The sequence below is a fragment of the Cuculus canorus genome, chromosome 2, assembly GCF_017976375.1.
Source record: "Cuculus canorus isolate bCucCan1 chromosome 2, bCucCan1.pri, whole genome shotgun sequence".
Taxonomy (NCBI): domain Eukaryota; kingdom Metazoa; phylum Chordata; class Aves; order Cuculiformes; family Cuculidae; genus Cuculus; species Cuculus canorus.
Window position 1 is genome coordinate 139,305,119 of NC_071402.1, and position 144,179 is coordinate 139,449,297.

The window sequence follows — 144,179 nt, forward strand, 5'->3', positions numbered from 1 at the left end:
AAGTTGAGCACTTTTTTTTCCTCAAACTTATAGGTGTGTGGAAAAGGTTTAAAATAGAGGTTCCTGACAGATTGTCCATCCAGATGAGTGATGCTAGCAGCAACAGTAGTAGTATGAAGAGCTAAGAAGAGCTAAGTAGTTGTATATCCCCAGAAAGCAGCTTGGTACATTTATGCTAGGTGTTCACCTCTTCCCCGAGAATGCAGGACTCAACAAGGAGCATTAGAAGCCTTCAGCATATTGTGCTCTGATCTGCTTCAGCAGTGTTTTTTTAGGTGGTTACATAGTGCTAGCAGTGACTGCAGATTACTGGCTGTCTTGTTTGTAACAGTCAAGGTGTTTGTGGAAGTCCAGCGTGGGTAAAAGGAGTTGAATCTAAATCCTTTAAAATTCCCTAAATCATAGAATGGTTCAGGTTGGAAGGGACCTTAAAGATCATCCAGTCCCAGGCCGCTTGCCATGGGCAGGGACACCTTCCACTAGATCAGGTTGGTTAAGGCCTCATCCAGCCTAGCTTTGAACACCTTCAGTGATGGGATAACTGCGACTTCTCCGGGCAACCTGTTCCAGTGCCTCACCACCCTCATAGTAAAAAAAAAAATTCTTCCTAATGTCTAATCTAAATCCATCTTTTTGCATCTATGCAGTGAGGAGGAGATGACTCAGAGAGAGAAGAAGCAATAAGGAGCTCAGTCTAACTGCATGGCCACGTCTAGCAGCTGGGCTAAAGCAGACTCGGAGCCCTGGTCTCCAAGCTCCCTGTGACACATTTTGCTTTGTCAGCACAAACTAGACAAACAAAACCTTTCCTGCAAACAGGATCTGAACCATAAATACCAGCCATGAATACCATCCCTCTAGCTTTTTTCAAACCCTTTAGTGGAACTCAGATGGCTGGATGCCTGTATGTGGATTACTTTAGGCAAGGGATAGATGCCTTTCTCGCTAGAACAGGCAATTCTGCACAAATGAGGTGACTGAAACTGTGTGCCCAGGGCATGTTCAGTCTAAGTAAGGTGATAGATTCAGGGTTAGGCAGTCCTGAGAAGTAGGTAAACTGAACTGATAACCATTATGCAGACTACTTTCTGTTTCCCTAAAGTTAAAATTTCCACCCTCCAAAAGAAATAGAAGAACAAATCACATTGCAGTCATATTACAATGCTCAGACTACGCCTGGAAGAACCGTGATAGATTTAGATGACCTTCATAACAAAGAAATCCGGAAACTATCTCAGATTAAAGCCAGCCCTCAGAGCTGTTAACAGAGCTCCTTTCACTCTTTATTTGAATTACTGTGTGTAACTTAGCCCTACAGTTGGCAGATAATCTGTTTAAGTCAAATGCTGCACTTAGACATGGTAGGATATTAATAGAATTAAAAGGAATAAAAATTTGTCAAAAATTGTCATAGAATCATAAAATATCTTGAGTTGGAAGGGACCCATAAGGATCACCAAGTCTAACTCCCTGCTTCTCACAGGACTACATAACACTGAGCTACATAACCAAATGCTGTCCAGACAATCCTTGAAGTATTAGCCCATGGTAAATAATTTGAACCATTTCTTTCTGAAAAGTAGTATATGATTTGTTTTGGGTTTTGGTTTTGTTTTATTTTTTTTATAAGGAAGGAAACAGTGATAAAGCAAAGAAAGAAAACAATGAGTCATGGTAGAGATAATAGAAGGAACAGGCATTTTCCTAGTTATTTTTATAACTATATACTGTTATCCAGGAAGTATGGCTGACCTAATTATTTTTTTCCTAACACAAGCCATGATTTAAACAATAGTCCAAAGATGTATGCTGATTATTTCCAGTGATTACTGAAGCTTAGTTAATGAAAAGCAGTTAAAGGGCAGTACAAAAGGCTGATGAGTGTATCTGTAAATCAGCAGTCATGGAGCGTACATTGGTCTGCTGTACCTCAGCCAAAATATTGAGATTCAAATTCTCTTGAGTCAGCAGGCAGGGCTAGACAATATTTGCAGCTGTGACATGGACCCTCTGGTGCAGTCTCCCAGGTGGAGCCCTTCCTCCCCTTGAATGTGACCCCTGTGGCACTGTCACAGGAAACAAGGGCTGAGACCTCCTGAGGTCCTGGTGCTCACTCAGACATCTATCAGCATGGTGATAACTTTGGCCCTGCGGTTTACTTTCTTGTTTTAGCATGCTATTCTCATTTTAACAGCCCAAAATTGTGGAAAATAAGAGAAATTTTCAAGCAGTCAGTTATGCCTCTTCAAGGGAATCTTGGCTAGGTCTTATCACCCATTGCAAGCCCTGATATTGCATGATGGACCTAGAGATTTGCCCTGCACACCTCAGTCCTGCCTCCCACCCACTCTGGGTCTAGTTCAACCTTGTTACAAGATGCTTCAGCACATTAAGGAAAAAAGGACTACATGTCTGCTGTCTTGGTGTGCTGAAAAACTATATATACAAGCAGGCAGACACAGTGCCAGGGCAAGGATGGCCCTCCCCAGCCAGAAAGTGATGTCATCCTGGGGGGACTGATTCAGGCTGTCAGTAAAGCAAAGCCTGAAATCTCCTCTCCTTCACCCTTCACTTTTCTCATACTCATATTGCAAAGGGTGATCAAGTTTTATTTTTCACCAGATTTGCTTGTTTTTTAGATCACATGGGCCAAATTATTCATCCTATCACAAATAATCACACCATTTCTCGTAGAAACTGTAAGCCGTTTTTACGGCAATATGAAAATTGGCTTTTAATTACTCCAGAAACCTTGCATACACTTTATATTTTTTTCCCTTAATTTAATACTTCCTACTCTGGATAAAAGTAAAGTTCAAACATTGCATGCATTCCCTTGCTAAGTAGTGAAGATTAATTCTATAATTCCATATAAGGGAGATTTCATTTAAAGTTTCATCTTACATTTGTTTGTCACTAAATGTACTTCTAAAAAGTATGCTGTCTGTGTAGTACCCACATACGTAGTCTTCAGCAGTGCATAATGGACTTAAGATGTGAGGACAACATAATTGTGCTCTTTAGTAACTTCCACTGATGGCTGGAAATGATGATCATGTATCAACAGATGAGAAGAAGGCTGAGGTACTTAACTCTTTTGCCTCAGTCTTCACTGATAACTGCTCTCCTCGCCTCTCCTGGGTCATGGGACTGCAAGATGGTGAACAGGGGGGTAGACCCTCTCTCACAGTAGAGGAGGATCAGATTCACGAATATCTGAGGAATATGAACATATATAAGTCCATGGGACCTGATGAGATGCATCCCAGAGTCCTGAGGGAATTGGCAGATGTGGTTGCCAAGTCACTCTCCATGATATTTGAAAAGTCATGGCAGTCAGCAGAAGTCCCTGGTGACTGGAAGAAGGGTAACATTGTGCCCATTTTTAAAAAGGGTAGAAAAGATGACCCTGGGGACTACTGACTTGTCAGCCTCACGTCTGTGCCTGGGAAGATCATGGAACAGATCCTCCAAGAAGCTATGCTAAAGCACATGGAGGACAGGGAAGTGATTAGAGACAGCCAGCATGGCTTCATCAGGGGCAAATCCTGTCTGAGAAAATTGATGGCTTTCTATGATGGGGTAACCATAGCAGTGGATACGGGTAAACTGACAGATGTGATCTATCTAGGCTTCTGTAAAGTCTTTGACACGGTCCCCCACAACATCCTTCTCTCTAAATTGGAGAGATATGGATTTGATGGGTGGACTGTACGGTGGATAAGAAACTGGTTGGATGGTCATGTTCTAAGAGTAATGGTTGATGGCTCAATGTCCAGATGGAGGTCTGTGACAAGTGGTGTCCCTCAGGGGTCCGTACTGAGACCGGTGCTGTTCAATGTCTTTATCAATGATATTGACAGTGAGGAGGAGTGCACTCTCAGCAAGTTTGCAGATGACACCAAGCTGAGTGGTGTAGTTGCCACACCGGAAGGATGGGATATCAACCAGAGTGACCTGGACAGACTGGAGAAGCGGGCACCTGGGTTGGGGCAATCCCCATTTTGAGTGCATGATAGGGGTGGATGTGCTTGAGAGCAGTCCTGCAGAGAAGGACCTGGGGGTGCTGGTCCATGAGAAGCTCGACATGATCTGGCAATGTGCGCTTGCAGCCCAGAAGACCAACTGTATCCCGGGATGCATCCAAAGAAGCGTGGCCAGCAGGTTGAGGGAGGTGATTCTGCCCCTCTATTCCTCTCTTGTGAGACCTCATCTGGAACACTCTGTCCAGTTCTGGAATCCTTAATGTAAGAAGGATACAGAACTGTTGGAATGGGTCCAGAGGAGTGCTATAAAGATGATCGGGAGGCTGGAGCACGTTCCCTATGAGGACAGGCTGAGAGAGTTGGGGTTGTTCAAACTGGAGAAGAGAAGGCTCAGAGGAGATCTTATAGCGACCTTCCAGTACCTCATGGGGGCTACAGAAAAGCTGGAGAAGGGCTATTCATAAAGCCTTGTGGGGATAGGACCAGGAGGAATAGGTATAAACTGGAGAGGAACTGATTAAGACTAGATATTATGAAGAATTTATTCACTATGAGAGTGGTGGGACACTGGCACAGCTTGCGCAGGGAGGTTGTAGCTGCCCCATCCCTGGAGGTGTTCAAGGCCAGGTTGGATGGGGCCTTGGGCAGCTTGACCTAGTGGGATGTCCCTGCCCACGGCAGGGGTGTTGGAACTAGATGATCTTTAAGTTCCCTTCTAACCCAAACTGATTCTAAGGTGCAGATAATGCAGTGAGTGAGGTTTGCTTTTCTGGCTTTGTTCTTTCAGCTTTGCTCTACGTTGGAAGCTGGTGACAGGGATTTTCACAGCCTCAAGCAGTCACCTGTTTCCAGGAACCAGCACAGCACCATGTCATTCACATTACTGGTCACACAAGGAAAGGTGCAAGCACACGAGATGTGTTTGGAGTATCAAGAACACAGTAAAATTTGTTCAGACTTTTAGCCCTGAAACCATTCTGCATCCCGGCTGGAGGGATTCCTATCAAAAGCTTTTTTTTTCCTAACAACCAATGTTTGTTTTACTGTCAGGCTACAGTTAGCTCTGATGTGGTTTGAGGAGCAGAAGAGGATGAAGAAAAGGACTGTTTCCTTCTTGCTTCTTTGTAATTGTACAATGTTCAAATTCTTGGCCTCATGCCATGCAAGCTCGAGAATAAAACAAAGGTGCTTCAAACTGATGACAGTATAAATGACAAGGTATCTTTTATACAAATAGTGCACATGCCGTAAGGAAGTGCTCTCAGTGTAAGACAAATCAGCTTATGTCAGAGAAAACTTTCAGTCTTTCTAGGCAAGATCTTTGGCAGATGATTAAGAGACTCATGGTTTTTTTCTTAAAAAAAATAAAATAAAATCTAGAAATATCTATTAAAAAAAAAAATAGCTGTTGACTTTGGTTTTACTTCATTGTTATTTTTAGTATATATTATCATCATCTGAAAAAGGAAATTCAGTTAACTTTGCCTGTAACTTCCTAACATCTGCACCTAGCTTTTCCTTGCAATTTCTTATTTCACAATTCAATTTCTCCTTTTTTATTTTAATCCTGTAGAATTTCTCAGAGAACTAACTCTCTTGCACTGTCTTTCTGCTGAGCAGCCAAGTAGGAATCAGTCCTTTACTTAGGAAATATAATTATCTTTTTAATAAACAGGAGCCAATGCCAAATTTTGTTGCTATCAAGTATTTGCTACAGGTGCTGAGCAAATATGTTACTACACTTCAAATGACATTTCCACACCACAGACTGTTTTTTCCATTTAGCACTTTTTCTAAGCAAAACAAAATATTTCCATGGTAAAATTTACTGCGATAAAGTCAGGCCTTTAAGCAGCTATAGATATAGTCTATAATGGTTAGGAGAGAAATGCTGTTGCTTTCAGATTTCCACCTGTATGTTTGGAAACCAAACTCCTGCATGCTTGCACTATGATCTGGATAAGAGATACACGGCCTTTCCTGAAATTCGACTGGCTTTTGGCATGACTGCCTGACAAGACTGACACACTTCATAAGAAAAAAGGGGACTGTTTCTAAAATGAGCCTTTTTTCAGGTAGCTTTGGGTGCTGGTCTCTTAGTTGCATTTATGCATAAATGAAAGTCTGACAAAAGCAATCTAATTTACGAGGGAAGAAATTTTCATAATATCCTACAGAGTGAATTTCACTTAAATCGTCTAACATTCCGTCCTGTCTCATCACACCCATGAAAATATATGGCTGAATTTCTGTTGATTTGATGCCATGAGCTCACCAGATGTCACTTTATGAAAGATAGCAGGAAAGTATTGACATATAACCTTCTCTGTATCATCTACTTTCCCAAGGCAGCACGGTTTGCCCTCAGTCAGAAGTCATTCTTTTTCAAAGACAAAATTTGTTCTTTCTGGTCTTACGTTTTCGAAATGTAGCATGTGACAGAATATTTCCTTATTTAGCACTCAGAGCTTTCTATCCAACCATCTAGCCTTTGAAACTGAGGAGGACTGGTCACTGTCCTCTCTTCAGCAGGACTTCGTTGTCAGGATCTCTCATTGTCCAGCTTTTGGTGAAAGGAAGAAAAGGAAGCAAAGTTTAAGATTATGTTTTCTGGGTTCTTGCTTGTTGCTTTTTTTCACTCTGCATTGCAGCTGGCGGGTAAGTGCCTCCTGCTTGCCTCCTGTAAAGTGTTTGTGAAACTGCTTCCATGTCCTCCAGCATTTCTGGGTGATTTATGGTTCTGTGGCAGTGCCTATATGTACATTGTTAGTTTGGGACAGAGAGGGATTTGGGAAGCCTCTTAATGGTGGGCAAGAGTGAAGAGCAGAACCTGACAGAAAAATGAAATGGATAGAGAAGGAAGACTGAATTCTTAATGGATTTATTCATATATTGTGTCACTATACTCTCAATAACAACTGAAGATCAGACCTAAGAAAATAATGAGATATGTTTAAATGTCTAGGGTTTTTTTTTTCTTATTCTTTAATTCTGTATTCTGATTTTTGAGCTGTTGGTGTCTGGGTAATGGTTAACAAAATCAGGCAGAAAAAACTTCTGGGGTTGTGAAATGTGAAGTTATTTCTGAGATATTAAGATGTTCACAGATAATGGCTATGCAATCCAAAGTACATGGATAGAGAGGATGGATATAAAGAAAATTATGTTCCTTCAATATTTTAAACAAACTCACTAAATTTACTGGCTTTGATAAAATGGATAAAGTAAATTTTTCTGTGAAATAAAATTGTATGAAGTTTAGGAAATTTTTTGTAGAACTGCAGTAGCAGTGTTACTGCCATCCCTTTCACTATGTTTCTATTAGATGTAGTAAACAGATGGTTTCTGGAGACCTGAATGTTTAAGGGTAAATTCTTTTAGTTTTGTAACTGCGGAGTACAACTGTTATGGATCGCCGTAGAGTATGTGTTTTCTTTTTTAATTGCCCATGGTATCAGTGCAGGCCAGAATAATTATTTTCAGTGTACAGTATGTTATCAACTAAATGGATTTCAATGTTTTGCAGACTTTTAAATTAAATTTCTTTAGCTTTTAAAATACATTTAAATTAAATATGTCTCCCAGTGTTCAAGAGATGTAGCAGGGACCAAAATTGGTTATGAATCCCAAAGGTTTTGGAGGGAAATACAACCAGGTGAATCACAAAGTACACCACAAAGCAGCAGAGCAAATTCGTAATCATGATTCACTACTGCTACTGACACATTCAGTGTAAAACTGAAATTAGCTCGACTGCTTTTACTTTACATTGGAGCCAGTGCTGTAGACATGAGTCAGAAAAACTACTTTGAGAGCTGGGCACTCAATTTCTGGTACAGGTGGACCTTCTAAATTCCACCAGCCTTTCCACATTGACAAATAGTAGTCAGATGCCACTACTACCCAGTCCATGCTGCTTCCTTAGACTGCCACTGGTTTCCCCATGCCATTCCTAGTTTTACATTGCTGTGATTTATAGTAGGTATTGAAGGTCTTGTAGGCCAGCAAAGTGAAAGAGCCAAAAGTACCCTCTGTGAGGCCCAGAGGTGTTCAACCACATCTGTACAGTGAAGAGGAAAGGATATGTGGATTTGGGGGTGGGGAGACAAATAGCTGAGCAAAGACAGCTGTGACTCCACTATAACCTCTACAAACTTTCCTCACCCTGCCAGATCTTATAGGTGTCTTACAGTTTGTAGACGTCAGTGGTCTACAGGGCCATACACCTGGAGGTAGTTGGAAGCAGGGTAATGGTAATAGCAATGTGATTGAGTGCATTCATGTGACTGATGTAAATAAATCCAACAAGCTGTGCTCAGCTCTGCTGATGCTGCCGACTGCCACTAACCCAGTGACATACAATAATGAAATACATATATTGTCTACTATATTGCTTTTAATCAGTAAAATTGATATTGCACTGGAGTCTCTTGAAAAACTTCATGTTTTAATCTGGTATGAATGCAATAGCTCCTTGTTCATGGGAATGGGAAGCAGAATCATGTCATATATCCACTATCCATACGTTCTGTATTAACCATTTACCATGTATTTTGTTCTACAGACACTGAAGAATTTCTTATAAATAATGAAGTCAGCAAACTTTGTCTTCAGGCATCTGTTGCACAGTCAGTTAGAACTGCCACTTGCCATCAAGACAATGAATCACAAAAATTCAGGTGGATCACTGATCATCAGCTTATGAGTGTAAGACTGAACCTATGCCTGGGGGTGCTGTCAAAGGATGATCAGGCTGTGATCACCCTGCACCCCTGTAATCAAACAAGTGAGCTCCAGTGGTGGGAATGCAGAAATGAAAGCCTTCTTGCAATCAAAGGACAAGATTTGTTTCTCAGTCCTGGTGATGAAGAATATGATAATGTTTTGCTAAAGATGGGGCTGAGTGCAAAGAATAAGTGGAAGATCTATGGGGCCACGGATGTTTTATGTTCCCAGGGAAACGAAGGTGCAAAAGACTGATTGTTTCACCCTTTGCACTAATTTCTTTGTGTTAGACTGTTTTGTATCTTTGGCTCTGACTATTCAGATCCCTTGAGTGACAATTAGAGTTTTAGAAAATCGGTGTACTGAGGGAGTTAGCCTTAAATTTAATGTCATATTTATGGCCAAGTATGTGTTATATACATATAACATAGATATTTATATATTATGTAGTACACAGATTTTTTTTAGTGTATGTCTTACAGTATGTTAGTATTATAAGAATTACATATATTATATATTCTCTAAACATATATTATATATTGATATATACATATACACACATTTACTTACTCTTATGCTGTGTATAAGTATTCTCTAAAGTCACTATTGCTCACCATACTGTGTCACTACCTAGTTGATAGAGAGTATAAACATTGGTAAGTTGCTTATACAGCAATGTGAAAAAGAAATTGCATCCTGAAGAAAGATGCAAAATACGGGTGAGCTAAGAGGGCTGGAAGTACCAGTGTAGGCAGAGGAATCGTAGCTTTTATGACTCAGCAGATGAGGAGGCTCATGGAAGAGTTATAATTACCAATGCAGTTATCCTTTGTGATTAGCTGAAGTCTAATTGCTCTGAATGTTTTTTCCCACATCCAGAATGAATGTTCTAAAACACATCTCACAGGATATTTGAAGTATTAAACTCAGCCTTGCATGTGGGAGCTGCTCCACTCTGTGTGAGATACTTAAATGGTCACTGGAATAAGAACAGAGACAGATTGTCCAATGAGATATTTACTTTTGACAGAAATCAAGAATTTTAAATATTAGTTCCTTCTCTTACACATTTTACAAAAATCTTTGCTTTGTTCAAAATAATAGTATCTTAAGGCAGAGCTCTGGAGCTTTATCAAGTTTGGAAAAGCATCCTTGTTAGATTAAAATTCTAGTTGTAGACCTCACCTACAAAAAGTTACTTTACATCAGAAAAGCATTACTCTAAAACATATATCAGTGGCTTAAGTCTGAAAAAGTGCTGAAATGAATTTTATTACGGTTATGGAAAGAGTAACACAGCCATTAGCAGAGGCTTCACCTTTTTTTAGTTTACATTCATTGAGTTTTTTCCATACTATCTTTATAATTTTGTCTTCTCAGAGATTTTTACACTGCTAGGAAATGCTTTTGGGGCGCCCTGTGTATTCCCTTTCATGTACAATAAGCAGTGGTATGCTGAGTGCACAGATGCTGGCCGGTCAGACGGCTGGCTCTGGTGTGCAACCACTGCAGATTATGACACAGACCAGCGGTATGGATTTTGTCCATCAAAAGGTAAGTTACTTGTTTCTATGCAGTTCTCCTCAGAGTGTTGTTGGCAAACCAGCACTAGCAGAGTATTAATATCTTTATAATAATGCATAGTTTACAAGAATATATGTGTTTTAATATATGATGTGTTGCCACATCTACCAACACTCTACACAAGGAAACCACACATTGCATAAAGATGTGGACAGAAGTTGTGATTGAAGAGTAAAAACAGTGTGCATTTCCCTCTAATTGTGGAGGTGTTGCCGACCAGCATGATAATTTTGAGCTCTTCACTGTTTCTGAGCCTGGAGATGTGCTGTCACCAAAGTACAAACCTTCCCTGAGGACCCCCACTGCCAAGGACATAAGCTCAAAAATGAGTGCTGCCAGAAGATTAATGATGAAGTTAACGTTTCGGTCTGCATGATTCCCATGAATATATTTTTACTGAAGTGGAATGTCTCCTCTTACTCATGCTATTAAGCCCTGTTCATATTGCCTGGGAAACATTTTTTTCCACCCCTCCTGACAAACGCTCTCCGTCTGTGGCATTTCTCTACTACTTCAATCTCTTCAAATCCTAGGGTCACTTCCCTTTCCATCTGTCTTTATAGCCTTGCTATCTACATGACATCTTTGCATTCAAGGCACTGAAGACTCCTTCTGACACTTCTCAGCTTTCCCCTGTATTCCTCCCCATTGTTCCTGTTCAACCTTGTCTTTTATTGTTAAAATGCCCCTTTAGTCTGGTTAACTCAAAACGTGCTTTTGGTGTGGTTCAAATCCATAGTCAAATATGCTTTCCAGGTCCCTAGAAAGATATCTAGAATGTTGAGCCTAAAAGGCATGTGTCATAGGGTCAACAAATAATTTTCAAAGCTTTTGAAAGCTGGTCTCAGCTTTCAGTTTTTGTTTTGTTTTGTTTTTTTTTTTTTTTAATTCAACTTCATACTGCCTTTTGGGAATAATCAAGTATCTGATTCAATTCTGTATTGTGCTTGTTTGAGCATGTATAGATCTACAAACCAAAGATGTAAAGAAAATCGGAAGAGGAACACAATGCAGCTCAGCACCATTGTAGTGCCCATGCCCTGAAACTGCGCAAGGGACACATCCAGAAGCTCTTTGCAAAGGAGGATATTTATCTAAGAAAATTTTGGACAGGTCTAGAGCTAGTTCTCACAACTGTTAGTGGGAATCATTGTCTAGAAAAAGATGTTGCATGCCTTTTCACAGATTTCACCTAGGACTTCTGCCACAGTACCCCACGTAATGTATATTTCTACAGAATTGTTCCCTTGTAGTGATTCCTTAATTATGTATCTTCAGGGAACAGGAAGAAATATTTCCCAGGTCTACCCATCAGTTTATGGGACTTGATTTTGCCTTTCCCCATCCTACTCATAACATTTTCAGTGCTCTTGAAAAAGCAGAGTAGGTGACACTTAATGAGAATGCCATGCATAGCAAGAACTGGCAACTCATTTTTATGCATGTGAGTAAATATCACTCCCCAAATAATTTTTATCCACAGATAAAGACACCACCTGGACTACAGATTTGTCAACAAATGTCCACTACCAAATAAACTCTGAATCAGCTCTCACATGGCACCAAGCCAGGAAGAGCTGTCAGCAGCAAAATGCAGAATTACTGAGTATCACAAACATTCATGAGCAAACATACGTTAAAGGTAAGGAAGTAAAGCAAACACTTACTTATGTACATGATCTGTACAGGCCATCATCACAACTAAGGACGATTTGGTATGTTTTAGACTAATATTTATGGACCTAAACATGCATGTGGAAGTAAATAAAATCTTTCAGAATTTGCAAGTTCATGACAGAATCATTGCCAATGTTAACCATAATTCAAAGTATTTGTGCATCCTGCAAGTGTATGTCTGAATTTCTATTTTAAAACGTTGTCTTATATTAAAATGTCATTGATTTATTTTTAAAATCAATAGAAAATTCTGAAAAGTAAATGAAAGTTTTGGTTTTGGTCAGAAGAAACTTTTAAGACAAATTGAAATAAGAGAAAAAGAGATGTATTTGTGCCAAAACAGATACATGCTTTGTGCCAAATGTGGTCTGACATCTAATTTTTTTATTCGTTTCACAAACCAAAATATATCAGCTATTTATAGATTCTAAATTGATCATGATTATACCTACCCATGTATTGCTGGAGGAACAAGATGGAAGAAAGTCTTTCTTGTTATTTTAATGAAGAATTCCACCTCTAAGAGCTTTATTATTATTATTCATACCTACACTGCACCAATAATTCTAGTATAGTTAAGTCCCATGTTGTGCAGAATTTAGACTGTTCTACAGAAACACTTTTGTTTTGGATATACTTTTTGGCATCTCATCTGTGCTCATTTTGCATTAAGTGATTGAATAAGAGAGTGAGTTTTTTTTTTCATTGCTTTTCACAGTAATCAAAGCTTTGGCGTTTTTCGATATCTTAGTATCTAAGGATATTTTTAGTTAGATATTTAAGAACTGTAAGTCTTCCTAGGGACATTATTAGGGTCTACTGCTAATAAAAAAGTGAACTATGAAATCATTTATCTTCTTTTGGTTACTTAGACTTAACAGAAGGTACAGATTCTGCACTGTGGATTGGACTCAACAGACTGGATTTGAGGAGCGGATGGGAGTGGATTGGAAGCAGCCCTTTCCAGTACTTAAACTGGGCTCCAGGTAGCTATGATGTTGTTTGATGCTGTATTTCCAAAGAAAAAATATACATACCTCAAATACTGCTTTAAATTCTATTATCAGAAATGTCACACGTATTTTATACTTTTCTTGCTTTAGCTTTACAAAAACCCCCCTTTTTTAAAAATAAAAGGCAGAAATTTCTATGTAATGCAAAAATATTTTAGCTCTGAAAGCAATACTGTCTTTCCCAAAAATATGTTCCCCTATTTCTTGTCTCTAGCAAGAAAACTATGAGAGGGTTACACGTTCACATCCACTTAAATGATACTACATTTCATACAGACATTCCCACTAACAGAGACCTACCTCAGTTTTTGCCAAAGCTGGGAAAGACTTGATCTTTAGGGCTTTATCTTCAGCCAGAATTGATTTCTTCTGTGTTTCTTAGTGCTGAGCAATCTATTTGCCTTTCAATAAAGTTTCCTTTTTTTTTTCCCCCATGCCTTTCTCAAAGGAAGCCCATCTCCAGAAATTGAAAAGCTCTGTGCAGTTTTGAATCCTGAAACAAAAGCTAAATGGCAAAATTGGGAATGTGATCAGAAACTTGGTTATATTTGTAAGAAAACAAACTTTACTTTGGCTCCCTCAGGTATGTTGATGTATGTTGACAGTTAAAAGTAGAAGCTGTTATATGAATTGCTCTGCATTCACATTGACCTTGATGAGCAGGAGAATTTTATTAAAAATAGAAACTACTTCTTGTTTTACTTGCTTGCTTTTTACAACCGTTAGATCATTCTAGTCTGATCTCCAGTGCCACAGCACACAGCATGAAATAGATAAAAGCAAAGCACTTTTGACTTGTCCATCTGTGCATGATTTGGTAGTTGTGTCTCCCCTTTGAATACATGCACTACTGAGCATGAAAATGAGAACAAACCAAAAATTAGTCTTCAGAAGAGGGACATTATTAAAAATAAGCAAAAGAAAGACAGATCCAACACACTGCAAAGTTAAAAGATATTTTAAGTGCCTAAAGATTTTAAATCATGTTTATGTTTACTATGTTTTATGTCCATCACTTCCTTATAATGAGGATTTCCACTGAAAATTCTTAGATTAGAACTTTTGGACAGAATAAATAAAAATATTTTCAGTGTCCTGTCCCTTGCAAGGCATTTGAACTCTCCTAAAATACTGATATTTTTCCTAGGTGACATTGGGCTCATTACTTGCCCAGGTGGATGGCTACCATATATAGATCACTGTTACAAGATCTTCAGGGAGAACAAAGCTTGGGAAGAAGCATTGACCTCTTGTCAGAAGGAAGGCAGTCAGCTGGCAAGCATCCAAAGCCTTGAGGAGCACAGCTTTATGGTGTCTCAGCTTGGGTACAGTGAGTGTTTCCAGGGGGCACTTTTGCCTTTGTCTGCACATAAGAAGCACCAGCGGAATCAAGATGTAGCATTTCTATTACTGCAGCAAAAGACGTGCTAGGAGCCAGTGGTCTGGCAGTGTTAGGCTGGTAGTGCTTTCCTTTCTGCTGCCTTCTGTACTTCAACTTGCAAGCTTACTCAACTGTCTTGACTTCCGTGAGGGTAGAAGGATATCATCCCAGTGAGAAGCTTTCTTAGTGAAAGGTCTATGAAATAAAACTTCCACCTTGAAAGAGTGCTTTTTAATGGAAAACCATCACATATGCCCTGCTTTCTTTGCATTTGGGGAGCTTCTAGTGTGGTTCTAAGTCATTCTTTATGTCTTGTGGTCAACCAGCACCCACATCAGCAAGTTCACAGGTCTCTGCAGAGTGATAGGAGAAACCTACTAAGGAAAAGATTAGGTCTCTTCATTGCCAGGTGGAAAAGGTCAGCAAAGCTAGACAAATTGGTTTCCAGGCAGCAAGCTGTAGAATTGCCTCATCTGCGTAAAGAACCATACTCGGGTCACTGGACCTCACATGTCAGTGTGGTCTCACCACGGCCTTTTTAATATCCCTGGCGGGAATGTGAGGAGTGTGTAGACACGTTGCTACTTTTTGCCCCTGTTAACTATATGTTGGTTTTTGGTTTTTATTCATGCATAAAGGTAGTAAAAGCCTTAATTAACTACTGAAAAAGTGACAGATATTGAAGACAGAAAAAATTCTTTCTTCAGAAATAGTAATGTGTCTGCTTAGTGTCAAAACATACAAGGAGATATTTTTTGTTTCTTATACTTTTTGATTTTAGTATCATTCCTCAGTTTAGTGATACTGAAAAAAACTGTGAGTTTCCTCTCGTATCTTTCTTTTTCATTTTTTTTTTTTGAATGAGGTCTAAATTTACCTCTGATTTTTCTTTCTTTCCTTTCATTAAGAACTCCTAAACCATAGGACCATACACCCATTTATGCCCAATCCTAGAGATAATTTTGTCCAGCCTTGGCTTGGAGCAGGACCAGCTTCAAAGTCAGATCCAGTTGCTGAATGTCTTCCCCTACCGAGTTTTGGATGTCACGACAATTCTGATTTTACTTGTTGCTTAAACAATTGACATATGGCTGGAGGTCTGGGCCTAGAGACTTTCTGTTCTTTTTTTTTTTTTTTTTTTGTTGAAAGAAACTTTAAATATTTGTGCTTCAAGATAAAAACCTCAGTATTTTAAAATCTGACCAGTGAAACAGAACCTAAAATGTAAGTATTCATACAGCTCTATCATACCACCACAGTGTGTTAACGTTAAGCCAGTAATTTACTCTTCTTGCACTGCTATGAGGAGAAGAAGCAAAAGTTTTTGCTTTAGTGCATGCATTTCATTACAACCTAATTTTCCAAAACATACTGGTTTTATTCTAATATGTACTTGAAAATATTAATTTAGAAAATGATCATGCATCGCACTAAATAATTTTATGTTTCAGAAATTTATGAAAGGGATTATATATCCTAGATCTTGAGCACGCTGTGAAAAGCATGTCCAGGCAGGAGAGTTCTTTTCTAGTTCTGTGTTTCCATATTTCAGAGTCAACAGACAAGCTGTGGATTGGGCTGAACGACCGTAGGGTTCAAATGTATTTTGAATGGAGTGATGGGACTCCAGTGACATACACAAAGTGGCACCTGGGAGAGCCATCTACCACAAACAACAGACCTGAAGATTGTGTACTGATCAAGGGACCGGTAACACTATTAAATACATCTCTTACTTTCATATTGAAACTCATATCTTAATAAAATAACAATGTGCCCCACTATTTCGGCAACTGACTAGGGCCAGAAAAAGTGATGCAAGGACAAAGGATGAGACTAAATATGACCTTTCATTGAAAAAAAAAAAAAAAGAAAAAATAAAAGCAGAGCAATACTGCATCACTGGTGAAATCTTCTCTTTGAATTCATTTGGAAGTCACAGATAAAATTATTAGGGCTATAAAACAGGTCTCAGAATGTCATTTGAGTACATTCTCCCACTCCTTTTCTTCTGATGGTAAAGGTGGCATGTGGGGATCCCTGCTGCCTCCTTTGTGCCTGCTTATTTGTCCATCCTGAGACGGCACAACTGCTTGTGCAGGGCCCTGTAGAACAGGGCAGGGACCGGCTGCCCGCACCTTAAAATCTTCTTGTCACTGCCAGCAGTAGACTACTATATCCCAGTCTACTATTTCACTGAATGTGAGCAGATTTATTTTTGTTATCAGCTAGGGGAATTGATAAGGGAAAAAAAAGAACTTCTATTTCAAAATGAAAGGAGAAAGTAAATGAATAATTTTCATTTTAAGAAAGATTTTATTAATTTTCTTTAGATTATTCATCTCAATCGCACTGTTATTTTATTCTTTTTCCTTCCACAGGATGGCTACTGGGCAGACCATGTCTGTGAGAAGAAAGTTGGTTACATTTGTAAGAGGAAACCTATGTCACAAACAGCTGCAGGAAAAGAAATTACTGATACAAATTGCAAAAATGTAAGTATATGAGAATGGAACATCAATTTCCCAGATCAAATAAGTACTTCATCTGGTAATCATCTACAATTATTTGAATTATTTCTATTATTTATATATGAATTTTCTTTTTTTTTGAAGTTTTCCTCTCTCTCAGGCAATTTAAACTTTAGAAAGCCACTTATAGAAACCACTTTGAAGGAATCTGTAATTTCTAAGTTTTTTTGTAATTTGTAAGTTTTCTAGTTCATGATATTCACCATTATTTTGTTTCATTCATTTTGAAATGGTATAGTTCACTTAATAAACAACATCACAGTTATTTAAAAGCTATATGGAAATCCTAAAATCATGTTACAGGGCTGGAGAAGATATGGGACCTATTGCTATTTTATTGGACAAGTTCCAGCAACATTTTCAGAAGCAAACACCGCTTGTGAAGGAGAAAAAGGTTACTTAGCCACAGTTGAAAGTAGGTATGATAACGAATTTTACTTGGCTTTTAAATAGGTAATGTTTTTATGTTCTGAAATATTCCTGGAACCATAACTCTAGCACAATGTCAAACAGCAAATTATCTAAGATACAGATAAGGTGTCTAGTTGAACAATGAAAAAATCTCACTTTTGTCAGTTGATTCATAGAGACTCAGAATCCTATTGTGAGATCCTGTCCTCAAGTCTGAAGCAAGGAAAAGGAGAAAAGGAGTAATCATCAGATTAGACATGTAGGATTTGGATAAATTATTTCATTTTCACTTGAGTCTTTATAATCCCTTCACAGGTATGAACAAGCCTATCTGACTAGCCTTGTTGGGCTGAGGCCTGAGAAATATTTCTGGCTTGGTCTTTCTGATGTGGAGGATCAGGGCACCTTCAGGTGGGCCAATGGTGAGGCTGTCTCCTTCACGCACTGGGGTGCGACAATGCCTGGTAGGTGTCATGACAGAGGATGGTAGGTTCTCTCTGAGGTCATGGTCCCTGTTTGGGTTTGCATCAGCCATGTACTCTGAATTTTATACTTTAAACTTTCACAATACTTTACAAGAACTGGCAGTTCTCAAACTCCATCTTTTAATTTCAAAGGGAACAATTTGAACCACAGATGTATTTTAGGACATCTGATATATTTATCCATAAGATTACCCTTTTGGCTCATCTTCAGTTGTGGTTTAACCCCAGCTGGCAACTCAGCACCACGCAGCCCCTCTCTCAATCCTCCCCCTACCCTGGTGGGATGCAATTGCTCACCACCTGCTGACTGGTGCCCAGTCTGTCCCAGAGCAGTGATCACAGTGCTCTGACCAACTCAGTTTATGCGCTGAGCATGATATCATATGGTCTTGAGCACCTGCTCCCTGCCTAAGCATGGGAAACTGAAAAGTCCCTGACTTAGTATAACACTACTTAATATACTGATGGTTTTAGTTGTTGATATCAACATTATTCTTGCACTAAATCCAAAACATAGCACTATAGTAGCTACTAGAAAGAGAACCAACACTATCCCAGCCAAGATCAGGACTTCTTCATAAAAAGCAAACAGGGAGTTACAGGCAGTTCCTGAGACTATTCCAAATTCACCCCTCTAGTGGCAAATTTGACCTGGGAGAAGAGTCTGAAACAGAGCAACTGTAATAAGGATATTAAGTTAGTTACAAAATCAGAATTAAAAAAATGATGACACCATATTTTTTTTTCCTTGTAATGTTATGAAAACTTCATTGACAGGAGTATACTGAAGCACAGAAAATGAGATTTCAAAGTGCTGTGAGGGAATCTGCTCTCCCCAACATAGACTACATCCCTCCCAGCGATTATTTGTCTGAAAACTTTCTCACAAAGCTTCAGTGAGTTTATAAAATAAAAAATATAATATAATATAATGTAATATAATATAATATAATATAATATAATATAAAAAATCACAAAAGACATAGGGTAATAGAACTTCTGGAAATTCCCTGAAAAGAAAGCTTGCCAGGTAGTGTGTTCTACCAGCAGATAATCAGCTTATAAAAGGATGACAACTTGGAGTTCAGTCTAGAATAGTGACAGAAAACTAGCCTCCTTGCATCTGTTTTTGATGAGGAAGAAAACAGACCTTATGTGCTGGAAAGTTGGTGAGAGTATGGTTGGAAAGTCTACTTCAAACTGAAATACTACGACAATAGACTATGGAACAAATAGATGACCTGAAGAATAGCACGTCATGACTAAGCAGGCTGCAAAAGCATCGAAGAGCTGTAAAGTTTACATTAAGTGAAGTATTTGCTTTGATGTGTGCTAAAACTATAATGGAAGATAAGCGGTGAAAAAAAGGCAAATTTGATGCCAATATTTAAAAAGGTTACAGGGAGATCTGGGGAAATAGAGACCAATGAGTCACTGATAAATTAGCTGAATCTGTAATAAAGAATTGACTAAAGAAGATACAGTGGGAAAAATATATAAACTTGTGTGTGTAAATGGAGGTCACGCTCACAGATCTCCTGGAGCTCCCCCACAGGAGCCAAACCCTTACAAATAAAGGAAATCTAGATAGCATGGTCTATCTCAATTACCAAGAGGTTTTCACCTAATCCAATCCAATCCATTCCAGACAAGCTCTTACATGAATAAAAAAAAATTATCAAAGGGCAAGGAATGGCAGGTTTAGGGTTTTTTTTGTTTGTTTGTTTTTTGTGGTTTTTTTTCTTAATGGGGGCTATTTTTCACTGTGGAAGAGTGTTCATCAACAGAGTCCCATAACGATCTATGCCAAAGCCCATGTTGTTCAACATATTTACAGACATTCTGGGAAGGGTGAAATAGTGGGGTGACAGATCTGCTAATGATACTGAATTATTTCTGATAGTGAAGATAATCCTGTCAGAATACGCAGGATAATAAGTGACTGAGCATGAGCAGTAAAAGGGAAATGAACTTTGACGCTAGTAAACTGATGCTCATAGGAACAAATGTATGTCTTGAATTGACGTAAAATGATGTATTTACAGCTGACCCTTTCATTTCATGATGAATTCTTGGCACCATGTCAGACAGGTGCATTAAAACACCAAGTCTGTGCTCAACAGGAATAAAATCCTAGATAAAATATTAAGAATATTTAGGAAATTAAGAAAGAACACAACTTAGCCATTGTATGATAATTGTATGCATTTGGCTGCATCTTGTGTGATGCATGCATGTCTGGTTTCTTCTGAGAAAATGTACTAAAATTACCGCAAAATTCGTGAGGTAAGTTTCATTATGCCTTCATAAAAAGGTTATGCTACCTTTTACAAAACGGGCTTAGTGTTAATAGGAATGACATTCTCTCTTGAAAACTTGGGACTTCACTGTAAAAAAAGCCACCTTACTTTCTACTCATGGAATTAATTTTCCAGGACAGTCAAAATAAAAAAATAAGGCAAGAACCCATACTGATCATGATCTCATCAAACACAAAATACTACTCCTTGCCTGTGTGAAAAATACCTAAAATATAACTCTGCTATTTGAGTGTTATTGTATGACAATAAATGGATGGCTGCTGCTTGAAGATTTTAGGTAAGAATTAAACGATTTAGACTGTATAAAATATCTGATGTTTTTTGTTTCTCATAAAGGAAGCAAGCCAGGATGCGTAGCCATGACAACTGGGCCTGCAGCTGGATTATGGGATGTTCTTGACTGTGAGACAAAGCAAAAATATATCTGCAAGCAGTGGGCAAAGGGAATAACATCTCCACCTGTTCCAACTACTACTCCAGTTCCCACATGCCCTGAAGGTTGGGTGGCAAACAGTGATAGCAGTTCCTGTTTTAAAGTAAGTGCATAAATAGTTAAAAGAAGAACAAAAGCTTTGAACTGCATGACTGGGGGAGAGGCAGGGGGAGAAAATGGAAATTACATCTTCATTTTACAATATCTGAGGTTGCAATATAGAAAACAAACAAACAAACAAACAAACAAACAAAAAGACCTCAACAACAAAAAAACCCTACCAAAACTAAAAATAACCCCCAAATATCTCAGGGAACATCCATAAGAGCAGAGAAACTAAGGAAGAAATATGAGGTTGAAGGGATTGGACACAAGGTGAAGGAGAAGGAACCAGGAAAGAAAATAAGGATGTTTGTGCCTTAGGGGTAGAATGAACTAGGGCAGAAAATGGAAGAAAAGGAACAAAAATATCAAGTCCCTAGAAAGACAAAGGAAAAAAAAAACGAAGGAGAAACAAGAGACAACTTAATACTTGCAAAATTATTGACAGAACAGTGTCAAAATGCTGTATTAAACAGCAGAGCTGTTAACATGTCCATTTATATCAGTTGTGGTCACTAGATTGTGCAAATATCCCTTATTTATCTGAGGTGTATGAGAGTTCAGGGAACAAAATATAAAAGTAATAAGGTGTATTTCCATAAGCAGCACAATACCTCAGGCTAGAACTTGCTACAGTAAGTACTTTATCACTCAAAATAAGCATAAGAAGGCACATGAAAAGTTAATTAAAGCAGTGTTTGTAAAGGATGTTTATTTGAGAGTTTCTGGTGCAAAGCTACAAATAACTCATATTTCAAGTACAACCAGTTATGCTTGAGCAGGCATACAAAAGGACTTTGAACAAGAAATGAGGGAAAATGTGCAAACATTGATTTGGGAACATGCAGAATAGATGAGCATGCTAAGTATGTGTGAGATGTTAATATTTCTTGTCACTTTCTTGAATTAATCAATCCTTCACTTTTTGCTATGTTTTGTTTTGTTTTGGTTTGGTTTTTTTTTCCATTTCTTTCAAACTTAGCTGCAATGCTATTTACTTAGGCTTCTTTATTCCAAAATCATAAATTTTAGCTTTGGTCAAACTTGTGTTATTCTCTGGTAAACTATCAAAATATTAGATATATTGCAAATGTAAAGAGATGGTTGTAAAACACCATGAGGTCATTCTTCTGCCTGTATCTTCAGACTCCCCCCAGGCCACCTTGCTTCTCTACTACAACCACCCTACTTTCCCTTCCTCTGCAAGGTGGCCTGGCCCTCCTCCTCCTCCTTCTTTTCACTAATACGCTAACTAGCTAAACAACCACAAATTTTTTTGGGCAACTGTAAATTTTATTTAGAGTAATTAATGCTACTCCTTGTGGACTTGGCTTGTATGAAATCTCATTTACGGGTAAACAAGACAGTTCTTGATTTTATTATGACACTTATGTTTTAAAGTAATTTCTTTGTAGTGTTTTTACAGATCAAATATTAAAAAGAAATCATGGCTTCAAGCTCGAGATTTTTGTAGACAAATAGGAGGGGATCTGGTTGCCATAAACAACAAAAGGGATATATCATTACTAAGAAAAGTAACATAGTAAGTATCTGCTGAATGTTTATCTTACCAGATTTAAGAGGCATTTCATACGAGCTATTATGTACGCTCTTAGGGGATTTCTGAAACATATGGATTCCTCAAAAGCCAAAAACCCTGTGATACTTTGAAATTTTATTAATTCATGATTTTTTTAACTGTTTAATGAAAAAAAGAGTTATTTTTACTCAGGAAATTAAAAAAAAAATAAACAGCAAACAAAGACAAAACCAAACCTGCATCATGATTCCTAGATATGATTTAGAAATGTATTAAATTGTGGGGTTGGTATTTTTAGTAAGGTAGAATATACGACTGATACATTTACTTTTGACTCTCCTTGAATCAATGTCAATGCTGAGACCATTTTCTGAATTTGTCTAGGCCTTTCCTAAGAAAACAGAAGATAGAGGAAAGACAGGATCAATATTACCAATAAATATGATAAATAAGCTGTTGCCACTGAGCCATAGAAATATTAGATGTTGCAATGAAGAACATACGTATTTGCGTGTCCTTCACCAAAAGTATAGGCTAATTATTGCAACTTCACTGAACCTTACAATGTGCTCTAGAAAGTTTAATGATGTGTTTCTGGATTTTTTTGTCTTGATGTTTACATATTGTAATTTCTGTTAGTGACACTGGCTGTGCCTTTCAAAGAGTTTGGCTTGGTATATTTTCCTTGAATCCAGATGAAGGATTTGCCTGGAGTGATGGCTCTCCAGTGAGTATTTAAATTTTTCATCAAATTTGTTTAGTTAAGAAGTTTTGGGGTTTGTACACATACTTTTTGAGTTTTTACTGTTATCCTCATCAAAGAAAACATTAATCCTGAAAACATTTACATGGCTGTCATCCTTTGTTACAATGAGTGAAGTCATGGCAACACGTTTGAATACATGGAAATAATCTGTATCTCATCGGCTGCCTGCAAAACACTCCAACATATTTTCTTGTCCAAGAATATGATATGAATACATAACATCAGAACATAAAAATTTGTCATACAGGATATGATATCCTCTCTCTGGCAGTGGTCATAAGTATTTTATGTGCTAATCAAACAGCAAGCATATTTCCTGCTATACTCCTGCATCCCCTGGTAAGTGACAGCTCATAGTCTTCCAGAACTGAGCTCAGACTTGTAATCTTAATTTATTTATCTCCATTAATTTATCTAGTCATCTCTTGAGCTCACGTAAATATACACAGATATGTGAAAAGTCCCTGCAGGATTCCACTCTGTGGAAAGTAAAGGAAATTACTATCCTTTTACTCCTGCTCTCTATTTTTCAACCCAAGCAAGGACCTTTCTTCTCATCTTGTGACACACTAGTTTGCCTAAAAGTTTTAGAAAGTGATCTTATGAAGAACTTTTTGAAAATCCCAAGCAGGATATATCACTAGTTCACCCTTCGCATTTAGATGTTATTTTCTTTGGAGGTAATTGCAACTAGGTTTGTAGGGCATGACTTCTCTTCAAAAAGCCACACTCCCATCCTTATTAACTGCAGAGGAGGGGAGGTGTGAATGCTGAATTGGTGAACAACATAATCACTGCCACTGGATACTTGTTGGACAATGTAATTTTGAACAAGATCACAGCTGATGAAGTGAAAAATAGCTTGTCTGCGCATGATTAGTAAGAATGGAATGGAGGTGAAGTTCATAGCCACGTGAAGCTCATTAGAAACAGTCCATTTACCTGTTTCTACTCTGGCTGTGTCTAAGGCTTGAGGTGCAGACAAGAAGAAAAGCCTTTCATGGCAAGACAGACCAATCTCCTTAAAATTCTTATACCTATTTTTTTTCCCTATATTTGTGCCTCTTTTTAGTCAGAGACAGAATGTTTCACACAAAACCAATTTGTTTCTGTTTGCCAGTGGAGAGTACAACTACTGAAACAGATGAAAAGAACAACAAAGGTGATTTCTTCTACAGGTTAGATACACAAACTGGGGTGACAGTTCAAGAAATTCAGGAGGACGCAAGCTCTGTGGTGTACTCAATGGTGAGACTTATTCTAAACAATGGTTTCTTTCGGACTGTGAAGTACGGCTCAACTGGATTTGTCAAATTAAAAAAGGTAGATTTACTCGTCTCTTTAAGCTAGAAGTTTAAATAACTTATAAGTAGTTGCTTTCTAATATGAGTTGCTGAATAAATTCACAAAACTTTGAAGAACTACTTTTTCCAGTTGGAAGTCAAGAGACTTATGTAACAAAATTTTGGATTTTTCAGTGATAGATGATAAGAATAAATAAATTTATTTATTTAGGCAAATTACAGCGTAAAAATAATCCGTGTGTTTGCATAAATTTCATAGACTGCAAACTACTTTAATATTAAGAAGTTTTTCTTTTAGTTTCGTAATGTAGGAAGTAAGGAGTTGTGAATTCCTTATAATATTTTGTTTTACACTAACACAGGAGAAACTAAAAATGAAATACAATATGTTTGTACACCAAAGATTTATTGATGCTCCATGCTGCCCTTCAACATTATTCAGGATTCAACGTCTTTTGAAAAAGAAATGATTCAAAGGAGTGGCATTTTTTTCTATCAGAACCAGAAATAATTCACAGCCAGTGTATAGTCATATTCCCTTCTGCTTACAAATATTTGGGACTGAACTTATTAATAGAGCTAAAGTAAATCTAGTGGGAATTTTCTTCCTCTTGATAAGAAGACCCCTCTGGAGGATTGTGGAATATCTAATGATGGATCAGCAAAAGGGCTGTAAACCCAAAGTTTAAAATGTTTCAGACAAACCTACTGTGACTTACAGACTGGAAGAGCAGTTTTCTCTTACATTGTTCTGCGCAGGAATGTGATTCAGCCAAAGCTATTCTGATGTGAAGCACAGCTTACGATACAAAATTATAAGTTGATGACCATGTATGTTGCATAATGTGTAGATGAATGTGTTGTCAAGCCTGTTTTCTAGTCAATGGCAAAGGAGTGGAGAATCTCACTCAGTTCCTCACTCTGCCCTTCAAAGTCAGTCACAAGCTACAACATAAAACGTGCTATGGAGGAGCATCACTCCTATTTTCTTGTTTTGCAGGAGTGCCATTGAAACCTGAGCCAAATGACATGTATGGTAGGTTTTTACGTTCATTTGTTAATTTTTTTTTGTAATCAAAATTATTATTCTAAAATGAGCTTCTCTATTTTACAGATAAAGAATTTAAGGCTCTTTTATTTATCTTCCAGTTTATAAAACCACTACGGATGGATGGATCATATATGAAGATAGGCTGTACTACATCAGTAAAGAACATGTTTCCATGGAAAAAGCCCAAGAGTTTTGCAGGATGAATTCTGCAGACCTGGTTGTTGTTAACAGCAATAGTGAGAGAAGGTTCCTACAGACAGTGCTAAAAGAAAATGTACGAATCTTTATAAATAGGCATCCTAGAGTAGAAATGCTTTTCATAATCTGCTTGCAAAACCTGAATTTCTTCAGAAGCAGAACCATCAGCATTTTCACTAACAAAATGTGCCTGAAATTAGATCTATGAAATCCTCCCCCAGGATGTGCCCTTTGGTTCCATGGGATTTGGTCTCTCTTGCTTTGGACCATGTGTGCTGAGGCAGTGAGTCAGGCCAGTGGAAGAGTGATGTGGGAAGGTGTCAGCTGTGTAGAACTGGGAAGTAGCTGGTGTGAGAGGGAGACTTGAGGTCAGCATTTGACAGTGCTGCAGTCCTGGAGGGAGAGTGAAAGAAATGTACGAGTTTCTGGCTCAAGATCTGCTTCTCCCCTACACCATCTTAAAGACCCTCCACCCTGCAAGACTCAGCTCTGATGCTCCAGATAAAAAATGACTTCTTGCCTGTGCATGTAAACACTCCTCTGTTCTTAACTGTAAGCACATGCCCTAGTGCTGTCTAATTCGGTGACTGCTCTATGAACTTAATCAATGGCACATCCACTTCTGCTTGTTTTGCTTTAAAGATTTCTTTTTTTTTTTTTAAATTAAAATAATATTTGTCCATCTTAGGAAAACCCCTGGAGCTCATCAAGTGGATACTTTATTGGTCTAAAAGTGAGTCTTGATAAAAAGTTTAGGTAAGTTAAGACGATCACTGCAGCTCTTATCACGTAGAAATAAATACATAATGTTTTATGTATCTGGAAGTACTAAACGTGTTGTTTTCAATGACTGAAGGCAGTTCCACCTAGCAAGCACTAAGCAGAAACTGTCCTACAATACTCCAATAGTTCCAATAGTTCTCCCCCAAAAGAAATAGGAAAATAACAATTTTTTTCTTGAGTAAACACTTACCCAAAGAAAAGATTGGCAGCTGTACTCTCCATACGCACTTTCTCAAGTTTCTTTCAAAGATTTACCCCTTAAATTGGAATGGTACTTTACTATGCTGCATTTTTATGTATAAATGCACATATTACACCCACATAAAATACGCTTGTGCTTTTGATCTGCATATCATACCTTCAGAAAGGTCTTCCAGAATTAGCAAGATGTGAACAATGAGTACAAAAGCTGCTTTGGACAGAAATTTTTAAGGTAGTCTCTGCAAACTTCCGTTCCAGGGGAAAGTCAGCAGAAGTTTACAATACAATAAATGTAACAAATATTGTGAAAAGACCAACAGGCAAATCAACTCAAAACTAAAGTAAAAGATGCTGAAGAGTATGACACTGGCACTGCCTGCATTCCCATGGGCTAGTTCGGATACATTTGCATGGTGAAAGATCATGCTTCTAATCTTGACCTGAAACAGTTTCAGAGGAGATTTGAATTTAACCTCTGTATTTTAATGTTGCTATTGAGTGTCTGCAAATCACTAACCCTGGAAAGGAAAGAAAAGGAGTGAGGAGAGATAAATTAGTAGTGACTAAGCCAGTGCATGGTTTTAACCTCATGAATAAGGACACAAATTAAGGAGGAAGGACATTGCTTGGGTCCAGTAAGTACAATCTCCTTTATTAAGTGCATCAGCAGCAGCAAGAAATAGATGAGGGAGCTGGACTTGTTTCCCACTTCAGGTTGAGTGACTTAAATTCTGAACTATTGATTAAGACACAGGGCCAACCTCTTCTTTCTTCAATAGCAATATATTGAAGTTAAAAGCATGTAAACATAAAGAAAAAAAACCTGTCAGTTTTGATACTTCAGAAAGGGTCGTTTTAAAACTGATGGCATGTTCATTAGCTTCCAGACACAAGACTTAATAGAAATAACATATGGAGATATTTCCCTTCAGGGTAAATCCACAGAAAATTTTTTTTTCTGTGTTTATATCTATGAAAACATCAGGAATGCTCAGAATGGAAAGCATAATATTAACTAGGAGATATGATTAAATCAGTTAAGATAAATAAATATTTTATTACTTTATTATATGTCATGGTTAACTAAAAATAGCTTCTGTTATTAAATGATGACTTATCACTCCTGTCCATCAATGGAGAATACGTTTGGTGTTTTCTTTTTCTACTTTGCAACCACTATTTTACATAAGTTTCTTCAAATTAGAATAAAGAGCTAAGGAGGGAAAATCTGTAACAGTCCTTCCAGTTTTAATCAGCCATTAATGCTCATGGACCTTCTTAACTCTGAGATGTTAATTAAGATTCTCATCTCACAACAGAAGTGTATCTATTAATAACTATTTGTATAATTTTTCTATAAGCTGGATAGATGGGACTCCAGTAACCTATGTGGCCTGGGCTCATAATGAACCCAACTTTGTAAATAATGAAGAAAATTGTGTGGTAATGTTGTCACAGCAAGGTAAGTAACTATTAGATTTTAGTTGTCTCTGCTTGGATTATAACCGATGCTGCCAAACGTCTGCTGTCAGCTGTCACACAATCTCTGATGCCTGTTTTCTGCAATTCCTTTCTAGCAACAAGCCAACGAGGTGCTATAACCTTAGAATGGGGAGAGTTCAGTACCATGTGTAGCTTCATACAGATGTCTCTCTCTGGACGTATAGCATTGATATTGCACATTTTTACAGGGCTTTTCACTGTTTATATCTCAGTCAAATGTTGAGTGAGGTCTGTCTTTGCTCCTGTGAAGGTAAGAAAACATTTATGGCAGCTCCAGGAAACAAAGGGAGTTGAAGGTACAAGCCAATGAAGAGGGAGACAAATACATCAAATACCTAAGACTGTCTTATGTGCTTAGAAGTACTCTTAAAGGTAGATATCTTGCAAATCCTAGAGCTAGTTTTTCCTCTTGGTTGTATTTTTGCAACTTAGCTGAGGCTAATGCAAATTCAGCTATCTGTGTATAAGGAGAAGAATTCACGTGAAATTCTGCCTTTGTATAAAGACATGAAGAATAAGATTCACCTTTCTAAACCTAGGCATCTGGTCTAATTGAGATGCATCCCCCCTTCTTCAGCTGTTGGTCCAGAATGGCATGGCTATCCCACCAGTCCTAGTCATATCTTCCAGCTCTGCATTTAAGACTCCTCATTTGTGATTTTGTCTCAGATGATGCTAGAAGTTCACATGTGGGCAAACGCAGTAGACCATAAAGGAAGCACTAAGCTTGAGCGGACAACAAAATATAACTGATGTGAACTACAACTCCGAAGTTTCATTATGGTCAAAAGGAGATCTCACTTGCACAGCCAGTGCTGCCTGAAGAGCAATTTAGTTTCCTTTAGCACAGTATTCAGTTGCCTACATGTAGGTTACTAAGCACCTGGGATAACCTAGCGTTAGCCCACCTGACTGTAAGTTTCCCATATAAACAGTGCCATATCTGTCAGCTCTCTGCAGGTACCTTGCATAGCTTCTCAAACAGCACTAGTATATACCTTGTGAACAGAAATGAGGTATTTTAATCAGCAAACTGAATCTCTAGATAACATTATATTAACTTGAGATGTTGGTCTTCAGGAGATGGCACACATTTAATAACATTTGTTTAAATACTACATTGTGCCCTTGGATTGATCTTGTATTTCCTCTCCTATCCATTTGTTACCCATTTTCTTTTCAAATTTGCTTGCTGGTATGTTTCCCCTGCTGCCTACAATGTGATGATGCCATAGCTTAAACAAATCGTAGATAGGCAGGCACACTATGGAGAGCCCTGGGTGAGGAGCAGAAGTGTAAGGCAGTTCAAATTAAACACAAGAAGCTACAGCAGTGCTGCTGCTAGAGTTTCAATGGGCTCGTTCAAAGCTGTTATGGTTACTTTGCCTTCAGGTCAAGCTGCAGCCTGAAATATAAAATGGAGAGTGTTGTGTTCTGTTGAAAGAAGTTCTTTTTTTCTCTTATCCTCTTTCTCTTGTAATTTTCCTACTCAGACTCTTTGATGTATAGAGGTGGGAAGAGTGGAGAAAGTAGATTGCAGTTAAGTCATGACCAAGGCATTTCTTCTGAGTCACTGACTCTTTCTCCCCAGTCCTTTGTTCTTTTTTCAATTGCTAGACAGTAGCCCTGTAACTAACAGTACTGAGCAGCTAATATCCAAAAACATCTTCTGTGTGTAAAACACAGTTTAATAAATACTTGTAGCACGGCTCTTTTCCTTACTTTTATGGTCTGTACAGAAGAGATCAGATGCTTTCTAACTGAAAGTAAGAATTGATGAATTATTGCTACTAAAGCATCTCGAATTGCTTATTCAATTTTTAGGCTTATGGAATGATGTAAACTGTGGTTCCCCCAATAAATTTGTATGTGAAAAACATAACAGTTCTATTAGTTCAACGGTTGTTGTCCCATTGCCTTCTGGAGGATGCCCAGAAAGTTGGTTGTTCTTTAACAGCAAGGTAGGTTAACAAGTATCTTTAGTAAATTGTATAAAGCAGTAGAACTACAAAAAATATTTTTATGATTATAGAATAAATTTGGGGAGTAATTATCAAGTCAGAACATGTTGGTTGGGTGGCTATGCTTTTTTGGAGGTGACTATAGACATTTAATTTTGCAGAAAAATACAGGAAGAATAGATTTATGCTAAGTTTCAGAGAACGTAGTGTGTGCAGGCTTAAAATACACTGTTACTGTTTGAGTAAGCCTCTTCTATTCCTTTCCTGTTTTACGTATTAATGTTTGAAACTGAAATTTATAACAGTTCATCATGGAAACAAAACATTTTTAAATGGGATGATTTAGAGATAATCGATTTAAACACTTCTTTTGGCTTGTACAGGATTCCAAAAACTTTGAGTTCAGAAAGATTATGCCAAATTACAGTTGTTTTGAGCAGAGTTTTGCATTCAGACATGGTCTGGAAGTCCTTATTGCTGTAACAGATGTATTTGTACTAATTTGTACCAATACCAAGATCCATTTACCAAATGTTCTTTTGTCTATTTCATACACACTGTGCTAATGTTGCATCCTTAGAATGTTAGGTCAATATGTCAAAAGATCTTTTATATGCTTTGGTGGGATGAACAGTTGTAACCACAGTCATTGGTAGCAGGAAAAGGCACAGCAGAGATTATTCTGTGAAGCTGTGTCACACAAAGCCACATTTTCTTGGTTATAAATGATCCCTCTGTTATTTGAGGAATCGGGCAGATGAAAATGTGGAAAGGTATTATATACTTGACATCATTACAACCAGTTCAGATGATAGTGCACTCCTGGATTACAACTTGTGCAGTGAGAGGAGCAGTTACAGCACTTCTGAATACATTTACAATCTCAAGGGAGGAAATATGCGCTGCCTTTTGAGCTCTGTCACTTATTCTAGCCCTGATTTCTTTTTCTGGAGAAATGTACATCTGATAGCTAACTGATATTTGTCTCATAGAACAGTTCCCGTTTCTGTTAGTGTGAAGTAAGTGCTTGCTTTGTTTCCAGTGTTTCAAAATATTTGCTTCCAACATGACAAGAAAGCTCAAGTGGCATGCTGCAAGAGATGCTTGTATTGATTTTGGAGGAAACCTGGCTTCCATACCAAATGAACAAGTGCAAGGTACATGTATAGGCTCTATAGAAAGAAAAAATACATAGATCTCTCACTAAAGAAACTGCACTACTCTCCCGAATACATTAAGGGATTATCTGCTGTAAATTGCTTATTAGTCAGGTCTGTTTATCCTTTGGTTCAAGTCCAAAGTGTGAAACAATAACTAAATTATTACATATAAGAAATTAAGGGTGTGTTTCTAGTTCTTTCAGTTTTTCAATCTTCGTGAAACTTCCAGTCTGCTTTGAGTGTGGTTGCACAGATGCCTCGAACTGATATATGTATTTTCTGTATCTCTCATTGGCAATATGATTTGCTGGAACACTACATGTGCTTACACAGTGGGGAAAAAAACATTTTCTAGTTTGCTCCAGAGCTTTCTTTTTGGGTATATTTTCAGCCTTAATGCTTCTGTAACATATGTTCCTACAGATGCTTATCTAAACATTTAGTTAAAGACAGATGGGCTCTGTAGTGGGAAAAGTTATCCTTTTGATACAGCTTCAGTTCTGGGCTTTTGCACATTTTTGCTGTTTTGAGTAAGTCACAACGAGCATTCCCTAATGTGAAATCTTTCCTTCCCTCCAGCTTTCCTCTTTTATCATTTAAAAGATGCCATGACAAACGTTTGGATTGGGATGAATGATATCAATGAAGAGTCCACATTTCTTTGGACAGATGGAAGCACTGTTTCTTATACCAACTGGGTTAATGGTGCACCAGAAAATAAACAAGTGTACTTTGACTTTTATTACTATGAAAAGTTGACAGACATCACTATGGAGGTACAGGAAATTCATGTAACCTGTATGTCTTAGGAAGCTAGATGATTTTCCTAAAAGGAAAGTTACAGCAGCAGTAACAAGATGCTGAAACAAGTCCTCTGTATGCAGAATGAGGCTTAGTAAATCACCTGATAAGGATTCCAAATCCATCAAAAAGGTTTTGTAGAGGTCCTGAAGAAGAGGGTCCTTATGCTTTGCAACTGACCATTGCAAAATACCAGTCTGTAAAACAAACCTGTAGAGATATATATTACATCAGTTCCACCATGAACTGCATTAATGCAAATATTAAAGCTGCAACACCAAATATAGAAAGGTTATAATAAACCAAAATGAAGGTTGTTGCTGCAACACAGATGATTACGTTGCATTTGTGCTAAAGTGCTCCCACAGTGCTTAATTAGTTTCTGGTGGTACAAAAGGATATCTTCAATAAAAGGGCTATTTATCTGCTGAAATTCAATCTCTTTTCTGAAAGAGGTAAACACGTATTTTCTGAGAAAGTGATGAGCAGCTAGTCGCTGGAGATTTTTTCCATCTACCATCAGTCAAATTGTTTATGACTATAGCTTGTTTAAATCAGCGTAAGAAACTTGGATGAAATGCTGAAAGATGGTCATGGCCAGTCTTCAAATCAAGGGAACCATGAAGGAAAACTTGAAGCAATTAAACAGAAGGAATTAAAGGGAATATTTGGTTGTTACTAAAGATATCTGATAGTGGTAACTTGATAATGACTATAAACAATTCGTAATCTACTTTGTGCAAGATAGTCTGCATAAGTTAAGATAAATTCAGACTGGTGCTTTAATAATGATTCTTATATTACTTTTCTCATTGGTGGAAATGTTTTGAAGCAGTTTTACATAACTGTTTATCAAAACTGAGAATACTTATTATGGGCACCATAGTAATTTCTGTAGTCATTAAAAAGTTTCTTAATAGTACTGGTAAGATCACTTTTTTAGACCTTTCTTTCAGACCTTGACTGATGCTAACGAAATCTTGGATCAAACATAGTCACTAATAAATACCAGGTCAAGCTGTTTAGCAGAAACCTAGGAAATTTGAACTAGATACACGGGTGCTTAAGGAGCTCTGCTCCTCTCCTCTTTCTAATTTCTATGCCAGCAGGCTTGCACTAGGAGTGTAAAAGCTTCAGCTCACCACCTCTTGACTGTGTTTTGTAATGGCTGTGTATCTTTCCCTCTCCTTCAGACAGATTGTGTCTTCATCATGAAGTCAGATGGGAAATGGAGAGATGATAGCTGTGACAATGAGATAGGCTATTTATGCCAGATGAATCCACGTGAGTTCTCTTTAACCTAGTCTCCTTAATAGAAAAAGTATCTCTGATGAGCTGAACTTACAAACTGATGTGATTTCTTTCAGTTTTGAGTCTTGTTCTGAATATCTCAGGCTTTCAGATCTCCACCAGTCTTAAGGCTGTACTAATTTTAAAGTGCAGTTTATTCCTCAGAAATTTCTGGAGAGGAACCACTATCTTAATTAGGGTCTTTTACCTAAATAGTTAATAGTACTACAGAATAAAAAATGGAAGTGAATTTATTCACAGTGCAATATGGGTTTTTTAGGAGTCCACTTTAAGTGCAGTGTAAAAATATGCTCTTGCAGTGATCTCCCCTTGCTCCTTCCTGTCTTGGAGCAGAGCATTTAGTCCTCTCTTAACACTTCTACTGGACATCATATGATATTCATTAAGAGGTACAGCCTCTTGGCTGTGTCTTTATTTTAGGAGAATATTTTTTGAGGGGGGCAGGGGTTACACCAAAATAAGTAATGAATATTGACTCTCCTGCTGTAATTATGCAAAGCCCTGCTGCCCAGCCATATCGTGTGAGAAGACAAAGCACAGATAACAAAACAGTTTTGCCTTACGTTTATTATAGCATTAGTAAAATCTCTTCTCCCCTCTTCAGTCAGCTTCGGCAGCCTGTTCACTCTCAGCACAGAACCCTGCACAGCAAACACATAGTTTTAGGGAGATATTTTTAATTTACTTAATCACAGTTACAGGTCTTCTGAATACATTTATAATCTCAAGGCTAGAGATATACACTGCCAGACTCAAGCGTGCAGGCAATGTTCAGGCAGCACTTACAGACAGGCTAATGACTTCGAGTCAACAATGAATGGTGATCAATTAGTATCATGTAGCAGTCTCAGATTGTGACAACAGGGTACAACAGTAAATGCCTTAAAAGTCTAGCTCTAAATCCTCTCCACCAGTGATCTGAAATAGGTGTATACTCAGATAATCTGATTTAGCCAAAATATCTTGAAGCATTGGAACTCAAATATCCAATGCATGAGTCTTAGTCTGCACTAGTTAGCCCTCTAGCAAGTATAATCCCTACTTCAGGGCATCCAGGATTTCACTCTGCTTTTTACATTAACAATTTTTGTTAATGTTTTACAAGTTTGTTTGGGGCTATTTTATTTCTATTTAAAGATTGTTCATTGGCTTAAACAAAGATGTGATTTTATTGTTAATAATGGACCTCTTGATCTACTTTTTTTATGGCTTCCATGCTAGAGATGAGTGGTATGTTGTGAATTGATGCATTCAGTTTTTCCTCCACAGTTACCATGCAGTCTGAAGCACCAACAACATATCCATCCCCTGGCTTTGCTCATTATGGTGACAGTAGCTATTCAATCATCTCATCTGAAATGCCATGGGAAGAGGCCAGAAAAAACTGTCAAGACAAATCTGCAGAACTTGCCAGCATTTTAGATGCCTACATCCATTCATTCCTGTGGATCCAGATGCTGAAATATGGAAAACCCATATGGATTGGTCTTAACAGCAACATGGTAAGTGCTGGACAGATGGGACATGCAGGTACTTGGTGAGCTCTTCAGGTAGTTCTTCAGGTAGGTACTTTCTCAGGCTGATTCCATCAGGGTGGTGTGTGTGCAAACCATTCCTTCTTGGCAGGCTCTGTTTAGCAGGCAAGTCCGTGCCCCTTTAGCATGTGAGGGGTGGTCTTACTGTGCATGCACACAAGCTCCTTTGGGAAGATCCACAAATTGAGACTGGGGGCTCCAGGGTAGTCAGGTGGGTGGGACTGCACCTGCTGCTGCACCTCCTTCCTCCCCTCTGCTGCATCTGCCCCATCGGCATGTGAGGGGCAGTGGGCAGTGCCTGGTCCTACACCTCCACCTCTTATTGTTAACCTGGAGTCACAGAAAAGCCCCTCAATCACATGCAACCCTGTACTCAAACAATGTTTAAGACACGATCTATACTGGTAAAGGACTCAGTCTTCACACTCAGTCACAAGCCAAGATGTGCAGCCATCCTGAAGAAACCTTTAGCTGTTCTGAAAGTTTAACTCCTTGCTATACAGATTCTACTTGTAACTATTATTATATTAAAAGTTATTATGAGTATTAAAGAGGTATTTTAAGATAGTTTTAAATATTTAATGTCAAGTAATCTTTACTCACCGAATAGCTCCCAGTTTTAATTTAAATAAAGCAGTCCAGAGGGCACAAATTCTCTGTAATGGCTTCTCTTGCTATGGGATTTACTAAATTACCTAAGATGGATTCATCTGAGTTTCTTGGCATGTTGTAGAAGTTTGTATTACTTCAGAATAAATCTCCCCAAAGCGATGAACTGTTGGATACTGTTCATATGAAGTTCTTGTGTGACTCAGAGCACTCAGTGACATTCCTTAGAACAGTGAATGGTGTTCAAAAAATGGAGCAGTACAGAGATTTTTTTGGTGAAAAAGTCAAATAGACGTAGGATACTATATTCACGTCTGAGCCTTTATATAAAAAACTCTGTTGCCAGAACTTCTTTGTTTTCAGACTGGCAGCTATTACAAATGGACTGATAACTGGAAAACCAGGTACACAAAATGGGCAGCAGGGGAACCAAAGGAGAAAAATGCTTGTGTCTACCTAGATCTTGATGGCACTTGGAAAACGGCATCCTGCAATGAAACCTACTTTTCAGCTTGTAAGACATCAGATGGTAAGCAAATTACTGTAATAATTTTAAAGACTTAATCCTAATTCTATTAGTCTGCCTAACCCCAGAAACTTTGCTCTGGCTAGAACCCTCAGAGGGCTATGCTTCAGGATGCTGTCTACTTCCTTGCAGAGTTTGGAGGTTTCTTGTCGGACAATGTATCAATTCAGATATATGAAAAAGTCTTGCACAAAGAGATATGGCTGAACTGCTTACATGGTAGTCATAACTTTGCATAAGATGAAACTATCTTCAAAGTGTTTTGCTTTTTCTCAGATGTGAGCATAAATCACATTTGAGATTGTGCGTCAAGTGATGGAATGAGAAGTGACTCTACGAACTACAACAACTGGCTGAGTTTACAAACGGGTATCACTGAGTAAAAATACTGGCAAGAGTTTCACTCCATTTGCTATTGCTAGAGCTAAAGCAGTTATGATGTAGGTATAAGAGCCTTGAGAATTTGAATCATGCTTTAACTCTTTGTAGAAGTATGCAGAAGTATGCTTGCTTGTAGAATTTGTAGAACTCTGTCATCTTCCCTCCTTGAGTTTCTAAAGCTACATAATATAATCTGTTCCTGATGTGAGATTCAGGATAGATTTTGTCACTTGAAAATGGTTTCCGAGTTAAACTTTCCAGCCCTGCATTTGGTCTGCATATGCAGTGCAGACTGATAGAAGTGAATTGGAGTTGCACACATGATCAGAAACAGAGACAAATTTGGTAGAGGCATGCTTCACTGGTGGCTCTTTTGTATAACAAAATATACAGAGACCAAGCAGCCACACAGTATGGGACTGCAGTATCAATGTTTTGTCCTGAAACAAAGAAATTTACACCAAAAAACAATGTGGTTATTAGGTAGGTATTCTTTAGTCAGCATTGGAGAAGCATCGGGATTTGTCCTCAGAGTGCTTTTATCCAACAGTGATTTCAGAGTTTTATATACACAGAGGTGTCTTCATATTCATAGTTTTTCCACAAAATGACAAGCACACCTTATTCCTGGAACTTCATTGCATATCCAGGGGCTTAAAATTAATCTCATCCAGAGTTGTTAAACCTTGGCCATATATGAGCAGCTAGTCTTAAAGACCCTGGATGACAAGAAGATAAGGTCATTTATCATTATCTTAGTTATTAATATTGTTTTAACACATTGCAGTTGATATTCCGTCTCACCATTTACAAATCACCATTTCAGTTAGCTTACAACAGCTTTCTGTTTTGTGAGTATGCAAATTCGAGACCTATATAGTCCATAAAGGTTTCCTTTTCTCAGAGCACTGCCACAGCAGTTCGTTAAATGCTGCAGGATGTCGTTTGTTTCCTTGTCCTAAGAAATGTGACTGGAGAAATAAGATGTTTCACTTTCTTGATTGCCTGGCTTTCCTGACTGCCTGAGCTGAGGGCCTGTAGGAACAGTCAGGAGTAGACATCCAAATAGTTAAAATTGTGTGAAAGAACTCCTGCAATATTTACTCACATGTCCTACATCATATGTTACTCATAATGCAATACCAATTTCATACCATATGGCTTCTTTAGCTATCGCTCCTACTGACCCTGCTCAGCTGCCTGGAGACTGCCCCAGAGGAAAGGAACTCCAAGCTTGGATCCCTTACCACGGCCAATGCTACTACTTTGAAGCATCAGCTAGGACAAGCTGGGCACTGGCCTCCCTTGAATGTGCGCAGTTAGGTGAGAATTTTCATTATCAACTGATGAGATTTGTCTGAAAGTTTATAGAAAACTCACATTAAAATGTAAAAACATTGATAAAAAGAATCATTAGAAATACTTTATTTGCCTATCAAGTTCTAAATCTGGCACAATGAAAATGAACTGCCACAAGCCACAAGCAACTCCATGCAGCCTCCCCACGTTTAGAGATCCTCATCAGCTCCTCGTTTCTGGGGCACTATCCTCAGGGCAGTGGTGGGGCTCAATGACCACTAAGCACTTCCAGGTCTCTGTCCCCTGCAAGAAGAAATGGGAAGCTAACAGAGTAGAGCGCATGAGACTTTCAAAAGTTATTGTTTGCAAGCCTGTTTCACAGGCTTGAAAGAGGATGTCGTTCCAGCTGTTGCTTATGTAGGTTCTGGTTATTTGCTTGCTAATGCCTTTCAGGTGCTACCTTGGTTTCAGTAGAAAATGCAGACGAATCTGACTTTCTGATCCATACAATACAACCACTTGGAAATAAAGTAGGAGGCTTCTGGATAGGACTTTACCGAAATGTGGATGGTAATGTCTTACATTCAATACTTAATTGAATAATGCTTTTCTAATTTGAGAAAATTAAGACTAACTGTATTTTTTACAAATGTGCCTTCTGCTGAATAATGGGTTGCTATTATATTTTTTAAGTCATTTGCTGAACTAGGGAGTTAATATATCCATTAAATAAATTTCTGTGTTTATTTATTTATTACTCTGTATGTTGCTCTTTAGGCCAGTGGTTGTGGCTAGATAATGCAGTACTGGACTTTGTTAACTGGGAGGAGAAAGAGTCCAGTGTAGAGCATCACTGCGTTGAAATGACTGCACCATCTGGTTATTGGAACAACATTGATTGCTATTCTGAAAAAGGATTTATCTGTAAAACACCCAAAGGTAAATACGTCCTTAGAGACTTAGCCCTTAGCGGCAGAGCAGATCTGTTTATTAGAAACTGTTATAGCCCTCCACCCCATGTCTGAAAGCAATTTCTGAAGAGTTTTGTTTGGTATACCCCACTTTTCTAAACATTTGTAGTTGCATTTTTTGCAGACTGTGAGCTCTTCACATCACTGTCTGTGCTCGCATGGAACGTGCTGTGTGCACCCTAGGTTGAGAAAAAGACTTTCAGAAAACTTATGAATACTTAACCTGGGCATTGGTATGGCATCTGTGTAACACTTGTGCAAGTTTAGGACTTTTCCAGGAACTAAGTATTGTAACAGTTATTATAAATTTGCAAGGAGGAATTAATGCAAATAATCAAGTTTACTCTTCAAGCTTGTTGTACTCAAAAATATATTACTTCCCACCATTAAAAACTGGCTTCATATTGGGCCTGATGCAACAACTTCTAAGTCGTTAATGCCTCAGGGGTATTAAAAGGCCAGATATTTAATCTGCAAACTTAATATAAGGAGTAATTCCCTATTAGATGAAAACTTCAGATCTTTACAGAAGATCAGAAGATCTTTACAGATCTTTACAGAAGCTGTCCTTTCAGCATTTCTGGAAAATTTGACACAATACTGTATATGCCAGAATAATATTTCGGAGGTAAAAAATATATGTAGTATTCTTAAGTGGAGATACAAAAGATATCTGAAAGAAAGCAATACCATTCCGTTCTCTGAAGAGCATTCTGCTCTGCTTCTGTTTCATTTTGCTATTTTCCTTAATAACTTCTCCTCTGGATAGCAAGTGTGTTTTCAAATTGTAATGTATAAGAGCCAATAGGAGAAATAGTTTCTTGATAATTTACGGAGTCTTGATTCAGAATAGTATTTCTTACTTTATAAGAACATCCAATGTATCTAATTCTCCTGCTTTTCAGAGTGTATTTGCAGGTTTTATAAAATCCATTTGTTTTAATCTGTATATTTTTTTATGCATTGGCAAATGACAAGACTACAGTCCTGATTCAGAGGGTATTTTCTAGGGAAGACAACTTATGAAAATTAATTGTAAGAGCAGAATCCTGCTGGACACACAGATCTTCCTAAAATGTGCTATGTGAAATTAATTTCCAGAGTTGTACATCATATTCTTAGTAAAATAAAATTAATATTTCAGGAAAAACTTGAAAAAGTATTTTTAAGTGAACACAGAAAAGAGTCAGTATTCGAATGTTGTTAGATACAAAACCAATAAAATCTTTTAAACAATTTAGTGTTATAGTTTGGTAGAGTTAAATAAGAAGAAAAAACCTTAGTGTTTCACCTTATATACGTTTTCTTCTGTAAGAGACATGTATGTTACTAATGCAATACTTGAGAGGGGGTTATTCCTGTATATTTTTAGAAGGACATGAATTCTAATGGTTTCATATTTTTTCTCTCTTATATTCATTGAAGTTGAGCCAAGTGGGAGTCCTCTACAGAAAAAAGGTAAGAGCTTTCATAAGAAAATTATCGAAAATCCAAATATGTGAATGAGTTCCCCCAAATCATTCCCTGTTGCAGAACTAGTCCTCCTGATGATTACTGGGATGCATGGTTACAAATCACTCAGGGTAATGCCATGGTGGTTTTTATGTACACAGGAGCACTCACAAGCTCTTCATCGAGCGGACTGCTGCAGGGCTAACCCTGACCTGACAAGCTGAGCTGTGACCCAGCCTGTAACCAACTGTGAGAACAGGCACTGAGGGTTTTAACCAGGCTGTTGAAACCTATGTAGATATATATGCAAATTTATTCCATAGCTATTATTGTAAATAACATAACAAAAAAAAATTGTAAAACTAATTTCCAAAAAATTAGCATCCCATATCCATATCTAAAGCATGCATTTTCATTCAGTTCTTCCAAGCATCCACTGCATGCTTTGTATGTTACTGTAATCTATATCCACTAAAACCATATCAGCTTTAGCAGGAGACCTGCCTACTGACCGGCAACAATGCACTGAACAGACTCCAAGTTCAGGCAAGAGAGAACATCTCCATGTCTTCCATCCTGTATGTGGAATAAAAAATTACTGTTTCTCATAAAAATATGCATTCATTTCAGGCAAGAATAAAGAGACTCACCCACCAGTTCATGCCTCCGTTTGGCCACTTGTTTTCTTGGCTACTCTTACTCTTCTTGGAGCTAGCATGGCAGTCTATTTCTACAAGCGAAAAAGACAAAACCAACTATCGACACATTCTGGCAATGAAACACTTCTAACATGATGTATCAGTGACTGAAGAATCAGTGAGAATGGGTCCTGTAGTGTATATCAATTCAGAGGAGCAAGTTACTTGCTGAAATTAAAGGATGTATTTGTTACACGTCTCTAGTGAGGATACCTGTAATCTTAAATTGAATCCCTTTTCTCTCATTGCACTAACATACTCTTGTATTATGCATATTTTACAAGATCAGAATTATGGATTGATGTTATCAACTAATGAAAGTAACTTGTCAGGAACAAATAAACGTAATGAAAAAGGACTAAAGAAGTCAACTAGTGAGAATGAATGTTCAATAAAATGTGATTACTCCTTACTACTGTATTCTTATGATTTTGTGGACACTGCAAAGAACTCAAAAATTAAAATCTGCCCAACTCGGTTGCAATCTTGAACTTGTTTTTCCCCACAAACTTCATTACATCAGACCAGCACTTTTCTTGTTCCTTATAGCTGCATTCTGTTACACTTACTATAAAATGGTGCTTCGTATACTTATCTCACACAACTTGGAGGTAGAAAAACCTTCCATTTGCATTTTCTGCTATAGAAAATACAGTTCATACCAGCAAAGGATATTAAGCTCAAGTGAAGGTTTTGGTCTTTTTTTCAATCCAATATGATCATTAACGGTATTGTGTTCATTAACACGAATTAAAATATTCTACCCCTTGCATTCTCCCTTCTTTCCGTTAATGCTTTGAAATAAATTTTATTATGATTACTATTTTTATTAGTATAATTTTCAGCTCCAGACTTCCCTGTGAATCAAGTGAGATGAAAGAGGAAGGGAGGTGCTCCTCTCAGTGCAATAACTGTTTTGTCAGTAACAAGGAAGGCTTCTCTCCCCGACCCTTTGAATTCAGCTTGAACAAGCACCAACTTGCTATTTTTAAACGCGAGAAAGAGGAACCGAAAACTAAGGAATGCAGCAGATGATACTGTACTAGCAGTCTGCAAGAAAAATAAGTTTAAGATGCTAGAAAAAGAGCAGAAAGTAGTACAAAACAGCATTTAGGTGAGCTGCTTAGCAGACAGCCCCAGCAAAGTTCCCCAAGCCACACAGGGTCTACTGAACAAGCTGCAAAGTTAAAAGAAATAATAAAAAGTAATGAAGCTCCTTTTCTAGGCGCTGGAGTCCCATTTTCTTGGCCTAAATACAATCAAGTATTTAGCACACTGCTGAGAACAGATTACTGCACAAGTGAAATGCAGCATGCAGGACACTGACCCCAAAAAGTTTGTAACCAGCATCAAGGTGGTTGGTCAAGTGAAAGGGGCAGCTCTGAAGTGCGCGGTTCTTTCAGACTACCCCAGTGTCTGCACTAACCCCCCCCCCCAACACTCTGCAGCCTTGGGGACCTGCATCCTCATAAGCATCCATTTGCACAAGAGGGGAATAAAGCTCAGTTTGGACGAGAACACAGCTGGCGCTTCATGAGGTGGAGGAGGGAAGTGGGGAGGAATGAGTCCTCCAGACATTCTCCCTTAAGATGCCCTCTGTCAGAACCATTTCATTTCTTGATTTAAGGTGTATTAGATATATAGTTTCACTCAGTAAACTCAGATTCTGTTTCCCTTCTGCCCTGTTGTTTTCTGTGGCACCACTCAGCTTTATGACTTTGGCCTATTCTTGCAAACCTTGCTTACAGCAAGTTCTACCTGAATGTCACCTGGAAATAGAATAGTTATTATCAAACGATTGTTCACTTCCTACTTTTACTGAAATGCAGATTTTTTCTTTTCTGAAAAAATGTTGTCAGTGCTTTCTAACAGTCAAGTCAGGAAGCATAGCCAGTTCTTGCAATAATTTTCCCTAACACCTTATAAATAAAAGCAAAGATAATTGCTCCTCATATGACATCTTCTGTACAGCTTCTATATATATCTCCCAACTGACTCTTTCACTTGTTTTTTTCAATCTCGTTATCACAACTTCAATTTCACTGTTGTAAATAAACAGAAGGAACAGTAGGACTTGTCTGTATGTGAGCATTTGCCAGCACAGATTTGCAGCATAGTTGCATAAGAATTGCTATGCCAATATAAGTCTTCAGATGAGCACTTGCTCACAGATTAAAAGAACATAGAATGGTTTGTGTTGGAAGCAACCTTTTGAGGTCATCTAGTTCAACAGAACTTTCCAATTTAGCTTACATTTGGCTTTGTCCTTGAACACCCTCATTAGGAATGTCTCAGATGCATAAACACATCCTTTTGCTTGACAAAAGTAAACCAGGTAAAATTTTGCCTCCTGTTGCACGGGACCTTACCACTAGCCTATAGCACTGAACATCACCACTTCTTTCAGATCTACGACAAGCAGTTAGTTATAAACAACTTGGTCTCAAACTGTGATCAAAGCAAGCAGTGTAACAGTGCAGAATAAAAGCAATTTTAGCCCTCAGAATGAAGAATAATTCATAATGCATTGAGTACTGCAGAATCTGGAAAACTCCTCCTAGATGTGTAGGGCTGTGATTTTATAACAATGTACTGAACCACTGAGGTTTTTGTCCTTTTTTTTTTCTGAGATGGGAGGGTTAAAGCGGAGACTGAATTTTTAACTGGTGGTATTTCACTGCAGGTTTCTTGTCACCAGTTCTCAAGCAGCTTTTCCAGAGATCTGTCCTGTGTAACACCCCAAAAGCTGACACGTATATTATACTAGCAACTTCCCAGAAAAGGAAAAGTGTCACCACTTCCAGCTGCAAGGATGGAGATTTTAGTTTTGGAAGCCATTCTGTCTTCAAAGAAAACAATATTTACAAGTTGCACTCTACACTTATTTCAAAATACCATGTGACAGGATATTTCCTTATTTAGAGTACACAGCGTTATCCATCAACTGTTTCACACAGAGAAGGACCTGTTACTATCCTCATTCAGAAGGATTTTATACAATGACAATCTTATGGTCTAACTTCTGGTAGAGGAATGAAAAGAAAGTTATATTTAGAATGAATTTCTTCACGTTCCTATTTCTTCTTTCCCTCGTGCATGGTTCATTACAGTCACTTGGTAAGTTTTCTAATGGTTTTGTGGCAATCTAGATAGGAAAATATTTTTCCTTGGGCAGCTTTAGAGTTTTAATGCATAGACTGATTATTCTGAATTTGTTATTAGATTTGATGCATGATCTAAAGAGCATGTTGGGTATTATTCTGGTAGTTCTTGTTTCATAGAATAAAAGTGATGTAGGGATGCTTGGGGAAATTGAGGTAATCAAAGCAGGATCTTTAAACTGGAATTTCTTTCTGTGGAAGTACAAAATCAGATGGCACTGTATGGGAGGGCAATGTGTGATGAGAAAGCATGGAGTTTTTTCCATTAGCCCTCACCAACACAGTGATCAGTCAAAGGGTTTTAGAGCCTTGTTTTCATGATAGCTCTGCAAGTTTCTCCTTCTGCTCCAAGATATGAGGTATAAGAAGGAGGACTTGACTCCTCCCCTACAGGCTGACCAGATTAGAACAGGTTTAGTCTGAAGAGGTATATTGCTCATTGACTATAACTGTAGAGTGAAATGGTAAAGCAGCAATGAATGTAGAACTGAGGGGATGAACGTGTTTAAATTAATGTGAGATTGAGATTGTATGTCAGAAATTTCAGGATAAAAGAATGTTTTTGTTAATACTGTGATAATTCAAAAAGATGAAACTTATGAACCATAAAGAACCTGAGTTGAGGATGAATCTGCAAGACCTCAAGTGCAGGAGTGCGGAATTGAAGCCTAATTTTTTTTTTACTGAGTAAATATGCTTGTAACAATGTGATTTGCAGTTTCTCTGTTCAGCTATCCTTTTTCTTTTAACAATTAATGAAAAGATGGAATGACAAAGCAAGCCCATTGAGTCATACAGAATACAATAATACAGATTTACTTATAGTTTTTCTGTCTTCAGGAACCACAACTTATCTGCACAGAATTTTACTTTTCTACAAGGTATATATATCAAACTCTAAACATAGTATTTCAAACTCAAATTTTAATAAAACAACATTTTATTTAAAATCTCTAGCTACAGTGGGGAGGGAATGACAATTTAGATAGACATACCAATAGATAGATCCATTACTAGGAAGTCAGGTTTATGATTTATGAGTATTTTCATATGTTCTCTTAACCTTTTCTTTTCCCTAGACACCTTTACATTAAAAGGAAATGCCAATGGACAGCCATGTGTATTCCCTTTCAAATACGAAGGCAAACTGTACAGTGAGTGCACAGATGCTGGTAGGTCAGATGGCTGGCTCTGGTGTGCTACAACTGCAGACTTTGATGCTGATAAACTGTACGGATTTTGCCCACTAATAAGTAAGTCTTGCATTTTATTTATTAAATTGTCATGAAACATTCCTGAGAAAACTGTCTATTGAGCTACCAGGTTCTTTATCAGTTGTCAGCTGCACATCTTCATGACTAACCTTGTCAGAGTAGCCCAAATGAAAATAATCTAATTGAACATCAGTTCTGGTGGCAAAGTGCTCCTTCTACAGCTAACGGAGAGGAAGAGGAGCCTGCAGAGTATGATTCAACCCAGCCAGGTTCTGACTCAAATTCTGGAGGTGACTGTTTCTCTTAGTGAACCACAGAGGTAAGGAGGCTCTTTGATGTCCATTTTAAGTGATTTCAGTGCATGGCATGACCAGCATGAATTTAGACTGATAACTTCCTTTCAAAAAATTCCCATTGCTTTTTATTTCTTAGGCATGCCTTGTAGGTCAATTCTCACTTAATCAGGTATATGCTGTTTTTTTAACCCTTAAATCATATCCTCTCTTATTCTTGTCTCCTGTCGCCAGACTTCACAAAGACGCTGCAGCTAAAGTTATCCTCCTCTCCCATTTCTGACCTATCTTCTGCACTGAACTTACGTTTGGATCCCTCCACCTCAGGACACAAACTTTCATTTTTTCTCACCATTTGCCTTCCCAATAATACAAGAGTTTCATAAGGTTTTGTGAGGTTGTTCTGCAAAAAAATACTGCAGCTCATCTGCACATTGGTGCTACAGAGCCTGTTTTTATCGCTTCTCAGGCTGCCAGTGCCAGGTTCTCCTATGTTTTAAAAAGCAAGGACGAAAAGTCTCAAGGGTCATAGTCCACCTACACTTGCTTTCTTCTTCCCACTTCACCATGGAATGCCTTTTTTCAGTAAACAGACACGTCTGGTTTACCTAGTACTACATGTTGTGTAAAACAAAATTTAAAAGCAAATATTGGATACCCATTCTCTCCCTTCCAAAATCTTAGAAATTCAAAATAATGTTTTTAATATAAAAAACCCACACTTTTTTTTTTTTTTTAAAAATTGATGAATAGGATTTCATTTTTTTCAGTTAATACTGCGCATGTTTAGAGAGTTTTGAGTCATTACATAGCTTGTCTGCTTTTAGTTGGTGCAATGTCAGTCCTCTAACAGCAGTGCTCTATGGCACTTCTTCCAGATGACACAGAAAGGTTTTGGACAGAAGATGTTTCAACTGGCATTCACTATCAGATAAACTCAGAATCAGCTCTAACATGGCACCAAGCAAGGAAAAGTTGTCAGCAGCAAAATGCGGAACTACTAAGCATCACAGAGATTCATGAGCAAACATATATAGGAGGTAAAAAGACAAACCTTAAAATATGTTTCTTTGGAGCTTTAGATGACGAAGTTGGCTGCCTTGTTTTCTGTCTCAGTAAAGATGACAGCGTGTCAGGGGTGATTCAGCAGCCACCAGAAGGAAGATGACCCGAACTCCCCTTCCACTTGCTGATGTTTTTTTTACACAGAGTTGGTCCCAAACCCCCTGGCGGGGAAATGGCCCTATCCCACCTTTGTGCTCCAGGTGGGAGCTGCCGCATCTTCTCCAGGGTAGAGTTTCCTCCACTTGCCTTCATGCCAATGCGTCATTCCTGGGCAGGGTCATGCTATAGTACATGACCTTAACTCCTTCCTCTGTGTTTCAAAGATCTTTCTAAGGAGAAAATATGACAATGGCTAGATTGGTCCTAATATGGGTAGATTTGCACACAGAAACTCCAAATAACTCCAGTGGATTTCAGGTAGAAGTATCATGGTACCAGCTAGGTTATAAATGGTATGAAGGAGGCTTTGAAACCACTCACATCATATAAAAAAATCCGGAAGCAACTGATTGGCACACTGTCATTGGCTTTTTGATGTGTTTACTCCATGAAATCTCTTACAAAAACATTTTAGCACAACTGCCTATTGAAATACAGTATTTTTTAATTATCTTATGTCATAATGAAATAAAGTACGAGAAGTACACTGTTTTTTAAGTAGTGAAATAAAATGTTCATTTGCCCTTTTAACTGCCAAGGTCTCTGCTAAATCAACATATTTTCATTTACATATTTTACTTTTTTAATCTCTGCACCTCACTAATGTGGAAAGTACTGCTCTGGGGCTGGTTTAAATTAAACAATATTCATTTCTTTTTTGACTTTATTTCTTTTCTTTATTTATTTTGTCTTTATTTCTTTTAGATGAACTTTCTAATAATGAGAATAGGAAGATAAAACTGACTTTTTTTCTAATTTAGAGCTAACTATAAAATTCAGTTTTCCATTCTGGATTGGATTGAACACTTTGAATTTCAACAGTGGATGGCAATGGGCTGGGGGAAGCCCTTTCAGATATTTGAACTGGGCTCCAGGTAAGAACTGTTTCTAATCTGTAATCTTTGAATGGATTCTGATAAGACATCAACTCATAAAAACTACCATGGCTACACTTATTTCAGGAAAGCCCATTCTGATTTTCAGTAGCTTAAGATCTAGACCTTTATTTTAAGAAGTATACTTCCAAACAGCAAAGTTCACAGTGGATATTGGCTATATCAAGGTTTTTTTGTTTTCTTGTGTAAGCAAAGAGCTTGTTTGTGAAAGCAGAGTATCATTTGGAGTGATATACAACCTCACAGAACAGAGATAATATTTTTCCATTGCATGATGCTGAAGCACATAAACATAAATCAAATCTTCTGAAAGTGGCAAAATATTTAGAAAATAAAGGCCCTATGTTGTCTGGAGAAATTCTAAATATTATTGAGAACATTACAGAGCCAGCTGGTAATTCCTCAGCATTTTACATAAAATTGCACTTGGATACCTCAAGGAAGGGAGATAGGGGTGGGTTTGTGGTACTCTGCACACGTAGGGCTTTCCTCTATTTGCTTATTGGTTTTTTTGGTCCCATGTTTTCTTCGTGCGCGTATTTCAAGCCATCTTCAGTTTGGAAAAGTTACAAGATGAGAAAATAATAATTAAACTCTCCTCTAAGTTTTCAAAAATTCTGTATCAGGCAGTTTCTTCTACTGCTGACAGAGGTTTTTACAAAATGCAACACAAAAAAGAAAAGCTATTTTATAGGAAAGTAGAACTGTGAAATTCCTGAGATATACTAGAGGCATGGTATCATTTAAATCTGAACATTTTTAATGTTTGGAAGGTTTTGACACTGAATAATGGTCTAGCTTCAGTTGTTCTGTCTGTGAGCACCAGGATATCAGGAAAAGAACCAGAAATTTCCCAGTACTATCCTAACACAAAGTCAATGGAGAGTCATTACTTCACTCTCAAAGCATAGACTGAAAGCAGTATCCTACAAGCTACAACACCAGTTGTCTTACAGGGGGTGTCTTTTTCATATAAATCTTTGAAGACGTCAGAAAAAAGTTAATGTTTCTACTGATAATATGATGGTTTTATTAATATCTTTATTTCTTTTTGCTGTCTTACTTGAAGGAAATCCTTTCCTGCTCCCTGGGAAAATCTGTGGAGTGATGAATCCCCAAAAGAATGCTAAATGGGAAAACCAAGCGTGTAACCAGAGACTTGGCTACATTTGTAAAAAGAGAAATTTCGATTCAAAGTCTGACATTATACCCAAGGGTAGGTTAGTCACATAAAACCAAAGATTTTGAAAGCAAAATGCAGAAAGAGCAACCTGCAAAGGTCTGCAAATGGTGAAAGGTTTGCAACATTCTTTTTCAACCAAGACATCAGAAACCTTCAAAAAACACTGCAATACAGGCACATTGAGACTTTTAAATATTGCTTTTTTCCTCCCACTGTGTATTAACTTTATTAATATTATTATTTTGTTCCTTCACTCTATCGTTCCTTCTTGCAAGATAGATAAAAGCTGCTCTGTCATGGTAACCAGTTTCAGCAATCAAATTTGCATAAATACAGTAGGAATTTCAAAAAAGAAATGCAGGGCTCTATTTTTAAAGCAAGTTTAAGATGTGCTGTTAAAGATAGGTAGGAACCTAAGCAATAAAACCCCCACAGAGTTAATTAGATAACTGCCAACTCTGCATTGATCTGTACTGTTTACTGACCTGCAGTTACCAAAGAATTACTTCACAGTTTAACATATCTGAAAATTATGCGTGTTTGCAAGAGGACATGGAACAGGAGGCAGAGCCTGATGTCAGCCACTGCCTGCAGCACGGGAGACTAAACGCAGCTGCTGAACAACTCTGGGGGGCAAAGAGGGGAGAGGCTGATATCTGATTTGGTCTCTCTCTTCTCTCAGAGTATGATTTCACATTGCATCTCTGACACAATGTGGGCATTTTTTTGGTGGTTCTCTGCTATTTCTCTTTCTATTTGCATATTTAGCATACTGTGCCTTAATTATACCTGTTCTGCATTTGAATGTATTTCCATTTCTAACTACAGCTTTATGTTTATTTATATAACCCCACTAGCTCAAGAGACCTCATTCTAGTGTACTTTATTTTCTTCTTAGAAAATTGCTCTGAAAAATTATGTTTTTATTTTAGAGGAAATGAGACCTATTAAGTGCACGAACGGTTGGTGGCCATACGCAGGCCACTGCTACAGCATTCAACGAGAACCCAAAGTGTGGAAAGACGCTCTGACTTCATGTAAGAAGCAAGATGGAGATTTGGCAAGTGTCCACAACATTGCTGAACACAGCTTTCTAGTGTCACAGCTTGGTTACAGTGAGTGTATATGTAGGCCTGTATTTTGTTTGTCCCATCTGTAATGTAAAAAACTGGGCTTCGTATTCAATATTAGTGCTTTTTTTTCCTGAAATGTCACAAGTGAAAGACTAAATCTAACTTATGGTGTCCTTTTATGCTGCTTCTGTTGCATGAACAGAGATGTTTATTTCTATTTAGCAAGAAATAATTGCCCTTGTAAAATATTAAAAAGCAGGAAAGGAAAAAATAGAGACACAAAGATCTCTCAAAACTGCACTTTTGCCACTTTTGTTCTATGTTCAATGTCACAGATACTCAGAGAGTTTGTAAAAATCTTCTGCTAGCCATAACGAGCCTTATGATTATTAAACTTAGTAGTTCTGGATGGAATCCAAGACCTTTTCAGTACAGACTGAGACACCTCTCACTGCAGATTTGAGAGGAAACCGGCATATTTGTTAAAGCACAAACACCACCTCTCATGTACTACGTCCTACCTTAATCATTCCCTGTTTCTTCTGGATGTAAAAATGTTCTCTGTATTGCGAAGTGGACTGTAGACAAACATACTTCTTTTCCTGCTTCAGAGACAACGGAAGAGCTATGGCTGGGTCTGAATGATCTGAAGACTCACTTCTATTTTGAGTGGAGTGACAGGACTCCTGTGACATTCACCAAATGGCAGCACAGACATCCCACCTACACAAGTGGTCTGGAGGACTGCGTTGTTATGAAGGGACAGGTATAACCATGTAGTCTTTTTATAGTATGTACAAACTAATAATTACATCAGTCTGAAATCACTTGCCATTATGTACTTATTAAGGAGTCAATTTTATATTAACCTAAAATAGTTTTCCCCATAAATTTGGCATCAGCCAGAAGAGATGTTCAGAGCACAGGAGAGATCAGAAGTAGAGATGTAGCCTTTTCCTCTTTTACCTTGTGAAATTTCTCATGTGGTGAAAAGTCTGACCCAGATATTTGACATTAGATTCATTTCGATGCTGCACTAATGAAAAAAAGTTATAGCTTTGTGAGAGGAGAGGAATGAAATAGTAAATACATTGTGTGTTTATCTTAGGTGCTACTTGCATACCTAGTTTTCTAGTCAAATAGACCATTATGTCCCTCAGTGTCACTTCAATAAGACGTAGCATTGAGGCATGGAGACCTGGCATCAGGGCATGTTACTTCACCTGTGACATAAAGAGAGCGCTTATACCTGCCAAGTACCTTAAATCCTATAGTATTTTTGACCGCTTGACTCATAAACTTTATTTTCTTACAATATATGGTTGTTTAGGTTTTTAGACACACTTTTATGCATGTGCATGCACACACATGCACACACAAAAAGAGTCACAAATTTTAGAAGAAAGCAATTGAAAATGCTGTTATGAAAGGAATACTGATTTTGAACGAACTGTTATATCATTGAACAATATTGATGTTTGCCAGTATTAGGCATCAATAGACTTAAGCCAGACTAGGGTGGGGGAAGCTCCCGTTTAAATTTGATTTGTTATGTAATTCCTTTTTAAAAATAGAATAGTAATTTTCTGAGTATTCTTTATTTCAGTTTCCTTGATCTGTTTTTCAGAAGTGCAGTGAAATGATGCTGCTGAATTTATTGTAAAACACTCAGATGTGATTATTTCAGTTTCATTGATCTTTTTACCATTGATCTTTTTACCAGTGTAGTGGAATAATACTGCTTTAAATGCAGATACATTAACCACAGATGATATGTCCTAACAAACCATCTCATAAAATAGATAGTAAGGATACCAGATAATACTGAGACATGATGTCATTTATTTCCTTCTTTCATTTCAAAATACAATAGCATTGAATAGATCTTATACCAATCCTGACAGGTGTGTCTATTTAAAAAAATATAATAAAATAACTTCAGGGCAATGTTCCTATTGCCTTCCTAAGAACATATTTCAGTGGGCCTTGTTGTGAAGAAAGAGGAAAATGCTTGCTTTCTTATGTTTGGAATGACATTTTTTGACATCCATTGCTTCTCCTTGCTATTGCAGGATGGATACTGGGCAACTGAAGTTTGTGATAAGCAACTTGGTTATATCTGTAAAAAGAAGCCTTCATCACAAACCTCTGAAAAAGAGACAATTGAGGACCCAGGCTGCCAGAAAGTAAATGCTCTCTCATAAATTAATTGTGTTGGGAATTAATTTATTGGTTCTTGCTTACTTTAGAGCCTTTGCATATTCTAGAAAATCTGTTCTTGAGGAAATCATCTTTGTCTACTATCATTTTACTAAAATACGTGCATTTTTCACTTTTGCTCTGAAAATACTCAAGAAAGTCAAAATTAATTAATGTGAGCATGAACCCTGCCTTTGCCTCCATTCTCAGATGAGCCACCATGTGACAAAATTATGTATAACTTTTAAACCATCATTTCACCTCTGTTCTGTTTATGCTTTTAGATTCACAATAGGTATAAAACTGCCAAAAGACACTTTGTCTCTTCTGTCACATCTGTTGTCTATTTAAAGTCTTTATAAAGTCCCTACTGTACAATAATGACAAAAGAAAGAATATAATTTCAGAAAAGAAAAAATATCAGCTTTTCTGTACCGTATTCCTACAAATGGACTGCTTAGCTGGCCTTTGAGTGATATCAGCAAGAACTTTTTTTCCAAACTAGTGATTTTTCCAGAACTGACCTTTTCATATAATCGTTATATTGGTCAGTATAGACCTTCCTAAGAGTAGGAAGAAGCAGGGGTGTTTCACTTGATATTCCTTTCTACTCTCCCCACAAACAAGCACTGACTGGATTCCTCTTGGCTTAGAATTTTTCCTTGTCTGTTGCACTTAGGGATGACAAGGTAGCTTTGGGAAGCTGTGCTTGTATGTGAATTCATTTCCATATTGCAATCTCTTTGTATTTCATTATGTCAGATCCTGCAGCTCTGGAAGGCTGGAGCTGCACTTCCCCCCCACCCCCCACCCCCCCCCACCCCCCAAATGAATCCCAGGCTCTTTAATGGTGCATCTTGCATAATTCCAGCCTTACAGAGCCCTGGAAAGCCATAGCAAATAGCACAGTCCCAATTTTCTTTGAAATTTCAGATACATGTAAAATAGATTAAAACCAAGATCTTAATGTCATCCTCTAAATAAAAAGACCTCTGTAGGAGCAAACAGCAACAACAACAAAAAAAAACGGCTTTTGTTTATTAACAGATCAGCCCAGTCTCATCTTGTTTTTAAGCTCAGCTTCAACTAATTCAACATCAACTATTTATACACAAAAGAGCACAGATAATTTCTATATTGAACTCTCTTTCAACTTCACATTAAAAACCTTATATTTATCACAGGGTTGGAAAAGATACGGTTTTCACTGCTACTTGGTAGGCTCTGCACTTGTAACATTCTCAGAAGCAAATAAGACATGTGAGTGGAGCAAAGCTTATCTAGCTACAGTGGAAAGCAGGTAGGAAAGTATCTCTTTTCATACTTCAAAATCAGTGCTTCACCTGGAGAAACTCAAAAAACCTGTCATTTTTTTAACTTTTCGAAGTGTTTTACCAGGATTTTTGAAAAACCTGCCAAATAAAATTATCCATGCAGGAAAAAAGATTACATGTTTTAAGGTTTGCTACTTAACCTATCACAATAGTTTTCAAATTTGGGGGGTTCTTGGTTTATCTTTCAATTCCTATTTAAACCAGCCTCTATGTTATTCTTTTTGTTGTTTGTTTGGTTTTGTTTTTTCCCTTTGTTTGTTTGTTTTCCTGTTGGAAAGTGGTTACTACAGTTTTGATCTATTTACTGATGGGAATTACCTCAATGTGATAGGAAAGCTTTGACAAAAGAAAATTCTTACCTTCTAAGCCAAATTCTGAACTAATGTAGGAAATCATCCCCAGGACCTGCTCCAACACACACTGAATCACCAGCCTACCCATATGTTGGTCAGGCTTCACAGGCTTCATGTCTGTGAGGTACATTACTGCCTTCAGTGGTGATGGGTAGGAAAATTGACAGTGTTTTGGTCCTGATTTGGTGGTGTGTTTGGGGTACCTCAAAGTCTGGGAAAGATGCAAGGTAGTACAATACAACTAGAAGTCCATATGAGCGGTGATTTGCAAAATTTCTCAGAACTGAGTGGAAAGGAAAGGAGAGAACGTGCCTTCAGCTGAGAGAAGGAAGTTGTCCCTCAGCAAGTTCTTTTGACCACACTTTAAGTCTTGCTCAGATTTTGCCTGAACTTCACTGAGGAGTTTTTGCCTTGAAGTCATGCTAGCATGATAGTCATACCTTTATTTGTACCACTTAGTTTATATTGCAAAAGTAACAGGTTGTGTTTGTGCACTGATCTCCACTTCAGAAATGAGCAAGCCTTTCTGATTAGCCTGATTGGTCTGAGGTCAGAAAAATATTTCTGGATCGGTCTTTCCAACACAGAAGAACGAGGGAGTTTCAGGTGGACCAGTGGTGAAAAACCTCTCTTCACACACTGGAACACAGCAATGCCAGGTAAGCTCTGCACAGGCTCAACTCTTGTGACTGGAATGTAGCTGGAATTCATGCATATTTCTGCTGTGCATCCCCTGATATTAGAAATTTCAGTAGGCAATTTCTTCTGTGCTTGTAGCTGTAGGTGGGCAACACCATCAGACCTTGTGTTTGACACCAGTGTAACAAGCACCATCACAGCTGAATGTCAGGTGTTGTGTAAGTCAATCTCCTGGGAAGTTGTTCAGATATTTTTTTAATGGACTAGGCTGAAGGCTATTCTATGCGGGAGTTAACAAGGTCCATGATCTGATTTTTTTCAACTTTTTAACACCAGTTTACAACAACTAATCAAACTGAGATAAATTATTGTGGACAAAGGTTTTTTCACGCACAAGGTGCATATATGAGAAGTAAGCAGCAAACATCCAGCTGGTTTGCATTTCAATAAAACAGATTAACATTTACATGAGAAACCTTGTTGTCTACTAGCCAGTTACATCTTAAACCAAAATTGTTGCACTTGATATCAGCCTACTGGAAATTAATTACCTGGATACTGAAAACCAACAAGTAGTTGTCAGACCGTCTCTACATATGTAAATAAAATCAAGTGCCATTTGCCCTGTGATTTCCCTGGGGTGGCAAGATAAGGAAGATTTGTATTCTAAAGCTGCAAATCTCTATTTTTGGCAAAGGTGTGTCTGTGTGACTCACTGGCCTATATCTGGTCTCTGGCAGGAGTGATTAAAATTAATTTCATATGCAGGATGGTTTTTCATCTCCACAATCTACATCTTCTATTTCATATTTTTTTTATGAATAAAAACAAAAGTCTCATTTCTTAGAGAGTAATTAAGACTTAAATTTTAATAATTTATTTTCCAAATGACAAAGGAAAAGAGCAAGGCTGTGTTGCCATGACAACTGGAATTGCAGCTGGATTATGGGATGTTGTTAGCTGTGAGAAGACAGCAAATTATCTTTGCAAACAGCAGGCAGTGGGAGCGACACCTCCTGCTCCTCCAGTATGGGTCCCCACAGCCGCCTGTGCTGAAGGCTGGGATGAGGCGTCCCAGACAGGCTCCTGCTTCAAAGTAAGTGTGTGTCTACCTTTACTGTGAGTGTTAGCGTGGGGCAGCCCAGGTTTCAATGCCCTGGTGACCGCAATATTTTCATTCATTTTGGGAATGACCTTCTCCATGACATTCAAGTGCAAAAAAAACCATACTACAAATCCATTAGACGTAATGAAAATCAACAATCACTTGAAACAATGAAAATAGAGTGCTAGAAATATGCCTTTTCTTATTTAAATGCCAGGTGACAACTTCGCCTAATTCTGTTAGTTACAGGAATTTGGGACTTCAGAAAAACAGAGTATTCTATCTCGATAACTGGTAGTGTCACTTGTATAAGGCAAGAGAAAATTTAGAAGGACTGTCTCTTTGCCAACTTCATCTCACTGGGTATGTGATATTTTAATGATACATTTAGATACAGATTAAGTTTTACATTGTTGACACTTCACCCAGTAAAGGGTTTGTGGATTCTCTTGACTTAACTAAAAATGCCTCAAAAAGTGTCCTTTTGGAAAAGGAAAAAAGTGAAGAACTAGCATGATTAAGGAAACAAATATACAGCATTGCTCTTCCAGGTATCTGTATAAGTATCCTCACACTTTCTCTCTTGAGACTCTCTGTCTGTTGGGACACCAGAGATTTTAGCTCTGTATTCATAAGCGTCTTAGCTACTACATCACACTTAATTATTGTTGATAACATTATTATTTCTCCCAGTTACCAAACTGTTGACCATCCTTTACCCAAAATGTCAAGCATGCAGTTTCTTACTTCAAGAGTCTATGTACTTCACAGTAGAAAGTGTAGCTATTTCTATGCCTGTATCGCCACGAAAAAAAATCTCTTCCTTGAAAAGGGTTAGCACCTCGCAAAACTGTTTTGTCCATCCATATTATCTTTTCTATTCCAACATATTCATTTTCCCTCCACCTTCCGTTTTTCAAAAATCTCATGCTTTCTACGTTGAAACACCACAACTAATTTATTCCATATTTCTTTGAGCCTTTCAGTGGTCAAAGTTCCAATTAAGTTATATTTTTCTTTCTTCTTTTTACACTATGATACCTTTTGTTATCCTTCAACACCACTGCTACTTTTGCCTTCTTTGAAAATAGAGAATGATAAGAAAAAAAATACTTGTACATTACATTATTAAGGTTTAGTATTACAGGTCTTGACAAATGTTATGTTGTTTCACTCAGGAATAAAGGGATGCTAAAGTGTTGTTCATTCAAATTTACACAGACAATTTTATACTTTTACATACCAAATTATGCACATTTAGTAATTTATTTTACTTTTTTTCTCAATAGTTTTTTGTGAGAGCAGGAAACCAAAAGAAGTCTTGGTTTGAGGCTGAAGAATTCTGTAGAGAAATAGGCGGATATCTGGTCACAATCAATACAAGAGAGGATCAAATTTTAATATGGCAATTAGCATCGTGAGTACATGGACGTTGATCTTTTTTCATGTTCATTGTGTATTAAATACAAATTCCTACAACATATGCCTGGAGCTGGGCAAGTGAGTGAATAAACACAATCAATTTTTAAATTCAAATGGAAAATTTTCCTTGGAAATGTCATCCAGAACATTAAATTTTAAAAAATACACAAGTATTTAACCTTGAATATTCCAAAGTGGCTTTGACAATTTTGAAATTTTTGTTACAGGTTTTTATCAAAACTGTCCTCCAGATCTCGTCAACTTTGTACATGTTAGCGTCTCTCCTAAAAGGGCATTAAAATGATCAGCCCTAACTGTGCCTTTTTTTTTTTGAACTGTCTGCAATTCACATTTTAATAAACACAGTAATAAAACTTTTGAGTTAACATTTAATGTAAACCAAACTGCAAGATCCTAATGCAGAGATTTTCTGACTATAAAGTGAACACTCCTGATATTAAACTAAAATTAATCATAACAATTCTTCTCTAGATTCTCTAGATGCCACGTCTTGCCCACTATGTAGAAATTATACCATTATCTTCTCCATCCCCATATAGACCACTACATTCTGACTGTATTCTGTAATGCCAAGACATCTTGACAGTACATCACATAAAGATATTTAAAAAGAACTTTTTCACATTATCATGAATGTAGTTTTAATTTTTCAAGTAGATTTAAAACTGTCTTATTGAAAAGTCTTCATTTTAACTTTTAGTGCTGTGAAAGTTGAATAACTTTTTATCTGTCTGCTAAGTCTTTGGCTTTTTAAATCTATTCAATCTTTGTGGAGGAAAATCTGTGTGGTATATAGTGAGTGAAAGAAGAATTTATTTTACCTGGTTCATAGATATGACAAGTTTAATAGTGTGAACTACTAAATAAACTACATAGGAAGTGCCAAGAAGGATATTAGAACAGTTGAGAAACAACTGAGCTAGCTCTCTGCCACATCAGTTGTCCTTTAACTTACGTTCAAATGTGAAGAGTCTTGTCTCAACACAGAACACTGTGAGATGCCTTCACAAAGAGTGGAGGCAGTGAGCCTGGCTATGGACCAACGCTGAGGGAATAGCTCCCAATTCAGATGTGACAGAAAGCAGCATGTTTCCTTGCTTTCCAGCATTTATATCAAGGCCCCCTCTTTGCACACTCATGTATCTATATTGTATGTTTTATTTTAGGGAAAAAGGACTGCACACTCAAGCTTTCTGGATTGGTTTGTTTCTCTTAAATCCAGATGAAGGATTTGCCTGGATTGATGGTTCCCCTGTAAGTATTTATTTGCTGGATATTCACTGAATTTCTGTCTTTTAGAATATATATATATTTATCTTTTTATGCCTATTTTCGAATCTCTTCAAACCTTTGGCAGGTGCATTGCAGCCCTTTATCCACTGGCTGGACACCTGCAGTGCTCAGTGATGGCTCTGCCTTAACACACTAAAGGAAGTACAGAATTGCTTCTGTTACATCCCTAATGCCATGTTATATTCTATCCTCCATGGTCTGTGCTCTTAGATCTTCACAGCATCCTAGATCGGGCGCTGCTGTATGTCAGTACAGTGAAGTCAGGTTGCCATCTATCACAGAGAGAGATAAACAGGACACCCTCTGCCCATCCATTTTCCCTCCATCAGACCCATGCTTTTCTATACTATGTAATTTTTACACCCTCTGCGGGGAACCATGAGGAAAGTGAGCTGATCAGCATGATTTTGACAGCCCTCTCAGACCTATTTGAACTCCTGTTGATCCCATAAGCAAGGTACTTGAGATGATGAGATCCTGAAATTGTGTTATGATGGCAATCTCAATTACTTCCACTCAACCTGAATCACACTGTAATTGAGATGTATTTCCAACACAGGTAATTTATGAGAACTGGGATGAAGATGAACCCAATAACCATGAAGGACTTGAACACTGTGTTACGTTTAATAGATCACCCCAAATGCGTTGGAATGACTTGCGCTGTGAACATTTACTTAATTGGATTTGTGAAACAAGAAAAGGTATGATTACTTCCCCATTTAATGTGAGTGATAAACCCACGTTCAAAAACAAATTGCATGGACTTAAAAAAATTGAAAACAAAAAATATACTGTGAATTGTTTAATTTAAAATCAGTTGCAGTGAATGCAACACATAGAGCAAGAGAAATGAATTTAACTCAGATACAGGAAGTGAAAGATATCCGTATTACTTTGTCTCTGGCTTTGTCTCTTTCTGCCATGAGTTGAATAAATTTGCCAGGCAAAGGTACTTATGTCTTTTCTTTTAATCTCCTTCTATAGCTCTGTCTTCTTCAGCCTTACCCAGGAGAGCTAAAGATGCAGAACACTAGAGTTCTCTGTACAAGAGAGAAAAAGGCTTTACTTCCCACTGTGAAATGAATAATGGGAAACAAAGAGAGGGATCAGTTGCTATAGGAACCAATAACTCTGGAAAAGAGATCAGAAGTAGAGACTGCTGTAGCCTTAAAAGACTCCTGCATCCACCAGCTTTGTCAGGGCCCTAAAGCCAGGCCTGATGCATGGTGCCAGGGCATGACACAGACCTGATGGATGTGCATGGGGTGCCTGCCAGTGGGAAATGGGACCTTCGTGGGCTGAGGACCCCAACTGACAACCAATAATGAAAGAACTTGTTTCGTTTATTCGGTCTTACTTTTACATCCTTGCTTCCTGGTTGTAAACTAGGTACTTGTATGCATCTCCATGGAGCAGGAGGTCCTTAAAAGCTTCTTATAATGAAAATAAAGCTGGATGCACTCAGGGAACTAGCAGAAGGCACAACAGGGAGGGGAAGAGAGAAGCTGTTATATAAAAACCACTGACTATATCTAATATTTGATGACTCTGCCGACAAACCGCTATTGTTGAACAAGAAATAAGGCATCATGCTAAAGTTAAAAAATTGCTTAAGCAAAAAGAATCACTGTTCCCTTGTGGTTAGATTAGTCATACAAATGCACCATCAAAACACCGACTTCCTTAGACCAGCTCAAAGCCATACTTCCTGTGCAGCCCTTTCTGGTGCACTGAGCACGCTGTTTTGTACGGATGAGACTCTCTGCTCTTGGTGAGACTAGTCAGAGGCAGTTCAGAAACTGTGACACGAAGACTCTGATCAGTTTATCTTGATCCTATACAGCCTTTCCAAAGTGAAAATAATAAAGGAAATAGATCTTGTCATTGTGAAGTAAGATTACATGAGGATCAGTGTGAGAGGAGAGATGCTCAACTGTTACCTCTATCATATTCACTTAAGACACAGATTTACTGAAGGTACTTATTTTTTTCAAAAAACCAAGGAAGTTATGTTAGGATTAAAAAATAAAATCAAAATGAGGTGAAGAACATAAATTGATCATGAAGATATTTGAAAAATTTTAGTTCTATTCTTCACTAAATACTTAAGAAGATATTTCAAAGCTTTCAACAAAAGAATTTGAATTACTTTTTTATTTGTTTGCTTATACTCCATATAAACTATTCCTGTCATTTCTTTAATAATGAGTTCCTTACCATCAAACCACAGAAGAAATGGAGAAAGTTAAGAACAGAATTTGTTTGCCTTGTGAAGAACAAACTAATAGGCATCCAAAGGAAAGCTAGAGCTATGTTTGAGGGGCTACAGCTGGCTTTGGGAATGGCAGCAGGTTAATTGCTTCTTCCTGGTCCATCCTGTAATCAGAAACTTTGGTATCTCCTGTCTCTCCAGTACTCTTAAAATCAGATTTTCCTAGTAAATGCCAAGTCATCAGGATGGGAGGAATGCATTGAGACACTGGAAATGATGTGTTGTATTAATAAAAAAGCAGCATTAAGCTTTCAGTTCTTGTGAATATTTTACTATAATACCGTGTAGGTAAGCTTGAGAACTTAATATATTTGCTGGATTGTGGTTTTTGGCTCTCGTTCCATGAATATAGTTAAAAAAAATTAATAACATGCCAAGTATAAATATGAAATAGATTTTATTAAGTAAGTAATGATGTAAGTTTATTCCACAATCTTTACTGCACATCCTGAATTGTTTAATACAGAGCTTGTAGAGATACATAGATATGCTTTAAACATACATATTTTTCATTAGACAACTGTTTCTAAATTACACATTTTTTTCTAAAATTTTGAAAATACAGTAGTCCTTTTTTTTTTCTTTATTATACAAGGCATTTGTAACTACATAAAGCAGATATGTCTGGATTGCTTTATATATGGAATATTCCTCATCATGATTTTTATCTTACAGGTACACCGCTAAAACCTGAACCAAACTACAAATTTGGTAAATTTTTTTCTTCTTTCAAAGAAAAGTTTTTTGTATAGTTTTCAGACTTTATACAGACTGGATATGAACATAATATATATGATTCTTTATCTTTCAGAATATCAAGCCACAAGTGATGGATGGGTTATATTTGAAAATAAGCAGTACTATTTCAGCAAAGAACATGTCCATATGGAGGAAGCACGGAGAATTTGTCAGAAGAACTTTGCAGATCTGGTTGTCATTGAGAATGAAAGGGAAAGACAATTTCTATGGAAATATGTAAGCACTCATCTTATCAATTATATCTGAATTCTGAAGCAGAACAGCTAATAAAATAAAGGAAACAGCCTATCTCTTTAGCTAGAGTAGAATCCTGAGCTATTGTCCTACGTTACCTATATCTATATAACAACAAATTTGTTCAGGACCTGTAAAGAAATTACTATTGCTTTTAGTATGTAGAGGAAAAAAATACACAAATTTTAAAGGTGCAGCATAACATAGTTGAGGCTCAGCTGCTTATCTCTGCGACGATAAGTTCAATACAGTGATTATTGCTTTCCTATCCAATGGGTTGCTCATTCCGGAATAGTTTCCCATATCCCTGTTGCAGGCTTGAAACTTGGGTCTAAACCTACAATGTTCTTGCCTGATGCTCAAAAAGAAAAAAATTACAGGCATGGTTAGTGGACTTCCAGATTTTTGCTTGATATTGAGGAACTGTTGAGTGCTTAACTGTTAATTGCTTTTGTTTTAGATTTACACAAAACGCAGGGTGGAATCGTATTTTATTGGCTTAGTTGTCAGCTTTGATCAGAAATTCAGGTGAGTAAAGGAAAATTGGCCATGGACAACAAATGATGGTAATTTCATCTCACTCTATGGGAGCATTTGTGTGTACTTTCATTTCACAAGTTAATAACTGTTGTACAGCTAACCTCTGGAGACTTTTCAGTAGAAGTTTCAGATCAGAAGTGTTAACCTCTATATATACCTCTAATCAGAGCAATGTGTTTCCTTCCAAATCTGGGAGAAAAAAACCCCAGAAGTTCATGGCTAAGATTTATTTCACTGAATGACTAACACCCAAGCAATCCTTCATAGGAAGTGAGGAGAAGCAGCTAATTTTAGGATGTTATTCACCTGATCCACTTTTGACATCAACATTAGGATGAGATTAACACTGACTAGATCTCTGATGGCTACAGAGAAAGGTCAGGAGGTTTTGATAAAATGTGGTAAGCATGAGCAACATCTCAACTAACAGCTTTCTGAAATGGCTGTTAGGAAACCGGTTTTAGAAATCTGTTTGTAGAAGGCTTTTAGGGGGATACATTTTTTAGATGAAAGGGGAATCATGTACTGGTGATGTCTTGGCATTTGAGCCTCTTCCAAACTACAAGAAGCCTCCCCTTAGAGCATGTCGTTTTTTATTCAGCCTCTAGTGAAATGGGATGCTGATGAGACTTGAATCTCATGGTACTAAACAAATGAGAAGCAGTAGTAATGCTGTTGATATGTCCTCTCCTGCATATAAAGAGCCTTTGCTCTCTGGTCACTGTAAATGCTTTGCTTAATCCTTTAGCTAAACAGAGTTTATAACTGACTGCTGGAGACACTCGTCTGGCAGCCACTGTCTCCTTGTTTCTTTCAGCTGGCTGGATAAGACCCCAGTGAACTATGTTGCCTGGGCTCCAAATGAACCTAATTTTGCAAATAATGATGAAAACTGTGTGATAATGTCAGGAGATTTTGGTAAGTAAAATAGCATTATGAAATATTTGTTTAAATATTTAGCAGCAGAAGCTAAACTGTTTGCTCCATATAAATACATAGTGAAACTTTTGTGACAGTTTGTCAAAACAAGTATGCTGTAGTTTAAAACTGTACCATAACTATTAGGAGATGAACATACCACAGAGAAGGGCGGAGTTTATTAGGGAAAATAGCATACAAGGCAGCTGTTACACCTTCCTCTGGCACTTCTGATTTATACTTTATGAATACTCTTTGGGGCTGACTGCTATAATGCTGATACAGTGATTCTCTGTATTTTGTTTATTTACAGGATTTTGGAAAGATATAAGCTGTGCTGTGAAAAGTGCCTTCATCTGTGAAAGGCATAACTCAACTTACGTAGGATTTGCTCCTACCTTACTTTCACCTCTGGGAGGGTGTCCTGAAACTTGGCATTTGTTTAACAATAAGGTGAAATAAGAAATCTCAGCCGTATTTAGCAGATGTGCTATAGGTAGAGAAAACAGCTATCCCTTTTGTCTCGGTATATAACTTCTGTCACTTCATACACTAATTAAGTGGTATTCTAATTAGCAGTGTAGTCAGTTTTCTTATTGGCAAGTCTGTATCTAATCTCAGAAAACATGAATTTGAATGGTTTAAGATATGACTTTTGTAAATACCAACATACCTTTAGCCACAGTTACTTTTTCAGTTTCTAGAACTTTCTGTTTATTTCAGACACACTTGCTGCACCCAAATCTTTTTCCTTTATCCTTGCCTGCAGTTGTAACCCTCTGTTTCTAAGTAACACTGAGATGAAAAAATGAAAGGCCACAGAGTTCAAATGTAATTGGTTGTCACAACTCATCTAAAGTTGAGTAACACAAAGAGCAATAGATGTCAACTCAAATATAGAAAACAAGCAGGCACCCTTTTTTGCTATATTAAGCAAAAGCACATCTGGCCATATGAAAAAAAAAATAATCAAAAGAAACCCCAGCAAATGAAAATCACAAATCAATCCCACAGTGCAATCAACAGGAAAAGTTTTAATGCATTCAAAGGGAATAAAAAGGGAGAAGCAGCAAATGCCAGTTAAAAACCATGTCTTCTGTCCCTCAGAATACACAAGGCCACAAAAAAATTTTTTACACTGGTATTCCAGAAAAATCCCCATGGGATACTAATACAACATAAAAAAAGAGCACTTAACACTTCCTAACACTGTTCCACTCATACTGAGTGATCACACAAGCTCGGACTTTAGCACTAATTCTGTGGTATAGAATTGAAAGAGCTTGACATGAGAGATACCTGCCCTAAATTATGTTCCAAATCAGGAAACGGTTTCAGTCTCTCAAAAACTATACTTTCCAGCAATGTGACCTGAAGTTTCTATCCATGAACCTTAGATATCTACTTAATTCCTCAAAAGCTTTTAGAGGCTGCCAGCTCTTGCCCAGTGCTAACCTTGGACAGCCTCTGGATTTGTAAGTGCTTCACATGCATCACTGTGTTCAGCTGTGTCTTTTTGCTGGCAGAAAGTATTCACATTTCAGCAGATCTCCCATCTACTTCTCTTTACATGCAAAGACTAGAATTGAACTAAATCAACAATTAAAATCAAAGTTTTTAATACTCTTTGACACCTGGAATTTTTTCTTATCCTTTACTCTCCCTGCAGTGCTATAGAATACTTGGATCCAGAGAGGAAGAAAGACTGACTTGGCACTCTGCAAGAAGTGCTTGTATAGAATTAGGAGCAAATTTGGCCTCTATACACAACGACCAAGTACAAGGTATGACGTCTGAATACTTTGGCAGTAAGTATGAAGTAAGCACATTTCACTGTCTAGTGACAAGGCTGAACTAGTCTCCAGATCTAAATAGCATAACCTATGAAGGAAGACCTGGAGCTGCTTGATTGAGAGAGGAGACTGGAATGGGATATTATGACACCTCCTGTCTCTTGGCAAAAGCATGATGTGGAGAAAACACAACAATCTGTTCCCCATGACCTTGGAAGATGGGGCAAATAGTAGTAGTTCATAGTAATGAAATGCCCATAGATGTCGAAGTCAGCAAATAAATAAGCATCCATCAGAAATTACATATATGCAGTTGATGTTACCCTGGGGAAGACTGATTAGTCCTTTTGAAGTCCCTTCAAGCCCTAGTTTCTATAATATTTCCAAGAAGTCGCTATCCTTTTTATCTAAAAACCCTCCTCCTTTTGTTTTTAATGAAATCAAACTGCTTCAGTCAAATTACCCATTATGATTTTTGCTTTTTACCATTAACTCATAATCTAACAATCCTGAATCTGATACTTGCAATATTTTTTAAAGTTGATTGGTTGTTTTATTTGGAATTTGGTTTACACTGAGCTTGCAGAAAGGCAGCTCCTCAGCTAGTCTCTTTCTCTTCTTTCTTTTTTCTTTTTTTTTTTTAAATAGCCTTCTTCACCTTCCACCTGAAGGATGTTGCAGGTGAAACCTGGATTGGATTGAATGACATTAACAATGAGGATGTATATCTTTGGACGGATGGAAGCCTTTTTGACTATTCAAAATGGGCAAGAAAATTCCCTTTTAGAGATAAATATATAAAAGTTGACTGGAACTTTATTACAATACAGGTAAGCAAAAAATAAATGCATAACTTGGACACATGCTCAGTGTCAGCATAACCAGCCTGACTTCTATTTCAGCCAGGATCCTGTATTTCAATGGCTTATGGTGGAAGGCAAATGAATAATATTTCAGAGATGCATTTTTTAAAGTTGTATCCAGAGATTAATAGGCTGGTTTAAAGTCTATACTTATTGTCATTCCTTTGCATAAGTCTAGAACTATAGGAGTGCTGTATTATAATTAACACTAGAATTAATTAGAATTTTTAGATTTTACTGAAAATATTCAATGTTACTAGCTGGGATTTTTTTTACTTTGTTTTATTGTTCCTCCTTGCACAGCTTGAATCCAAATGAAAGTTCAACAAATTCAGTTCAGGTTACCATAAACTACATACTAAAATTAGCTTTAGTGCACTCCAAGAAATTTTAATAAACTGACAAGTTCTTGCAGTAACCTACCACAGAAAGTACATTTGTTTAAGATATATAATACAATAAGTTTATTTTCCAAGAAACAATAAATGAAAAGAAGAGAAAAAAATTACAGAAGAAAACTGTTAACTTTGTCTTCCCAAACCTGTTTCTATTGTTTCACCAAACATTTTGCACTTCATCACCTATAATTTCCTTTTTTAATTTTTCCCTAGACCGACTGTATTGCAATGACAGAAAGATCTGGAGAAGAAGCAGGGTACTGGAAAAACACTGACTGCCAGCATAACAAAAGCTATATTTGCCAGATGGACAGCAGTAAGTTTTACTTTTTGTGATCTTTGTGGGAAGACTTTAACTGAAGAGTCCATCTGTATGAGTCTTCAGTCGTAAGTGCCTCAGTGTGCCTGTGGCAGCCGGGGTGAGGGAAGCAGGGCTACTTTCACAGTTCGAGAATTCCAGACACAAACCACCTTCTGGGATAAGGATTATAAAAAAAGGTTTGGCCACCATACCAGCACACCCATCACTCACAGAGGCTGACTTTACCTACCCTGCAGACACCTACACCTAAATTGGTTGCCTGAACATGGCCAGTAGACAATTTGAAGGTAGGATTCACTCATCTCATCCTAAGGCAAATGCCCAAAACAGATTAGAAGAGTTATACCTTCAAAATGCTTTTTTTTTTTTTTTTTCCTGTTGACATAAAAGTTTGGGCACCTGAGCTTCCCTAGCTAGCATAGGCATCTGAATCACATTATTTTGCAAATGCAAACACAAAGCATAAAGACAAATCCATCAGACCTCTACCATAGTTATGTCACCTACCTAGACAATAGACTAAAAGCAGCTTTCCCGGCCTCAACCTCAGACCTACTCCTGTCTCACCAAAAAACCCTCGCACATCCTTCACTGGGAGCTTAACTGAAATCAGTTAAAGCAGCTTTTTTGCTTGTCAGTCTCTAGCAGTGCTTTTATATCACAAGACCAGCAATAATCAGGAGGGGAAAAGTTCTAGATTTCTTTATGTATCCTCAGGGTGGGAAACACATCCGGAGCATCGTTACACTGCAGAGTCTGCAGGAATGGAAACAGGGAACTGGTGAGCAGCAAGCAAAAATACAGGAAGAAGCCACAGTTGGGTCAGGCAGTTCATGGCTCTGTTCCATGCAAGTGCAGAAAGCTGCACAAGGGCATCACTAGTGAAAATTGCCAGGGCATTCTTGATACTGATTGAACATTAAGGCAGCATTTGTCCTCTTTTCAGTCCCCGTCACTAACTCTAAGCCTTTGTCTTCTACTTCCATGTATATTATTAAGATACAACTACACTTTCTTTTTCACTTCATCCTGTATGGGAATGGAGTAGCAGCAGAATAAGGAACTTTGCTTAGACTGAAATTCACCCCTATTTTGAGACTGAAGTGCTATGGAGATCCTGCATTGTGCTTGTGCTTGAGAGGGATTTCACCTGCACTGCAGAAGGGAACCTAGAGAGCTCTAGGGGGAGGATCATTATGTGACCGGTATTCGCATAATTTCATCCCGGGCAATGTATGTCTAAAGATACACACAGATCATCTTCTGCTTCTCCCTAGTCTCTGAATACATTATTTACACTATAGTTACAAATAATTCCAAGTTACTGTTAGACTGTCTCCTGTGTTTTAAATAAGAAATCCTTTACTTGCTGCTTGTGCTGCCACTCTATATTCATGTTACTCAAAAGAAATATTTCTATTCGGGCATCTAGTAACTTTCACTGTTTTCTCCCCTTCCTTTCAAATTTGTGCCTCTTTCCTGCAGAGCCTGAGCTGCTTCATTCCACACCCGCTCCAGATTCTGATTTCATCCATTATGGTAACAGCAGCTATTTAATCATTCCTTCTAAAATGAATTGGGAAGAAGCAAGAAAAGCCTGCAAGGAGAAATCTTCAGACCTTGCCACCATTTTTGATTATTACAGTAATATATTCCTGCTACTGCAGGCAGGAAAATATGGAGAGCCCTTATGGATTGGGCTCAACAGCAATATGGTAAGATCAATAAATTGATAAGTGGTGCAGCTAAATGCTGTGATTGGATCACTATCAGCGGGGAGAATTGTAGCCTGAACAGATATAGGAAACTTGGACTGGTGGAAAACACTCACTTCATTAAACTTCATCCATCTTAAAATCATTAAACCCCATTTTAGGCAATGAGAAAGATGGGAACCTCTGACAGCGCTGATCTCCCTTTACTAACTTTACAGGAATCTTAGACACTTAGGTCAAACTACCTGGTTAACTTTCAGACAGTTGTTTTTAGGAGAGGTAAATTCTACTCAAAGGGACCAACGGGGTCATTGAAGTTAGTGCCCCATGATCATGGGCAGCTGTAGCTTTTTCATTACTTTTTGGTTCAGAAAGGTTCACAAGGCCTATCATATGCCTATGAACATCCTTGTTGTCACACATGCTAAGTCCCAAAGATTAAAACCAGTAAACGCTGTACTCTATCAATCAAGGTTGGATCACCAGACATGTCTTCCTGGACCATATAAGTGACTCACCAAAGCTGTTGCAGACTGAACCTTTCAGGTTCCTCTTGTTCCCCAGGCAGCAATCTTGGCCTGATTGTGCTGAGCTCAGGAGAAGCTTGTGTACCTGGCTTCTTGACACATGTAGACACAAGAGTGAGATCAAATTTTATTCCCCAGTTCTTAAGTAAGCAATATACTGCCTGGGCCTGTTCCCCTTTCCTAGCAATTCTCCTGATTCTTCCTGGGGGTGGAGGAAACAAAAAGGGAGTCAGGGGAGACTAAATAAGATGTACTGCTCCTGCATATTTCTCTTTTTCTCCTTGCAAATTAATAATTTTCTCAGATTTTTTCATAGTGATAGTTGCTGTTTACTCCTGACTGTTTTTCCTCAAACTGTACTTGAATTTAGAGTCCTTGATTGACAGCCAGCTCTAAGACCGGCTTCCAGCTGAGCTTTCCACAGCTTTTTTGTTTCTGTCGTCATGTTGCTCTTCATGGTGACTTGACTCCTATGGAATTGTGATTCAACTGCACAACATTGTCCAACAAGGGTCTGAGCACCAGCAGTACCCAGGAAGCATAATTTAGCCTTCAAAACACCTTAACGGGCTGTTTCAGCATGGGAGGCATGCATATTCAATTAATATTTTAGCAGCACTAGCACAGGCATACAAACTGAGCTCTACATACCACTGTTAAATGTGCATTTGTATAAATCCACTTACCTGAAACAGCAGATGAGAGTGTAGAAAAATTAAGTTAAATGTCTGTTTCATTTTTAGACTTATGGCCATTACAGATGGACTAATAAAAAGAAAATAATTTTTTCTAATTGGTATTATGGAGAACCAGAACAGAAAATAGCCTGTGTCTATCTAGACCTCCGTGGGACCTGGAAAACAGCACCTTGTAATGAAAAACATCTTCCTGTCTGCAAAAAATCTGAGGGTAAGCTACAGTGATGACTCAGTTTTATGGCAGAAACCTTTCTGCTTTGACTGAAATACAAATTTCTAAGTATATATTAAGGAATAATAAGCCTGAGTATGTAATGTCAATACCTTTATTTTGGATGAACAATGTTTTATTTTGATAGAGTTGTCTTTCACCAGTCAAGGTAGTGCCATTCTACTGGATCGAGTGGTAACTGCCTTAGGAGTTACCCTATGTCACAGGCAGACACAACATAGAGATTGTGGCAGTATTAAACATTTGACTTCAAGTCTAGAACTTGAAACTTTTTATTGATAGGGATTTAGTGGAAAGGACTGAGTTTTAAATAAATTTTGTTCCTTCTACACAAACAATACTCATACACTGTTCATTAGGTTCCGAAGACTGGGGAAAGGAGCAAGAGTTGTATCCGAGAAAATAAAAGTCTGTTACTAGCCCAAACAAAAGTCAATACTTCATAGTGGTTCTGTGGGTGTCACTGAGGAACAGTACAAATTAAACCTTAGGATGGGACTGAATATCTTTCTTTCTCATTTGTATTGGAGTAATTACTGTTAGCTCTAGTGACACAAACTTAATGGAAGTCCTGAGTTTCTTTTGACCTATTTTTGTGTATTTTTTCTTTAATTTCTTTTCCAGGCCATGTTCTGAACTTTATTATTTTTTTTAATTTGTCACTTTATAAAAAAATACTCAAGTACTGACAGTGTTACTATTCCATTCTGTAATGTCATTTCTTGCAGGAAAATGAGGGGCTACTACATAAATATTCAACGAGCTTCAGATTATTCCATGCATTGTCAGAGTTAAAGCTGTTCAGAGGTTTTATGTAAGGATTATTATCTTGAGAAAAGTAGTAAATGGGAAATTTCCACAGTAAACTATGATTTAGATGATATTTCATTTAAAATCAAAATGTTATTTGAATCTATTGAGGGCTTGGGAGTTTTCTGGGTTTTTTTTTCTGCTTTTTACTGTGTCTTTTATTTATACGAATTTGTTAGTTATAACAAAATAAACTAGAACAAAAAAACCCTGAACGCACTAATATCCTTGAGACAGTCCAAGTTTGATTTAGTGAGTAACACAAAAGAGCCCATTCTCCCACAGAGCTACTCAACTGTGATTGAGCAGGTCTGCTCTTCATTGACACTCTTGGCAAAGTCACTGATGATAATTCTAGCACTACGTGCCAAAGAATATATTAAGTACTTTTAAGAAAGGAGGTATTTTTTAAACTTGATTTCATGTCTGGATTTCATGTCTGAAGAGCAGAAATCCCCGTTGAATTAAATCATCCATTCATCTCATTTCTTTTAGATGAACTTCCTTCTGATCCCCCACAGGATATAGGAAAATGTCCTGAATCTGATCACATATCTTGGATTCCTTTCCGAAGCCACTGCTATAACTTCAATGCCAATGAAATGAGCTGGGCTCAGTCTGTGACTCAGTGTGTTCAATCAGGTAATCACTATTTTCATCCAAAGATAAGATTTTAATCTTAATTTTTAAAAAAACCCCACTTTTATAAAGTCTTGAAAACTAATGCTGAAAAATCTACTTATAAGAAAAAAAGAAAATCAGTCTCATTCACTCTCCACCATTGATTCTATTTGCTTCTCTGTTGTGTTGAAATAAAGGTGCTCTCAATTTTCATTGAATTTTCTTTTCCCAGCTGTGCTTTTCTTCTTGTTATATTTCTTCATTCACACAATCTCTCTTTTAGTGAGACTTTAAAATGCGTTCCTTCCAGCCTTACCCTTTCTCTTCCATATCTTCCCCAATGCAAGAGGAGAAGTAAATACCATAATGACAATGACTTATTTTTAACACGGGGTATTTAATCTGAAAGGGGCTGCGTGTTCTGTCTAACAGCCCTGACTTTGCCAGCAGGGCTTCCTGGCAGCCTCCAGAGCCAGAGGAAGGCAAATGTTTCCCTCCCTCATCTTAGAGGCATCTGGTCCTGGCCAAGACCATGAGCTGCTCCTTGGCCCTCTACCTGAGCTGCTAAATCATCAGCTACCTCATTCATGCTTTTTGAGGCTGTAAAAGAGAAAGGGAAGCACCACACTGTCCAAAAGTAATGTGTCCCTTTGTTTCATATCTTAGCCCTCTTTCTCCATCACCATCATCAGAAAAATTAATACTTCAGCTTCAGCTGCAAATTTGTTTGATCTGCAGCATTACATGTCATGTAATAGCCTGCCAAATTCTGAAGAATAAATAAATAATCATCTGTAATACCTATGAGTAATATTATCCAGTCACTTGAAAATAGTGTTCACTTTGCACGGTGTTTAAGAATCATCATCTTCACTGTGCTTTCACATCTTTCATTTCTGATCACTCATCACTTGCAGTCTGTGCTGTACCCTTACAGCTGAGCACTGCTTTCTAGTCTCTGTTTAAATCCTTGCTTTTTCCTGAACAGCAGGTTTTATTATTAACCTTATCCTAAATCAAAGGCTGTAACCACCACTGACTTCTATTACAGAGGATAACTCTAATCATCTTCTGTTTGTTTTCTGATAGGTGGTACATTGGCTTCTATAGAAGATCTGGCTGAATCAAACTTTTTAGCAGAGCATGCAGACTTATACACGAGCAAGACAAGTGGCTTTTGGATAGGAATGTACAGAAATGTAAATGGTAACTGTTTTATCTTCTTGAAATAAACATGAATAGACTTTAATAAACAGACAGAAATATGAAGAAGATATATCGATGCTTTTAAGGAAATAATTGAAGTAAAAGAAAAGCTACTTAAAAACAAAAAGATAGATCGATAGCTGATAATGTAAAAATGCCTGGAACTTGATGATTTTATACAGTAGGTGTGATAGGCTGTAGAAAATAAATTTGTTTCATTTCAGTTATGGGTCTTGGATGCCAGTGTGGTGACTGCCTCAGTTAACATACTTTGTCTGGTATATCTGGTTCAGTAGGAAAGATGTAGAGAAGTGATAAGAACATCTCTTGAGAGGCACAACACAGAAGATACTGCTCTTTAAGAAAGCAAGATCTAAGATCTAACATGTAGTTTCAATGGTCTATACCTGAGGCACTCATGAGGCCTCATTTCTAAATTTGAATGATCCAGGAATCACTGTAATAACTTTGCACAAGTGTTTACAGTTGCAGTGTCACCAATGACATGCATCCATCCCTCTGACCTCAGCCCTCCCCGAGAACACGTCTCCTAATCCTGGTCTGTGAGAAAGCCTTTCTTTTTGCTCTGTGCCCTGGTGGGAAACGTGTCCTGGTTGGCTCTCATCTTCTCACATGGGAGTTGTGAGTGCGTGGCTGGAGCCACCAGCATCAGGCTTCCCTGTATGGAGAAAATTATGGTGCTGGCTACCAGAAAAAAAGATTGCAGTGTAAAACATGCACCTGAAAGAAAACAACACCAGCATCAATCCACAATCACTGTGAAAGAATGGGGTTTTACTATTAATTTTAACTGATTGATTCTTCAAAATTTTTGCTTTAGAGGTTATGCAAAAAAGAAATATTTTAACTTTAACTAAGTGCATGTTTAAGCTTTATAGTACAAGTTTCTAGATCTTCAATGAGTGCTCCTAAAATAATCATTTACAGATGAAAAATATAAAAGCCTATCTTTATTCATTTTTCAGTTTGAAAATTTAGTCCCCTAGGCAAAAATATGGAAATATGCAAATTGAAAGTAAGTTATGATTGGCAAATCTGCAAATCATAATTTAAAAAAAAAACAAAACATATTTTTGAATTTTTGAAGAAAGTAGTACAGCTCTGTTAGGCTGAGTAAAGTAACAATATCAATATTCACTATTATAATGCAGATATTTGATATAGAACTATTGCTGTTGCTACTAACATTTGCAACATTAGGGCAGCTGCTTTGGCAAGACAACAGTGCCATAGACTTTGTCAACTGGGGTGAAGGACAGCCCTCAGAAGACCAGTTTGACTGCGTGGAGTTATCTGCATTCTCTGGCTACTGGAGTATGCTTCCCTGCTCGTCCCAAAAGGGTTTTATTTGTAAGAAACCAAACAGTAAGTGACTTCTTTAATACTTGCTCTTGATGTTTATGGTTTTATTTCAGTAGTAAGAACACAATATAGTCATTACAAACAACTGACCCAAAACGCTGCATCTACAAACCTTCCTTATCACTTGGTTCAGTGTTCAGAAAAAACTAATATGAATCTATGGTATCCTTATTTTTTGGCTGCCCTGTTCATGTTTTATTGCTTCATAACTTCAGATTTTCTTGCTTTCTGTGATTATTCAACTAATAGCTAAAGTTAAACAATATTTTCTGGAAAATTTTTGAACCCCTTTGTTGTTTTGCTCCCCTCCAACACAAGCACGTATTTTTCCCTGCTAACATTTGTATTCGCTTTCTATGGAACAAGTATTGCATCAATAATTTGCTTTTCTTCCTCTTACTGTACTATGATACATGCTGTTCCAGTAAGGGATGGATGAAGCAATTCCTTTTAAATAGTAACAGAACGGAAGCATGATCCAGAGTGCATATAGTGACCTTTGAAAACATTAGAAGTGTTTTGGTTAGCATTATTATTTTTTTTTTTTTTTTAAGATTGCGTTTCTATGTAAGTGAGCACCATCTGCTTTGGTCGGGAAGTAGAAATATCAGAATATTGTCAGCCAAGAAGCCATGTGGCATTTTGAATTTTAACTGTTAATTCTGCAAAAAAAAGCATGATTTCCTGCGCTGTTTTGTAACCCCAACGTTTGGGATGTTTCTGAGGTTCTGTCCTTTCCTCTCCCCGAGCAAAGCTCCAGCCGGTGGGGGAAACACCTGTATCAGAAAACACAAACTCAGTGTCAACTCATGTTTTATCTGTTGGGTTCAACTGTCAAAGTATAGAGAATATTCCCTGGCACCAGGTTCTCCAACGGAATGGGATTTCTGCATAAGCAAATATGATGTTATAGCGAGCTCTGCCTCCTTCCAAGACAGAATGTAACAGTTGCATTTCCTTTGTGCTTGCAAACAAGTTGGAAGTCAATGTAATGCTGTGCTTCTGCTGCAGCAGCCTGGCTCTCGGTGCTTCCTGTGCTGCAACACACATTCCGACCCTCCCTGTGGCTCCCACTGTCCATGGGAAGATCTGCTGTTGCATTGGCCATCATCCAGCTCGCACCCAGGGTGCTGAGAAAAATCATGCAGATGGCGCCCTCTTTGCACAGCCAGGAAAAACTGCATAAGAAAGCTCGAGCTTATAACTGTAATTATAGATGCAAATGAATTACAGTAAATTAAAATCTGCTGGGTCTCAAAGGAACAGTGTGAAATACAGGAAAACTGTCGAATGCCTTCAGCGTTTTATCCTAGTTTCTGCTGGCATGCAGTCCCGGTGAAGAAGGCAAGATTTATTAATCAGGGGTGAAGAGAGAGTCCATCTAAACCAGTCAGAAACTACTTGTGCTTGGAGATTCTTTAGTTATTAAAAAAGAAGCAAGAAAGGGACTCTAATAAGCAAAACACTGCAGTTTTGTTACAGTGAATATCAGGTTAAAAACCAATCACACCTCTTCATCTCTCTTAATTTATCAAATGTATTTCTGGGAGAAGTGATGAGGTAACTTTGAAGTGCAAGTTACCAGACCTTTTGCTAACATGAAACTGTCAGAATGAAAATGTAACCTTCCTATGTTCTGACTAAACATCTCTCTCTGTCTTTGACAGCTATTCTTAAAGCAACAGCAAACATGGAAGGTAGGATCTTTTTCCTTTCTAATAGCTTCAAAGAGACACAAAAAGAAATGCTTCAGTTTCTTTATGAACTAGTATTTATTATTTATTTGTCTTTCATATTAACTTAATTTACTTAGTTGCCATTTAATTAATTCCCAACATAATTTAGCAGCACTTATGAGACACAGCATCCCAGCATAAAGAAATATTTTCATAAATTGATCACCTGCTCTTTGCTCCTTTTGGATGCTAAGTTCTATGACGAGGACTGACATAGAGACATTATGATAGATTTTTAAAAAAACTCTTATACTAGAAAAAAACATACAATAATAACTACATCTTAATTATGATAGTTTCTCTGCACATCCTTCTATCCTTGACCCAAGAGAACAGTGGAAGAGGCCAGGAGATGTTCAGATTATATTCCATTTCCTTCATAAATGTGGGTTGCTGATTAATAACCTGGTAATTAAGGGGCAAATCAAACCATTTTCAGTACTTTTCATATTTATTTATGGCTACAGTACACCCATTTCTATTTGCTTTGTATCTATTTACAGATGCTGAAGAGGACAAAGAACATGGTCACGTGAATATGTGGATACTACTTATTCTGGTCATCATCATTTTATTAGGGATGGGCTTCATGATTTATTTCTTGTTCAAGATCAAAAGTCAAAAGAGTGAGACTGAAAGAGAGTCGAGGCGGAGCAGCACTCTACTAGAATACAGTTATGTCCCAGCTGGAAGGGGTGATGAAAATGATTCTGCCAACAACAAAGAAAAACATCAACAGAGCATCGTCTAATGGGATAACAAAGCAAAACTATATGATTAATCTTAAAAAAAAATCTAGCTAGAATAAAGGAAATCTTAGTAAAAGTTAGGTGCAACTAATAGACACTGAATTAAAATTAGCAGTTATTCTTTTGGTAAGGACTAAGAATGAGTACTCCGTGTTCTTCAAAAAATAGTCTCAGGACTAAGACTTAGTACTGTATAAATTGGTTAATTAAAGAAGCATGAAAAATAATAGAACTAGTGGGCATTTAGATTTTAAAGTTATGAATTAATACCCTAGTATTCCCTCTTTTTAGAGATTTGTGGCAGCATCACATACAGAGTCAACTGCAGACAGATAGACAGTACTCTCTTTGCAGAGTGGCGAGCCTCAAAGACTGCGCCTCGAGAATAAATCTCATCACCACATACTGAAGAGTGCATACTGTCACTCAAAAAAATGATGTTTTGAAGAAACAGATTTGCATGAATCTTTTTTTAGTATTAATTTTTAAGTATTAAAATTAATTTGTACTTTATGGATTAAATAATTTTGAAAGGCAGTTTTGTTGTCAAAATTACTGGTTAATGGAAATATCTGTAAAGATTTGGCTATTTTTTTTGGTTCTCCTGAGATAAAGTCACATGAAATAACAGCAGAATAGATTTACCAGTTGATAAAGCAGAGAGGATGAAAGCCAGGTTTATACCTAGTGCCCAGTTTGACAAGTTACTCAGCAAAATTAAATTGCCTGTCTGGTTTGATTTGTCACACTGAAATGGTAGACATTGCTCAGTGCATCAAATTAAATAAATATAACTTTTGTAGCAGTGAAACCTATCTAGCCAATTAAACTGCTTTTTTAAAATTATTTTTTGTCATTGAGTTTCCAAGGTTTGCATGTATGAAATTTAAAGCATGTCCATTTAAAGTGCACTCCCTGCTTCTTTGTCTCTAATGGTCAGAACTTTACAACTCCAGAGCAGAAATAAGAAGTTAAACAACAAGAAAGTTAAAAATAATTCAGTGGAACAATGTTGAACTGTTGAAAGTTTTCCATTTGCATTTGAATAGAAGGAAACTTCACTTTCAGATGAAAAGTTTGAATTTTGTAATTATTTGTAGATTTCAAAATACCACACGTGACAGGATATTTCCTTATTTAGAGCCCAGAATTTTCTCTTTCAACTAAAACTCTCCAAAATTGAGACAGAGACAGCACCAGCTGGTTCCTTAAAGACTTCTTCTGCAGCAATTAATTGCAGCTCATCTCTTTGTGAATAAGAAGAAAGAAATGATACCCTTGATTCTTTCTACAGCTTTAGTTTTCCTTCCTTTTGTTTATACTGCTTTTCAGATTCTTGGTGAGTCTTTGTTTTTTATCCCTTGTAAAAGTTGATGTGAAAGTGAGCATTTTAGTTGGCAATTATTTGTTATGTCTGCTTCATGAAGTAGATGGACTTCCCTGCTTTTTAGTCCTTGTCTCTATATGTGACTGAGTTATGAAAAACTGAAAAGAGAAAGGAATTAAGGTACTGTATGTGTATCTCCCAGGCTTACAATGAGGTTGTGTGGGATGAGATGGAACTTTGGACTGATGTGAGATGCAATATTGTGACTGAGCAGATGCCAGTGAAAAAAATATTGAAAAGATTAGGGTCAGGAACAGCCCCGGAATAACCTTTAAGGCTTTCAGAGTAAAGGTGAGAGGCATACTTAAGGCTCTGAATTTAACCAAGGACAGATCACAGGTCCCTTTTGATGTAAGGATGGTGATAATGTTCAAGGGCATTTTTCCTTTTTTCTAAAATTCATTAGATTTTTGTAGGAGTAGGGTATAATCACAGTTTCTGAAAGGAGACACCATGCTGCGTGAGTTGTGTCAGCACTAGCTTGTGCAAAAGGGGGTATCCCGTCTGCTCTGCAAGCTGGGGTCCAAACCCATATGATAGCCCAAGCACAAACCTCACAGTTTCCAGCCAGAACTCCCATTATTAGATCCAAAAACATGACAAGAGGCAAGAGCTGAAACCTAGGGCACTACACTGAGAACTTATTTGGTTAGCAGTAAGAAATAAAAGATTTAATAAGATTTAAATTTTTTGTCTAAATGCAAAAGAAAAGAAGAAACAAGGTCTTAGCTCCAAATTTAGATTTGAAGAAGTGAAACTTTCACATATTACTAAGCTGGTCAAAGTAATACAGGGCCATCTTGGGAGTGCTCGAGCATTAAATAATGATATCCTAACAAGAACTGTTCTTCCTGTCACGGCTTCATTAATCAGAATTTCCCAGATAGTTTCTTCTTTGTTCATTACCGAACATTGTCTGTGCCCGAACATCCTACCCCTTAAGAATTTAATGTAGTGTTTGGAAGGGTGTCACCATCCCTTATGTGGTTATTCTCTCGGATACAGGGATGATGCTATATCTCTGCTCCCAGGTGGGGATTTGAGGCACAGAGAACTGAAGGATAGAACCTTGCCCTCTTGTCCCATAGTTCCTAGAGTTTTCCCTGTAGTCTATATCTCACTCCCTCACAAGCCAAAGCCAGTGGAACCTGTACACTATCTGACATTTTGAAAAGTTGTGTTCCCAAACTAATGCCCAGCCCTGAATGCCATGCTTTAAACACTAACACTGGGCAGCCCATCCTAGAACAGCCTGCTTCTCTTGATGTAGTCCTAAATTAGGCTGCCTATATAACCCTTTGAGAGCCTTATCTATGTTGTTCTGCATTAATATTATCTTTCCATAACAATGCACAGGCACACACCAACACACCTGTAGTATCTTTACCTCTACCTACTCCCTGGTGCTGGTTCTTCTGAGGATGATGATTGTATGAATCATGTTGACTTCTTATGGTAGATGTACTAATGAGACAACATTGGAACAAGGAAAGACAACAAGTCACTGTTCCACAGTTTTTCATCCTAAAAAGCCTCCAAACCTTAACAGAACGTGACAATTCCAGAAGGAGCGAGAGTCATAGAAGTCTCACACACTAACTGTACTAAGCACAAAAGCAACTCAGTGGACATATATGCAACATGAGTTAATCTACAGATAATGCAGTGATGGCAAACTTCCAAATCTTTTATGAACTCTCTTTTAGAAATCTTGAAAGAAATGTGTAATTCAGGAGAATTTAGAAAAATAAAATCCACTATTCTAATGAAATAGAATCAGTCCATTGTACTGATGACATTTTGAAACTGTCATGGTGTAGTTTTTGTGCTTTTATTCCTCTGCATTGTGTTTACCTGAGGTGCACTTATTTTTCTTTCCCAGGAGGAAATAAAAGTCTTGAAAATGCTGTTCGATCTTTGCAAAAGTGACTCAGATCTACAGTCTCCTGACATGAGTCAGATCAGCATAGAATAAACAGCACAACTCTTTCCTCACTAGCTACCCTCATCACATGTTCACCATAAATACCTTAATTCTAACTATTCTGTTTTACAGAAAACAAAACATTTTTAATATACAACGAGGATACTAAGCTCTGTTTAATTGTTCCAACCTCTGAAGCAGTCACAACAGCTGCTTGCAACAAAAACACTGAGTTACAAAAATTCAGGTGGGTGTCTGATCACCAGGTGATGAGTGTGGCATTTGCCCAATGTTTGGGAGTCCCCTCTAAGCAAAACCAGGCTGAAGTTTCTCTGTACCCCTGCAACAAGAAAAGTGATTTCCAAAAATGGGAGTGCAGAAACACAACCTTGGCAATTCAAGGGGAAGATCTATTTCTCAGTGTTGGCAAAAGAAAAGGAGACAATATTGTACTGAACACGGGCTCAGCAGCACCAAATAGATGGAAGATCTATGGAACCATGGATAATTTGTGTTCTCAAAGCCATGAAGGTGAGTTTAAAGGTTAATCTTAAACAGTGTTTTGAACCCACTTGGTTGCCTTACAGACAGGGCCCTTTGCTTTCTGCTTCCCTTAGTCTTACACCATCTGTTCCCCCTGAGGCAATGATGGACTGAAAGGTGATTAGTTCACATACTCGGTCCCATGTTCCTCCATCCTGGGGATCCTAAGCCTCATAGAGAATATGTGCAAAAAGTGCATTATTATTCTTTACTTTTAAAACTAAAGGTGGATCTAAGCTAATTTTATTTATTAGCTTCAACCAAAGCACTTTATTTATCTGTATAATAGTAACAGTGAAATTGCCCTATAAATGTCAGATGAAAGGCAACAATTTTTAAGTTTAGTACTCCAACAGTATATTTAAGGACATAATTCCATGCACATTACTGTTCAGTTCTTCTGTGAGATTTCAGATGCCAAAAATCCTACAATATTTAACAATTGAGTCAATGGTTTATTTTTAGCGAATGATGGGAAGTTAGGCTGTCTCAAAACCAAACTAATAGATTTAGAGAAATATTTTTAAATACACAAGACAAAAATCATTACAGTTTTTTCATAGTTCTTGACTACAGTGTGAAACTGGTCTATTTCCAGCCATTAAAGCTGTCAATGTCATAAGTAAATGGTAACTTACCCAGAACTTCCTTGGAAGATAGTGCTGGCGACAGTATGCTGCCACTGACACTAGTGTAACACTTGCAAATTTTTCACCACGTATGTACAGCTGTGTCGAGAATTGGGTCTCTCAGATTCCCATATGTTTATTATCTTTTTCCCACTCAGATCTGTTTACGTTGCTTGGAAATGCCAATGGAGCTCCATGTGCCTTCCCCTTCCAGCTGAGCGGTAAATGGTACACCGGGTGCACAGCTGCTGGCAGGTCAGATGGCTTGCTCTGGTGTGCAACAACTCCCGACTTTGACGTGAACCATTTATATGGGTTCTGTCCAACTGGCAGTAAGTTCCAAATGCAGATGTAGATGCTGTAACACAACACGGTTAGGTAAATGTATCAGTACCGAGATGCTGTTACTGATATGGAAAGGAAAAACCTTGTAATGACTTTATTTTACTCAAAAATGTCCCTACCATGCTATAACATCTTTTATAGAAGAAATGACATTTCCTATAAGTCTACAGTCGGGCTGAAAGCTGTCTCGGTGTGTCCATTAGTAGCTACTACCCAGGAAAAGACCAGTATTCTTAAAATATGACTGCATTCAGCATAAAATCATCTGAAAATTGAGATACAACTTACAGCCTAATTCTCCTTGCCTCAATGTTATTTGTGGTAACAACAGTACAATCTTTTCTACCCAAGCAAATCACTGTATCACAAGATTGATCAACAACCCATGGAAGGATGTAGTTTGCTTTCTGAAAGACATAAAATAGGAAGACTGGCTCACAGTTCTGACTGGAATAGAAGCAGCATCAGTCTTTCCCTTGTAATGTATGTGCAACTCAGAATAGGATGAAAGACACTAAAATATGATGTTACTGAAAATATTAAAAGCTGTGTGGAGACTAGAAATAAAGCATATATTCTAAAACAATGTAATTAATGACAGTATAGTTTAAAAAACAAATGTGGCATCATTAGAAATGTTTGCATTTCAGTTGTGTTTCAGCCAAGAACTAATTTGGGCCCAGCCTATGAGATGCTGAATAGGTTAATGACCAAAGTGCAGTTTTGCCTTACTGGTCTCTTTGTACTATGTTTTTCCACCTGGAGGTTATCAGATTTGATAGGGAAAACTGAAAGTAAAGAATGAAAGGCCCATCTCTGCTAACGACAGTGGCAAACCCTCTTTTACTTAACAAAGAACAAGACTATAGTGTTTGAGCCTTATTTGCTCCACAATCTCATTTTACAAGTAAGCTTGCAGTTAAACTTTCTTATAACATTTTGTGTAAGGTGTTTGTAACAAACTGCAATATTAAAACTCCTTTCTCTCACACAGATAATGATAGATTTTGGAGTGCAGATCCTTTGACAGGAACCTACTACCAGATAAACTATCAGTCGGCTCTGACGTGGCACCAAGCAAAGAAGAGCTGCCAGCAGCAGAATGCAGAATTGTTGAGTGTCACAGAGATACATGAACAAATGTATCTAAGAGGTGAACTAATGAGCAAGACTCTGTAAAAGAGTGTCTAATAGTTTTTTGGCTGATTGCAAATGTTTCAGTGTTTTATTAACTTTACAATGAATAACTGATGTAATAGTATATATACTGCTAGAGAAATAGCACAGTTACTGTAAATAAAGCTTTCTATAGGTAGAACTTTTATAAGTTGTAGAATTCCCATTTGAAACTATTTCTATAATTATTATTCCAAAGGAAGTTAAGAATTTCCAGTTAATTAAGCAAAAGTTGGCTCAAGCTCAGAAAACACCAGAAAGGTCCCAGAAAGGAACCTTACAAGAAGGAAAGTCATTATTGGAGGCAGTCATTACATTACCTTCGTGTTAGGAAATCAGTATTCTTCACATATACTTAATAAAATAGATTTTTTGAAATACAATACAAATTTTATACAAAACGCTATTAAAAACCTAAAGACTTTCCGGATTTATGCACAGACTCTGCAGAACAAAGTCCCTATACCAATTGCATCAAACTCAAGCAAACTTGTAATATAAGTATTAACAGTAGGAATTCAGTTTTCAAAGCTTGTTGCTTGAGTATAACTGTAGCATAGAATTAAAATTAAGATAAACTAATATGCAAAATAGTCTTTTACCATTCTCCACCTTTTAATTAAGGAATAAACTCTAAGTTTATTACCAGTAGACATGGCTTCTGTACTGAATTTAGAAATCACCAAGCAGATGTTTCTTATCTTCCCCTTAGTATTGAAAATGCAGAGCATTTCCTAACAAATCTCATTAGAATTCAACTTTTTTGGTTGCCTAGATTTGATTGACAACAAGAGATCCTCTCTCTGGATTGGACTTAACAGCCTGAATCTCAACAGCGGCTGGCAGTGGAGCGGTAACATTCCCTTCAGATACTTTAACTGGGCACCAGGTAGCTATCATTTTTTTTATCAGTTTTTGGAATTAATCTTTTCTGACAGTATGATGAATGCATATTAATTACAGTTCTTTAGTACTCCCCGTGAACACAAGGAAATTGTGTTCATTTTCCTGAGAATGATCCTTCTCACTGTTCATCACAAGGAGTTTCAAGCAGAAGACTTAACTAAGCTCATCTCCTGTCAGAAGTAGACAAAGCGAAAAGCAGTAATTGAGCTGCATCATACTGGGACTGCCTTCAAGTCTGTTGAAACCTCTGTGTCTCTTCAGTTCTCACAAGGGTTATCACCTCCCCCCCCCAACTGTCTTTCAAAGCCTTCTTCGCTTTTTATGCTTTTCCTCTCCCCTCCTCTCCTTCAAGAGGAGTTCAAGAGAAACTGTAAATACAGTTAACAGCAGTGGCAGTTTATCTCTGAAAGTTGCTTAATGATTGTCACGGCAATAGCTGGTTGCAGCAAATGCTGAATGTTTACTTGCTGAATAAATGCACACATATTCCATCTTTTGGCCTTCCCCAAGTCTCAGATGGGCCACCTCTTCTTATCTGGCACAGAGGATGAAGGGAAAGTGCAGAGATGCTGAGTATGGTAGAGGGTTTTCTAAGCTGTTTGTTAAGCTAGTCAAATTCCTTAAGCCTTGCAGAGCAAAAGAGCAGCTGACTCTCAGGTCAAGCAGCCCACATCCTTGGAGTTCCTGCATCCCCACATGGTGGCTGTTATGATGAGTTAATCTACACATTTCCAGCTTACTGCAAAATTATTATCAGTTGTATCTTTTTGGGGGAGGGGAAAAAAAGTGAGTCATTGCACTGTAGACCTCCCTGAGAAAAGACAACACTGATCATTCCCCAAGGACAGTGGTCCTGGAGAACCTCCTGGAGGGCTGGTTGCAGAGGCAAGCAGGGTAGAGAGACAGAGTGAGGGCATCTCAGCTTGCAGCAAGGAGCAAATCTACAGCCAAGCTGATGAAGGGGCTTGCAGAAAGGTCCTTTCCAAAGGATCCGAGTGGAATTCTCTTGTTCCAGTGCACCAGAGAATGTTTCTGGACAGGGACCCAACATAGAAAGGAAAGACTCTCTCGCAAGAATGTTGTGGAAATGAGGAGATTTGTTTTCACATGTGATTTGGTTTGCCTCATCCAAAAAATGTGCCTTATATTTTATTTTAGGAATTCCGCATTATTATTTTTGTGCTCTACTAAACACAGCTCTAGAAACTAGAAGCCTTTTAACATGCTTCCATTAAAAGGAAGTCTACCCTATCGGGCTTTGATCAGTCTAGGTTCCCATCACTCCCTTCTCTGATTCTATGATTCTACTCAACTGTCAGACAACATATCCCACAGATCTGTGACATTTCACATTTGTCTCATATCTTTAACAAGTAATATTAATTCACTGATCTTGGTTTACCTATAAAATGTAGAGCCAGAACTCTAATTTTCAGGTTTTAAAATTTATTTTTATTGTTAGCAGGTGATGGGTCTTACGCTGAAGAATGCTGTTCTCTCTGCACACTTGTAAAATTCCTTGTCTGAACATAAACTACATTAAGATGCTGTCTTACCATGTTCCTGCCCAAAAATAGTAGCTCAGATTGTGTCCTCTTGTTTCATGAGTGTAACTGGTGTTTTAGAGATCATTACCCAGTCCTATCAGCATAATTTGGTCCTGACCACAACATGCGTATAACACTAGATGTTTCATGAGTTGTGAAAATATGAAACAGATAGTGATTTCCCACTCTCTGTGCACAGCATTGCAAGTTTAGCAACACCGGGTACTCCTTCAATGTATCGACTTTTCTGTCCAGCATCTACTGACTGAGCAACAACATAATTTGTTCTACAACTGCTTGTGAGTTACATATTCCTCAGCAGATGTATGGCTGACATCTATGTGTGGGTTGATTAAGCAAATAGGGCAGCAAGGAAATGACTTGCTACAGCCTCTCTGTCAGCGTGAGCGCAAAATTTAGTGTCCCCTCCGTGCAAGCCAACAATTTTCACAAAAGTTACGGGAATGTCTTATTTTTGAGACCACTATTCTGCAATTAAAACTGGTAGAAAGTGTGAATCATGCAACTAGAATCTAAAGAAATGTTTTGATGGGTACTTCTAAATTACATTTTCCCTCTGGTAGAAAGATAACTGTAGCAATGAAGTAATGGGTTCGATGTTGACACAGGAAAAGTCTGGAAGTAAACTATTCTTCCTGCTGCTAATATAAAACCTGTGCTACATAAAAGTAATGTGGTTTTCATTCTGTGAAGGAAGCCCTGAGCCTGAGCCTGAGAAACTCTGTGCAGTACTAAATCCCAGAAGAGATGCTAAATGGGAAAACCATCCCTGTGAGCTGAAACTTGGCTATATCTGTAAAAAGGAAAACTCCACACTGGATCCTTTCATTCTTCCATCAGGTATGTCAAACAAATACAAAACCCTTTGATAATAACAGAATTTGTGCAATTAAAATGAAATGTCATAGCTATTTAAAATAAAAAAAACCCACAACCATTGTCATTGTCATGCTGCTTGGATGAGTAGCACAGAAAAAAACTATGTTGTTACTTCTTTGACCAAATATATTTAAATATTAGAAACGTTCCTGGAACCCAGAAACCATTCAAACATTTTTGATTTCATATTACTATTCATGATTCTAGAGGCACTGATCTAAGCCATACACTGTCTCAAAAAAAAGTACCATGGACTGCCTGGACGTGAAAATAAAGTTACAGATGTCTTCCCCTTCCTGCAGTGCATTTTAATGTAAACACTGAGACTTATCACCGCAGTCTTGGAAAGACAGCATCAAACCACCTTCTCAGGGTGATTGCATTTAATCATGAAAGAAAGCAAAAAAAGAGCAAGTTCATTTAGATCATTTTTCAACTACACTTTTCTCTGATCTATTTAATGAGACTTAGTATGGAAAGCAAGACGTGCAGAGAAGTACTTGTGCTGCAGTAATAATGCCTTTCTAAAATATGTAAAACATAATTGGTAGACTATATTGTGTGAAAACATTATAAATGGAATTTCAAAATATTCTTCTGTCCAAAAGTGAATGTTTCCCACTAGTGAAGCCCAGTTATCCCTGGTTCCATTATTTTTTTTCTTTTGTTCAAATGCAATACATTTTCTGTAAAAACAGTGTGTGACAGCAAATGGACTGAAATGTTTTCATGTATTAGGAATGAGTAGAAGTATTGCTTATTTATAATCACTTCTTTTTCCTTCTAATAATTTAATTAACTACTTTTGAATGTAATTGCTGTTATTCTAAACTTCAGATTGCACTGTTTAACAACTTGAAATATCTCTTGATTTTGAGGGGATGCAGAGCCTGTTAAATGCCCAGAAGGATGGTTGCCCTATGGAGATCACTGTTACATGATTCACAGAGATCCCAGAGTATGGAAAGAAGCCCTAATTTCCTGCAATGAGAGCAATGGCAATCTGGCCAGTATCCACAACCCTGAAGAGCATGGCTTCATACTGTCTCAGCTTGGCTATGGTGAGTATTTCTATAAGGAAGTATTTGGTACATATGGAGAATTGTATTACTAAAAATTTTACAGGATTCAAAAAAAATCGTGTTTGTTTGATATGAATATTTATAGGGAAGCCCAGAGATATATCAGTTAAAAAGAAATCAAATACTAAAAAAAAAGCCACAAGAGGAATCATTCGAGCTTTCTTTTCATTTTGATTTTCATTTGTTTTTCACTGCGTGAAATCACTTGAAGGAAATAACAGCTCTAGTTAGCAGTATTTGGGCTGATTATCTGCTTCAGATACCTTGTAGCTGTAGAGACAGTAATAGACTTTTAATGATGAAGCTGAGGAATTTCATTTCCTGCTGCTATCTCATTTTTTAACTTCTTGAAAGAAGGATGTGAATTAGATCTTAAAATAATGGCACAGTCATATAACCCAGGTGAATATGTATTGTAGCATGGCAATTGCAGTTCATCTCCATAAAGTCTTGCTCCTGCAGGCTGTTACAGCTTGGATACTAACACAAGGGAATTTCTGTTCTCAGAAGATGCAGATGAACTGTGGATTGGTCTGAATGATCTCAACACTCAAATGTACTTTGAGTGGAGTGATGGGACTCCTGTGACATATGCCAAATGGTTGCCTGGAGAACCAACCCATTCAATCAACGGGCAAGAAGACTGCGTCATTATGGCAAGAGAGGTAGAATCACACACATTTTTGTAGCACTATACAGTTTGATTTTCTTTCTATTTCTAGGGTTCTTTAATGAATGAAACTTAAACAAATTAGAGGATGCTGTCTTTATTCACTCAGAAAGATTGTTGTTTCAAATTAAATCTAAAATTAAATTAGAGATAAGTAGATAAATTTTCATATTTGATTGTAAATATACATTACATGCTAAGCAAATCTTAACAGTCTGCCTGTGACACTTAGCCAGCTTAACATTGATGCAATATCTAACAAAAAAAAGGTAATAAATCTATAACATTTCTAAAAGAAACAGGTTCTTCCTCACTATATTTTACCTCTTCCTAAATTGCCTCTAGGATGGATATTGGGCAGACAGTGCCTGTGATAGAAAGTTAGGTTACATCTGCAGAAGAGAGCCCCTACAAGGAGTTTCTGGAACAGTAGACACAGATCCTGCCTGCCTGAAGGTAAGAAGAGAACATAACCAAGAATCTGGCTAACTAAAGTCCATTGTTTTCACAAGCTGCACTCTACATTAAAACAATTCAGGATGATAATTTTCATTACATTCCCTTATTTACAATAAATTTATTTTGAAATTTGTCTTTAGTCGGTGAGTCAGGCCCATCTTCTCTCAGAACTGCCTGTGAAAGAGGTTAAAGCCATTACTGTAATCTTCTGCATATTTGTTATATTGTTCTACAACCATCTGTGGTTATCTAAAACATAGTAGAGACCGGGAATCATTTCTGGACCATGTGACATGAAGCAAGTTGATGAGTAATTTCACTGTGGAAGCCGAATCTAAGCAATTAAATTGCTTTTATGAGTGAATTTGTTTTGAACATGATTTTGTACCCTATTGCTTTTTTTCCCCCTTCACTTTTTTTCCTCTTTTTACTTTCCTATTCAGTACTGTTCTATACTTAGTAACATTTCCCACAATCCCATATGCAGAACAGAGCTGAGACTCATTGCGTTGCTGGAACTAAGCAGCAGCTAAATACTAAACAGAGTTTTTATTTACCTTTCTTGGATGTAGCATGCAAATCTTGAGCTGGTGTAGAAGGGAAAAGTGACTTGGAATTCAGCTGTAGTTTTGAGGATATTGCTTTTCAATAGTTTTTATGCTCCCTCTTCAGTCAGACATTTCAGGTGAGCTGATGAGTTAAAACAACTAATTAGTCTAGTTACTGTTCTTTTAGCTTAGAAATGTCAGACAACCTGAGTCAGCACCCCACTATAGCATAGGCTACACTCTTTGGTTCTAAGCAAGGAAGTATTTTACTCATCTGTGTCTGAACACACTCTCCCTTCTGTGTGCCTCTGATTTTTTATAAATTAAAATTAATCAGTTATTAATTGTCAGAAAAGGGAGACTTATATGCGTTAAATCTCTTCTTTCTGGATCTTTACTAAGCTTAATTTCCATTAGTCTAGAGGAATTCAATTAATATATTAGTATTTTAGGTTATATTAAAAATATACTGATTTGAGTATACACTGAAATTCATGCACTGTAACATAAGTTCTTTTTACTGAAAATATATTCCACATGTTCTTGACAGGGCTGGGAAAGACATGGTTTTTACTGCTACCTTGTTGGTCATTCCTCTGTAACATTTTCAGAAGCAAAGAAAACTTGTGAAAGGAGCGGTGCCTATTTAACAAGTGTAGGAGACAGGTAGGAAAAGAGTTTTAAAACTGTAAATGTGATGGAATAATCTTGGAATTTCATAAAACTGTTGAGAAATTTTTGGGAAAAAAAGTCTGAAATGAGAAAACTAGAATATTCTATTGCTGGAGAAAAGAAAATCAATAAGTAGAGTAAGGTTTTTTTAGCTAAATATATTTTGCACACTCATGTTCCCAGTATTTTACTCCGAAAAAAACCAGACCACTGTTGCTTCTGTTTTGTAATGAACAGTTTTTTGGTATAGCGTGACTTCATCTGCAATTGCAGCTAGTCCATCTGCTGTCCAGTTAAACAACATATTTCCACTTAAAAGGAAACCTAAGGGAGATTCCATTCATTCTAGTCTCGCATAATTTAGGATGCTGAGAAACGGCAGATTAAGAGAAAACTAGGCTTAATCCCCATCTGACTCCTGCTATTTCAGATATGAGCAAGCCTACCTAACCAGCCTCGTTGGTCTGAGCTCTGAGAAGTACTTTTGGATTGGTCTCTCAGACGTGGAAGAGCAAGGGATGTTCAAGTGGGCAACTGGTGAAAGTGTTCTATACACAAACTGGAACGCAGCAATGCCTGGTACTTTGCCACCAGAGTAAATTTATGCTTCTATGTGTTGTAAATCTAAACTGTTTCCCGGCTTTGCTAAAACACATCCATGATGACACATACAAACATTCTGCCTTTGAAATAGGAGCTGACATGAAAATATCTTTTCTAGCTCGTCACTGGTTACAGAAGTAAAATCAAACTGAGTAGAAATGGTTAAATCTTTTCATGGCTGGGTGACAGCCTGCCAAATCTTTGGAGTGAGTGGCAAGGGAAAGAGGCAGGCAGGGGGTTGTTCATGCGCTGGTAAAGCTTTTCAAAAGGGAGGGAAGAAAATGAAGGACTCTGTTCACTGAATTTCCTCTTTTTACAAAGCTCCTCCTTTGAGCAGACACTACACTTAACATTTCAAACAGGCTTTTGTAAATGAATCACATGAGCTGTAAAAAATGTCAGGGAAACCATCTTAAAACACATTGACATTTCGTTTTATATCTCTTAAAAGGGAATGAGGCCGGTTGTGTTGCTCTAAGGACAGGAAATGCAGCTGGACTATGGGACGTTCAGAACTGTGAAGTAAAGGCAAAATTTGTCTGCAAAAAACAAGCTGAAAAAATCACTCTTCCACTTGCTCCTAAAACCATTTCTGATTCCAAATGTCCCTTGGGTTGGGATACAAGCAATAGCACCAATTCATGCTTCAGAGTAAGTATTAATTTTCCCAGTAATCCTACTGTGAAACACAGGAGCATCAAACAGAGAGGGTATGTATACTTCAGAGAACAGCACGTTGTTGCACAAATGCAGTAATCTCTTACAAAGGATTTCACAGAAATCACTACATTTATCACTCTAAGAGCAATTTGTAAGGTTATCCAAGTAGCATATTTTCAATATTATACATGGAAAAATCCATATTATGTATGATAATTGCAATGGAATGTTTTGGTATTTGGCCAGTAAATTTATTTTTAGCATTCTGTAAACAAAGAGGCCTTCCTATATCTATAGGTTTTTGTGAGAGAAGAAAACCAGAAGAAAACATGGTTTGAAGCCCGAGATTTCTGCAGAGAAACAGGAGGAGACCTGGCTGCCATTAGAAGTGCAGAAGAGGAAACATTGATAGAAAACTTAATAATGTAAGCAAGCAAAATATCTAAAAATTGATATTTTTGTGTAACAATACTTTATATAGGAATAAATAAAAATAATATTTAGTCGCTTCGCACATAATTATTTGAAAGTCATCAGAAAAATAACTGACAATATCTTTCATACATGTACCATCTTCAAAGACTTTTCTGTAGTTCCTAAAATTTCTCATCATCTGCAGATCTTTTAAATTAAAAAAAACCCTAATCCAACAACAAAATAATATGAATGCTTCTCCTTCAGGCTAATTTCTAAGTTTGTTTGCTGAACCATTTTGAAACTGTTCACTTCCAGCAAACCTGAGCATTTTATTTCACAAAGACTACTATAATCACATCAATGAAGAAAAATAATGGGCTGTGTTTCCAACACAGCCACATGCAAGGTCGTAAATTTTAGGGCATGAACTTCATTTACTTGCTAGTGGGAGTTTGCTGACCAACAGCATTTTGTTCTTTTAAATATTTCTAATTTTTTTTAGTCTTCAATAGATTTAAATCTTATTGTCCCCCATAACTTGCAAAATTTAACAGAGCTAACCATATACAGCCTCTTCTTCCACTACATTTTTTTTTTCACACCCTAGAAAAAAATCCTCAGCATCTGAGACTTTCTGGATAGGTTTGCAGTGTTTGGATCCTGATGATGGGCTTTTCTGGAGTGATGGATCCCCGGTAAGTGTTGGAGCTTGACAGTTTATTTCTGTTCTGACTTTTAGTGCTGTTGAAGCTGTTTCCATGATTCATGCTGATGAAAATTCCCCAATATGTCTACCTTGCCACTGCGTAACTCTAAATCATTATTCTTCATACCAGTTTGGAAAAAAAAAATGCCGGTAAACCCTGAGGTTATACCATCACAACTGTGGTAACATGGAGTACCGTTACAGCTACAGAGATGATTACTTAAGTGGCAAATATATGAGAAAGGTCTCCCCTGATTTTTATTAGTTTCTGGTGATGTTTTCCCACATTCCTTTCCCCTGTTATTGATTTATAACCTTAATTGATTCAAGTTTTCATGGAACTGCTTGAGTCTGTTAAAAGCCACGTCATCACAGAACCTTTCTTTTTTCTTGCAGAATTAATATATTTCTTCAACAGCCCACACAGGCTGCACAGGCAGAGGAGGAAAGTAAGGAGTAACCCATACTAGGACAGGATGAGAGAGTTGGGCTTGTTCAGCCTAGATAAGAGAAGGCTCCAGCAAGACCTTACAGCAGCCTTCCAGTACTTAAAGAGGACCTACAGGAAAGATGGGGAGGTGCTCTTTAACAGGGAAACAGGGACTATAGTGATAGGATGACGGGTAGTGGATTTAAGCCAAAAGAGGATAGATTTAGATTAGATATGAGGAAGAAATTTTTTACTGTCAGTGTGGTGGGGCACTGGCACAGGCTGCCCATAGAAGCTGTGGATGCCCCACTCCTGCAGGTGTTCAAAGCCAGCTTGGATGAGGCTTTGAGCAACCTGATTTAGTGGGAGGTGTCCCAGCCCATGGCAGGAGGGTTTGGAAGTGGATGATCTTTAAGGTCCCTTCCAACATAAACCAATACATGATTCTGTGATTCCCTTCCAGATATAATAAATTTATTATTTCTTCCCATATATAATAAAAATAAAGAGAACAGTAAGAATAAAAAACAAAGTTGTGTTTCTTCTGTAGGTGAATTATAAGAAAAATCCATATTTTTACAATGCTGCATTTGAATATTGTGGAGCAATCACAGAAGAGGTTTCCATGTCCTGGACTAATGTGCACTGTGAATATAGTCATAACTGGATTTGTGAAATAAAGAAAGGTAGGTTACTTTTTATTCTAAACTCCCATTAGGAAGAAATTTAAGCTGAATCTATCAAAAAAGAAATTGTGCAAGTTATATGCTAGTACAAACTTCAGTTGATTTCACAGGAATTTTGCATAATGAAAAATATGTCAAAACATATAAATAATTTCAAAATATGTGTCAACTGTTAAGATTTTGTTGCTTTATTTGAAAAAATACATTATGTCATAAGCTTTATTGAAATTATATTTTTTAATGTAATTATAGAATCACAGAATACAAGGTAAAAGCAACCTCAAAGGCTTATCTGGTAAAACCCGCTGCTCCCAAAAGCAAATTTTTGTAAAAACAAAAGCTTTGACTGACATGAAACTGTATGTTTCTTGGAACTTTTACTTGTAGAGAAGTTCTAGGTTGGGGGCTAGGGGGGTAGAAAGGGAGAAAGAGAGGTTGGCAATTTTCAGAAAAAGAGGTTACTTTAAATCTTTGTGTCCTTTGTAAGGTGGAAATTCACTCCTCTGCTCAGGTGTAGCTTGAATGCTACACAAAGACACATTAATCACATACTCTAGCTTAAATAAGACTAATAGCATACAAGAATCATTCTCTTTGCAAGATGACATGTAAAGAAAATCCTAAATAAACAGGTTTGCTGTACTGAAGAGATCATAGAATCATCGAATCATCAAATTGCTAGGTTGGAAAAGACCTTTGAGATTATAGAGTCCAATCATACCTTTCCACTACTAAATCATATCCCTAAGCACTTCACGCATCTTTTTTTTAAATACCTCCAGAGATGGGGACTCAGTCACCTCCCTGAGCAGCCTCTGCCAGTGCCTGAGAATCCTTTCAGTGAAGAAATTTTTCCTAATGTCTAACCGAACCTCCCCTGGTTCAACTTGAGGCCGTTTCCTTTTGTCCTATCGCCTATCACTTGGAAGAAGACACCAACACCTACCTCCCTACAAATTCCTTTCAGACAGTTGTAGGCAGTGATAAGGTCTGCCCTCAGCCTCCTTTTCTTGAGGCTAAACAACCCCAGTTCCCTCGGACGCTCCTCATAACACTTGTTTTCCAGCCCCTTCTCCGACTTCGTTGCCCGTCTCTGGACAGGCTCCAGGACCTCAATGTCTTTCTTGTAGCGAGGGGCTCAAAACTGAACACAGTATTCGAGGTGCAGAGTAGCTAATGCCAAGTACAGGGGCAGAATTGCTTCCCCAGTCCTGCTGGCCATGCTGATTCTTATACAGACCAAGAAGTCACTGGCCTTTGTGGCCACCTGGGCACACTGCTGGCTCCTGTTCAGTCACTGTCAATCAACGCTCCCAGGTCCCTCTCCACCAGACAGCTTTCCAGCCACTCTTCCCTAAGCCTGTAGCACTGCACGGGGTTTTTGTGTCCCAAGTGCAGGATTCAGCACGTGACAACATCCATAAGGAATCTCTTATTACTGTGCAAAGTCTACCAACACTGTATTAAAATATTTTCACTCTTTATTCTCAGAAACAAGTATTCAGGTAAGTTTCAGTCACCTAATTTAAGCAACATTAAGGATGTACAAGGTGCACCTACCAAAAATCGACCAATGCAGTGATTCAGGGCTGTAATACACCTGTTAGTTTTTGCTCTGCACAAAAGATACTGAATAAATATATTTTGCATTGAATATGTATAATAACGAATGTGGGAAGATATTAAGTTCATTTACATCAATTAAATGCTTATACTGGTTCAACATTTTGGAACTATTTCACATTTCCATTTGTTCTACCATCTCATTACAGGAACACCCTTGAAACCAGAACCTCTGGACCCTTCTACCAGTAAGCTACTGTTTACTTACCATTAATTAAAGGGTGGTATCATATAAGAATACTAGCTTTGGGTAAGCACTGTGAAGAATACAGAGATTCCTCTTCTGTGTTGCAGCATATGAAGTCACAGAAGATGGCTGGATTATAAAAGGGGACAAACAATATTTTTTCAGCACAGAAAAGACCTCTATGGAGAAAGCCAGAACATTCTGCAAAAGCAGTCATGGAGATCTTGCTACAATTGACAATAATAGTGAAAGAAAATTTTTGTGGAAATGTGTAAGAGGAAACTTGACTATGTTATGGCCCATACGCCCTGCTACAAATGCTTGTGAAGTGCAGGATAATGTGCTTGTTTTGTAATGTTACCACATTCTACTAGCAACAGATTTAAAAAATGAAAAAAACATTTATTCTACAGAATAGAGATTCTGTTTATGAAAGTAAACACAGAAGTATTTACCATTTACTAAGGAGGGTATATTCTTGTTTGTTTTAATATAAATAGAGTTTTGCCTGTGACCAAATAAGGAGAAATGAACAGGAAGATTAGGGGTATACTGAGAATATTTTCCTTTGGACAGAATGGTTACCTCACATCTGAATAAGGTATTCTAGAATACAGTGTTCTACGCAGACGTAAGGCTACTGCCAGTACACATATATGGTCACATGCCACATCATTCTGCTGAACAAGATGAGTTTTCAAAGAAAGTTTTAGCCTGGTCCAAGCCAGGGACTGAAGAACTAGGACCTTAATGAATTAATTTTCCTGCAATATGTATCAAAACTGTTCAAGTCTTTCAAGGGCATTGCCTACATGTAACCTGAGATGGTGCTGACGGGCACATGCCAAAGTTATGCAGGGTCATGCTAACAATTTAACAGCATGGATGCTGCCTCGAACCTCTGCCATAATCCTGTTTGGTTTAGTTACAGCAAAGCAGCTACACAACCTTCTTTCAGTTTCACACATATGTGCTTGCTTTTCTTAACTGGGAAAGGATATGAAAGGAGGAAAAGACAGACAGCTGCAGACACAGGTGTTACACGGCTACTTAAGAATAGGAAAGTACCAAAAAATATTAAGCTATTTTTTTTCTCAAGAGTTCCTTGTTTCTTTTTAAATTGAGAACACAGATTTGAAAGTTTTGATCACATGGGCAATGCAGCCAAAAGTAGTGAAGCAGCAATAAAGGTAATAAAGCAGAAGTGTGTGTTGAATGGTATTTACTTCAACAGAGGTCCTCTCTGGTGGCTATACATGATCATTTATAAAGTGTGTATTCATCTATCTGCTTCTATAGCACAAAAAATCATAGCTTTTCATACTAGATAACTACTAGATATTAGAAAGCACTAACTAAAAGTATGTTTTTGTGTTTAGATCTTAAAAAATGGCAAATTGGAGTCATATCTTATAGGATTAATTCAGGATGCTGATCAACAGTTTAGGTAGGTAAACAAGCTACATCAATACTCATAAAAAACAATGTAGAAGTTTTGTCTTGCCAGAGTTCCTTCTGCAGGGACCACTGCAAGGTAGGTAAATGCAGATTCAGAAAAAAGCCTACCTTAACATACTAAAAATATTTTTTTAAAAAAGTAAAGCTGAATCTGTCTGTAAATAGTTTTCATTAAGATTAAAACATCTTAGATAATGAAATCCCTATGTGCCAAGTCAAATAACAAAACCACCCTTATATTTAACAGACATTATCTGTGTATTCATAGCTTCTATATTCACTATAAAAATAACATTTAAAATAATTTTTTTACAATGTCGTTAAACTAAGAGAATTTACATATGTTCCATGAATATTTCTGAGCAACTGCTACTGATTTGTTGTTGTGTTTTATTCAGTTGGATGGATGGAAGCCCAGTGCATTATGCAGCTTGGGCACAGGATGAGCCCAATTTTGCAAATGCTCAAGAAAATTGTGTGGTCTTAAATAAAAAAGATGGTGAGTTACACAACTTTTTTAAAAAAGTGTTTAATGGGTACTGATCTTCCCCTGTTTGCTAAAAATATCTTGGACTTTAATCCATTCTTTCCCAGCAACTTGGGAAAATACGTATAAGTGTTGTCATTACATCTGAGGTTTCTTCAGGATCAGTATTAAACACAACATTGGAATATAAGAAACTGATTTTAATGGGGAAGGCAGGGACAATCTAATCACTGATTTTTCAGCTGCACAAACAATATATTCTATTCAAATGAACAGCAACTTTGTCTTTCAAAAAATAATTAGACAAGAATTAGCAAAGGAATAGAACATATAAGCAGTTTAATATTTTGTAGTGTTTTAACTGATAATGTATTACTTTACACTTCCATGTTTCAGTGCAACAAAGCCATTCAGGTGGACTCTACTCAAGAGGTCATGGAGTTGCCATATCAGCCATCTCTTATAGCCACTACTCCCACAGTGTCAGCAGGACAAAGGTCCTTCTGTAAGCAGTGATGACTGGAAGTAGAGTTGAGCTGTTATCTCACATTCCCATGCAGATTGCTTTCAAACCTACAAACATGGAAGCCAGTACACTTTCCAACACATTTTGGCCTTATTCAGCATCTTATTATCTATATCTAAATTGATTTCAGGTTTGTGGAATGACGTTAGTTGTGGGTTTTCAAATGGCTATATCTGTGAGAGGCACAGAAGTTTTATAAATGCAACACTTCCTTCGGTGACACCTTCACCTCCTGGAGGATGTCCTGGAGATTGGCTTTTATTTAAAAATCAGGTATGCTAACATCCATCTAAACACAATGATATTGGTCCTTGCTATACAAGAAGTCTTTTGTCTCTCGGATATCTTTTGACAGTGATTATCCAAAGTTGCATTAAAACTTGAACCAGTTGCCTAATTTTTGCAAAATGGTGTTTTTACAGACTTTAATTTTTTTTTCTGAGAAGTGATCATCTGAGATACTTTGGAAAAACTGCTACATTGTATATACATTCAAAAATTGAACTGAATTCATGTAAGAGCACTAACTATAGTGTAAAATCAGCTATTTGAAATGGAACTAATCAGAAATAAGGCCAAATATTTTGAAACAGGCTTTAATGTAATGCTTGCCTCCTCCCAAAATGGACAAACAATGTGTTTAATAAATGAACGTTCTGTTTTCTAATACATATGCAATTGTCATGCAAGCACCCATGGGTAGTCACACACGTGGAGTTTATGCCAGTACAACTTTTTTGCATTTTTGTAACAGTTGTCAGAGTTGTTATTTTCCACAAGCTATGCAAGATAATTCTCTGCCAGTGCTACTGGCATGCCACAGAACAGAGGGGTACTGTAGACGTGGAGAGGGCAAACTAGGCACACTCATAATTACCAAACCACTTCAGGATGAATGTCTATTGGTGATATGGTGAGCATTTCTTTTTAAGAAATCTCAAGTCACGTATTTCCTTTAATAACGGAATTGTAAAATCAAAAAGGATTAATACACACAGGACCATAGGCTCAAGGTCAAAAATGCTTTTAAGAAAGTTCAGATGATTCTACATGAAACCCTAGGCTGGATTTTTCTTATAGAGACACCACTTTGTCTTTTACTAGTGATGGAGTACACCTTCTGAAAATCTCTGAGTTAGTTAACACATTAGATTCTTATCAGAGTCCTACTGTGATTTATAAATGTCTGATTTTTTTGTGACTTTCTCAGTCTCTCACAGAAAGAAACAGAGCAAATTTATTAACAGTTTTGAGTTGGTTCTACAACTGAATCTCTGTTAACTTTGGAAAATTATTCTGTGGGTCTGAGTTAGGCTAATTTCTATTTAAACTACCTAAATTCCTTTTGCTGTCACTCACTAACAGTCTATACCCATTTTCCCCTAGTGCTACAAATTTTTTGGCTCCTCCTATGAAACTTGGATTTCCGCAAGAAGAAATTGTGTGAACCTTGGAGGAAACCTGGCAAGCATACATAATGAACAAGTACAAGGTACAGCAACAGCCCTTTCGGTGATAGATAGCATCTACTCTGTATACAGTGTTCATTTCCTGCAAAGCAAAACATGGCAAAAAGAGACGTCCTGTAAATGTATGTATTTTATGATATGTATACTCAACATGGGTTATATGGCCATGGCACAAAATGTCTTTGGAAGAAATGGAACCATCTGTCTAGGGCATGCTAGTGATCCTAAGGGTTGCTTCTTTCTGTTTACCACAAACTGCTTTAAATTATTTATAGCGTATGAATTAGCATAAAATAACAAATCCAGAACTGTCATTTGTAGTTTTAGACACCGAGAATGAAAAGGAATCCACAGTCTGTTTCTGCCAGAAGTAGAAAGGGATATGTTACTACACCTCTCTGAAACAACTGCCTAGATTCTGCAATTTAATTGAGCAGCAGAATGTCAGAGGAAGGCACATTTTCACCTTGCCTATGTTCCCAGGCTTCCATTCGCAGCTTTATAGAGGTACAGATTTCCATCAGTCACTGAGCTGATCTTCAGTGTTGAAATAAGTGAAGTTGTTAGATAACATGGTGGTCAGGCAGGCTTTATGTATCTTTCCTATCTCACTTCATAGTTTCAAATACTTACACTGTCTAAGACTTTTCACAGGCAAAGGCTTGGCATAACCTTGAAATAATAAACTTGGGTAAATTTCTGATGAAGTGCTAATTAAAATGTATTTACAGGACTTTAGCAAACAAAATAAGTAAGGATTTGTTTACAAAATAATGTCTTGACTGATGACATGTTCATCTTCTTTTCTGTTGGCTTTCTTTCCAGCTTTTCTCACTTACCATTTGAAGAGTGTTTCAAATGATCCCTGGATTGGCTTGAATGATATACTCAGTGAACTCAACTTTGTTTGGACTGATGGAAGTGCTGTCTCCTATACAAACTGGGCTGCAGATTCCCCAAAACTTGTAGAGCCTATTTTGTTTGACAGTCTACGCCCAGAAGATGGCCACAATCGGCAACAGGTAAATGCCACATAGCGTTTGCCATCAAGTTAAATCTGAGGTGCAGTTCAAGTAAACAGTTCACTTTCCTACAGACATTGTCTCAGCCTTCTCCCCAAGCTGTCCATCTACCTTTATGTTGGTATTAGCAATAAAAAGATTCAATGTTTGAGTGTCCTGTCTATCTCAGAGCACAAAAATGTCATTGCTGTAATTTTGCCATTTTTTTTTAATTTGGCAAAATTGCAGCAATGGGCAGATTGGATAAAGATTGGGTAGACTGAATAAAGTTTTCTTTTTCATAGTAATTTGCTGTTCATTTTGGTAAAAATGTAAATGCACTGTTAAGTTTCAGAAAATAACACATGCTGGAAATATTTTTACTTCTAGCAAGTTAAGTCATGTTTGAAAGGGAAGGAGGACAGAATGCAGGAGGGAGAGTTTAATTTTTTCCTACTTCTTCCCTATTTAGAAATGTAGTGGAATTGTTAAGGGCCAATAGATGTCCACTACTTTCTAAATCAAACCCTCTCCTCTGCTAGTGCTGAAATTAAACTTCAGAATACTGTAAATAGAATAGCATTTAACATATTCAGACCAATATAAACTGATTTGCACATGCACATTGCCTTTCTTCCATTTATTTCCATAACTTGCTTCAAGACCTTGTCCTTCACATTATGTCATTCCACTCACTGTCCGTTCTCCCTTCATTTTGGTATCTGCACCTCCAGAGAATCCAGAAATCATACTTCTAGTTAACCAGCTTAACCTGCACCTGAGCCAATTCGTTGTGCTCTTGCCTGTCTAGGCATTGGCCATGGCATGCAAGAGGACAGATATGATGCAGAAAAATGTTTAGTTCTGCTTTACTGCAGCTTTAATAGCACTTCCAGAAATATTCCCTTTTATCTTCTTCACCTTCAAGATACTTACAGCTATCTTCTTCAGAGGATTCTTTTCAAAGGAGTGGACTACATCAAAAAATTACTCACACTTAAGAAACCTTAATGAACACCCACTAAAATAGGTCTTCCTAAAAGTTCTGCCTGGCAGTTTAGTAGGCTGTTGCAGATTATAATAAAGTTCCAACTTCTTAAACACTCAACACCTCAGCTGGTGTAGCTGAAAGATTTCTAAGAACTAGAGCTGATGATAACCCAGCCAAGGACCATCATTTTTAGGTCATTCTGTCAAGAATGACCATTATTTAAAGTTGGCTTTACAAGCTAAATACATGACCTCCATTTATTTCTATTTCATTCTCTTTCAAAAAACTGATAATTGCTCATTAGTCAAGACAAAAGGTGTGACAAAAAGTTCTTGAAAATTATAGTTTCTTTCAAGTATGTCTCCTCAAAAATAACCAAATAAACAAGCAGGCTGAGCTGATTACAAGGATTTACAAGACAGTACTAAGGTGGAGATAGTCACCACAGTGGAGGCCAAAAAGGACAGAAAAGGATAAAAGGAAGATGTTTCTAGAGTTGTAGTACAAACCCTACAATTTCAAATTCAAAATAAAAAAGCAGCAAAACTACCCAGGGCTTTATAGTACTTTGTTTTATAACTTCTAATATCAATGTACTCATATTCTTTCCCTTACTCCAACAGTTTGATTGTGTTTCTCTGAAGAGAGGTCATGCTGATGACACAGGAAAATGGAACAATGAGGAGTGTTATAATTACAGAGGGTATATATGCCAGAAGAATAGTAGTGAGTTCTGTATTGTTAATCTTAAAATGTATACCATAAGGTTTCAAAGAACTTTTATGTTTAACATGCTTTAGATCAGTTATAATTTATTTTTAGGTAAAGGATCAGTAAAAACTAACAGCCTATCTCGCATCCCGATGTTACTTATCAATCTTTTGGAGAAGGGAATGAGAAATGCAATATCAGAATTTAGGAAAGCAAAATTATTTTATTTAAAAAATGTAATAAAATAGCTAAACACCACAAATATTTTAATTACAGAAGTTCATAGTGATCTATAGATTATCATAATTTGTAAGTTTTACATTTATCCAAATAAATCTGTTAGTCTCAAAGCTGCTAAATTGCAAAGATTATTCTGAAAAGATGCAGGGCAGATGTGTTACTTTTGACTGACGGGGTGAATCTACATCTGCGATAAAAGATACTGTGAATTTACTGATTCAAAATTCCCAGAAGATGAAAATGTATTTCTTTCATACAGAGAGGTCACTGTTGTTTGGAAGTTATCTGTTACTTATAAACAACTACTGAAACAGTGTTTTAATTCCTTACCAATGTTCTACTAGGTTTGTAAATACTGGAGATGTTTTTGTCACTCAAATCAAATATGTGGCTCCAGATTTAACTGTTCTTGGGTTTTTCTTTTCCTTATTACTACAGATCCTGAACTCTTTAAGTCATCAGCAACAGTGCTGGACTTTGCTTTTGATCATTCCAGTGGCATTAGCTACTCTCTCGTGCATTCCAAAATGAATTGGGAGGAAGCACAGAAAAACTGCAATAACAATGCCTCAGAACTTGCCAGCATTTTAAACCCATTTAGCCAGGCACTGTTGTACTTACTTGCACAGGAATATGGAGAGCCTCTGTGGATTGGTCTTAACAGCAATGTGGTAAGAACACATATATTACATGTGGGTGGTCAAGCTGACGTGGAACTTGATCTTACTGCATACTCTGATCTTGAGACCTATCACAATTTTTACCAGTATACTGCTGAAAGCAACATGTTGCATCAGTACAGTACCCATTTACGCTGGAATTCTTCAAATAAGACTCATACAGTGGAGATTTTAATGAATTAAGATCTCTAAGATGCTTGAGCACAAGGAAATGCTCCTGCAAACCAGTATATAACAACAGTGTGTATGCATTGGAGTAATTTAAAGGTCAGAAATATAAACTGTAAAATCTTACACATTTTGAGTTTATTTTAATCAAGGAACAACATGCATCCTGCCCTCTGCCATGTGTTTATGCAACTCAGTGATCAGTGACATAATCTCTCAGGCTGCACATCTGAGTCCTGTGAAGGAATGGGTTTTACATGTGTGTTTATGCTTTCATATTCTACTAGAGCAGTCTTCTTTGTGACAGCAGTAGTAAAATACAGTTGTGGGCAGAAACAGGAGTAAAAATTAGTTCAAGGAATCTGAAGGCTACATGACCTCCAGACATACTTAGACCAGGCATTAGGAATTCTTCTTGATGGGGGTAGTGAGCCACTGGAACAGGTTGCCCAGAGAAGTTGTGGATGCCCCCTCCCTGGAAGTGTTTGTGGACAGGTTGGATGGAGCCTTGAGTGACCTGATCCAGTGGGAGGTGTCCCTGCCCATGCCAGGGGGGTTGGAAAAAGACGATCTTTAAGGTCCCTTCCAACTCAAACCATTCTATGATTCTATGATTCTATGATATTGACCAATGCATATCTCTTTTTAACTGGAAAATACAATTGTTGTAATTGTTTCTCTTGAGAAGTTAGAACACTATAGAAAAAAAAATCCTTCCTGTTTGTAAGATGCCTACATCAGTTGTATGACAGGAGAGGGTGAACATTTGGATAGTAGGTGTGTTTTGACATGCTGCACTCTTCCCCATGAATCATGGTCATGACAACTACAACCTAATAAGCACTGCTTATTAAGAACACTCCCACCTACACTTCCATTTTCCATGCAGGCCTTTGGATAGTCATAGTCACATGATATCTTATCTGACTCTTAGTCTCATGCCTAGTCATGTCGCCTTTCTGTTTTCCATTTCCCAATGCTTGTAAAATGATCTGAATAAATATTAGATACTTAATGGGGAGGGGCAGAAAAATATATTAGGCATTCATATTTGTGTATAACAGATAAAGTACATCTTGCTGCAGTTGGAATTTACAAGCACAAAAAGTTGGCATTGGTAAGCATACAATTCCCTGCTCGTTACATGAGAGTCCTCTTATGGTACTGTATAGTAGCTATGTCACTCTCAGCAACCTTGAAATTACCATACAGATTTTACTTCCAGACCAACGGCAAGTATCAATGGATCGACAGATGGAGATTGGTTTACAGCAAGTGGTCCAGTGGGGAACCAAAACAGACATTAGCATGTGTCTACCTAGACACTGATGGCACCTGGAAGACAGCTCCTTGCAAGGAAAAACTCTCTTCTGTTTGTAAAAAATCAGATGGTGAGCAATTGAATATAAGTGTTTTAACTTGAGGGTGTGGATATTTGTCAGCTGTGCCACTGGAAAAATACTTGTTTTACACACAAATATACAGGAAGACATGACCAGCTAACTAGCTAGTTCTCAATATTGACATGAATTCTTCCCAGAAGTAAATAAATTAATTACAATAATTACCAAAAGCCTAGGAAACAAAGGACTGCACACTCACTGATTTCTTAACTATTTATTCTAACAGGAAAAGTCATTATCTTCCAATGAGATCTGTTTTGAGTAGACATCAGATAAAATTCAGTATCCAGCTTGGGGCACCAAAGTTTGAAAAGGCTCTCAGTCAACTCCAGGTTTCAGATAACTAGAAAACAAGAATTAAAAGGAAAGATTATAACTGGAGCTGAAACAAGAAAAAAAAAAACAACAGAAGACTAAGAGAAACCAGATTATTAATTTTAAACATTGAAAATGAGCCTTGAAGAAATAGAGTTAAATTCTTCTCTATGTGTGACATGAGTTGGAAAAGGAACAATAAACTCAAATACAGCGAGGAAAACTTTTTCATTTTATAAGTATGGAAGCCTTTAGCAAACAGACAACTCAGGGAATCTCCGTCACTACAGGTTGCTAAGTACAGACAGGACAAACATCTCTTAGAAATTATATAATTATGTATCAACTTCATGTCACCTGTGAGCACAAGGATGAAGTAAATAACCCTTTGAGGAGCCTTCCAAGCACAAACTTCTACAGTTTCTATGGAAATTAGTATAGATGTGATTTCACAATTCAGCTAAATATTCTTGGGTTTGTCAATATTAGAGATCTCGAACCATTAGAAAATCTAAAATTATATGCCAAATTGCATTCTAAGATGTTCTAATTTGACAAAACCCCTCAGATTTTATATATACTATCTCTTTCTACTTTAATATTCTAGAAATCTAATTTGAGTTCTGAATGTTCCTTAATACGGAAAGAAATACACTGTAGAAGGCTCACAGGAAGAAAGTGTAATTTGGCAGAACATTTAATTTTCATTCCGTCTGCATTTCTATTCTCATCCAAAATCTTCCTGTTAATCAATCACTATGGAATTTATTCAGGATGGAATTTAGTAAAAAATCCTGCAAGCTACTTTAGTGTCAGAATATATTTTAAAAATATCAATTTTAACTAAGTAGGGAGATATTTGTGACAGAAAACAGCTGGAAATTCATTACAAATATAATCATTAGACAGGATCCATACTTCTTACAGGCTAGTGTGTCTTCCTAATCATCTTGATAAATAAGCATGAAGGAAAGTATTCTCTCAAAAAAAAATCAAAGCCATATTCCAGGTCTTTTAGAATATGCTTAATTTCTTCTATGATTACAAACCAAATATAGCCTGTTTAGTTTTGCCTTACTAGCATAATGGGAAAACCAAATTTTATAAAATAATGTGAGTCCAACTATTTGATCTCTTATTAGTCATGGCTCCTACTGAGCCCCCACAACTTCCTGGAAAATGTCCTGAATCAAAAGGGCATAAATCTTGGATACCTTTCCATGGTCACTGCTATTACTTTGAGGCCTCAAGGAAAAGAAGTTGGTCTCAAGCTCATCAGGAATGTGCCCAACTAGGTGAGTCTATTTTAGAAAGATTGAAGACATAATCAAACACATAAAATAATGGGTAATGTTGGTAAGGAAAATATGGAATTACTTTAAACTTCAAACAATGTTATTTAGCTTGTTTTTCTGAAAAAAATTAATGCCTTTTCACAATAAAACTAAACTTTGTCAGAGAGAGAGGCATCATTGATATCTCAATTACCAGGTGAAATACAGATATCTCGAAAATATGATGTTCCTACTAGTTTTATGGAAATCAGTAATCCAATAGGAAAATAAACAGCCCCACTAAGACAGACTGCAGGGCCAGCTTCCCCTTCTCCAAACAAGAGGGAATCCCCACACAGTGTAAACTAGAAATACAAACTCATAGAAGAGTTCTCTTTGTTAGTGCCAGGGTGCAGTTTATTAACTGGATCTCACTGGCTGGACAACAAACAAGAATGCAGAGTCATTTAGTTTTCATGAACCTGTAAAAGACAACCAGCCATCCATCTTCTTCTCTGACCAGCCTCCACTGTGGTTTATGATCTGGGGAGAGAAAAAAACACTTTTTCTTTCTAATTTCTCATAACTCTTCAATGAGAATGGCTGTGATACAGCATATATTTCAGTGAATATATATTTCAGTGAAATATTCACTCAGAATAGGAAACGTTCTATACAGCAGCACCGTATGTTTGACTGATAGGATTTTAATCCTAAAAGAGAGTACAAAGATTTCTACCAGCACTTCCTCGTGTGTATGAAAACACCGACCTATGACTAAGTAAACAGAAAAAGTAGCTTTTCAAAGGCATTTTACTTTACAGCTGTGTGACTACTGAATACCTGAAATGGTTCTGTAGAAAGGTAAATCACATAATTACTAGAAAAAGTAAACATCACACTAATAGCCAGAATGAAAGGTTGCATTTCGACAATGGTCCATGTTTTAAATTCCTACATTTTGGCCTTCATTTCCCCATCAACCTGGTCAGGAAGGTGGTAATTTCCTAATGACACAGCTTCACTTATTCGTAATACCAAAATCATAAGACAACTTCTGGACCTGTTCTGGACTGCAACTTCCAGCTGCCTATGCATCCCATCTTCCCTTGCAGAGCATAGCATAAAGAACTGCCAAAAATGCTGCCCGGCCAATGGTGGGTGACAAAGGTATAGCAGCATCACACACAGTGCTGAGTACAGCATATGTACCACTTTCAGCCTGCCTGCACCAGAGTTTGGGGTGTGGTTGGACCTGTCCAAAACCACCACAAGAGAGCAATTTTTCATCTGTAAAAGGCTTCAATCAAAGGCTGAAGAAAACCCCATGTCTTTGTGCTGACTTGCTCCCATATCGCATTCATGCTCAAAATACAGTATAGAAACACAATAACCATAACAAGACCAATGAATGCTCTGTGCAAGGACCAGTGTTTTTTATATCTCTTTTCATATCTTTTATGTGTTTTTTGACTAAAGCCGTAAGTAAACAAGACATTGTGATGTGTTCATTAATACTTTTCAGCTGCTAATTTGGTATCAGTAGGAGACTATACTGAAGCACACTTTCTGTCAGACACCATTAAGATACTCCACGGAAAGTCAGCGAACTTTTGGATAGGGCTGAAGCAAAATGACAGAGGTAATATCTTCAATATTTAATCATACATTTTACTGTCATACAAAATGATGATACATTATATTAAAAAAAAGTGAATTTATGTTCTTGAAAGTGTATGTATATATCAAATACACAGGGTTTATTTCAAAGTATGCTTAGTTACACTTAGGACTGTAACTGAAACATTTTAACTACATATTCATGTTATAAATATTTGTTTTCCCTATCACAAACTGGTCTATCTGTCTAAAACGCTGTATTTTAAACATATATGCTAATTTTAAACATTAGGTCAGTGGGAATGGACAGACAAATCTGCAATGGAGTTTGTCAACTGGGAAATAAGTGAGCCTTCAAACAACAGGCGTAAGAAGTGTGGAGAAGTATTTGCATTGTCTGGCTACTGGAACACCAATGTCTGTTCTTTCAAAAAAGGATATATCTGTAAAAAACAAAAAAGTAAGTAATATTTCTAATACCTTATGGTTAATAATACCTGATAATTTATTTACATTGTAGAACATAAAACATTTAAGAGATTTAAGAGATTACAGGTTTGTATGCAAAACCAATAGACCCTGATGGCAGGATTTGGCTGCCTAAATACTGAGGAGCCCCAGTGCCTCCTCAGGAAGCTGCATCTCCCATAAGTCCTTGAAAATTGCCATCAGCCTTATGCAGCCATCATGAAAACTTCAGACCCCTACGTTTAGGCAAAATAATGGTCAAATACCACTCATTGGTAATAAAAGTGCATCTTCCAGTAGTTTTCCCTCAAATATCACAGAATCTCAGTTCAAAAGCAGCTTTTGTTTAATTTCAGCTGAATAAATTATCAGAAAAAAAGAAAAGAAAAAAACTTTTTCTGATGACTGCAATGAAACTCTGTCTTGTGAAAATGCCCCAGTTGGCGATTCCTTTCATTACTGTTCTCTGAGCTGATGGATTAGAGGAATACAACAATATACGTTCTTGTGGCACTTTTTATCTACAGTGTGATAGAGTTATGTCTAATAAAATGCTAGCATTCCCTGATAGCAAAATTATCATCTACAAGGAAAATGCATGAGTTTGATTACCAACTAAGATTAAGTGAAAGTGGTCCAGAACATTATTATTTCATTTGGTTAAACTTCTTATTTCCATTCACCTTTCCCATACCTGAGAAGTTTAAGAAGTGCAATTACCATAGGAAGCAAATCTCCATGGAATGGTTGTCTCTGACAGAAGGGGCTAAAGTCACAAAAGATCCTTTTCAGCTCAAGTAAAATGCTAACAACACACCCCTAACACTTGAGACCTTCATTCAGCAATTTTTTCTTGTTTCAGAAAACACCTTAAAATAATAAAGGAACCTGTGGGCAGTTTAGTTTCTTAGAAATGAATGTATCTGAAAACACTTCTAGAAATAATAGAAATCTGACTCCTATTTCGTATCTTGTTGGGTCTGTCCATTGAAGAGGTTAGATGCTCCTGGAATGAAAGTCAGTCCTCCTACTGAAGGTTGCTACATTGTTAGCTCCATCTCTCCACGAGAGCAATTGTCACTAAGTGGATTTAGGGGGAACTATTAGGAGCACCTGGATTTAGGGAGTTTAAAATGTTAACATTTTCTTTTCCTACCAAAAGCTCTTGAAAACACAGAGATTTCACCAGGAAATACAGGTAAGCATACTTCCTTTTAAGTACCATTATAAGGAGATGCCCACATACAACAGGAAAACAATTATTAAGATAATTTTAATTTTGAGACTATTTTAAGAAGTCCATAAATTTCACCTGTATATAGACATAGGAAACAGAGGCAATTCTTAAGTAAATTTCTTTTTGACTGGATTTAATTCTATGTTGTTTGGGTTTGTTAGTAAAAAAACAAAACAAAACCAAACCACTTACTGACCGAAAATCTACACACTTATTGCATTTGTCTGATTTTTACTTAAAGAAATACCATCCATAACTAGATTCTGAACTCTTTTAAGATCAAAGATGTTAATTTCATTTCATCCACTTGCAGAAGGGAAAATGGAGAAAGTACTTTCTGCCAGCATTATTTGGCTGTTCATTCTTCTAGCCTTTTCTGTAGTTGGAGCTGGAAGTATACTCTATTTCTACTTGAAGAAGAAAAGACAAAACCTGCTACATTTTTCAACTAGAATGAGTGGATCAGAAGCAACTATGGACATCCAAGAAAAAGAGGCACATACTGACATGTAGTCTGACAAAATACCCATATGTTCCAACTAACAAAGGCTAGTCCATGAATCCACAAAATCTTATGCCAGCTTTGCATATTTCTACCCAGATAATAGTATTCTCTCTTCAAAAATATAAAGTTCATAGATTTATATAAATGTGCACAATTCCAAAGTTCCCTCAAAAGTGTTAGAGACTATTTTTGTTTATTTAGTTTGGGGATTATATACACATTTTTCACATAAATGTGCACAGCTGAAAAATTGGCTGCAGAGGTGTTAGGAGGAAACTCAAAAGATACTTACTATGCAAAATATTTTTTTTTTAACTGAGTGTAGATTCTCCCTTTGGCTCCTATCTTTCCATTATTTTTTCCTGCTGTATTGCTTCAGTGTTATCTAGTGTTTTATTCATGTAAAAGATATTATACCACGTGCATCGTGAATTAAATATGATTTCCTTAATAAAAAAAAATAGATGGAAAGATGGAAAAAAATTAAAACACTCCTTTATTCTTAATTCTAGTCTGAAGTTTGGGAATAATTATGCCATTTCCTACAGCCTTGCACTTTTTTATTATTCTGTAAATATCAACATTTTAATGCCAGGTTCAAATTAATAATAATAATGCAACAGTAGATGATCTTTCCATTGAGTTTTATTTCAGTAATAATGCTTCGAGTATACAGTGATGCCCCTTTTTAAAACCAAGCATATATAATAAATGCCTGTGTTATATAACTCTCCAGTTAAAAGAAAGAAAATCCTGTTGCAGCTTTGAAAATAAACTCTTCAATATTTTTTTTTTTTGGTTATAATTTCATTTGCTAATCATAGAATCATAGAATCACTAGGTTGGAAAGGACCCACTGGATCATCGAGTCCAACCATTCCTAACAATTCCTAAACCATGCCCTTCAGCACCTCATCCACCTGTCCCTTAAACACCTCCAAGGAAGCGACTCAAGCACCTCCCTGGGCAGCCTCTGCCAGTACCCAATGACCCTTTCCATGAATATTTTTTTCCTGATGTCCTGTCTGAACCTCCCCTGGTGGAGCTTGCAGCCATTACCCCTTGTCCTGTCCCCTGTCACTTGGGAGAAGAGGTCAGCACCCTCCTTTTTACAATCTCCTTTCAGGTAGTTGTAGAGAGCAATAAGGTCTTTCCTTTAGGAATGCTTAAGTTAGTTTTTTTTTCAAGGGCTGTCTTAAAACACGGGGCAGCCCTGATAACATGTTTCCTTCTAAGCTTTTAGGCTTTCAGTTTTTTTCCCCTGCATGCCTTTTCTGGATTGCTGGATGGACACAGATAATTGTACAACTGTGGCTAAGTTCGTGAATAAGTTTCACCAATCACAGATATAGAAGGATGTCTAAAGAGTGTATGGTTTTTCCCTTTATCATATATCTGTGTGATACTAATTAAACAAGAGACCTAGGAAAAATCAAACCAAACAAAAAAAAAAACCCACCCAAACAAAAACAACCAAAAAACAACCAAAAATCTTTCCCTACAGGTTATTTTAAATAGAGTTAAAATTTAGTAAACCAAAAGTAAATTTTACAATTAATGTCCTGAGAACATTAGTAAAGCCCAGAGATAAAAGCCTTATATAAAAAGAAATTCCTTGAATTAATATAATAAACCCTGCAAAAGCAACTCCTGTGACAAAGAATAAGTCACTGTTGTTTTCAGGAGGAAATAGGAAATAGCTGAGGGAACTTTGCACAAAACTGTGTAGATGAGAAAAACACCACCTGCTTCCCATGGAGACAACTAGAGAAAAAAAACTGTTTCCTGATATGGGCTACAGAAACATGTGAATACAAAGTTACACTTGCATTTTGGATGAGTAAATAGTGAAAGTGCTTTTCCTGTTCTGTACTTAACAACAGTATAGGCTGCTGGATCCTATCATATATATATATATATATATGCACACTTTAGTAAATGTGATAAACTACTGTTACCTTTCCCAAAAGAAAGAAGGAAACGTCTAATAGAAGAGACTACATTTTTTAAAGTTATTTGTAAGTTAACTGTTAAAGTTGGGAGCTCATAACAGGAGTGTTCTAGTGATCAAATTCAGCATACTTTGGACCTTCAGAGAAGGAGCATGGCTGGTATCACCACCACATGGGAAGCACAGAGAGCTCCAGAGCTGGGCTGCTTTACATGCTAGCTATCTGCATCATCACCTGTAGTCTTCTGACGCAGACACGTTTTTATGTACAGATGTATTGTAGTTAGATGGAACATCATGCATGAGCAAGAAATAGACAGGATCACAGCAAATTAGGCATAAGCTATGTTAGTGATCCCCTTGCAAGAAACTGAAATACCACAAAGGCTGATCCGAAGGCCTCGACTGTTACAGAAACGTGAAAGACAGAGAGCGCTGTCATGAAAACAGCAGTGAAAATGGGTGAGGGCAGAGCGACCCAAAACAGTGGTACTCATACCTGGGAAAAGGGCTGAGAGGAGGGCCACAGCCCTGAGCAAACCTGATGTGTCACAAAGGCACTGTCATTGTTAGATGTTGCTTGCAGCGCAGGACAGCATTGCCATAGGTCATTCAATCTACTGAGCCGCAAACAGCTGAACAGCCAGCATGGCAGAGACCAATGCATCTGAACACTGACTCCTCTGTGCTTGTGTTTTGGACTGGGTATTGGATATGACTAAGATATTGGCCACAATCCTCATGTATTGCTCAGACACAGAAGAAGGCTGAATTTTACTTGTTTAAACTGCACAGGGCAGAAGAGACCCTTATCCCTTTCATTGTTTAATCCTGTTGTTTCTTCCCAAGTCAGTTGTTTGCATGTTTCTCTTTTCAAAAAATCCTTTATGCTTAAAGCCACTGTCAGTTCAGTGCTTGGGATAAGAAAAGCACTGCTTATTATGACTGCTTTGGTTTAAATTAGCTTCAGAGTGGAGAACAAAAGACATCCCAGAACTGTTGCCAGTTTTTTTACTGGCGTGCATACGTATTTGTGTAGGATTTTTCCTCTGATTTTCTTAATTAAATAAATCCTGACTTTCCTCACCAGTTTCTGAAGGACACACCACTTCCTCTGTAGCTAGACTGCGATCATTTTGTTATGGGCACATGTAATTCAGTAACAGAAATACAGAAACCTTCATCTTCTTGCAGCCAAAGGAAAAGTTTTATTTTTCAGCTGTGGTCACAGAAGAGTTGGCATCATATAGTGTTCAAGGGATGTATGGAATTACAACTAATTTGTTGTCTCAAAATCAAGTCAGTCCTTGGCAAACTAATCTTTTCAATTTTGTATGCTCGTTTGGTTTTGCATATGTTAGAACATTTTGTTTCTGATACTACTGCTACACAAAGGACTAAACTGTTGACAGAATGGAAGATTTTAGTATAGACAAGACTGTCACTGCTGGCTGTGGTTGGTTTTATCTGTAAACTTTCCTGGTTACATTTAGCTGAGGCCTATCCAGACAATCATGGCCACGTTGGAATGCCTTACAAGAGAAAGACCAGCTGTAGCATCACAGTGAATAGTGAGCCCCTGGAGATAGCAAATGCACTACCCCGAGTAATAAAACCTAGTCCTCACGCTTTCGACCCTTCTGGTATCAGTCAAACAATGAATCCAAAAAGCTATCACAAAAAATTTTGTCTTCTTGTTGCAGTCCATCAATTATGTATGCACTAATTTTGTTTAATTAATTTATATTCTGCTAGCTGTCTGTTTATTAAAGCCTTTAGAAGGTATCAGTGGGCATACATCAGACCAGACCAGATCTTGGCCATGTCATTTACATACGCTTTATGAACTATACCAGATTTTTAACATGCAAATTCATTGATGCATTGTAAAAATAATTTTCAGTCTTTGGAGTATTGTAAGCATTTTAAACATTAAGAAAAACAGAAGTAAATTGTACCCGGTAATACTTGAAGGCTTTTTTCCATTACTTACATATTACACACAAAGTAAGATACTGGACACATTTTCACACACTCTTTTCCTCATTTATTGTGATATTCATTTGCAATGAGTACACCGTCTCTTCCATACATATTCTCAGTGATCTAAGACACCTGAAGGGGATGGAATTAATCTCGCATTATGCAGATCTGTAAAATGTAGACATATCTAGAAAAAATAACTTACCCAAGGTCCTCACTGTGGTGAACACAGAGAAATAGGCACATTGAGGTTCAATTACTTGATCCACTCTAGAGACTGATGAGAACCTCTAAACTCTCACCGACACAGAGAAAGCCCAAACCAATTATCTCCCAGTAACTGAGTACTGCAGAATCCAGTTCTTAATGATAGCTTATGCAATCTGACACAGCACACACTAATTGTATTTTGTTGATTGCCTTTAACATCAATAGCTCCAGAAAACAACAATCAACCAGTTCCGGTAGATTTACACCACACACCCTCCATTTGAAAAGCATTACTTTTGGAAACAAAGCTTCTGTTGAATAAAAAATTTCTGTCAATTTTATTTTTCTTAATAATTCATGTGAAATAAACTCCCAAGGCAACCATTTGCCTTTGCACTCTGGTGAGCACTCCCCAGCCCAGTTCCAGAATGTGTGAGAAATTAGTGAATTGTGCCTGCTTATAGCCCTGATAAAATCTCCGTATTTAAAGTACACCCAGTTCTGCTTCCTTTAGCAGCAGCTGATGTGTACAGTACACCAGTGAAGGCTTAGGCTTGAGAAGGTTAAGTTGTTCTGGGGATCAGAAATGAACACTGCTGCTTATATCTCCATCACTGATGCATATATCTGAGGAAGAAACACAGAGAATAAAAGTCTTCTATTAATTTCTGTTTACTAAGAATTTTTCAATTTTTATTTCAGCTAAATCTGCCCCAAATTTATTTTTAATTTCTGTAAGCCCCATTTCTGTTTACTGTATCATAGCTTTAACCATAAAGAAATCAGAAATATCGCTTAATCATCTTACACATTAAGATCTTGTATATCTCAGCCACTCCACCCAACACTATCCTCATATAATGTTGTAAAGACTGACTTCTTCACCAGCATTGTTGTCTTCAACATTGCCTGAGTGTGGGGCTGTCTGCTTGTGTCTGAGGGCCTTGTCTGTGGAGTTGGATTCAATGGGATGGGGAGATGTAGGAGTAAGCGCAGCTCCTCCCCACCTTCCTTGCCTGCAATGGGCTGGGGCTGTGGCAGAGAGGGTGGAAGGGGGATAAGTGGCAGATGCTGCCACCCTGACGTTACCCACCTGAATGCTTTGGAACCCTCAGACCTTCCCAAAGGAGCTTCTGCTCACAGCAAGACCACTCCTCACATGCTAATGGGGCACAGACTTGCATTATAAATAGAACTTGCAAGAAAGCATGTGGCATGCACCTACCACTCTAGTAGGACAGACCTGGAAGAAATACTGGACCATGTAGCCCTAAGGAATTGCTACTGGAGTTGCTGCCGGGTGGACCACATGTTCCAGAGAAACTGTCATGACTCATCGGAGTGGTGACTGCTTTTTTTTTTTTTTCCCGCCATCCCCACTCTCTTTTTCTTACTTATCTTACTGTCTTTTCATTTTCTTTCCTGGCACTGTGGGGTGTGTGTCAGATCAGAATACGAGTTGTGTATTGGCTGTGTTCAAGGCATCAGATTGTAATCTGACCAGATCGAGACCTGTTTTTGCAACTTTGGGAATTGCCTCTTGGAAGTGCACTTAAATATCTAGTTTGATATTTTGGCTGTGTCCAAAATAAATGCTGCATTTGATTTTACCCTGAGAGATTTGTTAGCCTGTGAGTTGCCATGCGGGTATCAAACAACCCTCTCTCTTCAACTATGCACCTAGAGAAGGCCCTGAAGCAGGCCCTGACAAATGTATGAAATATTCCTGAATTATGTGGTGTTATTTGCTTCATTGTTTCAAATAATGCCATGCTCTGCTGGCAAAAAGTGATTAGAAATGGCTCATTGCTTGAATTGGCACTGGCTATTCAGAAACTCCCAAATCTCTGATAAGCTGTCTTGCCAACACTTACACAATATCATTTTCTCCTGGCACTGATCCCAACTTAAAAAATCTCTTCTTTCTCTCTTCTTCTTCTAGATACCTGTAAAAAATCTTTTGTGGAAGCCACTCAGTTGGTTTGAGGGAGATACTATCTATGATAGTAGAGCTGAACAAGTAAATTGAGAAAAGAGACCAAAATAGTAAGTCTCCAGCACAATACAGTAAACTGGAGGATCCATTTATTTTCCTTAATTAAAATCAGTGCCATTTTTATAAACTTTGTCTCAACAATTATTTTTTTCAGCTATTGTCAGAGGAGTATTGGCCACCCACTTTTCATCCTCCAAAATATGACCAAATAATCTCTTAGAAGCTGCTTCCAGTTACTGGCAGTATCGAGAACCATCAATAAGTAGATTATGGCCTCTTTCCTTAAGAACAGAACAGAATAGAGTATTTCAGTTAGAAGGAACCTAAAACAATCATCTAGTTCAACTGCCTGACCAATTCAGGGCAGCACTATAAAGCACTATATTGAGGGCATTGTCCACATGCCTCTTAAACACTGACAGGCTTGGAGCATTGATCACCTCTCTAAGCAGCCTATTCCAGTGTTTGACCAACCTCTAGGTAAAGAAATGTTCCTAATTTTCAGTCTAAACCTCCCCTGGTGCAGCTTTGAACCATTCTCTTAAGAAGCACTCTTCCTTCTCCCCCTCATTTTCTGTCTTTGTTAAGAATTTAGGATTAAATTCCAACTTCAAATGTTACAAGGAGACCAAGATATTACATCACATTTTTTCAGTGAATGTCGTATCAAGATATTATGTCAATGAGAGTGGACTGATTACTGCATTTACCTAACTGGTTATATATTTGTAGGATACTCTAGAGAGAAAAATACTATATTTCCCAAGACTGTATCTACCATATAAATGTAACAATCTCAGCACTTTTGTACTCTAGAGAGAAAAATACTATATTCTCCAAGACTGTATCTACCATATAAATGTAACAATCTCAGCACTTTTGTAAAATACTTAAGAATCTATTGCAAGTTTTATGGTTGTGAAAGATTATTTGAACTAATGCAAATGATGCATTTTTATGTTCATTAGTGTGCAAGCACAATGAAACATTTTTTTTCCTAAATAAACATTAGTTTTCTCCCATGGGTTTCAGCTGTTCCCAGCTCTTCCTGACTATGTAATTCCTTGTTTATAAGTCTGCTATATATCCAGAGGAAATTGTTCAACTTTGTGATTTGATCCCTTAACAGAGACACAACTTGCATGGTTTACACAACTCTGAACTTCGTCTTAGTCTAGTTCTAGGTATTTTTGCAGAAGGTACAAAAGGTAGAAATGTTTCTCCTATAAGATCATACAGACACTGAAATGACAAGTCTTCAGTGGTATCCCAGTACTCCACAATCCAGGGAATGCAGACAGGGCTTCCAGGGCTGTGATGCCATGAAAAGCCAAACTCAATAATCAATGCCAATTTTATAATTAAGCAGGTATTCCTTTAATAAACGGTGCTGGGGTACACATGGGGTAATCCACCTAATTTGTCCAACTACTGAGACTGATTACATGACTTTTATGCTCATTAAATGCAAATATTTGTATAGATTCCAGGAAATGCTGGTTAAGCATACCTCTCCATATAGATTCCCTGAAACATATTACACATCCATTATTTTTTGGGAACTTATTTAATTTATCATCCACTCTTGTATGTACATCACAGTTTTTTTGTGTCTTCAGAAGCCTCTGACAGTCTTCATCTTATCTCCTTCCTCACCGTATCCTCTTGGTGAGCTCAGGTCTGTCCTTTGTTCCTGCTGCGGGACTGTCCTTTCAAAACTTAATTTGTTCCTTGTTTCAACTAGTAAACAAGCTAAACTCCTGTTACGATCACACTCTTTATAACTACAAGCTGGCCAAGATTTGATGATTCTTCCTCTTCTCCTCCTTCTCCTTCTCCTTCTCCTTCTCCTTCTCCTTCTCCTTCTCCTTCTCCTTCTCCTTCTCCTTCTCCTTCTCCTTCTCCTTCTCCTCCTCCTTCTCCTTCTCCTTCTCCTTCTCCTTCTTCTCCTCCTTCTCCTTCTTCTTCTCCTTCTTCTCCTCCTTCTCCTTCTTCTTCTTCTTCTTCTTCTTCTTCTTCTTCTTCTTCTTCTTCTTCTTCTTCTTCTTCTTCTATTATTATTATTATTATTATTATTATTATTATTATTATTATTATTGCTTAAGCTAATTAATTCCCTTAACATAATGATTAATTCCTTCCTTCAGCTGACAAGCATTTATTTCTACCTCCTGGAACTTCAAAGCATCTGAAAGCTTTGGGGAAGGGTCCTCCCCATCCTGGGACACTTTCTAGATGTCCCCCACGACTCTGGCCAGCAGGCTGAGGAATGACGTGGGAGAGCGCATCTTCGGCGCAGTAAAGCAGCCCAGCCTCGGTGTGTGCCTTGCAGCCCGTGCTCCGTCGGGGAGCGGCGCTCCCAGCCGAGGGGAGACGGGACGAGGGCGGTGGGAGCGGGGTGACACCTAGCGGGGACGGTGCACCCTCTGCTGCTCCGCTTCGCTTTCGCCTGCCTGGAGCGAACGCGGGCAGGAGCTCTGGAGACAAAGACGGCGCCTCTGGCATGACATAGAGGTTTTTGTTGTTTTTTTTTTTTCGTCTCTGCCATATGAGCGCAGCTGGAGCTGCCCAGGAAGGCGGGCTGGGCTCTCCCCGAGGGGCTGCGCCCTGAGATGCAGAGCCTGGAGGCAAACGCACCATAGAACTTCTAGACTGGAAGAGACCTCTTGGATCATTGAGTCCAACCATTCCTATCTGCCACTAAACCATGTCCCTGAGCACCTCATCTACTCGTCTTTCAAATACCTCCAGGGATGGGGACTCAACCACCTCCCTGGGCATCCTCTGCCACTGCCTGATGACTCTTTCTGTGAAAGATTTTTTCCTGATATCCGGTCTGAACCTCCCCTGGTGGAGCTTGAGGCCATTCCCCCTTGTCCTGTCCCCTGTCACTTGGGAGAAGAGGCCAGCTCCCTCCTCTCCACAACCTCTTTTCAGGTAGTTGTAGAGAGCAAAAAGTCTCTCCTCAGCCTCCTCTTCTCCAGGCTAAATAACCCGTTTGTAGTATCATAGTATCGTAGTATCATAGTATCATAGTGTCATAGTATCATAGTGTCATAGTATCATAGTATATCTAGGGTTGGAAGGGACCTTAAAGATCATCTAATTCCAGCCCCCCTGCCATGGGCAGGGACATCCCACTGGATCAGGCTGCCCAAGGCCCCATCCAGCCTGGCCTTGAACATCTTCAGGGATGGGGCAGCCACAACCTTCCTGCGCAACCTGTGCCAGTGTTTCATGACTCTCATGGCAAAGAAATTCTTCCTAATGTCCAGTCTAAACCTGCCCCTCTCCAGTTGATGCCTGTTTCCCCTGGTCCTATCCCCACAAGCCTTTATGAATAGTCCCTCTGCAGCTTTCCTGTAGGCCCCCTTCAGGTACTGGAAGATCTCTTCTGAGCCTTCTCTTCTCTAGGCTGCACAAGCCTAACTCTTTCAGCCTGTCCTCATAGGCAAGGTGCTCCAGCCCTCCAATCATCTTTGTAGCCCTCCTCTGCACCCGTTCCAACACCTCCATATCCTTCTTACGTTGAGGATTTCAGAACTGGACACAGTATTCCAGATGAGGTCTCACAATAGAGAAATAGAGGGGCAGAATCACTTCCCTCAACCTGCTGGCCACACTTCTTTTGGTGCAGCCCAGAATACGGTTGGCCTTCTGGGCTGCAGGCACACATTGTTGGCTCATGTCGAGCTTCTCATCAGCCAGCACGCCCAAAGTCCTTCTCTGCAGGGCTGCTCTCAAACACGTCATCCGCCATCGTGTACTGAAAATGGGGATTGCCTCGACCCAGGTGCAGGACCTTACACCTGGCCTTGTTGAACCTCATGAGGTTCTCAGAGGCCCACTATTCCAGTCTGTCCAGGTCCCTCTGGATGCATCCCGTCCTTCCAGTGTGGCAACTACACCACTCAGCTTGGTGTCATCTGCAAACTTGCTGAGGGTGCACTCAATCCCACTGTCTAGATCATCAATAAAAATATCAAACAGCACTGGTCCCAATATGGAACTCTGAGGGACACCACTTGTCACAGATCTCCATCTGGACTTTGAGCCATTGACCACTACTCTTTGAATACAACCACCCAACCAGTTTCTTATCCACCTTACTGTCCACCCATCAAATCTATATCTCTCTAATTTAGAGAGAAAGATATTATGGGGGACTGTGTCAAAGGCTTTACAGAAGTCTAGATAGGTCACATCCATCGGTTTACCTATGTCCACTGCTGCGGTTACCCCATCATACAAGGCCACCAAGTTGGTCAGACAGGATTTGCCCCTGGTGAAGCCATGCTGGCTGCCATTAATCACCTCCCTGCCCTCCATGTGCGCTAGCGTAGCTTCTAGGAGGATCTCTTCCATGATCTTCCCAGGCACAGAGGTGAGGCTGACAGGTCAGTAGTTCTCAGGGTAATCTTTTGTACCCTTTTTAAAAAAGGGCGCAACGTTACCCTTCTTCCAGTCACCAGGGACTTCTGTGGATTGCCATGAATTTTCAAATGTCATGAAGAGTGGCTTGGGATGCACATCTGCCAATTCCTTCAGTTCCTTCAGCCACTCCTCGTAAGACTTATTCTCCAGTCCCCTCACCAGCTTCGTTGCCCTTCTCTGGACATGCCCCAGAGCCTCAACATCCTTCTTGTAGCGAGAGGCCCAGAATTGAACAGTGTTTGAGGTGCGGTCTCACCAGTGCTGAATACAGGGACAGAATCACCTCCCTAGTCCTGCTGCCCATGCCATTTCTGATACAAGCCAAGATGCCATTGGCCCTCTTGGCCACCTGGGCACACTGCTGGCTCATGTTCAGTCACTCTCAATCAATACCCTCAGGTCCTTCCCCTCCAGGCAGCTTTACAGCCACTCTTCCCCTAGTCTATAGCACTATAGTGGAGATGAGAGGGAAGCGAGTCAGATTTCATAATTAATCACACCCCTGTACTCAGCATTGAATTCTCTGTGCAGTTTTGGGCCCCTCACTGCAAGAAGACATTGAGGGGCTGTAACACTTCCAGAGAAGAACAACAAACCTCATGAAGGGTCTGAAGGGTGTTAAAAGGGAACTGGGGCTATTAGGTCTGGCAAAGAGAAGTCTGAGAACTTCTCTCTCTACTGTTTACTGTTGGAGCAGGTCCAGAGGAGGCTACAAAGATGATCAGAGGGCTGGAGCACCTCCCATACGTGGACAGGCTGAGAGAGTTGGGCTTGTTCAGCCTGGAGAAGAAAAGGCTCCAAGGAGATCTTATAACCACCTTCCAGTACCTGAAGGGGCTACAAGAAAGCTGGGGAGGGACTGTTCACAAAGGCTTGTAGTGACAGGATGAGGAGAAATGAGTGTAAACTGGAGAGGGGCAGGTTTAGGCTAGACATAAGGAAGAATTTCTTCACTATGAGAGTAGTGAAACACTGGCACAGGTTGCGCAAAGAGATTGTGGCTGCCTCATCCTTGGAGGTGTTCAAGGCCAGGTTGGATGGGGCCTTGGGCGGCCTGATCTAGTGGGATGGAGTTGGAGCTGGATGATCTTTAAGGTCCCTTCCAACCCAAACTATTCTATGATTCTATGATTCTCTACAACTATTCGAAAGGAGGTTGTAGTGAGGTGGGTGCTGGTCTCTTCTCCCAAGCAACAATTGATAGCATGAGAGGAAATAGCCTCATGTGGCACTGTGGGAGGTTTAGACTGGCTATTAGGAAAAATTTCTTTAATGAAAGACTGGTCAAGCAGCATTGGAACAGGCTGCTCAGGGAACTGGTGGATTCACCATCCCTGGAAGTGTTAAAAAATTGTGTAGATGTGGCACTTTCAGGACATGGTTTAGTTGGCATGGTGGTGTTGCTTTGACAGCTGGACTTGATGATTGTAGAGGTCTTTTCCAGCTGTAACGATTCCATCATTCTATGATTCTCTCTCCAGCTAAAATTGTCTCTTTTTCTAGTCCAATATGATGTGTACAAGTTTTTTCTTCTAGTTCTTATGTTTGACATGTAAGTGAAGCAGAAGTAGTAAAATGCTGATAGTTTCATAGAATCGTAGAATAGTTTGGATTGCAAGGGACCTTAGAGACAATCTAGTTCCAACCCCCCTGTGATGGGCAGGGACATCTCCCACTAGATCAGGCTGCCCAAAACCCCAGCCAACCTGGCGTTCTGTTTCTCTTATGTTTCTTTTCTTTTTCTTTGATTTTGTTTGTTTGTTTGTTTGTTTCCCTCAGCAATCTTGTGGGATGGGAACAAATGTTCCAGATGGGCATTTACCATCATGTACACTATTTGGGTCAGTTTGTACAATGTTAGCAACAGAGGGCATGTGCATGATTTACTGTTGATTTTGGTAATCAGTTCATTATATCACAAATCAAAAATTGTGTGCTTCAGCATCGCCCTCACTAATAAAGGGATAAAAATGTGTATTTATCTCACAGAAGCATTTTCAAGATCAGTTAATTGCTTTTAAATCTTAAAACTTAAAAGTCTACAAAAATGCAAAGAACATTACAGAACTGACAGGAATTCTCCTGGCTCAGTTTCAAAAACTTGTTTACACACCAGACTTGCCTGTCTTGTGGGTATGAACGTGGCCACTTTTATTTCCAACTTTTTTGCCTTACTGTCGGGATGAAGATATCTCACTGCATTATTAGTCTTTTTGTAAAGATCTATTTACTGTCTTACCGTAAATGTCCATTTTGTTGTTTCTGTGGGGTTTTTGTTCCAGACCTTAATGATGTGCATTTATTTCTTAACAGGTTTTTCAAGAGCAAAAATGGAATTGCACTTAGAAGCAATATGATTTTGACACATTGGAGAGTAATCGCTACAGTGCTTCTTTTCTCAAGTTTTTGTTGTCTTTTTAACTGTTCACTAAGATGCTACAACAGATTGAGAGACTTCAAATAAAGAAAGTAGTAATAATGTTAGACTTCAGTTACTTCATTCACATGTACATACCACTCTTTTTTGGAGTGAAGACTCACAACAGAGGGCTAATCCATCCCAAGAACACAGGCCTTGTACTTGATATGGTGTGTGAGGGTCACTGTAATATTGATCACTTTCTCTTCAAATATGACATATTTAAGAAAAAAAATGGAAAGGATACACTAGAAGTTTTTCTACAAGAACTCAAAGTAGATGTTTGCTCTACCACACAACCTATTCTTGAAATCAGCTCCAGTACCAAAGGAATACCAATTCACAAATATCACATCAGTCAGTAAAACAGTCTCTGTTTCCTGAGCAAAATAAGGCAGCTAATCTAATTTTCTCCAAGGTAGACCAGTAAACAGTAATATGGAAAGAATTAGGAAATATCTATGACAGTTTATAGAACAGTAATTGTGGGGTTTGTATTGGAAAATTAGCCCTAACAGCTCTACGTTTAGGCCCCGATAAATGTGGAGTATATAGGTGATGCTCTATTCCAAAACTCCTAAGTCGCTGGTGAGAAAGGCTAACGAAAGTGTTCACTCATAATTATTCGTGGTTGTCAAAATCAGAGCTTGACTCTGGACACCTGCAGAGGAGTCATATGGTGCCGAGTTATGACAGAATACAATGGAAACTAAATTTAGTGTTATGAAAGATAATGTGTTTGGAAAAATTAACTCTAAAAATACATGTGCAGTGACAGACAGTTAACAAAATGATCAATATTATGGGGTTACTAGGTGTAATGAGGGTAAATGCACTAGGACCTTTCAGTTATAAGACAATGTGATTAAGGGCAAACATTGCAGAAGTCTATAAAATCATGACCTTTTTAATTGTCATAGGATGGCACATTGGCAAAAATGGATTTGCCTTGTTTCTGGAGGATAGGTCCACCAGGGCCACTGAAAGGTTGCTAAACCTTTAATTCAAAGAAAAACAGTGTGACGTAGCAAGGAAGAATTATTGAGCGTGTGCTTATCTGTACTCTCTTGTAAGTGTCCAGTATTAAACTCTGTAAGAAAGAATTCGTTAGATGAACTTCTGGTCTGAGCCACTGTCATACTACTTGTTCTACTAATTCTTGTTGTTATTAATGACAAAGTTGAAAAGAAGTGAACTTCCTTCACCTAAAGAATAAGCTTCCAGGTTTTGAGTATGGCTTTATGACATATCTTTTAAATAAAAATGTCAAATGTCAGGAAGTATTTCCAAAAGGTATGTGACTCTCAGCTATTGCATATGTACCTTGCTGTTTTTGACAGTGACATTTGAGCAACAGACTATTGTCTTCATCACTGCTTTCACAAAAGCAGTTGAAGTGTCCTTTCAGAGACATAAAGAGGTTAATTACCTTACACTGAGTGTCTCAGAGGGCTATAAAATGTACTTCTCTTTCTTACATGTATCCACTTGTGTGATTCCTTAGAAGTGTCTATTTTATTGTCTAGAATATTCAGCTCACTTTCCTTTGTCTGCTACTTGGGAATTCTGACAGTTTATAGCAGTGTCTAGGAAAAGAAAATGTAGCTTTTCATAAGGCATTGCCATGTGTACTCCACTGAAGAAAACATCCATTCAAGTACTTTACTTACTTACTTGGTGGTTTTCAATTATTTGAAGCACAAATCTGAAATACAATTGGTTTATTTGTATGGATCATTTACAGAGACAGATTTTACTGACTAACCAGAAGATACTTCCTGTAACACTAAAAGCTGCAAATATACTTCATCAAGAGTGGCTTCTAGCTCTGTTTACTAAGACACTATCTTGACGACTTCCATACTAGTGCTTGAATAGGAGCTCAGAGCACGAGGAGAAATGCGTATTTTCAGTGTTCTGAAAAATGCTGAATGCTTGACTTTATTACACTTTAAGAAACTGCTTTTCCATTGATTCAGGTGCTTAGAGAGTATGTAGGGCTCTGCCAAATTGCTTGCATTCAAATAAATATTTATATAGCACAAGTGATTCATAGACTGCAAGGCCAGAAAACAGCAGGGTAATTACCTGCTGTAATCAGATACCAGAGATTGTGAGACTTACCAGAATCAATTCTTGTCAAGCTATTCTTCTACCGTATCTTGATTATTTTTTAAGGATATTACATATTTTCACTACTATCAACAGAAACAAACATTAAACAGTTTCCCAGCTTTGTTTTTGTAGCATCAGCTTTGCTTCAGAAATATGCTGTCTCATTTCCTGCAAGATTTCCTTTCTAGGCCTCTTACTGCTTCTTACTTACCTTAAAAACATCCTTTGACTTTGGGATGAAGTAATGAGCCTTTAGTGCTATCTTTACCTTGAACCACACTGAAACTCCAGACAGGCTACTCCGTTCTTCAAATCTAAGGATACTTAGAGGGCCGATTGGTTAACCTATATAGACTTAGGACAGGACAGATAATAATGCTTTTGAGCATAGCAGACTTCTAACCAGTGTCCTTTCAGCCACCTTATCATTTATTCAGAGAAGTGTGTCTTCTGAGTAGGTGATATGCTCTTTTTTTTCCAGTTTTCTGCTGTTCCGTCACCTTTGTAATTTCTCAGGCTTTGCAGGAGGAAGCCAGCTGTCCTACTAAATTAACGTGGCTTTTTTAAAATTTTCTTTTCAGAAGGAAATCAGCCTCAGCTTTTGCTTAACTGATAAACTTACAGCCTCTTGAAATAAACAGTGTATGCTATATCTAGCTGTGTGACTACAAACGTGTCCTTCAATTGCTGTGGAAATAAGAGATATCCAAAAGCTGTCTGTATCATCAGAAACATTGACTGCCATGTCAGCACTTCTGGTTTTTACCCCCATAACTACAGTTACAGGGCTGTGAGGAGCTGCACAAATAATTTCCTACTGAGTAATATAAAGTGGAAAACATAATATTGCATCTAAAGGTTCTAGCGGAATTGGAACAAACTCGTTATTTCACATTATTTCCTTCTTATTCCTCCCAAAAAAGTTTGTGGGTTTTATCCTCTAAAGAATATACTAGGAAGCACATTTCACAGGTAGTAACACGACTGTACAGTTATTTCTCTAGGTACATAATGGACCATCAGAAAGGCTTTGCAAGAAATCTGGGTCTGTGTTGCCAGTGACCATCATTGAAAAAACTTCCTGGAGTTCAATATGGTTTTAACTATCATCAGAAAGCTTTGGTTTGAAACATGCTAGTCTGAAAAATGTTAGTCTGAAAAATGTTAATCTACTCAACCTTTTCTTATATGATTACACCTTCCCATTTAAAAACTTCCAGGTACTGAATTGTACCAATACAGGAATGAAGAACAGGTGACCGGAAATTGCTCCAAGTCAAAATGAATGCTGAAGAATCTATCCATAAAGGGTTCACAGCCTTACTACAGTTTCTGTAGAAGCACGTGTGCATACATTCATGTATATTGTGAATCAGTTCAATCAATAGCTGAGAAGCCTTTTTGTAAGTGAAGCTTTGCCTCTGTAACGGTACTTGACACCTCCTGCATGCAGTAGTAAAGAAAACAAAAGAACGGAACACCTGGATTTATTTTTTATACATTTCTTATCCAGCCAAAGCTTGTATTGATCTCTTGAAAATATTTAGAAGATGTAAGCCTGTCAGCATTGTTGCCATCTCAGAACTGATAGACAGGTAAACCCACAGTACAAGTCACCTCGTCTGTAAAGGCTCCTGCATGCCTCAACATGTGTATGCTTGTAGCAGAAAATGAAAGCAAAATAAATACAAAAAGGCTGGTGAAAGTGGATGGAAAAATTATGTTGGAGAAATTACTGGGCATTCCTGAGTCATACTGGAGTAATTGCTTTTTGTGAACAATTAGGATTGTTTAAATAAATTTTTAAGGTGCTATCCCTACTTTTGGCCAGAACATGTTGACTGAAGGGTTTTAATAAATACTAACAAACCTGACTGAATCACAGACGTAACATTCAAGACAAATATTGTTATTCAATATAAATAATTTGAAAAGAGTGGAAACAACAAAATTCTTATTAAATCAGACTGTTTTGTTATAAGTATAGGAACTTTTAAATTAATATAGTAGCTTACATTCCTCGTTTCATGTTACCTTTTTTCCAAACTACAAAGAAAGATCATATCATATAGGTTTGATGCTAAGTAATCAAAGATTATGTAAATAAATAACTTTTATTTTCAGTTGCATAATTGGTAGTCTACCACACTTACTTTCAGGGATAATTTGCAATTTAAGCTATAGCTAAATTCATATTTTAGAATCAGAATCAAGCTTTCCTGTACATCTGTAGCAAATTCTGCCTCACTTCATGAGAGTTTGAATTTTCTAAAAGATATTTCTTCTCTTTTGTGTTGAACATTTTGAAATAAAGAAGTGTTATAAAAGGATAATATGAGATAGGAAGTTTACACAAAGAAAGTTATTTCAAATTAAAGTGTCATCACAATCTTATAAATTCAGCAAAGTGTCCAGTATTTCTCTCTTTTGGGCATGTCACACAATGTATTGGTAAACAAAGCAAACAGGATTAAAAAGCTTTGGTATCAAATAACTACAATGTTATATCTGACAGATGAACAACTTATGGACAAGGAAATCTTTTGAAATCATGCAGTTTAAAGCACTTACTCTTTAGTCACATTTTTTATTTTTATTAGTTTTTTATATTAAACATTTATCCAGTGTCATTAAGAAAGTAATTGACAATTACTTTCTTAAGCAATCATTACACAGAGTTATTATTGCAGTACTTAGTATGTTCAGTAATTCTACTGTTTATCCCAGTGTTATATTTGTGGTAGAAAAACAAACATAACAACAAGTGGGCAACTGCAAGTGACATCTATGTAAGTAAAAAAACAAAGACAGTTCTTTCAGCTACCATGAATGAGAGAAAGATACAATCAACATAGAGTTCTAAATGCTAAATGCCTTTTTTGGTCAGGTTCATTCCCTTCTCAAAAGGACTTGAGTTTCAGTCTGAGTAGGTTCTTCGGTATAGTGTTATATTATTGCATAGGGGGTAACAGGCAATGTGTATAGAAGGGAAATTTGTACAGTCATTTATATTTGACATTTTCTACTAGCCTGGATTTTTACGTAATGTTGCAAATCAAATAACTGAGAAATGAACTGCAGAACTGCTACAAATTTGAGATCATGAATATTCATTGGCTCAATTAGCAAATGAATATAGAAATGAAAGCTTGGTAAGTTTTAGTGACAGTTTTGCAGCTATCTTGCATATTTGTACTGTAGTATGTAATCAAACTCTAAATGAATTCTTTGCTTTGATGATATTTTTGTATTATACTGTTGTCATCCTTAATGTTCCATGTATGGTCCTCTGTGAAATATGATTTAAGATCTCCATTCTTATTAAATTAAATAGCTTCTTTATTAAACTCACTATTATGAAAGTGTTTTACATATCTGTTTAAGATTCTTAGTCTTGGGTGATATTATCCTGGATGAGTTCCCAATTTGAATCTCTCTCTATTATTTAGAGAGAAGGATGTTGTGGAAGACTTTGTCAAAGGCTTTCCAGAGACCCAGATAGACTACATCCATTGCTTTTCCCATGTCCACTGCTGTGGTCACCCCATCACAGAAAGCCAGTACACTGATGTGGTTACCCAGTCATAGGTTGATCAGGCAGGACTTGCCCCTGGTGAAGCCATGCTGGCTGTCTTGAATCACCTCCCTGTCCTGCATGTGTTTTAGCATAGCTTCTAGGAGGATATGTTCCATATCTTTCCAGGCACAGAGGTGAGGCTGATAGATCGGTAGTTCCCCGTGTCATCTTTTCTACCCTTTTTAAAAATGGGCACAATGCTTACCTTCTTCCACTCACCAGGGACTTCCCCTGACTGCCATGACTTTTCAAATATCATGGACGGTGGCTTGGCAACCACATCTGCCAATTCCCTCAGGATTCTGAGATTCTTCTCATCAGGTCCCAGAGACTTATATATGTTCAGGTTCCTCACGTGGTCATGATCCTGGTCTTCCTCTAGAATGGCAAGGGCTATAATACCCTGGTCTCCATCTTGTGGTTCATTGACCCAGGAGGGGTGAGGAGAGCAGTTGCCAGTGAAGACTGAGGCAAAGAAGTTGTTGTGTACCTCAGCCTTCTCCTCGTCTGTTGATACAAGCTCACTATTTTCATTCATGCTTTCTCTAACCTTCCTTTTCTGGTTGACTACACGCCTTTGTAAAAAGCCCCTCCCCATCTTTATTGTAGGACCCTTCAGGTACTCGAAGTCCTCTATAAGGGCTCCCTGAAGCCTTCTCTTCCCCAGGCTGAACAACCCCAATTCTCTTAGTCTGTCCTCAGCAGAGGTACTCCAGCCCTCTGAACCATCTTCATGGTCCTCCTCTGGACCCATTAGAAAAGGTCCATATCCTTCTTATTTTGGAGATTCCAGAACTGGACACAGTACTCCAAGTAGGGTCTCATAACAGCAGAGCAGAGAGGGAGAATCACCTTCCTCTACCTGCTGGCCACACTTCTTTTCATGAAGCCCAGGATATGGTTGGCCTTCTGGGCTGTGAGTGCACGTTGCCAGTTCATGTCAAATTCCTCATCAAGCAGCACCTCCAAGTCTTTCTCCACAGGGCTGCTTTCAAACACTTCCCATCCTGTACTGAAACCGTGGATTGCCCTAATCCAGGTGTAGGACCTTGCACTCAGCTTTGTTGAAACTCATGACGTTCACACTGGTCCATTTCTCCAGTTTGTCCAGATCCCTCCAGATGACATCCCGTCCTTCCAGTGTGGCAACTACACCACTCAGCTTGGTGTCATCTGCAAACTTGCTGAGGGTGCACTCAATCCCACTGTCTATATCATCAATAAAAATATCAAACAGCACTGGTCCCAATACGGATCCCTGAGGGCCATCACTTGTCACAGATCTCCATCTGTTTGTAAAGCTGTTGACCACTACTTTCTGAATGAGATCATCAGAGCAACTCCTTATCCATCAAATAGTCCACCCATCAAATCCACCTCTCTATTTAGAGAGAAGGATATTGTAGGGGACTGTGTCAAATACTTTACAGAAATCCAGATAGATTACATCTCTTGCTTTTCCCATGTCCACTGATCTGGCCAGATCATTAATTACATGCTTAATTAATCACCAGGTGAATATACAATTAGAGTCTAGGCTCATGTAAGCAGCAGCAGGCATGTCCTTTTAGCTTCTGGTTGTGATTAACATGTTGTGGGACAGGAGTCTGAAATAATGTTATGGTTTTCCTGCCCTCACATTCAACAGTCATAAGCCTTAGCGTATGTCATGCTATTTTTATCTACTACTCCCCAACTCAGTACACATTTTCCTTGTGTTGTATTTTAGAGGCAAGCACTTTACAGACTGTGTGGGAGAAGGGCAAAACCCATTTCAGATAACTACCTTTATCCATCAATACCAAAGATAAGATGACCTACAAAACAATATAATGATTCCAGGAGCAGTGTTACAGTAAGTAGCTAACTTCATCAAATGCCTGCTGTCAGTACTTACTCTGAAATATATGAGGAAAATAAAGAATTCTGCTACTTCTGCTAACAAAAAAAACCCCATGCTTTCAGTTTCTGCTGTGCCAGAGTGTGGCATACTACCACATCTTGAGTATTGTTTGATGTTAGGAAGCACATGAGATCAGAAAAGTTACAGGGGAAAGTAAAACGATTTAGGGATAAAGCAACTGCTTTATGGCAGAGAAACTAGAAGGAAAATATGTAAATCTGAACTGAAGAAAGCTGATGAGAATTATTGATGATGGTTACAAAATATTGAAGGGTTTGTATAAAGTGGATACTTAACTGTTCCTGACCGAATTTTACAGTACACTAACTAGTGTAGAGATTGGTTTAAAAAGGGTGAAAGAAAACGCTCTTTTACACAGTCAGTAAATTTATAGCAAAGGATCTTATGAGGGCAGGCAGTGCAGAAAGGGTTTGGGAAAATTTGTGGCAATCAGGTTCATAAGCATATATTAATGGCAACAGTCATGGGTGTACTTTCAAATGGCATTTTCTATTGTTGCAACAGAATGCCAGTCTAGGTAAAACATTGCCCAGAGCCAGTGTTTTTAGCCCTTATGTTTCTTTGGGTATCTTTTTGATTGTTGGTTTCATTTCCCATCCTTTTCTTTGTAAGGTTTACCTTGCAATTTGATGATCATTTCAGTCAAAAAAAAAAAAAGAAAAATACTGAGCTTTATTAAACAGAATAAAATTAACTAAAGTAATGGGATTTTGCAGGGTTTTCAACAAAACCTTTAATTCTTCAGAAGATCCACGAGAAGAAAGAGAATTTCAACTACCTCATGTTTGTGAATTATGGCTAAATTACAGATGACCCTAAGCTAAGGTTTTTAGGTCCTGTTAAGAATCTGTGACAAGAGGCACATAGTTGTCTATGCCTTTCATTAGCTAAACACGTGTAGTTTGATGTGCACCATTTGAGGGTGTGCTTGCAAAGGAGTATTACTTTAAGTAATATAATTGTGCTACCCTGCAGTGCAAGTTACATCTTCTCAGATAATAGATTTATTATTTTGGGGAGTATGGAATTTAAGAAAAGCACTTTCTCCTGAGACAGACAGATGGATGGATAAATAAAAAAAAAAAGGGGGGGAGAGAGAAATATTTGAGACAAACTGTACCGAGTGAAGCATATGAATTCATAGACTGTTGGTGTTGGGTCTTAGTGCCTCTTCATTTATGATTTTCACAGAGAGATGACATTTAACAAGACATCAACATTACTGTCATGGATATCACAGCATGTTTAACTGAGTCAAAATATCTCCTGAAGTAAGTGATTCTACTTTACAAAACAGATTTGAGAATACATTTCTTGCACATATAATGCGTCACGTCATGTTTGAGAATCATTTATTTACTTTATAATTTTAAGTCATCTGAAAAATTTACATTCGTCTGTTGCCAAATAAACTTCAAGGAAAGTTAAAGAGATGAACAAAAGCAATCTGGCATGTGTACTTGAATATCCATCTCTAAAATTCATCATTCACTTGCTTAGTATAACATACAGACACTTGGAAACTGTTCCATACAGCAGAGGGCAGCAGTGGTAAAAAGGCATATCAAGTTGATGATTGCAGTATGTCTACTTTTATCATCTTTAACATAATGTAGCTCAAATGCTGAAATAAAATTAAAAAAACCCACTATGTCTGCAGCTTTCCTGCATGTAGATACCAATAGAATGTTGCTTCTAGCCCTTATTTTGCATAGAACGTCGAGGAATGAAAAATCTTTGAGATTTTTGTTCCTTTGTCAAATATATTTGTGGCAAATTTGCTAAAGACATACAGTGATGGAAGGAGTGGGGGAATTAATCCAGAGAAAGGGAGGGATTTAACTGGGAAAATGTATTTGATGGTACAGGTGTCTAAAACAGAGATGATCTCTCTAATTCTCAAGGAAGTTATCAGGAATATAATCACAGAGGCTAGAGCACAATTCCTGTCATTCAAATGTTTATTCTAGAACAGGCCAGAATAACTGCCTCTTCAAATGCCTTTTTCTCCAGTGACTATAAAGGGAGCTTTGGGTAACTTGTCCAGATATAGACTTTTGCATACACCAAATTTAGATAATATCGATCCTGACTCTACACACAAATCTTCACCGCATAAGCCTTGCTTCCTCAGGAGATCACTCTGAAAAGATGCACTGAAAAGAAGGGAAAAAATGAAAGTAAAATAAAGAGAAAAGGTAAATAATTGAGATTATACTCATACAGGGATGATAAAGGTAAGAAAGTGGAAGAGAATTGGTGGGCTTCATGCATATGTTAAAAAGCTTCTGTGAAACTATGTATTAGCTTTCATGGAAAACATTCAGGTCAAAGACCAAAGACTTGTAGGCACATTGAGGGTGTCAGCTTTACTGTGAAGTTTGTAGGTTTTGCTTTAAAGAATTGATCAGTCAGCGTACAGCCACACATTTGCATTCTGAAAGATTCAACTCAGCTTTATAGATGTGTTAAAGAAGAGATAATATAAAGGAACCTGCCAAAAGGTGTTTTTTTCCTTTTCTCATGCACGCATACTTCTCTCTTTCAAAATTACAGTAAAGGTTGTCTTTGGTAGGTGTAGCTCAGGTTTTTTTTCTGCAGTGAGAGAGCAAACTGTATTTAATATATAGTCAGCACAGTGTGCAGACAGTCAATATGCCTGCATTGTTTATTGCCTTAATTGACAATATTTGCTAGTAAAAAAGTTCAGTGTCACTCAGAAGGAGACATAGAAACAATACAATGAGAGTCATCGCTCAGAAGATTGGGAGGAAATCCAGTACTTTGGATGTTTCCATTCTCCAGATTTTCATCTGAAGTTACATATAGACTATTTTTTCTGGTTTATGAAGAATCTTAGTTTTCTTGCTCTTATATAAATTGGCCTCACCTTCCTCTTTAGTTCTTTTCAGAACTTCTGCAAAAAAAGAATTTTTGAAATAAATTTCTAGTTAGAAAACCTGCAAACATCCTTGAAGAGAGTTAATTTAAAAATTACCTCAATGCACTCACAGTCTGCATACTAATTCGCTTAGGCTTTCTTTTTCAAGCTTATAAGTGCCAGCCATTGACTTTTTCTGTTTGGCTACTTTGAACCTTACACTAGGCTGCAGATTGTATGTTGCTAACTGTAAGCAAGTGTGTCTAATTGTTAATAAATACTTTAAATACAATTTAAACTCATCTAAGTAAATTGTGAAAACTAGTATTACACTTTACAGGTACGATTTTCTGAACCCAGGTGCATTTATGTGTGTATATTTAAAAACAGCAGTGGGGAAAGGAGGGATTATGATAAATATTCTTCTTGCATATGTCAAAGCAATTTCCAAGTGTATAGAAGGCAGTGTGGGAGCAAGAACTGCAGCAAGAGCAGAGCAGCAGTAGGTTTGTTTAGTATCTATCATACTAAGCAGACAATTTGCTTGAATTACCATAGACCCGCAGTTCCAGGAAAGTTTCTGCCTCTGGTGTTTACAAGCTACTCACATTGAGCACTTAGGTGTAAATCCCCAGCATGCATGAGAGCTTACTCAGCTGCTAAATCAAAGTACAAGCACTTGCTCAGCAGAGAGTTAGCATGGACTGTTATTCAAGCCTACCTCAATAGTTACTGGTATTAGAGCTAATAAGAATTTGCCTCATAAATATAACTTCAATCTTTTATATGTTTCAATCTTCTCTTTTGTTGTTTTTACAGGTGATTTTCTTGTCCTCATATGTACAGATGAGATATGAGAAGTGAAGAAGAAGCTAAAAGCCTTTAGTTTTTTTCTGTACTGTTAAAGGAATTTATTCAGCACAGGTAAAGGCTTGAAAAATCTTTACAGAGGAGCAGCTTATACCGAATTGTTGCTTTGCTGCAGATTGCTGTGTTTTGCTTCTTATGTCATAAGACACTTACTTGGGTGGATTTCTAGCTCTTGTTCTTTTTATCCTTTTGTTAGATCGAAGTTGAGCGTATTATCTTTAGCATTATGCTTTGGAAGTAGCGTTTCAGAATTTTCTAAAATTATAATTACCACAGATTCATCTAAGTCTTTATAGCCTAATTCTGAATTAAAGGCCACTGTGACTGATAGAGATGTATTGGTCACTGAACTAAAAGTTGATGCCTATAGGTATCTGTTCATTTCTTAATTTCATACAGGTGCAGGTATAGATGAATAATCCTAAACAAAATATACATGGCTGATAGTTTTAAAAAGCTTTTTCCTTAAAGCTGAAAATAATGATGAGCAAAAGTCGATGGGTGGAAGTTTTTAAAAATAAAATAAGAATGATAATTAGCAACTAAGAATGTCTTATTAATTAAAAAAAGCACAAATTCTACATTCACTAAGTAAGGCAAATTTCTCTTAAAAAAGTAATTTTAAAGAGAGAAGAGAATGAGAATTTTTTTTTCCAAAATGCTCTATTTTGCTTTATAAATTTTCTGGACATAATTTTCTGGACATAATTTTCTAATTTGTACCATGTGTCCTTCTCTTCCAATTGTACTTCTACATATAGCAATACAAATATGGCCTCAAATAATGTACAAGTTAACAAGGGGAAAAAAAGGCTGATGGCAATGACAATAAGTATGTAAGCAGAATCAACATTTGTGAAAATAATAAAAACAAATATTAAAGAATAAAGGCTACTAGAGACTACGTTTAAGGTCAAAGAATGATTTAATAGTATATCAAAACCAAATTAATCAATATGAAAGCAAAGCACTCAGTAATAATTATCAAAAATTATGTCAAAACCAAAGTAAATTCTATCCCTTGTGCAAGGTCTAAGTACGACTGTTTGTAAGTGTATGTATGTGTTATTTCATAAAAGTATATTAATACACTAGCTTTGGAAAGAAATACTGTGTGTAGTGCCTTCTTCAGATTCAAAGATACTTTCTACTCTGCCATAACCAAATAATTATTTGGTTAAATGTTTTTGCATCTGCCAGACGGAATAACATATACTCAGCCAGAAGCATCGGTCACAGAGCATTGTGAACTGTTAATGTTTGTTTTAAAAAAACCTGCATCTTAGAGCATGGTGAAATTTCACAGGACAGAAGAAAAGCTTAGTTGCTACAACATTTTATAAAGCGTAAACAGGACGACTGAGTATCTATAGGTTATTTCACCAGACATTAATCCTAGCCAACAGCAGGGAAAGGTCAGTGAAGGGTTAAAAGACAGTAGCATAAATAATACTTACCAATATGATTATATCAGAAATAGATCTGGACAAACCTAACAGATTTTTCAGAAGACTATAAACTTGTTTGACAGAGGTTACAGTGCAGAAGCTGAGGCCATGATGCTTTCACCCAATTCCTGAATGACTCTGCAATTTTAAAAACGTTTACTCGTGTGCTCTCATAAAGTAGTATTGATTGAATTAGGTGAATCATATATGGAAATTTAATAAATATACAAAGACTTGAAAGCAAGTTGTCACTTTGAATTAGGAGAATAGGCTTTCAGGAGGATGGTTTTGATTGAATTCCATTCAACGTTTGTCTCATCACATAACAAAAAAAAAAGTAAAGCCAAAATTTATAGAGGCAGTAGAAACTGTATCAGAAAAAATGGTGGAGACACTGTTCTCCATAAAAAGCATTCATTGGGCATTGAGAATTCTAGCAATCTAAGGAAGGCTCCTGAACTCAAAACCAAAGAGTTGGAGTCACACTGACAAAATGCAGGACTGTGACCTGGAATGCTGACCTGATAAAGTGGTGGATAATTGGCTGAATATGTGTGCCCAGTATAGTATTGTGGATGATATAGTGAACACAGTTTTAGATCCAAAGTCTGATATGTACTAAAAAGGAAATTCTGTTTTGTTTGTATATCATCTCAGTGTAAACTTTCACTAGAATAATGTATAAAAATTCCAAGCTCCAATAAGACAAGTGGAAAACTCGTGATAATATTCAGGAAAAAAGTTATGAGTCATTTAACCCCTAGAAATATGGTTTATTATTAGACTTAAAATTAATCTCCTTACTTTATCCAAGAAAAGGTTGACATATAATGATAATGGTCAGTTATGTTTATAATAGCTTTTTCACTGAATCGGATGTTTAATCATGCTGAAGTTAAAGAGAAAAAACATAACACCTGAAGCAAAAAAACTCCACACTTAAAGACACATAGATGTTAAAGATGAGGATAACAAAGCTCTGAAATAACTTTCCTGATGATCAGTTAAATCCTCAAATGAAACCTTAGATAAGACCTGAATTTTGTATATAAACATTCCTTAGAATGAAAAAACACAATACTTTATTTCAGAATTTCCTGGATGTAGTTTCTTATTCTCCGTTTAATGCAAAACTATGTCATGATCCTGAGATGATTCCTTATCCTTAACAACTGTGAACTGGAAGGCATATTTTGAAATCCTTCCACATAACTGAATGGAATTATATATGCAAAACTAAGAAGGAATTAGTTTCTTGTTGGAACTGTATGAAGGAAAATTATAGCTTATCTAGAATGGTCTATAAGACATTATTTTCAGTAAAACATATTTAGAAAGACCAGTCTTCAGTAAGTGAAGAATGGAAGTTATACACTACGGAGCATCTTCAAGATAAACTGTTATCTTGTGGGCCCAAATGTTAAAAAATTGGAAGAGTTATGTACTTTAAATCTTCAATTGTTGACTTGAAAAGACAACTTTAATACTGACTGTTACTGTTTCCTGTATAAGAGGCTGTAATTAGAACTAAATAGAAAATTCAGTCAAGCAGTTCTTGGAACAGTGTGTGGGAGATTACAGGTACTGATTAGTTGGAGATTGTCTGGGTGGTAACAGTTCAAAATAAGTAATTAAAGCTTAAAATACCAACCAACGTCACAATGAGTGATGTTGTTACAAAGGTTTGTGCCTGATCATTTGCAGCTGAGTGTTATAGAGCTTTCCATGCTTTTTGAAATTCAAGGCCCACTGACGCGGTATCTATCCCACTACCAGGTATTTCAGTGAAAGTTCTCTTCTGGTACCTCAGCCCCGAAAACAAGCATTCTCTATTAGTTCCAAAATGTATCTGTATTACCACTATTTATTTGTTTATTCCTACTCATTGTCATCACAGCTTAGACCCCTAAACATGTCTTCACTAATAAGTGAAGTGAACTCCCCAATATTGTTTGTCATAGAAGAACAGCCTTAATGCAAAAAACTCTACTTCAGCTTCATCTATTTTTAAGAGATATCAGAAAGTGTTCATGCAATGAGCTGAGATTTTGAGATGATTAACAAAGGAGAATTCTAAGATCCATGCTTGAAATGTGCTTTCTAATTCACAGTCCTCCATAGTGTCTGCATTGATATCAACAGATACCACATAATTTATAAATATGGTCAATGAGCCTTGTATGTAACTGAGACAAAACAAGTAGAAACCAGAAAATAAATTTGAGAATTGGATGGAGCCCCGGTTATGCCAGTGCAGTTAACTTCAAAAGTTGGACACTAAATTAAGAACTTTTTAGTTCTTAGGAAACAGTAGTCCAGCAGGAATTGAGTAAAACTGTCTTTATAATTAGCCTGTCTACTCTATGCCTTGTTTTGGATTGCAGCAAACTTCAATTTCAGTCTTGGCTGATTATGTGTCTATTTTTAGTAACTTCCACCCGAAGTTGTCAGAACAAACACAAATATTTACCTACCTAGAAGCGGTTTGAGTACAATAAAAGAGATTGAAAAGATGTGCTTATACTGCCAAGTGTTTTGATGTTATATAACTACATGTTAAATCAAAGCTTTTCTTAAAATCTACATCTATATTAGTTTTATTTTCAGTATGTTTAATATTTTCAATATTCAGTATTTCAATATTTTCAGTATTTTAATTTATTCAATGCATCTGCATAACTAGAAAGGACTAATTTAATATATTCTTAATTCCTTTTATGAAGAACACATTTTTAAATGAAAAAATAAATGTTTATAACTAAAAAGAAGCCATTGTTTCCATTCAAAGGTTGGTAAAGATGAACTAATAAAAGACTAGGAAGATCAATTTTCTGATTGATTGCTTTTAAATGACTGATCTGATAGATCAGATATGTCAAGACTTCACTATAACGTAACTATAACTATCTAGTGTATAGCTGTAACTATAACTATATAGTGTATAGCTATCTGGTGTGGTACTACCTAGGAAATTATTTATCAAATTGAAGGAAATGGAAAAATTGAGAGTGGGTAAAAATTTAGGAGGTTGAAAGTTGCTCTGAAAAGGGATTGATTGCCCCAGCAACAGGCTGCTAGCAAGATGTTCCGAGATTCAAGTCTTTAGACTATTCCTATACCTTCTTAGATTTATTTGTCATAACGTCTGGGTCAGGAGGCTGCAGAGAATATTCAGGTTTTCATTCAGAAAGAATTAGAGGCTTGGAGTTTTAGACATGAGGTGGAACATAATAGTATATAAGCACATAATATAGGGTGGTAACAAGAATTTATAGGATGGGAAAAGAAGGAGGATTAAGACCTGCATGCACTACTCATCCACAAGCGTTTTGAGGCGTGTAGATGGTGCAGTCACAAAAGAGGTAAATGTTATCCTTATGTGCACATATCCAAATATTTTCAGGAAAGATGTGAAAATCCTAATATTATTGTAAATATACTTCATTGGGAATAATGTTTATGGTTGTGATCACACATGCTAGTCAGGTGAATTCAGTATGTGGAGAAAACCCTGTTGTGTTGTCATAAGAAACAGAATAATTGTATTGAATTACACATAGATATTTTAATTATTTTTCATATTCTTTGAATTCGTTTCATCCTCCTTGTGTATATGCTTGTGTACAGAGGACATGCAAACATAATGAATTGCTTACACATGCGAGTGCTATTGTTGAATATCATGAAGATCTCCTATACGCTTCATAACATGCTTTGAAGCTGCTTTTTTTATTTACGGGAGAAGAAACCAATGAAGACACCAATATTCGACCTTGAGTTATTCTGGAGCATCTTAGTATAATGCACACCAAATCCACATTTTTTTTTTTCTTCCACAACTAAACAACACAAACCACACAACCAATGGCAATCATATGCTAAGTTCATTGTAGTAGTATTAAAATACAGCCATTCTGTTCCAGGAACTAGTGATATAAAGAGCTCTGTGGCCAACACTGGGCAGAATGAACAGTGTGTCCACTTGACAATAAAATGAGAATTGTTCCTAAATTGCATAGAACAATGCTACAAGAATATATGTTGTATTAAGTCAAACTATAGTAGCAACATTAAAATAATAGTTGAATTTGTATTTTCTGTATGTATTCTCATAGGATAAGATGAATCAAGCATTCATTTTATTATCTAAGAGTTACATATATTCATTCTTAGTGAATACTGGTATTTAGGTTATCTGTGGTTATAACAGTTTTTAAAACAATGAACTATAGTTTGTAGAGTAGGAGCATTTCTTATGATAACAAATTCCCCTCTCAGTGCTCTTGTTACCAAACCTTCGAACAGTGAATTTAGTACTGGATTACACGGGGTCGTTAGTCTTATTGAAGCGAGTCGTTAGTCTTATTGAAGGTGGAAACTAAGTTCATTGTGATGCAAAGAAGTTTGTGTTTGGTTAAATTTAATCGTTTTCTTTCAGTACTGGTTCTTTCATTGCCCTTCTGTTCCATGGTTTTCTTATTCCCCCCCTACACGTTTATTCTTTCAACATCTGTTACTTCAAGCCCTCCTAATCACTCAACTATTGTGCAAGCTCTTGCTTGTGTTGGTGTTAGTGTCACCGTGCCACCTACTAGCTTCCTGACTTCAAGACAGAGAAAGGGAAACTGTCTTCCCTCTCCTCACCCTGGCTTGTATCCTTGACCCAGTAACTTATATTTTTCCTTTGGTTTTAGGTGGACTAGAAGTCCTTGAGAAGCATCAGTCTTCTCTCAGGCAATTACCATGGTGTTTGCTTGCAAGGACTCTTCCCAATTGTGAGGAGAACAAAGAAACACTGAGTCATAGTTCGAAAAAAAAAAAGTAATATGAGAAAACACTTGCTGTCTTAATTACCATGATAGTAAAAATTATTTATAAATACTTTATAAAGTAAGATAAATTACGCAAAGGGACTTTTGAGTGGCTTTCAAGCGTTAGATGATGACTATCCAACAGGAAAGGAACATTCCAACGTATTTCGGTCAGAAGTCAATGGCTAAATACATAGGTCAATTTCCTACAAGATGAATAGTATCACAGTCAAAAGTTTATTTTTCAATTTAAAAACCTTATTTTTTTCCCCATTAGAATATTACTTGGTGTTTTATGCTGTAATACTGTATAATATTTAATTTAGGATATTTAAATTTTTAGTTTAACACATATAACAGGACTGCAAGTGCTTTGGACTGGATGAGACATTGTTAGGAAGAGCAGCTCATGTTTTTTGAGCCTGGCGTCTTTGGAAACCTAAAGGAGCAGAAACAAGCAATATACATAATAAAGTCTGATAATGCTCTAAGATGTAACCAAACTATAGACAGTGAAAGACTTAGTGATTTCTGCATCTATTCAGTGAAAAAGGAGGTGAGATAGATGAAGCTGACTTGGTGGTCTAGTGGCTATACTTTAATGGTTAGATGCCTTTAGTAAGGTTAGGCTGCTGAAGTTTCCCCCCCATATGTTTTTTAACTTAAAAATGAGCAACATCTTGTACATCCTTCTGAAGCCACCCCTTTTTCTTGCCCAAGATACTCCTGTCTCCAACTGCGACTAAGTTCCTGATTATAATTAATGTTACTGTTGAGTAGTCTTGACAGTTTCCCCTAAATCCCAATTTATTTTTGGAAGCACAGCCAGATAGTCAGTAATGGAGAGGGCATGCGAGGGAGAAATCTGTAGTGAGATGGGGGCAGTTAATGGGGTTTTAGATCACAATTCTCATATACGTGAGCACTTTCTTTTTATTAATCCATGTAAGCTTTCATGCCAGAAATATTTTAGGACAATAAATGGCACAGATTAATTCTGTAATAGGTGAGAAGGTACTTTTGAATGTACAGTTAGTACAATCCTGAACAAATACAAGACTTGTTCCAGAGACATATATCTGCATATAACTGTACATTAATATATATAACTCAGATAATTTCAATAGCATACATATATTTTAATTCATTGGCAATTTTAATACAAGTGATATTGTTAAGATTGATGTGTGAGGCTAAATGAAGCTGTTGTAATCTTAAAGCACTGGCATTTTTTATTACAACACTGTGACATTAATTCATTGGCAAAGATGCTTTATATATTGAAATTCTACATGAATTTAATGCAAAATGTAGTCCTTTCATATATCAATATGCTGCCTATAGCTGTAATTATAGCAATGTGCACACATCACATTAATAACATGGAGGAAATCTGCAGTACTACAGGATTTTCTTCTGTTTGCCATAATTGCTGCCATTAGTAAAAGGTAAAAAACACATTTGCTTACTTCACCGAAACAAGCATACAATACTTTAGAAATAAGACTTATATAGCTGCATTTCTCAGTAAGCTGTGAAGTTCAGCAGGGGTCTTGCTAAAATGATGCCTATATCCTCACCTTTTCTGCTGTACAAATAAAAGTAACCTATGTGTTGGGTTGGTAAAGCTCATAAGACTGTCCTTGTCATCTCAGAGTGAGTTCTCTAAAGAGTTTTCCAATTCCTATGTACTTTATTCACTGATCCTTTGAAAACTGGTAAATTGTGGAGTGCAGTTACTCATGGCATTTGTGAACGGGCAAGTTGCTTTTGTTCTTGCAGCAGCTGTGTAGGTGGGAGAAACAACAAGATAAGCTGCAGTATGTATTACCGAGTCACTTAAAATGAAAACCAAATAAATAAGTAAAAATCCTGTAACCAAAGAGGGCTTACTGCATGTGCTTATCATGTTCTGTGTCTGGTTATGCCATTTGGAAATCACCTTCACTGCTATTCACTAAAGATGCAAGCTAGGTTATATATAAGTTGCTAAGTCATGAAAGATTGCATTTGTGTGTGAATAAAATTTGATATGTAGTTGTCTGAGATCATGAATCCAATCATTAAATGAAAACAAGAGTTTTGAGACATTTTCTTTTTTATCACTCTTTTTATTTTATTTCCTCTGTTACTTATTTTCCTCTGCTACTTATTTTCCTGGGACATAGAATCATAGAATCACTGGGTTGGAAAAGACCTCTTGGATCATCGAGTCCAACCATTTCTAGCAACCACTAAACCATGTGCCTGAGCACTTAATCTACCCATCTTTTAAATACCTCCAGGGATGGAGACTCAACCCCCTCCCTGGGCAGCCTCTGCCAGTGCCCAATGACCCCTTCTGTGAAAAAATTTTTTTCTGATGTCCAGTCTGAACCTCCCCTGGCGGAGCTTGAGGCCACCCTTGTCCTGTCCCCTGTCACTTGGGAGAAGAGGCCAGCTCCCTCCGCTCTACAACCTCCTTTCAGGTAGTTGTAGAGAGCAATAAGGTCTCCCCTCAGCCTCCTCTTCTCCAGGCTAAACAACCCCAGTTCCCTCAGCCGCTCCTCGTAAGACTTGTTCTCCAGCCCCTCCACCAGCTTCGTTGCTCTCCTCTGGACACGCTCCAGAGCCTCAACCTCCTTCTTGTGGTGAGGGGCCCAGAACTGAACACAGTATTCGAGATGCGGTCTCACCAATGCTGAGTGCAGGGACAGAATAACCTCCCTGGACCTGCTGGCCATGCCGTTTCTGATACAAGCCAAGATGCCATTGGCCTTCTTGACCACCTGGGCACACTGCTGGCTCATGTTCAGTCGCCTGTCAATCAACACCTCCAGGTCCTTCCCCTTTGTGCAGCTTTCCAGCCACTCTTCCCCCAGTCTGTAGCTGCACGGGGTTGTTGTGCCCCAAGTGCAGGACCCGGCATTTGGCTTTGTTAAACCTCATCCCATTGGTCTCGGCCCAGCGGTCCAGCCTGTTCAGATGACTTTGAAGAGCCTCCCTACCCTCCAGCAGATTGACACTTCCACCCAGCTTAGTGTCATCCACAAACTTATGTAGGATGCATTTGATCCCCTCATCCAGGTCATTGATAAAGACATGGAACGTGTCTGGACATGTATCGCTGTCAGCAATTACTCTCTTGTGAGTATTCCTCCGTGGTAACTGTTCCAACTGATTCAAAATGACTGATTATCTCTGCAAATTCTTGATCTCAGATCCCTGAATGATCATGTCAAGAACCTTAACTATGTGTAGAATGGAATTTTTTTTTACAAAAAAAGGTTTTATTTGCTTATTTAATCAGGAAGTTCATCATGCCTCTGGTTTTGCTATATGCAGTCTGTTGTCATGTTAGAGTGGTAAGCTACTTTAATTTGAGTTACCTTAGTTCTCCAGTTCCTCTGAGGGCTCTTTCTTCCATGCATATTGTCGTTCTACAGTAAACAGTCTCTTGCTTATGAGCATCGTGCATGGACATTTTTCCCCCCCTTTATTAAAAATTACCAAAAGACATGCAATTGAATGGCAGAGACACATGACACGTGAGGGAACAATACTAGTGATACGTGCTTCGGGAGGTTTTAAGACACTAAACTCTACCAGTTATTTCTTTCTGTCTGGGTAGCTCAGCAAACTTCCAATAGGCATGTAACTACACAGCTCTGTTATTATCACTGTCCCATTTAATCAGTTGGCATAGCATCAGGATGTGTAGGTAGTAGGGGAATAATGCTACTACAGACAGGTTTAAAAAAAGGACTTAGCAATTGATGCTAGCAATTACTTCAAAAACAGTAATCCAACAGCTGTGTAAATAGAAAAATTCTGTGATGATAGTGGCATGACTGAAAGCACAGATAGTGCTCCAGTGCCAGGGGTAAAAGGAGAAGCTGAGGCTTGAGTCACTATAAGGGATTTTGCCAGCACTGGGAAACTCACTTACAAGTCAGAGGAGGTTTGCAAATACTTAATCTTGAAAAGGGAAGTGAATTCTCCTTTGAAATCACCCGTAGTACCCTTTACCAATTATTATCTGTTGCTTTTTAATAAAATGAATGCTTCCTTTTTTACCATCACTCTATAATATAAATGCTAATGTAAGACATAGCCAGTATTATGTAATTCTTCTCTCAGCAGCTTTTAATAGTTATAAATCTTTAAATGTGTTTTCAAACATCGATAAATTGAAACAATTCTCCCTCTGTTTGTACACGTTAATTGAATGAAATGAATTCTTATTTTTGATTTGAAATTATATACAAACCACCAAATTATATACAGATAAACCTATTCTATGTTTGTTTGGAGATTGAGAAATCCCTGGAATTAAATGCTGCAAGCTATTCCCTCATTATCCGAGGAATTATTTTTATTAGTGGAAAAAATCTGGACGCAGTTAATGTTGTTTTGTAAAAGCTCGAGGAGGCGTGTATTATCATGTGTTTCAGTCATTCATATAAAAACTAATTTGTGAAATGAAAATTTCTGTAATTCTTGTTTGCATGAAGTTGCATATTTGGCACTGTTAGTTTTATAAATATCTTTTGCAATTTTTGCAATTTATGAAGTAAAAGAAAAGACAATTTGATAAAAATCTGAGTGGGTTTTTTTGTATTTGAGTGTCTAATAGTAACCTGATTTTTTAAATGCTTGGCCTTGATCATACAAGAGTTTGTAGGCACTTCAATGAACTTGTACTTTGTATTTTTGAGAACATTTGTTAACAGTTTGCACTTTCCTCAAGATGGTGTGGTCAGTTTAAGTTTTTTTATAGTCAGTATAAGTTGCTGGTTCTTGGCCTTACTAAAACAAGGCTGTTCTCTTAGAGGTCGCTATCTTGCATTTTAGAACCCAGGATTGTTTGTCAATCTAGCTTTAAAGAGAGTTATGACATTTCTAGTACTGCAAGCTTACTGCTCCACAGGATTTGTTGAGCCAACTGAGATGCTAATTCTTCATTACCTTCATTCAAGGTGGGAGAACGGTATGACCAGTGTACCTGTCACTATGGAAATCTGTCAGTCATTACAGTTT

At 37.6% G+C, this 144,179-nt stretch overlaps 3 protein-coding genes across 10 annotated transcripts; all 3 read left to right on the forward strand.

The window, feature by feature from the left end:
* The first annotated feature begins 6,476 nt into the window (after window positions 1-6,476).
* Window positions 6,477-41,351, forward strand: LOC104057696 (macrophage mannose receptor 1). 3 transcript variants are annotated; one of them, XM_054059302.1, is made up of 30 exons: window positions 6,477-6,644; window positions 8,551-8,952; window positions 10,092-10,265; window positions 11,779-11,937; window positions 12,845-12,958; window positions 13,434-13,568; window positions 14,133-14,315; window positions 15,919-16,076; window positions 16,748-16,861; window positions 17,201-17,316; window positions 17,624-17,772; window positions 20,451-20,650; window positions 22,065-22,192; window positions 22,829-22,916; window positions 24,134-24,278; window positions 25,260-25,295; window positions 25,409-25,584; window positions 26,197-26,264; window positions 27,854-27,954; window positions 29,820-29,956; window positions 30,999-31,113; window positions 31,696-31,892; window positions 33,111-33,201; window positions 34,498-34,730; window positions 35,736-35,901; window positions 37,450-37,602; window positions 38,032-38,148; window positions 38,356-38,517; window positions 39,975-40,007; window positions 40,632-41,351. In XM_054059302.1, the coding sequence occupies exons 1-30, from the start codon at window positions 6,590-6,592 to the stop codon at window positions 40,793-40,795; spliced, it is 4,269 nt and encodes a 1,422-aa protein (XP_053915277.1). In that variant the 5' UTR covers window positions 6,477-6,589; the 3' UTR covers window positions 40,796-41,351. The 3 variants fall into 3 exon arrangements, 2 of the variants coding, with proteins under 2 accessions (XP_053915277.1, XP_053915278.1); XM_054059303.1 differs by lacking the exon at window positions 10,092-10,265; XR_008448647.1 differs by lacking the exons at window positions 39,975-40,007; window positions 40,632-41,351 and having other exon boundaries at window positions 35,833-35,901; window positions 38,356-38,378.
* A 2,288-nt stretch (window positions 41,352-43,639) lies between these two features.
* On the forward strand, window positions 43,640-77,227 carry LOC104057695 (macrophage mannose receptor 1). Of its 2 annotated transcripts, XM_054059304.1 has the most exons (29): window positions 43,640-43,816; window positions 44,940-45,113; window positions 46,246-46,407; window positions 47,353-47,466; window positions 48,557-48,703; window positions 49,603-49,785; window positions 50,355-50,509; window positions 51,816-51,929; window positions 53,127-53,242; window positions 54,140-54,288; window positions 55,165-55,364; window positions 56,663-56,790; window positions 57,983-58,070; window positions 58,669-58,813; window positions 61,060-61,095; window positions 61,196-61,359; window positions 61,838-61,905; window positions 62,735-62,835; window positions 63,149-63,288; window positions 64,505-64,619; window positions 65,277-65,458; window positions 66,103-66,205; window positions 67,697-67,926; window positions 69,197-69,362; window positions 70,689-70,835; window positions 71,904-72,020; window positions 73,242-73,406; window positions 75,071-75,100; window positions 75,643-77,227. In XM_054059304.1, exons 1-29 carry the CDS (start codon window positions 43,756-43,758, stop codon window positions 75,888-75,890), a joined length of 3,948 nt encoding a protein of 1,315 aa, XP_053915279.1. In that variant the 5' UTR covers window positions 43,640-43,755; the 3' UTR covers window positions 75,891-77,227. The 2 variants fall into 2 exon arrangements, with proteins under 2 accessions (XP_053915279.1, XP_053915280.1); XM_054059305.1 differs by lacking the exons at window positions 43,640-43,816; window positions 44,940-45,113 and having other exon boundaries at window positions 46,305-46,407; window positions 47,297-47,466.
* LOC104057694 (macrophage mannose receptor 1) lies at window positions 77,090-113,492 on the forward strand. 5 transcript variants are annotated; one of them, XM_009559093.2, is made up of 30 exons: window positions 77,090-77,227; window positions 79,332-79,730; window positions 80,530-80,703; window positions 81,711-81,869; window positions 82,668-82,781; window positions 85,060-85,206; window positions 86,124-86,306; window positions 86,835-86,992; window positions 87,343-87,453; window positions 88,555-88,670; window positions 89,107-89,255; window positions 89,731-89,930; window positions 90,237-90,364; window positions 90,964-91,051; window positions 92,043-92,178; window positions 93,951-93,989; window positions 94,096-94,259; window positions 95,368-95,435; window positions 95,845-95,945; window positions 96,590-96,732; window positions 97,846-97,951; window positions 98,754-98,950; window positions 100,544-100,646; window positions 101,310-101,542; window positions 102,945-103,110; window positions 104,580-104,732; window positions 106,237-106,353; window positions 106,624-106,791; window positions 107,962-107,997; window positions 108,350-113,492. In XM_009559093.2, exons 1-30 carry the CDS (start codon window positions 77,158-77,160, stop codon window positions 108,547-108,549), a joined length of 4,326 nt encoding a protein of 1,441 aa, XP_009557388.2. In that variant the 5' UTR covers window positions 77,090-77,157; the 3' UTR covers window positions 108,550-113,492. The 5 variants fall into 5 exon arrangements, with proteins under 5 accessions (XP_009557388.2, XP_053915274.1, XP_053915273.1 ...); XM_054059299.1 differs by having other exon boundaries at window positions 108,407-113,492; XM_054059298.1 differs by having other exon boundaries at window positions 86,133-86,306.
* The last annotated feature ends 30,687 nt before the right edge of the window (window positions 113,493-144,179 follow it).

What these genes read in the sequence shown, in the direction of transcription:
- LOC104057696 (XM_054059302.1), top strand. Translation starts at nt 6,590, where the DNA reads ATGTTTTCTGGGTTCTTGCTTGTTGCTTTTTTTCACTCTGCATTGCAG. An exon ending in CTGGGGTGCGACAATGCCTG is followed by an intron (nt 17,773 to 20,450) that starts GTAGGTGTCATG and finishes TTTCTCATAAAG; the next exon opens with GAAGCAAGCCAGGATGCGTA. An exon ending in CCTGGAGTGATGGCTCTCCA is followed by an intron (nt 22,917 to 24,133) that starts GTGAGTATTTAA and finishes TTTCTTCTACAG; the next exon opens with GTTAGATACACAAACTGGGG.
- LOC104057695 (XM_054059304.1), top strand. Translation starts at nt 43,756, where the DNA reads ATGAATTTCTTCACGTTCCTATTTCTTCTTTCCCTCGTGCATGGTTCA. An exon ending in CTGGAACACAGCAATGCCAG is followed by an intron (nt 54,289 to 55,164) that starts GTAAGCTCTGCA and finishes CAAATGACAAAG; the next exon opens with GAAAAGAGCAAGGCTGTGTT. An exon ending in GATTTGTGAAACAAGAAAAG is followed by an intron (nt 58,814 to 61,059) that starts GTATGATTACTT and finishes TTTATCTTACAG; the next exon opens with GTACACCGCTAAAACCTGAA.
- LOC104057694 (XM_009559093.2), top strand. Translation starts at nt 77,158, where the DNA reads ATGATACCCTTGATTCTTTCTACAGCTTTAGTTTTCCTTCCTTTTGTT. An exon ending in TCCTTTCATTCTTCCATCAG is followed by an intron (nt 85,207 to 86,123) that starts GTATGTCAAACA and finishes CTTGATTTTGAG; the next exon opens with GGGATGCAGAGCCTGTTAAA. An exon ending in TTAACAAGTGTAGGAGACAG is followed by an intron (nt 88,671 to 89,106) that starts GTAGGAAAAGAG and finishes CTGCTATTTCAG; the next exon opens with ATATGAGCAAGCCTACCTAA.